The 144,179-nt window shown below is 39.7% G+C and overlaps 3 protein-coding genes across 5 annotated transcripts; 2 read left to right on the top strand and 1 right to left on the bottom strand.

The window, feature by feature from the left end:
• Positions 1–7,784: 7,784 nt before the first annotated feature.
• LOC133992946 (myosin heavy chain, fast skeletal muscle-like) lies at positions 7,785–20,536 on the bottom strand. Of its 2 annotated transcripts, XM_062431748.1 has the most exons (39): positions 20,315–20,536; positions 19,962–20,105; positions 19,715–19,871; positions 19,576–19,603; positions 19,384–19,495; positions 19,204–19,296; positions 19,060–19,123; positions 18,839–18,937; positions 18,644–18,747; positions 18,411–18,549; positions 18,182–18,300; positions 17,932–18,081; positions 17,682–17,852; positions 17,294–17,597; positions 16,787–16,857; positions 16,616–16,703; positions 16,412–16,529; positions 16,183–16,306; positions 15,950–16,086; positions 15,583–15,838; positions 15,179–15,421; positions 14,885–15,061; positions 14,619–14,764; positions 14,442–14,532; positions 13,934–14,323; positions 13,663–13,789; positions 13,461–13,579; positions 10,796–10,992; positions 10,514–10,697; positions 10,260–10,425; positions 9,960–10,084; positions 9,506–9,814; positions 9,222–9,425; positions 9,003–9,128; positions 8,746–8,916; positions 8,510–8,614; positions 8,323–8,418; positions 8,070–8,201; positions 7,785–7,913 (listed from the first exon to the last, which is right to left on the bottom strand). In XM_062431748.1, the coding sequence occupies exons 1-39, from the start codon at positions 20,519–20,521 to the stop codon at positions 7,896–7,898; spliced, it is 5,811 nt and encodes a 1,936-aa protein (XP_062287732.1). In that variant the 5' UTR covers positions 20,522–20,536; the 3' UTR covers positions 7,785–7,895. The 2 variants fall into 2 exon arrangements, with proteins under 2 accessions (XP_062287732.1, XP_062287731.1); XM_062431747.1 differs by having other exon boundaries at positions 19,204–19,495.
• A 15,286-nt stretch (positions 20,537–35,822) lies between these two features.
• On the top strand, positions 35,823–92,507 carry itprid2 (ITPR interacting domain containing 2). Of its 2 annotated transcripts, XM_062431402.1 has the most exons (23): positions 35,823–35,891; positions 46,752–46,844; positions 49,449–49,613; positions 50,262–50,304; positions 52,714–52,763; positions 53,011–53,064; positions 63,196–63,235; positions 63,357–63,458; positions 66,881–66,940; positions 67,042–67,189; positions 70,018–70,078; positions 77,161–77,268; positions 78,727–79,081; positions 79,801–79,981; positions 80,369–80,420; positions 82,343–82,422; positions 83,701–85,398; positions 86,066–86,125; positions 86,276–86,400; positions 86,529–86,634; positions 86,939–87,004; positions 87,259–87,603; positions 88,302–92,507. In XM_062431402.1, exons 2-23 carry the CDS (start codon positions 46,802–46,804, stop codon positions 88,407–88,409), a joined length of 4,050 nt encoding a protein of 1,349 aa, XP_062287386.1. In that variant the 5' UTR covers positions 35,823–35,891; positions 46,752–46,801; the 3' UTR covers positions 88,410–92,507. The 2 variants fall into 2 exon arrangements, with proteins under 2 accessions (XP_062287386.1, XP_062287387.1); XM_062431403.1 differs by lacking the exon at positions 66,881–66,940.
• Positions 92,508–94,246: 1,739 nt separating this feature from the next.
• Positions 94,247–111,864, top strand: cwc22 (CWC22 spliceosome associated protein homolog). The gene is made up of 20 exons (XM_062431401.1): positions 94,247–94,300; positions 95,815–95,871; positions 96,029–96,252; positions 97,046–97,335; positions 98,086–98,340; positions 98,510–98,638; positions 98,878–99,046; positions 100,359–100,412; positions 100,529–100,664; positions 101,173–101,379; positions 101,577–101,639; positions 101,730–101,822; positions 103,033–103,114; positions 103,485–103,545; positions 107,696–107,773; positions 108,207–108,359; positions 108,677–108,804; positions 109,128–109,229; positions 110,449–110,633; positions 110,826–111,864. Exons 2-20 carry the CDS (start codon positions 95,817–95,819, stop codon positions 111,362–111,364), a joined length of 3,003 nt encoding a protein of 1,000 aa, XP_062287385.1. The 5' UTR covers positions 94,247–94,300; positions 95,815–95,816; the 3' UTR covers positions 111,365–111,864.
• The last annotated feature ends 32,315 nt before the right edge of the window (positions 111,865–144,179 follow it).

Raw genomic sequence — 144,179 nt, 5'->3', positions numbered from 1 at the left:
GATGGATAATGAGCCAAAACATACTGTGAAGGCAACCCAGAGTTTGACAGTTTCTTTAAGCAAAGAAGTGGAATATTCTGCAATAGACCCACAAACAAATAGTACTTGAGGACAGTTGCAGTAAAGGCCTGCAAAAGCATCACAAATAAGGAAACCCAGTGTTTGGTGATGTTCATGGGTTCCAGACCTCAGGTATTCACTGCCTGCAAAGGATTCTCAACAAGGTTTTAAAAAAGAATTTTTTTTTTAATGATTATTAAGTTTGTCCAATTACTTTTGAGCCCAAGAAATAAGGACTGTGTATAAAAATGCTTGCATTTCCTAACATTTATAAACCATATTTTTGACCAACCTGTTGAATTAAAGCTGAAAGTCTGCATCTTGATTGTTTCATTTATATTCCATTGTGGTGGTGTACAGAGCCAAAATGACTGTGTCACGGTACAAATATTTATGGACCTAACTGTACAGTTCTTCAATTGGGATTTTTGCAGCTTTCAACTATCATGAAATCTTTAGCTAAGACATGAATCAAATTAATGGTTTTCATTAATCTGTTGCATTTTGTACTGGTTTTTTTTTTTCACTTTAGTTTTTATTCATTTTTCAAAGTTTGTATGAGCATCAACCGACACACGTACACGCCACATCAGACAATACAGAAACCAAACAAAGCCACACTAGAAAACAAAACAAAAAATTAAAAAAATAAAGTCCTGTTGGGAGTTGCATTCTTGTTGTTCATTCAGTTTCGTCCTCTGTATTTAATGTTCTTTCAAATAGTCTTTGTCGCTGTTCAAGGTCTTGAAAAATTTCCATTTCAGCCATTTGTCCTCCAGCTGTGTTTCTTGCAATCTTAAGCGATGTGTCAATTTTTCCATTACATAGATTTCCTCTATTATCTCCATCCATTGTTCCCGAGTTGGAGAATCCACTCTATCCCATTTCCTTGTGATAGCTTTTTTTACCAGCTATTAACAATATTTTAACCAGGTACCTATCCCCTGCATGAACATTTTCCTCTGTGAAATTACACAAATAGAGTACCTTACAGCACATAGGAATCTCATATCTCAACACCTCTTGCAGAGTTTTATGTACCATCTTCCAAAACAGTTGTACCTTATCGCATTTCCAAAATACATGTGCATGATCTGAACTTAATGCTCCACATTCTCTCCAGCATGATAGATTCACATTCAAATATTTACTCTTAACCTTGGGCATGATAAAGTATCTGATCAAATTTTTCGAAGAGAACTCCCTCCATATCCGCGAATTGGTGGATGTTTGATGTATTTTCCACATATTTAGCCAATCTTTGTCCGAAATGTTTATGTTGAACTCTGACTCCCACTTTTCTTTTATATAATTAGTTGTATTCTTGTTTACTGTCAATTTTTGGTATCGTGCTGATATTATTCTAATTTTGGTGTCCTTGTAAATACTAATTATTGTTTGTATCACACCATTCACATCCATGGAGGGATCCATCCTGATTTCTTTCCTGTAGTAATCTCTTAGTTGTAAGTACCTGTAAAATTTGTGTTCACCCAGATCATATTTGTCTCTCATCTCTCTTTGTTCTGAAAATTGTCCAGCTCCCCGTCGTTCTCTAGAGTGCACTACGCCGTAATTCCATTAATTTCCCAGTGTTTGAATCCCTTGTCATACCTGGCAGGTTTGAAATTACTGTCGGATGCAACCCACTTTAACAAATGAATGTCTTTATTTATCCCATCATTTTTAATAATTCTATACCATAATTCCAGAGTGAACAGTGTAATTGAGTCAGTTTTATTTTTAATTTTATTGTACGTTTCTTTATCTCCGATCACATTCTGAATTGGGTAGCCTCCACACTCTTTCTCCATTTCTTTCCACTTTGCTGTGTAGTCTGGTTTACACCAGCAGAGTAAATATCTCAGCTGGGCTGCAAAGTAGTATTCTTTCAGTCTTGGTAGACCCATTCCCCCTCTGTCTTTTGGCAGCTGGAGAGTTTCAAACCTAATTCTAGGTTTTTTACCTGCCCAAATAAACCTTGATATTGTTCTGTTCCAGGTCACAAACTGGGTTTGAGGGACCTCTACTGGTAGAGAATGGAATAAATAGAGGAGCCTAGGTAGCACATTCATTTTGATCATTTCAATTCTCAAGTTAAAATCTAGCGGCAGAGTGGCCCATCTTCCAATGTATTTTTGTATCTCTTGGCTTATTTTGTCGTAGTTTAATAGTTTAGATAATCCTTTCGTGATGGAGACCCCAGATATTTTATTTTCTTTAGGTTCCAATTAAGATGATATGAATCCTGAATCTCTTTTGATGGAGTGTAGTTAAGTGATAGTATCTGTGTTTTTGAAATGTTATTGTTATATCCTGAGAGGTGCCTGTACGTTTCTAAAAGTTTCATCAGTACAGGGAGTGATTTGTTCGGTTGTTCTAAGAAGGCTATGACGTCATCCGCAAAAAGTCCTATTTTATGTTCTGTTCCATTCACCATTACTCCCTCCAGGTGCCTACCAGTTCATGGAGAAGTCCAGGGCTGCTGCTTTTATAGAGGGTGGGAGTGCTTGGTCAGCTGCAGTCACTGACTTCGTTTGGTCATGGCCTCATCCTGTTGCTTATTTTGTAGCAGTGATGTATATGCAGCTTGTAAGCATATTTATTTGTAACTGTAAATTGGAAAATACATTATGAATTTGTACAAATTGATTACAAAAGTGAATGTGACATACACAATGTGGGTGTACAAATATAAATTAAATGTTATATAAAACTGATGATTGCTTAGTAAGAGAGTGGAATATTTACAGTAGAATGGACTACACTGCCTGTAAACTCCATTTAAATTTCATAAAGAGAAATACCTTCTTCAGTGCTAAAATAATTTTATTTTACTTTTAACATGCCTGCTTTCATCAGAAACGTTGACTGTGAACATGTGCTCTTAAAAGAAAGCAAATAGAAATGTTTAGAGTATTTGGGAAAAACATATTAGACACATCCTTCAGGAAAATATTAAGAGTGAAAGAGAGAGGTGCTCAGTAGGACACTGCATAGTTGAGATCTTTGATAGTTCAAGTCTAAATGACACTAATATAAGATAGTTGTCAACACATTCTGATTAAATACTTATTTTACACCTTTAATATAAACTAGCCTTGGGTGAAATTATTTGAAATGCTTCTTAATATTTGACAATAATAATGCTATATTTACCTTTACTTTCATTATGCTAATAAAAACCTCTGTGATTCTGAGTTTGTCAGTAATACCAAAATTATACTCTAAAAATACTTAAAATACCATAATTCATAGCTGATTTTTCCACTATTTAATCTTAAAAATCTTACAAATATAAACTTGTCAATTTGGTAATGAAAGCACTTACTTAAGATTACAAGACATTCATATTTTTAAAGGGCAATGTCAGCTACATGAATGGAGCTTGACTTTGTAAATATGCCAAAAATATTTGTTGTCTACAGTGACGGAACTTTGGCACATCTAGTAATCGTTTAATAAATCTGAAGATGAAGTACCATCCATAAAAGTTAATTCAGTTGTTATTTATCTTCTTAAATGGATATGAACACAGTTGCCAACTGTATTCATGTTTTGGCCAAAATAAGTTACACATGCAAAATGGACTTCATCCAGTTCCTTAATTTGATGCTAAAGAGGATATCAAAGAAATATGATACAAGTGTCCAAGAAAAATTGATAAAAATAGAAACACTTAGCCCATATAATGAAGTAAATTAAAAGATGTAATGTCTTTCTGGACTGGGTTTGACTCATTTCAAGCTGGTTCTTAGGACATATAGTGATTCATTTCAGCAATTGGTTAGAGAATTTAAAATGACTGACGTGAATATTATCCATCACTTTTCATAGCTTCTTTTCTGCTGATACTGATTGTAGAAGAAATAAGTGAGCATTACAGTGGCACATTGGTTATACCTTTTGTTCTAATGACAATTTGGATTCTCCTATGATGAAAGAAATCCACTTTGGTGTATTGGGGGTGTTAATTTCTTTTGCTGCTCATGTGAAATGGACATGTTTAAACATCTTGTAATCCTGTAATAGAGCTGAAGATGAAGTACCATCCATTGAAGTTCAATCACTCCTTACATATCTTCTTAAATGGTCATGAACACAGTTGCCAACTCATTCAGGTTCAGCTCAAAATAAGTTACACACGCAAAATGGACTTCATCCAGCTGCGTCATTTGATACTAAAGAAGATATCAAAGAAATATGATACAAATACTCTGGTAGGACTTGAACATGTTTGAGTTAATTTGGCTCACCAAAGAAAACTGATAAAAATAGAAACCCTTAGCCCCTATCATGAAGTGAGTTAACAGATGTAATGTGTTTGACTCATTTCAAGCTGGCTCTTAGGACATATAATGATTCATTTCAGCAAATGACACATAACATAACAAATGAATATTATCAATATACATAGCTTCTTTTCTGTCACTGATTGCGAAAGCTCAAATCATAAAACAGAAAGATTACAGATGTTCATCAACTACTCTTAGCCTTTGTCTTTTGTTAGATATCACCTCACACAGGCTGTTGTGAAAAGGTAACCGTAATATGATAATGGGATTTACTTGTAGGAATAAGTGAGCATTACAGTGGCCCATGGGTTATAACTTTTGTTCTGATGACATCTGGGACTCTCCTATGATGAAAGAAATCCACTTTGGTGTATTGGTGGTGTTCAATTCTTTTGCTGCTCATGTGACATGGTCATGTTTAACCTGTCACCATATTCCCTTTAGGAGGATATTCAAGCAGCACAAACGAAAAAGAAAAATAATGATCTCTGTAATGCACATCATGTGTTATGCAGTTTGCTTGTACTGCTTGAATGTGCTTGATGAAAAAACACTTTTTCTTTAAAAAATACACTGAGCAGAGAACACATTTTTTATGCTACAAATCATGGTTCCCCCGTTTTCTATTCTAATATTGTTCTGTTGTCTAACAGGATTCACTTAAAAGTCATTTTATTGACATTTCTTTTCTATCATCCTTATCTTTTCATATTATATATTGGATCGTGCACATGTGAAACAACTACAGCTGGATGACCCAGTCACAGGTCAGCTTCTCAGAGACCTTGAGACAAACCCACATGTTGACACAGACGAAAAAACCCCCCAGCAGTATGTTGTTTATGACAGTCTGCTCTACTACAAAGACCCGAAAACCAGATGTGGATTACATCCACTGAAAGAACTCAAACTCTATGCCCCCACATTGATCCAAGGCCCCTTGCTCAACTACTATCATGACCACCCCACTGCGGGTCATCTTGGTATTTCAAAGACACTGGCTAGGCCACAGTACAGGTTTTTTTGGCCCAAAGTGCCGGCAGATGTCAAGCGCTATGTCACTTCCTATTCAGTCTGCCAACTCACCTAGCCGTGCCAAAGGAAACCAACTGGGCTCATGGTTCCTATCTTGCCTCAAAAACCCTGGGAGTACGCAGGAGTGGATTTTGTTGGGCCCCTTCCCCGCACTGCATCTGGAAATGCCTACTTGCTGGTCTTTGTTAACTATTTCTCTAAGTGGATTGAGGTGTGTGCAGTCAGGGAGGCGACAGCGCATGTGGCGGCTGTAAAGTTTGTCAGTATAACCCCACCGGCCGACTAGCCCATTGGTCAGTCAATTATTCGGCAGACACGGTGCCCCAACCTACCTCATCTCTGACAGAGGTTCGCCTTTTGTGAGTGAGTTGTTTGAACATGTCATCTCCACCCTCAGATAAGTGCACAAGCTCACCACTGCTTACCACCCTCAAACAAACGCGACAGAACGAGTAAACCGGACACTCAAAACTGCCATCTGGCTTACGTTGGGGACAAGCACACTTCGTGGGATAAGTTTCTCTCCCAGATCTGCTTTGCGCTGCATACAGCCCCACATGACAGCACTGGACTCAGCCCGTCTATGATACTGTATGGTCGAGAGCTGGAAACCCCGCTCGACCTCAAAACACAACCTTACGTTGACGGCGTGGATGAACCCTGGTCTGCTGCACCCAGAAACTCTAAGAGCATCCCTGCAGGAAGCTCACGGCCATGCCAGAGCAACACTTGACCACAGTCACAACAGACAAAAACACTACTATGACTTGAGACGTCGTCAGACTACCTATGCTGTTGGTGACCTTGTAAGAGTAAAGTCCTACCCTAGATCTGACGCACAGTCCAAATTTAAATGGTAAATGGACTGTACTTATATTGCGCCTTTCTAGGCTTTTCGACCACTCAAAGCGCTTTACACTACAACTCATTCACCCCATTCACACACATTCATACACTGATGGCAGGGGCTACCACGCAGGGTGCCAACCTGCACATCAGGAGGAAGCTAACCATTTACACACATTCATACACCGTTGGCACAGCAACGGGAGCAATTTGGGGATAAGTGTCTTGCCCAAGGTCACATCGACATGTGGACAGGAGGAGCCGGGAATCGAACCAATCTTCCAATTGAAGGACGACCGCTCTACCTCCTGAGCCACAGCCGCCCTATTTACTGCCAAACTCGCACCCCTGTTCACAGGCCCACTCCGTGTCAGTCAGAAGCTGGGGGATGTCAACTACAGACTGACCGGACTGGACACTGGACACCTGAAAAGTCCCGTCTGAAACAGTGTCGCGCGGCGATGTTCCGAAAACTTTGTGTAATGAAATACACCGGTATGGCGGTACATTAAAAATTCATATCATAACGAAAATATACACCGGTATTCAGTGTGAACCGGTATACCGGTTTTTATTTGTTTTCATTATACACTCTGTTCGCTGGTATGTATATCAGTGGGCTGAACATCATGTCTTTCGCTGGGTATAACTTCTAACTTTTCAGAATGTTTATGTATAGCAATGTGTTAAATGCAGGTTGGTTACTTTTTCAGCTGTGTACAGCTGAGGACAGCATTATTATCACCAGGGGTGTGAGGAACAAGGTGAGGAACCCCCCACTGTGGGGTAGCACATTCCAGATGTGGTGTAGCAGCAATGACAGCCTTATTTGATTTTGATGCATTATTCATTTTTGTGCAGTGTCAGTTTAAACAAAATAAAGAAACAAAAAAAAGAAAAGAAAAACTTACTTTGGGTTCCTTAGGGAGAAAAATGTCCCCATTAAAACTACATTTTTTGATCCCCCTTCCAAAATATGAGTTGTACCCCTCAGATAACATAATTTAGCTGTGGTTATGGTTGTCAGAGTGTGGTGTGTATGTGTGTATTGAAAAATAAATGTGTGTGTGTTTGAGTGTGTACGTAAATGTGTGTATGATTTATATTGTCTTGCAGGTCAACCACATTTTTCACTGGTCTGCTGTGTTTCATAATACAGGACGAGCAGGACTGTGTAACACTGTATTCATTGTTTTCTCCCATAGAGAAAATACAGCAAACTACAATTTTGAACCCCTGGCTCGAAAATGAGAGCACAGAACACAGGAATGAATGAAGCATCATATTTTGGCAGGGAGGTCAAAAATGTAGTTTTAATGCTGTCTTAAAGGAACAGTTATGTCTATATAGTGTAGCATAGAACTATTATAAGTGATTGTTTGAAATAAAACATGAATAAATTAAATGGAATATCCTTGGAGAATTTGATGCCATATGCATAAACACAGCCCAAATGATCAAGAAAATACAAAATGAAAAGCCAAAAATGTCCTTAGGGAGGCACAAGGGTTAAAGAGAACCTAGAGAGTAAATAATACAGAGTAAATATTGTTACATTTTGAGGAAAAATGTTTATTGAATAAACACAGTGTAAGAAGACAATTAAACAGCTAGTTCATATTTTATGAACTTTGTCCAAAGGCTCCAAAAGGATGTCTCTTATTCAGCATGTTCAGTCTAGAAAGAAAACAAAAAAGAAGATTCAGTATCTATTCTTAAAATAAAAAGTAAATTAAAATGGAATGAAAATGTGTGGCTTTTAAAACATTTAAATACCCTATTAAACTAAGGTGCCCACATAATAATCTTTGTAAAATATTATCACATGGTTACCTTTCCATGATCACGGCCTTTGGCTCTCAGCTTGTTGACCTGGGATTCAGCGATGTCGGCACGCTCCTGAGCTTCCTCCATCTCATGCTGGACCTTCCTGTACCTGGACAAGTGAGTATTGGCCTGCTCCTCCTGCAAATGGTTTGGAGTTGAAGTATGTTGTATGTTTGTTTGCATTTTAGTATGTTTTCTTTCTGTAATTTTTGATTTGTGCGACATTCCTGTATAAAAAATTACAACAAATTTGACTCACAGCCTCCTCAGCCTGTCTCTTGTAAGCCTTCACTTTGAGCTGCAGCTTATCCACCAGATCCTGAAGTCTATGCACATTCTTCTTGTCCTCCTCAGTCTATACAAAAGAAGCAATGTTACTGCACTATATAGAGAGAAAATTTCAAAACCAAGAAATCATGATAGTTTTTAGTTAAATCCGAACTTACCTGGTAGGTCAGCTCCTTCACTCTCCTCTCATATTTGCGGACTCCCTTAACAGCATCAACTCCACGCCTCTGCTCAGCTTCAACCTCAGTTTCCAGTTCACGAACCTGTAATGTGATGATGCATAGTATATCAAACCTTGTAAAGGAATTTTGTAGTGAGAAAAGTGAATTAAATCCACATATTGAAAGTGTGAACGTGTGATTAACACCATGAAGCAGATGTATTAAGAGCGTACCCTTGACTCCAGTTTCTGGAGCTGCTTCTTGCCACCCTTCATGGCCAGGTTCTCAGCCTCATCCAGACGGTGCGTCAGGTCCTTGACTGTGACTTCCAGGTTCTTCTTCATCCTCTCCAGGTGAGAACTGGTGTCTTGCTCCTTCTTTAGCTCCTCAGCCATCATGGCAGCCTGAAATGATGGGCATCATGCATAAACAAGTGTTTTGTGAGGTGAAGTTGAATTTTATAAAAAATAAGACTCATATACAAACTCACATCAGTGATAGCCTTTTTGGCTTTGTCCTCAGCATTTCTTGATTCCTGAACAGCATCGTCCACTTCACCCTGAACCTGTACAAGGTCAGACTCCAGCTTCTTCTTGGTGTTCAACAGGCTGGTGTTCTGAAAATTAAAAAATTCCCTTTTAATGTTATGTTATGTATACTATATGCATTCTGTATAAAGGCATTTTCTTGTTAATTATTGAATATAAACCTGAGAGTGAAGCAGTCCAACACGCTCACTAGCATCAACCAACTCCGTCTCAGCCACTTTGCGTCCCCTCTCTGTCTGCTCAAGAGCGGCTCTGAGCTCCTCAATCTCAGCAATCATCAGGCCATTTCTGCGCTCCACCATGGCAACCTGCTCCTTCATGTCTTCCTGTCCTCTGACAGCATCATCAAGGTGCAGTTGGGCATCCTGATAACACGTGCAAGGATAAAGACTTAACTTTCTTTGCTCTGTAAGATTTGTTTATTCATTGATCAGACAAAGCTCACCTTGAGCTGTCCCTGGACATTCCTCAGTTGTTTCTGGGACTCAGCAGCCTGCCTATTAGCGTGACTAAGCTGAATCTCCATCTCATTCAGATCTCCCTCCATCTTCTTCTTGACTCTCAGGGCATCATTCCTGCTCCTGACCTCAGAATCGAGAGTGCTCTGCATTGAGTCAGTCACCCTCTGGCTGTTCCTCTTGATCTGCTCCATCTCCTCATCCTTTTCTGCCAGCTTTCTGTCTACTTCACCTTTGATCTGGTTAAGTTCAAGCTGAACACGGAGAATCTTGGCTTCCTCATGCTCCAGTGTACCCTTAAAGAAAAAGTTGAACATACACTTAAAGGTTATTTTCTCAAAAAAATCAAGACAAAATTCAAATGAATACATGTAATTTAATTAACTCTTTTGTATTCTATCACACAAGTGGTCTTTTTGTATTGTAAATTATATTTTTTACTTCTGCTTCTTCCAGTGCTGACTGAATTTCAGTTTTCTCAGTCTCCACGGTCTTCTTGGATTTCTCCAGCTCATGGATGCTCTTTCCAGTCTCACCAATCTGTTCAGTCAGGTCTGAGATCTCCTCTGTAGCATATTAAAAGCCAAAATCCAGTGCAATTAGGTATCTACATTATATGTAGAAACCACATTTTTCCACAGCAAACCTTCATGACCTACAGCTACAGAAGTCAAGGAAGAAGCTGTATAATCACTACAATGATGAATTAATATTACTTTAAATATTGTGGGATTGACTTACGCTGCAGGTTCTTGTTCTCTCTCTTCATGGTTTCCAGATGATCCAGAGCCTCTTCATAAGAGTTCTTCATCTTGAACAGTTCAGTGCTGAGAGAGCGAGCCTCCTTCTGGGCTCCTTCCAGCTCTGCCTGGCCCTCCTCATATTTCTGTTTCCATTCTGCAAGGACCTAGAATTATATAGATTAATAACAATGATTAATTACCAAGATCATTTTGTGTTTCATTCAAACCAGTGTGGTTTTGATTTCATGTTACCTTATCAAAGTTCCTCTGCTTCTTGTCAAGGTTGGCAGCCAGAGAATTAGCTCTCTCTACATCAATCATGAGGTCCTCAACCTCACCCTGTAACCTCTGCTTGGTCTTCTCCAGAGAGGCGCACTTTGAGTTCACAGCCTCAATGGACTCCTCAGCATCCTGCAGACGCTGGGCAAGCTTTTTCCTGTAGTGAAGAATTTGTTTACACTTAATTGCATATTGATGGTAAAATATGTGGAATGTTTTCTGGAAAAGCAAGCAATTGAATTTAAAATGACTTACTTGGACTCCTCCAGCTCCTCAGTGCGCTGGATAGCATCAGTCTCATATTTGGTTCTCCACTGAGCCACTTCACTGTTTGCCTTGGACATTCCTCGTTGCAGCTCAGCTTTAGCCTCTTGCTCCTCCTCAAACTGCTCTCTGAGCAGATCACAGTCATGGCGGGCTGATTGAACACCATGGGCCAGGGCATTCTTGGCCTTTTGAAAAATTGAAGACATATTTTACTGACCAGATGTATCACAGAAATATATATGTATTATTGAAGTATCATAGACATGGGTTCTTTAAGATAAAACAACTGTTTACAATACCAAGGATAAAAGTATTTTGGTGAATGCTCTTTATAATGTTTATGGTCATGATCATTTTAATTATGTCATTGTGTATTTCACTAAAAGAATGGACTTTCTGACAATATTTTTTTCTCTACCTACAACTATCATTCAACCCCTTTATCTATCCTATGTCTGTCTCTGCAATATCTTAACAGAGCATTTCCTCAGTAGGTTTTACTTGGCCAAAAAGAAATAAAGTTGGCAAAAAAGAGTGTATTAATATTATGAGGCAAATTTTAGGTAAACAAATAAATTAATTTACTCTCTATTGTGGTTGAATATAATTTCTATAATATGGGTCAATGACTTGACTCTCTTTTTTTGTGTCCCTGTAGTTAAGTCTATTTTAATGTGGTTAAAGTTCCTGCTTATAATCCATTTTGAGAGAATACTGTATATGAGAGGATTATGGCAAACATGTCCCAGTGGTGTAACCATCAAAACTTGAACCAAAAAACTTACACTTGCTTAAAAAATGCTCAAATAAAACAACAACTGCACATCAACTAGTTTGGCATAATCATATATTATCACCTTTACTTTCATTCTAAGTAAAGGTTAATGGAATACAATTATTTTAAATATTTAATATATTTGGGGAATCATGTCAAGTCAAGTGAACCACACGAAGTGTCTCAAAGTGTAACCACCATTTAAGAAGCCATTTTGTTAAAATTGTGAAAAAAGGCCATACAACAGGAAGTGGTTTTACAAAGAAGGACCCCGGAAGATCACAACTGCTTAACAAGGTTAGAAGCTCTTAATAATTACTCATAATCTGACTTTTTCTGGTCTTGGTCAGGTTTAGTCAGTTTACATGTCCCATGGTGTAACCCTAGAAAACATGAGAACAAGAATTCACTAAAATTAATATTTACTTTAAGAATTACATTTCAAATATCGAGACATGCGCTTACATAGGTGTCAAATTCGATTTTAAGAGGAAATGTCAAAATTGTATAACTGCTTACATCATTTGAGTCGATCGATCATAAAAAAAAACGACTTTTGAACTTGTACAGTCTTTAAAATACCTAAAAATCCAATAAATAATTTAAATGAGGAATATTACTCAAACATAACATCTGTGAAATATTATTTACATTTCTGCTATTTAATTACTAAAACATTCAAACTAAAGAAAGAAAATGGGTTTTCCCCATTACATTCCATCTACAAGAAAAAAGTGGCTCGTCAGAGCATGCATGAATGCTAATGCTGCTGCATGAAACAGCTGGGTGGGAAGAATGTCACCACCTGGCCTCTTTACAATATAATAACATCATCTCTAAGCCAGAACCTCCGAAATCATGACGAGAGGACTCTCTCTCTCTCTCTGTCTCTCTCTCTCTGCCCAAACACATTTTAAAGATACGTTAACCAACATTCTTATTGTCAGATTAAATATTTATCAACTGTATTCACAATAGAAGACAACTTATGAGTTGACTTATGAGTATTAAAATGAGTGTTGTTGAAAAATGTTTTGGTTTTGGGTTTTTTAGCACAGAATTAGAAAGAAATTAGTTCATTTATTAAATGAAATTACAATGATGGTTTCTTGAGTGAATTTAAAATATTATACCCTAATCATTTCTTGTTGTCAGATGTTCCTTTTTCTAAACTGAAATATCATGAAAAACCAAGTTCACTGAACCTTGTTGACTGTCATATTTGATTTTCAGTGTCCATTTCTTCAACAAACAATGGTGTTTGACTGTAGAAGGAGCATGGTCAGGCAGTGTATCAGATTTTTATTAAAAAATACTGGTTACATCCATTGATGCAACCCAGTGTCCAGTTGGTGAAAGCAGTATTTTTTCATAAAAATATTGACATAAAGCAATGCAATGTAAATGAAGGAATACTCCTTTTTTTCTCTTTTCATTTGATGTTTCAAAATGAAGAAATTATTTTTTTATAAATGCACTTAGGTGATTAAAATATTTAACATGTATCATTCTTTGCTCTCTTCTTTGTGGTTACACCATGGGACATTTTTCTTACTTTGGATTAAAATGTTGCAAATGTTGTCAAATGACAAAAAACTAAAACAAAACACAAGATCTACATACTGATAAACCTGATGCATGCTTTTAAAACTATTTTTAAAGACATTTTTGAATTTCTCATCTTGCCAACCCTTATTTGTGACTGACCCATATATAGAAATAATAAAATATCCTACAATTCTCTATCATTATTTTCTGTTCATGATTTTTCATTGTTTGCAATGATAATGACTGATGATTACTTAAAATTAAATGGAGTACCCAGTTCCACCAGTAGGCTATTACAATCGAATAATAGGAGATAAAAATGCTTTGTACCTTCACTTCCTCTTCAACGTGTCTCTTCAACTCCTCAATCTGCTGAGTGTAAGCCTGTTTGCCCCTGGTCAGCTGGGAAACAAGAGCATCTTTCTCCTCAAGCTGGCGAGAAAACTCACCTGAATGACAAAATGTTAATGAGTCATTTATCAAAATGATCATATGTGGTTTTTATTACTAGCTTTTACCACAGGTGACTCACCATTCTCTGTCTGCAGTCTTGCCCTCTGTGCATTAATGTCATTCAGCTGGCGCACATTCTCATCATTTTTGGCCTTAAGCTCACTCAGCTGGTCCTCAACAGTTCTGCACATTTTTTCCAAGTTACCCTATGAAAACAAAACATTTAGAAATATTAACATGAACAAAGCAAGTGTTTTGCATTTGTCTAAGTTGGAGACTACTTCATAATTATCCTATATAATCCATATTTATAACCATAATGACAGCCAATATTTCAGTTATAAACTTACTTTGGATTTAGCTACAGCCTCCATGTTGCTGGAGAGATCATCAATCTCCATCTTGTACTCGCTCTTCTCCTTCTCCAGCTTCTGCTTGACACGCTGGAGGTTATCAATCTGCTCTCCCAGCTCTGCAACACTGTCGGCCTGCTTCTTGCGGAGAGATGCTGCGGTAGCTTCATGCTGGAGGGTTGACTCTTCAAGGTCACGGCGCAGCTTCTGGAACTCAGCCTCACGCTTCTTGTTCATCTCAATCTGAGCGGCTGTTGCTCCACCAGCTTCCTCAAGCCTCTCACTGATCTCCTCAAGTTCCCTGGAGAGGTCAGCCCTCTGCTTCTCCACCTTTGCCCGAGCAGCCCGTTCAGCCTCAATTTCTTCTTCCAGCTCCTCAACACGTGCCTAGGTTGGATGATCCCAATATAAAGAAGGCTTGTTAACTGAACACACTGTGAGCAGTGGTTTTTCAGTCACAGAGTACAACATTCATATGAGTATAACATTCATGTCAAATACTAACCTGGAGCTCCTTGATCTTCTTCTGAAGCTGAGCACCAAGAGACTGTTCATCCTCAATCTTGCTGAGCAACTGGCTAGTCTCAAACTCCTTCCTGGAATAGGAAAAAAGGTATTGCTGTTGTATTGCATTATGGCAATTAATCAATGTAAGGATTAAACATAAAAACAGAAAACATACTTCTTGATTTTCTCGTCAGCTTGCTGTTTGTCATTCTCCAGATCCATTATGGATTCCTGGGCCAGTTTCAGATCTCCCTCAAGCTTCCTCTTGGCTCTCTCAAGGTCCATACGGAGCTTCTTCTCTTGCTCCAGTGATCCCTCAAGCTTTTGAGATAATATTATAATGTTCACATTAAATAATCTTTTGAATTTTTATCATGGAATGTCGATTCTCACACACAAATTAACAATACAGATATGTTATCAAAAACAATGTTTCCTCACATCGTCCACTTGTTGTTCCAGCTTAGTCTTGGCCTTGGTCAGAGTGTTGACTTTGTCTTCCTCTGCCTGGAGATCATCCAGTGTTTGTTGGTGAGCCTCTTGGAGGGCTTTCTTCTCCTTGGTCAACTTGGCAAGAGACTCATCTTGAGATGCCATCTCCTCTGTCAGGTTTTTCACCTGAAAATGTCGGGAAAGGTGCATTATATCCATCACTTCATACCCATATGTTTGAAAGCTAACATCAAATACATTGCCTTTAAAAATAAATAAATACAGGATTAAAATGATTCCAACCTTGTTTTCTGTGGCATGTTTCTCCTTCTCCACTTTAGCCAAGGTGAGCTCCAAGTCATCAATATCTTTCTTCAGCTCAGAGCATTCATCCTCCAGCTTCCTCTTCTTGCCAGTCAGCTCAGCGTTGATTTCCTCTTCATCTTCCAGTCTCTCAGTTGTCTCTTTGAGTTTGGCCTCAAGTTGGATCTTGCTCTTAATCAGGCCTTCACACCTTTCGTCAGCATCTGAGAGGTTCTCAACTTCCTACAGTATATTTTAACATACAGTAAATTAATGGACAATGTATTCTCTACATGTACATAAATAGTTTAAGGGTTAATAAAAATGTGAAAATGTTAACTACAATATTCAATTAATTGAGTGTAGATATGACAGAGTCACTCCTGCTTTCGTATCCTACTTACCGCAGCCACTTGCAATTGCAGGTCATTCTTTTCCTGCAGCAGGGAAACCATCTTCTCCTCCAGCTCCTTCTTCTTGGCTAGAGCAGTAGCCAGGTCTGTCTGCATCTTCCCATAGTTCTCCTTCATCGCAGACAGCTCCTTCTCAGTCTCAGCACTCTTCAGAAGAGGCTTGATCTTGAAGTACAGATTCATCCATGGCCAGTTTTTCACATTCATGAATGAGCGGATATTGTACTGAACGGAGAAGATAGCTTCCCTGGAAAATTAATACGAATAAAGTGTAACTTTTCTGTAATGTTATTTCATTACAAACAAAAAAACAGCTGTTATGAATAGAACAGTTCAGTGTACTGTATGATAATCCTACCTCCTCTCCATCATCTTTACAAACTCTTTCCTCATGACATATCCTCTGGCGAGAGCTTGAGTCATGCCCACCAGATGAGCCAGTTTTTCATCTCTCATCTCCTCCAACGCACCCAGCAGACCAGCTTTGAAGAACACCTGTGTGGTTGTTTGAAGGGACTCAGTAATCAGCATTCACTGATACAAAAGGATGTATGTACATACCATATCTTGACATTGTTCATAAAGATTAACCTTTGTGTGTCCAAACATGTATTGAGTGTGATCCACATCAATAGAGCCTAGCAGCTTCTCAGCAGCTTTCTTGTTGTCAATGAACTGTCCCTCAGGGATGACGCTGGCATTCAATACTTTGTATCTACAAGAAAATATTGTATTGTTACTTACAATGACCCCACATCTTGGCGGGCTGTTTTTAACTCAACTGAAATCAACTTGATTTGCTTATAATAGATTATATCACCTTTGCTTGAAGTCACCATAGAGGATTCTGCTGGGGAAGCCCTTTCTGCAGATTCTGATGCCTTCCAGCACACCGTTACACCTCAGCTGATGGATGACCAAGAAGTTTTCCATAAGACCTGAAAGTTCCAAAATCATATTCAAAATGTTTTTTTTCATCAATGTGTCACATTCAGTGTGCAAGATTAGGCCAGGTGCTTCTTACCAGGGGTCTTTGATTCATTAGGAATGAGGCAACGGACAAAATGAGGGTGAGTGCTCCTCAAGTTGGTCATCAGCTTGCCCAAGTTCTCCTGTGGATCAGCAACATAAGAAAAATGGTCAACAGTATTTCAAAATTATGTTTTTAATAATTAAAGTATGAAACAATACATACCCTGAAAAGAGCAGACACAGTCTGGAAGGAACCACCCTTCTTCTTTCCAGCCTTTTTGCCACCAGAAGGCTCTGTTTTCACAAACATTAAATTCAATTAATGGCACTGAATAAGTAACTTTTCTAGGATGTTTTTAAAGTTTTCTCTGTGTCAATTAATTGTGCGTGATAATACGTGCATGTGCGTGATTATACATGCATGTATATATTAATACAGAATAGTCAGCAGCTGTATTCAAGGCCTGAACCAAGTGTAACAGACACATGGTTTCTTACTCCTCACTACAAACATAGTGAATGTCGTATAACATCATAAAATGCGACTGATTAGGCTGCTAATAGCTCATTTAAATATCATCATTGATGATCACTTTCATGTACAGGCAGTAATAGAAAATTGTTTAATAGTTAAAATTGTGGTTAAAAAATGTAACGTGTTTTTGATAGAACATATCAGCTGTACTGTTACTCAGAGTTCCTGATCACTCTACTCAATCTTATTTCTCACCTTCTGCACCATGTTTTGCATACAGGAAGCACAGAAGTTTGTTGGAGGCCTTCTGGTAGAGCTGGATAACTGAGTCATTCAGGGGGTCCTTGTTCTTGTCCAACCAGCCTTGGATATTGTAGTCAACTGTACCAGCATAGTGAACCAGGGAGAAGTGAGCCTCAGGCACGCCCTTTTTAGGCTTTGGCTTCTCAAAGGCCTTGGTCTTGCCAAGATGCTGATCATGCAACTTGTTCTTGAAAGAAGTGTCAGAGGCCTTAGGGAACATGCACTCCTCTTCAAGGATGGAGAAGATGCCCATTGGCTGAGAAAAAAAAATCACATCAAAGGTTTAAAAGTGGAAGCAAATATGACAAAAAAAATTACTTTGACTTGATTGACTACTGACCTTCTCAATAAGCTCAATGCAGGCAGCCAAGTCCATACCAAAGTCTATGAACTCCCAGACAATGCCTTCTTTCTTGTACTCCTCTTGCTCCAGGACAAACATGTGGTGGTTGAAGAACTGTTGCAGTTTCTCATTGGTGAAGTTGATGCAGAGTTGCTCCAGGCTGTTGAACTGTAATTATGGTGACATAATGAGTCATAGAAAAACATTGTTGACATGATGCAACTCAAATATTCTTCAGATCACTCACATCAAAGATCTCAAATCCTGCGATATCCAACACTCCAATGAAGTACTGTCTTGGCTGCTTTGTGTCCAGCATCTCATTGATACGGATGACCATCCACAAGAACATTTTCTCATAGATAGACTTGCACAGAGCACTGACAGAATTGTTGACCTAGAAATAAAGATTTTAGAATGATCACAATCATATTTTCTTGTTAAAATGGAAATATTGCCATTTTATTTGTTCATTTATTGAACTTTCTTTATCTTACCTGTGGCACAGTCTGACCTTTGGTTACCATCTCATTTCCGACCTTGACTCTTGGGTAGCATAGCGCTTTCAACATATCCGCTGAGTTCAGGCCCAGGAGGTAGGCGATTTTATCAGCCACTGATGGAAAAACAAACTGTTAGCCATCTGTGAACTGGGATATGTTTACAAATATATGTTACATATTAATCAATGGTAGATTTTCTATACGATATCATTATCCGAGTTACCCTCATTGCCATCAGGTTCAGCCTGCTCCTCACGCTGCTTCTGCTTGAATTTCATGTTACCATGATGCATCACAGCACCAGTCAGCTTGTAGATGCCCTGCTTCTCCTCACCAGTGAAGCCCAAAATGTCAATAGCAGTCTACATTGTACACGAAGAAGAGTTATTGGTATTTGAAAAAACTTCCCGGTTGCATTAAGCATGCAAGATATACTTAACTATAATGTTTTCTTACATCTGTTGCAATGAACTCCTCCACATCATCAATGCTCTTCACAGTGATTTCACCCTGACTGACCATTGGGTAGTCATAGGGGTTGGTGGTGATCAGAAGAGCCTCTATAGGAGCACAGTTAAAAATATACATCATTGCTTGGTCTTGTCTCTGGCATTATTTAAGTTTCAGTGTCAAATTTACAAAGTAACATACCCAGGAGCTGAGGTTGGTGGCCAGTCATCAGCTGATAGAAGATGTGGTAGCTCCTTTCAGCAGACAACTGGAAGGTTACACGGGACTTCTCCAGCAGATCTAAGAAAAACAAATTTAACCAGAGACTGTGTGATCACTCCATTACAGTTTACAACTGTTACTTTATAAAAAATATATGACACTCCAGATTAATCTTGATTCACATAATGGTTGAAACTTACAAGTTTCAATATCAGCTGAAGCCAGCTTCCCAGAAGAGCCAAAGTGGATTCTGATGAATTTACCCTAGGGAGCCAGATCATTGATAACATCAGCTTTTGTAATTTAGCAACAATATGTCTTGAGATGTTCCCTGGATTACTTACAAAACGAGAGGAGTTGTCATTCCTCACAGTCTTGGCATTACCATAGGACTCCAGCAGAGGGTTGGCTGCAACAATTTGGTCTTCAAGGGAGCCCTGTAAGAGAGGATATGAGTTACATGGGCTAAACATTCGCATTAACTTTCCTCTGACAAACAATTTTATGTTAAACAACCAATTTACCTGCATCTTTCCAGGAGTTGGCTCAGCCTTCTTGGATCCAATAGCTGCAATTGTTGCAAAGTACTGGATGACACGTTTGGTGTTGACAGTTTTTCCTGCACCGGATTCTCCACTGGGGTATAAGAGACGCATGTCAAGATTCTGCTTTATTATCATTATATGATTTAGCATTACAATTTCTGTTATACTTACGTGATCAGGATAGACTGGTTTTCACGATCTGAAATACAAACATAGACATTTCACATGAATTTCTGTTTTGTAATTTCCTCAATAAGCTTATGAATAAACTCAATTCTACATGATTTAACACTGCTAACTTTAATTTTACCTGTGTGCATGAACTGATAGGCATTATCAGAGATGGAGAAGATGTGAGGTGGTGCCTCAATCCTCTTCTTGCCTCTGTATCCTCCGACAACTATAGCATCATACACAGGAAGCCACTTGTAGGGATTCACAACAACACAAAACAGCCCAGAATAGGTCTGTAATAGCACAAATAGAAAATTAACACAGTATTAACATTTAGATTCTTAGATATAAATACTCATTGCATTAGTTAAGTGGAAACTTACGTAGATCATCCAGGATGCAAAACGCTCTTTGAGGTTATACAACACAGTAGGCTCGTTGAGGTGGGTCATCATGACCATGTCCTCAATTTTATCATACTTTGGAGGGTTCCTGGGAAAGATTTCATCTTCTTTTACAGTAAGTTCCTGGAAAAAGAGAAACAGTAAAAGTGGTTTTCCTAAAATTTTCTTTTTCAAATTTAGAGTTCATCAGATGGATGTCCTTGTTAACAACGGTGTTAGTATTAACTCAAAGCCACTAATTATTTTTCACTCATAATTTTAAACAAATGTTAATATGAAAAAAATGACAAAACCCCAACATAGAAAAGTGTCTTCATTGGAAATACACCTACCTGTTTATCACCCTCAGTCTCAATTGTGACTTTGCCACCATCTCTCTTAACAAGTGTACCCTTGAGATACATTTCTGTCTTATGAACCACAAAAAAGGAAGATTTGGCATCAAAAGGAGCGGCTTGAGCCTCAATCCTTTCCCTCTCTGGCTTCCGGAGGTAGATGGCCGCCGGGCCATAGCACTCCATCTCCGCGTCTGTGCTCATGGTGGCACTTTAGTGGAGACTGAAAAGATCACAGAAATATCAGCATAATGTAGAAATGTAAATCTTGTATCCATCTGACGTTGGAGATTTGACATGTTTTACCTCAACTGGCTCCAAAAAAAGATGACTGGTACAGTATTTGGTGGAGTGTCAAGATGCTATAAAAAAGATGGTGAAACATGAGTACAATCATTTTCTTCAGTTTGTTTTTCTAATTTTAAATCTTACTTGCAGAATGTCAGTTTGAGAGCAGTCAAGTGCGAAGGTCGTAAAACTTATTCACTTAAATAATAAGTGCCAGCTGTACTCAGTTCAATCATCAATTTTCAAAACTGACTTCCACAGCCAGATAAATAGTGCTGCTCTTAATGGTCACTTAGTATACAGTATGTGTTGAGACAGGGTATGTACTGGATATAACTAATTGTGTGAGTATTTCAAAAATTATATCGAAATAATGTTGATATGCCATGAAATTCCATCTGAATGTCGCCTGAAACAAAAATAAATCAGACAAAGAAATATGGACAAAATACATTTGTAATTACATTAACTTTACTGACTGATCAAAAGGAGTTAAAACTGAGATCATAGTCAATACACTCACCTGTGTTGAAGGCCTACCAGTTCATGTAGAAGCCCAGGGCTGCTGCTTTTATAGAGGGTGGGAGTGCTTGGTCAGCTGCAGTCTCTGACTCAATTTGGTCATGGCCTTATCCTGTTGCTTTTTTTGTGGCAGTGAAGTTTATGCAGCTGGTAAACAATTTTATTTGTAACTATTATTTTAAAACTATATAATGCATTACAATTTGATCACAAATGTGAATGTGACATATACAATGTGGGTCTAAAAATATTGAATAAAAACAAAACTGACAAATGTTTAGTGAGAAAGTGGAATATTTACAGTAGAATGGACTACATTACTAATAAATTGTATGTACACTATATTGAAGGCAAATACCTTCCTCACTACTAAAACCATTTTAATTTAGTTTCAACATGCATGGTATATACATGCACTGATACTTCAGTAAGACAACCAACTAAATCAAGGTCTACCTCAGTAATCATAAATATAAAAGTATTTAGTGAAAGAAGGAGGAGCATATATATTTCTTCCCTAGATTAATCATCAGTGATTCATAAAGTTGCTATTATAAATGTAGGTCCACTACTGCCTGCAAGTACAGTCATGGGATGATGGCCAAATGTTATAATTCATCAAATAGTGCAGAATATGGTTTGTGTACAATTCCAACAAATATAGTGCTTGATTTAAAGGGCATGGAAGTTGAATCATGTAGTTGACATCAACAGTATTTTTCTGTTACATTATCAGACAACTTTGGGGGTTGATTTTGGAAACTCTATTATTTTAACCTTTGATATAAACGTTATACTAAGTATCAGGGGAAATTATTTCCAATGCTTCATAATGCTTGACAACATTAATGCAATATTTACCAAAACTTTAAATGTGCTCACAAAAACCTATGTGTTCCTGTGTGTGTCAGTGATACCAAAATAATACTCTCAAAACAATTCATCCGTAATCCATCGCTGTATTAATCTTAAAAGTCGTATGAATTTAAACTTGTTAATTTGGAAATGAAAGCAATTTATTAGTTAAGATCACTTCACATTAATATTTTTAAAGGGCAATGTCAGCTACATGAATGGACTTTGTTAATATGCCAAAATATTTGTTGTCTACAGTTACAGAACTTAATCCTGTAATAAAACTGAAGATGAAGTACCATCCATAAAAGTTCATTCACCTGTTATATATCTCCTTAAATGGACATTAACACAGTTGCCAACTGTATTCAGGTTTTGGCCAAAATAAGTTCCACATCCATAATGGACTTCATCCAGTTCCTTAATTTGATGCTAAAGAGAATATCAAAGAAATATGATACAAGTGTCCTAGAAAAATTGATAAAAATAGACACACTTAGCCCATATAATGAAGTGAATTAACAGATGTAATGTTATCCATCACTTTTCATAGCTTATTTTCTGCTGATACTGACTGTAGAAGAAATAAATGAGCATTACAGTAGCCAATTGGTTATACCATTTGTTCTAATGACATTTTGGATTCTCCTATGATGAAAGAAATCCACTTTGGTGTATCAGTGGTGTTCATTTCTTTTGCTGCTCATGTGAAATGGATATTTTTAACCTGTCACCATATTCCCTTTAGGAGGGTATTCAAGCAGTATAAAAGTGATTTGAGATCCAGACCATACCAAAAAGTCCTCGTGGCTAGCAGATGAAGGTTTGCCAAATGTCTGAATACAGATGACTCGTTCTGCTAAATCAAGCTTTGATTTCTTCCAGGAGACATAGGGCCTGATGTACTAAAGGTTTGCGTGTGTAAAAACGTGTGGAAACTTGACATCACCCGCAAAAAATGTGCAAGCTGATCTACTAACGCAGCGCACTGAGGTTTGCGTCTTTCAACTGTGCAAGATAATAAGCGCTGTCCATTTAGTACGTTTGCCATAATGAATATGTAATATGGGGCGTTTCAACCCCAGTGTGCAAAATACCGGGAGGAGAAAATGCAAATATGTTATTTAGCACGCGCATTGTGATTTACCAAACCTGATGGTATTTTTTCTGACGTTAACTGCGTCTATAAATAATACCTTTGAAGGGCAGATATTAACCGGCTGCGCACTGGGCACAGATGACTTTTGTCACTGTGGAGATGAGGAGAAGGAGGCACAATGACAGAATACGCACAGGACAGAGTTTTTCCATCTGTGTTAATCATTTTGGAGTGGAATATTTTTGGTTTTACTACCAGCAATCAGTCACAAATACTGGTAATATTTGTTTTTGTTATAACTCAATATATTTGTTAACCTCTTCCACTAGAACCTGATCACATTTAATTTTGCGCTTGCAGCTTTATGCTCGTCCAAACTCTGCATAAAGACACGCAAAACCCTCCTTTAAATACTGCTGTCTCCACCCTGTTGCACCTGTTTTCATTTACGCAGTTATTCTTAGTAGATCACCCACAAAACACACGCAAACGAAACACGCAATCTATTGCACTGTGCAGGTAATTTAGTACCCACTATTTGGGATCTTAGTAAATCAGGCCCTTAGTGCAAAGAGTTTCATGACTTGGCAATGCACACCTATTTGCCGCCTGTGACATCCCAATTAGAATATTTCATGGATGCAGGGAAGGCCTGAGCCTGAGTATAATATGATTTGATAATTATATTAATTTGAGGGGGGAAAAAACATTTTTGTTCTTTATTGAAATTTAAAAATGGTTTTGCATGGGGTCACGTGATGACGGCCTAGTAGACGGTCGGTTTTACCATATATTTAACATTCTCACTTGAACCAAGCTATTATTTTGTTATGCCAGTGCAGTAGTATGACTCTTGACCAGTTCTGGACAAAACAACACCAAACAATGCCGTCTTCTAAAGGAAAAATCACGACAGCCAACCACCGACAACACAGCTGCAGCACTAGCCCAACATGGCAACGAGCAGGAAGAAGAAGATGATGAGATACAACTTGAACCTGGACTCGCTAACGCTTGATTTGATGACCAGCAAACTAATGATGGCTACTAACGATGAACTTGATCCTCTGGCTAAAACAGTCCTCTCTCACACCACTGAGCTGAAGAGGGCTAACGACCGACTGGATGAGTACAAGCTAGGACGCTACAGCAGGAAACTGCTAACGAGCCCAAAGCCTTGGAGAGAAAAATCGAGTCTCTCTCAGATCACATAGACAAGCTTGAGAACAGAAGACGGCGGAAAAATATCCACATCTTCAACCTTCCTGAGAATATGGATGGAAGGAATGCTTTGAACTTTTTTGAACATTGGCTACCTGATTTTCTCAACATGGATGCTAAGGGAGGTCGAGTCATGCTAGAAAGGGCTCACCGCTCCCTAATGCCTAAGCACGGCTCTGACCAACGACTGTGCCCAGTCATTATTTGGTTTCACGCATTCCCGGACAAGCAAAAGGTGATGGCAGCAGTACGGTGAAAAGCGGGGAACCGGGTGTAGTAGAATTTTTGTTACTAGAAGTTTCTCTGAAGAAGCACAGACGACGGAGTGATGAATCTTTCTCTTTACTCAGTACATGCCAGCATGGAGAAGGACACAGTCTACCGAAGAAAAAAAACAGTTTCAGCTTTTATACTGTAACTCCTAGTGGAAATTCATAAGGTAATAAAAACACACAAACCAACCATTGAACACTGCTGACTTCCTAAGAAATTAGTCATAGTCAATTCTACTACCATGTGTCTTTCAAGTTAACAAAAGTCATTGTACAGATGCCCATAGGCATTTTACAGACGTTAAGGAACACACACGCACAATAAATCCCTCTTGACACAAAAAATGTGAGTGTCAAACAAATGTTTACATAATAACATTTATGTCATCACCATGTTAAAGGGAAATTGTAAAATTGAAATACAACTACGGAAAAAATACATTACTACGAAAAAACAATAACTAAAAGAAAATTATTCATATGTCCTCATCTAAATCAATTTCGCTTAATGGGTTTCCTGGAGCCCATTCTTGCATGGAATATGATTGTGGATTATTGTCACGGATGGCTCAACTGATATTTTAAGGTATAACTGTGTCTTTTTCCCTCCAACTACAATGCCCAACCAATTGTATAGAAAAGCTTGCGTACAGGTTCGTACAAAACCATAAAACAATTCCAAAATTTAAGCACAGATACATATGACGAATTTGTCAGTTAAACTTAAAATGTAACAAAATAAAAACATTCCAATTCATAATCAAAATCAAAACACTCAAATCATTATCACTGTTTTGAACAAGTTTTAAAGTCCGAATTTGAACCACATTGCAGAATCTTCAACCTATGTGCTTTGGGCACAGTGGAAGTCCACTACCATGGAGGGGTTACCAGAAGTTACGAAGCATGGTGGTATGGATTCCATCTCATGTAGTGAAAAACATTGTTTTATCAATAAACCTGGGAGCAGTTTGGAAGGGACATACCAACAGTCAGAGGTTCATCAACAGGGTCAGATGTCCTCTATATTAACTGAAGTAACAAAGTTCTTCTGACAAATACTATCAGGATTTGAAGCTTACATAAATTGTCACAACCTTTATGACAGTCAATTCCTCAATTAGCCTGTTCACAGACACATTACCAGGTGACAGGCATGATGTTTTTCATTCTTAATCCCTCTGGCATTGAGGCCAGTCTGGTCTTCAGACCAATGACCCACTTCATGACACCTCCAGCAGACATCACTGTCTGTGTTGTCAGGAAGGAAGCTCCAACCTCTGTCAGCTGCAGCCTAGTAGGCCAGCTGAATCTTCTGAAGCTTCTCAACTGTCTCTTCAGACCTCTTCATTTATTTGTCTCTTTCATCTTGTACCTTCCCAAGGATCTCCTTATGCTCTTGCTGCAGTTCGAGCTCCCAGCTGTGGAGGATATCTTTCTGCTGGGTATCTTTCACTTTATGAACACTGTTCAGTTGTTTTAGGGTGGTTGCAGATCATCTGACCTGTGTGACATTATCCTTCCTTTAAACACGTACTTTAGCTTTCTGAATATTATCTTCCAACCTTTTTCCCATCTTATCTCTCGAAGTTTGGAGTGAGGCATGATGAATTCTCCCAATTTGAGGAAACCCCATATTTTTTTAGCCACTTAGGCAAAAACTGTATGGCTTTGCTGCCATATTTTCCATACATAACTTGGCCTGAAGTTATGCCTATTACTAGGCCTGAACCTTATTTTGACGACTATTAATAGCACCCATGGCAAACCTCTCACAATCAACTATATTAATTTCCCAGCAATAATAATCCTGCAATATTACCAAACTGATGAAAAATAACAGGAACCCAAAATAAAATCAATGCTGCAAGCAGCGATGAACAGGCCCTCGCACCCCCATGCACGTCGGGCTGTGGCGCAGTCGTAGGCCGCGCAGGTAGACGTCTTCATACGCAGGCTTTTATTTGACGTTGCATGATCTGGTGAAATAACACTGCCTGTGTCCACTATGTGACGCTAGAGATCACCCACCAATTATATGTCATGTTGTAGTGTGTGATGTGGAGAACACATCCTGTAAATTTCATATAAATCGGATAATGTTTGTCATATGAGGCTGACTTCCTGTGTCCAGTAGGTGGCGCTGTGTATATGACACAGTATTGATGCATAGACGTGTTCAGGGCGGGACCCTCTACATGCGTGATTAATTTGGTGTAGATCGGATGACGTCTGTAGGAGTTATAAGGATTTCCTTCCTGTGTCCACTATTTGGCGCTAGAGATCACCCACCAATTATATGTCAGGTTGTAGTGTATGATGTGGAGAACACATCCTGTAAATTTCATATAAATCGGATAATGCTTGTCATATGAGGCTGACTTCCTGTGTTCAGTAGGTGGCGCTGTGTATAAGACACAGTATTGATGCATAGACGTGTTCAGGGCGGTACCCTCTACATGCGTGATCAATTTGGTGTAGATCGGACGATGTCTGTAGGAGTTATAAGGATTTCCTTCTTTTTGGCGAAGGATCGAATGGCGAAGGAAATTGTCGGCACTGCCAAGCCCAAACCGAATCCCTAATCAGAAAGTTTTTGATTACTTTTCATCTCCAATGTCTCAAGATGATTCTGTGCAAATTTGAAGTTGGTGTGATGAAATCCCTAGGACTAGTTTGCTCAAATATGATGCCAAAATCGGCAGCAAAATCGCCAATTTGATTCAAAATGGCCAACTTCCTGTCGGTGTTATGGTATGGGTCCAAAAGACTTTTTGGTGCGTCTTGACATGATGTACGTGTGTACCGAGTTTCGTTTGTCTATGTCAATCTGTGGCGAAGGGCTCAATTTGGTGACTTTTGGGGCACGTTTAGGCTGTCAAAAAGGCCGTCATTGTGACAGAAAAAAATAAAAACAAAAATAAAAAGAAGAATCCTTACAGATACAATAGGGCCTCGCACTGGTCAGTGCTCGGGCCCTAATTAAAGCTTAATTAATCAAGATTAGACATAATATTACTAGTGATAAGATTAAACCAGAAATCTTGAAAATGTTGTTTTCACTCAGAATGATTTTAAGAATTCCTAAATTCAAATAATTTGGACACTGTGATGAAACAGACAAAAAGTATCAAATTCACACATGAACCAACCATTGAACACTGCTGACTTCCTAAGAAATTAGTCATAGTCAATTCTACTACCATGTGTCTTTCCTGAGTTAACAAAAGTCATTTTACTGTACAGATGCCCATAGGCATTTTACAGGTGGCACACACACACGACACAATAAGATAAGATAAATAAGTACATGTACATAAGAAACAAAATTGTGTTCCCCTAAAACAAAACGTGCAGTGCAGAAAAGGCCATCTAAAAACATCATAAAAAACATCTAATAATAAAAAATAAATAGTAAGGTAAAAATAGTTCATTAGGGATGCTGACAGTCAATGTGTGTGCCTCCTAAAGCGCGTATGTGCCAGGGGAATATTATTAAGTCAGTGGTGGTGGTAGGGGACACAGTTTGGGGGAAGAAACTGTTCAGCATCCTGCTGGTCCTGCAGCGGATGCTCCTGAGCCGTTTTCCTGATGGCAAAAAGGAAAACAAGCTGTGGGATGGGTGGTGAGGATCCTTTATCATGGCTGTTGCCCTATGGATGCAGTGGTCCTTGTAAATGTCCAGCAGTGTAGGAAGAGGGGCAGCAGTGATCTTCCTGGCTGTCTTCACAATGCTGTGCAGCTGATGTTTCACATGCCCTTTGCAATTGCCGAACCAGGAGATGAGACTGTAGGAGAGGATGCTTTCAATTGTGCCCTTATAGAAGGTGGTCAGATATGCAGTGGGGAGACCAGCCTTCGTGAGTCTATGCAGAGGGTAGAGTCGCTGCTGGGCCTTTTTAATAATCGCTGTGGTGGTGATGGTGGAGGACAGGTCGTCTGCCAGATGAACCCCAAGGAATGTAGTGCTACTGACCCTCTCTACAGCTGCACCGTTGATGTACAAGGGACTGTATGTGTGCTCACCAGACCTGAAATCCACCACCATCTCCTTTGTTTTGCCCACATTGAGCAGGAGATTATGGGACTTGCACCATGATGTTAAGTGGTCCACCTCCATCCTGTATGCGGACTCCTCACTGCCCATAATAAGACCTATCACGGTTGTGTCATCTGCATATTTAATGATGTGGTTTGATGTGTGAGAAGTGGTGCTGTCAGATGTGAGCAGGCAGAACAACAAACAAGACACAAACAATCCCTCACAGGGGACATCGCCCTGGAGGGAAAGAAAATATCCTTCTACCATGACCTGTTGGCCGCAGTGCTTTGGAGACGGAAAGATTCAATGCAGCTAATCAATGCCTCAGGGAAATCGGTGCGGAATACTCAATGCTTTTTCCCGCAAAGCTACAGGTGTCACTGAACAGCACCAAGATAACTTTACTCTCCCTGACTAAAGCTCTGTCTTTTGCGCCCAGCAGGACTCACCAGGACAGATCCGTGGACCACAAAAGAGCCAAGTTTGGACATTGGGCCATGTTTACTGGTGACTCCATAGATAGATAGATAGATAGATAGATAGATAGATAGATAGATAGATAGATAGATAGATAGATAGATAGATAGATAGATAGATAGATAGATAGATTGATAGATTTTATTGTCCTTTCCATTATAATTATGTTCACGTTCCGTACAGCCACGAGAATTACATAAACAACTTCACAGGTTACAAGAACAAACATCAATACCACAGACGTATACCCGCCACCATACATATATCCATTTCCCACAGTTATTATCTCTTCATTCTTTTGTTTAGTTCTGTTATAGTATATGGAATGAAGCTTTTGCTGAATTTTATTTTCTTCCAAGCCAGCGACCTGTATCGTTGGCCAGATGGAAGGAGTGTGAAATATGTGATAAGGGGATGACACGGATCAAGTGCTATGGAGTGTGTTCTGCGTGCAGTGGCTGTGCTATTGAGGTCTGAGAGGTTGGGGGTGGGGAGCCCGATGATCTTGGCAGCCTTATGTGTGATCTGTATTAGTTTGTTTCTGTTGGGTGCTGACAGCATATTGAATAAGCAGGGTGAACAGTAGAGGAGTATGGGCTGAATGATGCTTTTATAAAGTACCAACAAGAGGTGGGGGGCAACTGAGAATGCTCTGAGTGTATGGATGGTGTAGAGTCTCTGTTGGCAGCGTTTATGGATGTCAGTGATGTGTTGTTCAAAGCTTAGTTTATTGTCCAGGGTGAGTTCAAGATATTTGTGGCTCTCCACCATCTCAACTGCTTCGCCGTTTATGCTGACAGGGTTGTGGGTGGAGTTAGGTGCTGACCTGCTGGAGGAGTTGAAAACCAGTTCTTTGTTTTGGAGATATTTAACTGTAGGTGATTGTCTGTGCACCACTGTGTGAGATGGGAGATGGAGTTGTGATAGTCCATTACCGAGTTATTGTCATTAAGTAGTGAAAGTACTGCAGTGTCATCTGAGTATTTCAAGTAGGTGGTGATGAGTGAGGGGCTGATGCAGTCATTGGTGTATAGGGTGATCAGGAAAGGGCTCAGGACACAACCTTGTGGGGGGGCTCCCGTATTGGTGAGGGCAGGTAGGGAGATGGTGCTGGCCACTCTGGTGGATTGTGGTTTGTCACTGAGGAAGCTGTGTACCCAGTGGATGAGGAGGGGTGGGACATTGAGGTGGAAGAGTTTCCTTATCATCTGGTGGCATTGGATGGTGTTAAAGGCTGAGCTGAAATACATAAGGGGGAGTCTGGTGAAATTACCTGGGGATTCAAGGTGCTGTAGGAGGGAGTGGAGAAGACATGCCACTGCAACTTCAGTCCCTCTCTTGGCCTTATATGCAAACTGGTTAGGGTCCAGGTATGGTTTGACAGATGGGAGTATGATGTTAAGGACCAGCTTCTCCAGGCATTTCATTTCATGAGTATTGATGTTAGAGCAATTGGACGGTAATGATTAAGTTCTGATGGGCGGGGTCTTTTGGGTGGGCACAGTGGCAGTCCTGTAGGAGTCTTGAAAGATGGAGTGCATGACGGGAGACAGCTCCGTTGCACACTCTTTAAGGACTCGTGCTTGGATGTGGTCCGGCCCTGGGGACTTCCCTGGTTTACACCGACTCAACTGCCGGCATACGTCGTCCACAGAGAAGGGGTCGGGTTGTGTTGGATCGGGGAGGGGTATAGTCTCCAGGCGTGCCCTACAACCTTCTGAATAATCCCTGGTGTCAAACCGGGTGTAGAAGATGTTCAGGTTTTCAGCAAACGAGATGGGATCAGTTATTGTAGGTAAAGTGGGTTTTGTGTTGTGGCTGGTGAGTGTTTTCCCTTTCTGAAAGGCTTGTTTTGTGTTCATTGTGCTGAATTCCTGTTCCAATTTTTCCTTGTACCCGAGTTTGGCTTTAAAAATGTCATTCTTGATTTGCTAGGTTATTGATTTGAGGGAGGTCCAGTCCTGCTGTTGGAAGGCGTTCTGTTTTTCCCTCAGGCTATGAAAGATGTGGGGGGTGATCCAGGGTTTGGAGTTTGGATATTTCTTGATGGCTTTGATTTGTATTGTTGAAGAGATGCAGAATTTTATGTAATCCGTGATGACCTCCACTCTCTCGTTCAGACTGCCACCAGAGAAAATGTCCCAGTCTGTGCAGGCCAGTGAGCCTTGGAGTTGTGCAGTGCTGTCCTCCGACCACTGGTGGATGCTGTGGATCTGGGGTTGGCTCTGTAGTGTGGAAGCATGAAGACAACATTGTGGTCGGAGAAGCCGAGCGGTGGCTGTGCCTGTGAAATATATGCGTCAAGGATGTTTCCATAACACAAGTTCAGTTGGCATCAAGGAATTTAAGGGTAAAACTAAAAGACCTAGATGACATCCTCAAGGGAAATTTCTACGGCACACTAGTGCTATTGTCTCATTATGATCCACTGCTGAATGAATAGTTACAAAAACATGTCATCTGTCCTCTGACATTCAAAATAAGTTTATCGAATCATGTGGCAGAGGAGTTTTGAAACATTTCTAAAAGGAAAGGAGGCTGTTTATTATGCTATGCTTCACCAGACATTTCCTTTACTGAGCAGGATTTTGTGCTCTTAAGATATGTAAATATAACACAGAAAAGGATGACTGGGAGATCACTGAACTGTTTCCTGAATTCAAGGACCTCCACAAAAAGAAAAAGGATGTGTGATAGCAGAGATGATTGAAAATGTGCTTCATGGCCTAGGGATAGACTTTAGAGATAGCAGAGGGCAGGGACACAGGGCAAACATGTCAGGGCAAGTCAAGGAAGTCCGTACAGAGGAAGAACAGTGACAATTACATTTTTGCATTGAAATTAAAATTTTGGCTGTGAAAACATGTCTTTCTTTTTACAGTGATAGATTTTTTTCCCCCACCGTCAGTAGTTTTTTCAGTGTCACAAATTCTCAGTTTAAACTTTCTGTTAGCTCATTTGGCATAGAGAGGAGGGCCCTCGCTGTGCCTACATTATCCAGTGTGCCTTGAGATATGACGAAGATTGGATATCAGAGATTTTGAGCCAGAATGTTGAAATTTTTTGACTCTAGGACTGATAGAAAGTCACTTTATTAAGACTGAATATTTTTAGTACCCTTCTAGAGAATGATGGTGTTAATTAAACTAAATGTACATAGGATAAGATATAAACTAAAGAATAAGATAAAACCAGGTTTGCCACCCCACGTGAAGGTGAAAGAGAATGAGTGAGAGGGAGTGCAGTATTTTAAATAAGGCTTGAGTGGACTAGGTGAACTTAATCAGGACAATTAGGGGTGACGGAATTTGAACAAAAATAGCCAATTAGTGAGTAGGAAAAAAGGAAGTTAGGTAAGTGAGGAAAGGGAAGTGGAATAAATAAAAGAGAAAACAGTGCGTCTACTACAGAGCCCAATTGCTTCTCTTCTCACAGAGATTCATGGGCAGACCAAATTCTTCTCTCTTTTCTGATCTCAACATCTTACTATTCACTGTGGTCTATGAGACAGTCATGTGGCTGTTCTTTTGCACCTTGGTAAAAAAAATAGGAATAATGTTTCTATTCTTGGATCATTTACACAGTTATCATTGAATGTCTCAGAGCTTGGTCAGCTGACATCCAAAAACAAATCCATATTTGAACATACCTCCTTTAAACTCTTTCAAGTTTAACATCTTTTGGGCATTCATTCTAGACATTTAAAAAAAGGAAAATTCTTGTTGCAACCATGACTTACCTCCCAGCCAAATGAGCATTCTCTGGATGCCACGGTGGCCGCAGGCCTTTAATCTGAGCCATGGCATTCAAGTCAGTAACAAACTTCTTTATCAGTCCCAGGTACTTCCTCTGGACTCTTCTCTTCTTCTATCCTCTGGAATAACTTCAAAGCTTCTTCATTTCTATTCAGACACACTTTCCACACCTAGACAACAGCAGGCACAGAGAGAGAAGGAGTATACAAATGTAATACACATCAACTCTGGTGAGTATTCCTGGCAGCAGAAAATAAACTGCAGTGTGTGTGATCAAGGTAATGGGCTTTTCATCATTCAACAACACTATGACTGCGCATGAGCCAATTATACTCTAATAAGTATGACTGTTTTTTTGAGATAAATAATAATGATCAACATCAAGAGAATGAGTCAAGCCTTGTGTCGTATTTCTGTATAGCCCGACAAATAACAACAACAAACAAACAAAGGAACAAACGTGAACATATATGACACTTACCCAGATTGATATATTCTGCTGCCATAGTAGTCAATAAGAAATATTGCTGCATTTCTTTTTGCATATCTGCAAAGGTCAACGCCTAATAACAGCCAATAAATAAGCCTGCTCACTCTACTTCATACACTCCATTTAAAATCCCATTTCATAACATGTACATAACTTTACATTTTTAACTGTAGATGCATTGAAATAAAAAAAAATTAAATGCCTTCCAAACATGTTTTAAGACATAAATTATGTGTTGATAATAATAACAACAACAACAATAAACATAATAATGTGGCTTTTCCATAAAAATCATATGACCTATTCACAAATTATTATAATGACATCTCCTCCTCCTTCCTCATTGAAAAATACAGAATTTATGAGAATGCAGATATCATCCATTTCAAAATTTAATCTGACATAATGTCACAAACCATGCTCGTAGACACCCGCATTGAAGTCAGATTTAAGGTGAGCACAGTTAAACATTCCCCCCTTCAGTATTGAATGTGAAAACAAACTGCACATACAGCATTCTGCACAGTAAAGCTCAAACATACAGCTGAAGTTACAACAAGCAAAACACATTTTTGGTTGGAAGGGGATTTAATTATGTAGGCAGCAGAAAACTATCTTAGAGAGATATTAGCCTACTTGTCTGTGACTATAAGGAAACTCTTAGTATTAACATGTTATTGTATATTTACTTAAGTGCTGAAAGAGAAACCAAAGACACCTGGTCACACTTTGTCAATAAAAGAGACGCCAACTCCTGGATAGTTATTTCTTTATTTGCAATCCTACTCGGTCACATGCACTCACCTCCACTTCAAAGCATGAGCATGTGATTGTTTAATGCACTTTCAGGGAGGGGCTATTTGTTCATATTTCATTCTCCAGTCTGTTAAACAAAGCTAAAAACAACATCTACATCTCTGCAAATTACTGTCAGCTTGGAGCCATTATTTTTTTGGTTTGTTTGTTTTTAGTTTTATATAAATGCACACAAATTTGGCAAATGTAGCCTTTAAATGGGTTATGGCTGTACTTATTACCAATAATACCCTAAAAAAACACAAAACTTGGAGGACTGTTGATTTTGTCTTCCTTCACTTACATTGTAAGTGCATTATGAAAGGATCTTGAATGAATTAATAAAACACTAGACGCAGAGAACACATCACTCCTGTCCTGGCTGAATTACACCGGCTCCCCATCCATTACAGAATTCATTTCAAAATTTTACTCATAACTTTCAAATTCATACATAGTCTGGCTCCACTTTACATCTCAGAACTCCTCACATCTTATCCTGCACCAATATCCTGTAGATCTGACAGTCAGATGTTACACATTCCAAGGTCCAGGCTTAAAACTAAGGAGACCATGCTGTGGAACAAACTCCCACTCAGGATCAGGTCAGCTGAGTCAGTACCTCATTTTAAAAAGCTTTAAAGACACAATTGTACTGACAGGAATTTATGTAATATTGTATAATTGCTGCTTTTTATTAATTAATTTTTTTGTTTAATGTTTCATCTATTTATACTTGATTATGATTGTGTTGTATGATGTTTGTGTATGTTATTCTGTTAATATTGTATTGTGTGAAGCACATTGTAACTTTGGTTTTGAAATGTGCTATAGTAATAATAATAATAAGTTTATTATTATTATTAATGTGCAATATGAAGAAGAGGAATTATTACAGCAACAGAAACACATGTCAATGTTCATTTCGGCTTGTGGCTGTTATTTTAAGACAGACCTGAGAAGTTGTGAACCTGCTTTTAACCCTGTAAAGCCTGAACCATCAAATGATTGCTTGAAAATTCTAATTCTTTGAAACTGGAGTTTATTGGACCACATTTTTCGCCTTATAAGTAATTAAAAAACAAATTAAATAAGACTTTGCATCTATGACTTTCGTTTTATGTCCTATTTATTACACTGGGAATGTTTTGCAATTTATTTTTCATAGCATGGTTTCAACACAGAAAAATATTGAATACAACATTTTTTAAGGTCCTGCATAAAGCTCATATCACCACCTTCAAACTTTTTTATGCATGATAATAATAAATAATGCATGAAATGCAATACAGTGGAAATTGAGAGATTTACAGATGAATGACCTTCTATACCTTCTGTATGTAATCTGATACACACATTTTCAACAGGAATTTACCATTAAATAAGCTACTAAATATTTAGTAATTCAACATTTCATTGGTTTATTTGTGTACAACATGTATCTGATTGTATACATCAGGTTTTTCAGGGAAAATAAAGATCACACTGATGATTTAAAGGTCTCTAAAATGTATCAAATATGATTCACATTACAGGATTAACTAGGACGTCAGGGTTTATTAAGATGCAGTCCAGCAGGGGGAGCTGCTGCTCTGCTCCAGCCTGCTGAGGACACGCCCCCTCCTCCTCCTTTCCCTCCACGCTGCTGCTGCTGCGGCTTTCAGGAAGCGGAAGCAGGAATGTTGGAGTGTTTTCAGAAAAGTTTAGACAAGTTTGACAGTTTGGGAGCAGAGACACGGACCGAGGAGAAACATGACGGTGAGTGACAGGACGGCTCACAGTGCCGCTGATCAGAACGCTGCTTCTTACACCGCTGAAGGTGACGATAACACTGCGGACACGTAACTTAGGCTGCTGTGCTGCACAGCAGGAACAGCTGAACAGGATAAACAAGTTAGTCCGATTGTAAACGTAAGAAAGCTTTAGTGACACATGATGGTTTGTTAACAGGGCTCGTTTTTATTGTCAGCGTTTTAGAGTTTTAAACAGCTGATGTTTAACGTTTATTTGACATATTCAGACAAGTATAGAAGAGATAACTCACAGCTGTATTATTTTCACTCATATCTGGCTGCTTTACTATGTGTGTGTGTGTGTGTGTGTGTGTGTGTGTGTGTGTGTGTGTGTGTGTGTGTGTTAGCGTGCGCGTTTGTGTGTACGTGTGTGCGTGTTTGTGTATTGACAAACAAGTTCTGGGGCGCTTTGGTAAATTTTCTTTGGAAACGTTGAGTGTCTGCAGCAGAAACAGTGATGCTGGATGTTAAACATCTTCTGTTCAGTCTGATTCAAAGTCCCAAACCCAAAGATGTACAGTCCTCTATCTTGAAATACTGAGAAACCAAAAAATAGTCATGTCCGAGTAGTGTGAGCCAGTGATTTTGTTCTCCATTTCTGCTTTAAAAATGACTTTAAATGATGAATCAATTGTCAAAAAAGTTGCCCATAACATTTCAATGAACTAAAAAGCTGTGTAGTCAAACAGAAAGTCATTAAGACCGCCTCATTGTGACTGCGTACATGTGTCTGTGAGCAGGTTAACACAAGTTCGACCTGACGAGGTAAGATGCTTAAATATTGAAGAAAAGTCAGTAAAAATGATCTAGGTCTGTCTTATCTCATGAGTCATCTTACCACCCTTCAGGTTTTGTTTGCATGTTTGCCGCTGAAATGATTAATCATTAAACCGATTAGTCAATTGGCAGAAAATTAACTGACACACATTTTGGTCATTCATTAAGTGTTTGAGTCATTTATCAAGCAAAAAGCCAAATATTCTCTGACTCCAGCTTCTGTAATGTGAGGATTTGCTTCTTTCCTCTGTTTTTTATGACCTAACATTCAAGCGATTAATGGAGAAAAAAAAAACAACAGCGAGATTCATCCATAATGAGAATTAGTTGCATCTGTGCTCCTGCTGCCTCTCAGTATGTATCTGTCAGTCTCCAGTGTGATGACTAGTGATGCAAATCAATTCACTGCCCTTGTGTCAATCCTGACTCGAACAGAACACATTGTTTTAACATTGTTGTGATGAGGTGAAAAAAACCACACAGGCTCATATGTATATTAAAAGAATTGCTGATCACTGTAATTCCAATAGGAGTGATGGAAAACTAAATCTACAGTCTGCATTGTGTGCATTCCAATGTTTTTCCAAAGCTTAGTTAGACAAGTGGTTATTTCCATAAGTTACATTCCTTGTAGTGTGAAATTCTCTGTTTGTGTTACCATTGCTCTGCTGTGGAAAATTCAGAAAATGCTACTGAAGCACAAAGAGAGAATTTTACCAAAAAAGACTGAAGATGCCTACTTGACATACCTACTTCATACAGCCGAAGACTCATATTAAAGGGGACATATCATGTTTTTTGTGGGTTTTTTTGTTGTTATTATTTGTTTTCTGTTACGATGTCGGATATCGATCTTAAACATGGTTGAAGTCCCAAAACATTAACATATGTAGAAATGCTGCCTACAAGTCTAAAGCCAGGGCCTCAACTTGCTCTGAACACTTTATTTTTCAACTGTTTTTATGGTGGCATGCCCATAAATGGCTGCCCGTTCTCTACCCTTGGTCCCTGAGGTGTTTTCACGTGTTGTTTGCATTGGCCACTTTCAGATTTCGGATTGGATTTCAGCTCGAAAGCGTACAGATGTATTTGAGAAGTTGACCTTGCGAATAAAGGAGGAGGAAAAAGTAGTAAAATCTACTTTAGTTTTCTTCATAGTTTGTTGACGTACCCTCTGATAGTCTTCCAAGAGCTTCCAATTAAGGAGACGGGAGTTAAAACAGCTTGTTTCAGACAGAGGCTGAACTGAGGGTCTTCGTAAAGGGCAGATATAAGATAAAAATGTTTTTTAGAACTGTCAATTATGAAAAGATATTCCACTTGAGCCACAGATTAAAAGTATAGACCTGGAAACATTCAGAATTTGTCCCCTTCAGATAGTCCTTAGGAGGTGTTTTTGAGTGAGGACTGTAGAGTTTGTCCCCCATCACTTATGGAGCTTTTCCATTATACAGTTCTAGCTCTACTCTGTTTTTTTTGCGTTTCCACTAGGGATAGTACCTGGTACCTGGTACTTTTTTAGTACCTGCTCTGGTGAGGTTCCAAGCGAGCCGAGCCGATACTAACAGACTCAACAGACTGCCGGCCACTGATTGGTCAGAAAACTTGTCGCTGGAAGAGTCATGAGCCGTCCCACACAAGAATCAAACCGGCATTTTAAAATACCGGCAACAGCGTTACAGCCATACGGCTCAATTTTCTTGCTTTGCGTGAGACAAAAAGCCACATACAGCAGCAAGTACACCACTGCCTCCATGTCCTCCATTGTTTGTGTGTTTGTGTTGCGTATTAAACAAAGTCACGGCAGTTTCACGCAGCCGTGCTATGACGACCCCGCCCACGTTGAGTAGGTACTATAGTAATGGAACATGTCGTTCCTGGTACCAAACCGAGTCGGGCCGAGTAGTGCTAGAACTGTATGGTGGAAAAGCACCATTACACTGGTATCTTTTTTGGGTCTCTTTGCGACTAGTATGGACAAGAGGGACATTTACAACAGCTTACATGGGCACATAACTATTGTTCTAAGACATGGAAATATGTGAGCCTAGCCCTCGAGGGAATAGTTCAGCATTTTTCTGTATTTGGTTTCCTGGTCAGAGTTAGATAAGATTGATACCACTGTCATATCTGTCTTTTAAAATATGAAGCTACAACCAGGAGCCGGGTTAGCTTAGCTTAGCACAAAGACCGCAAACAAGAGTCAACAGCCGGGCTCTGTCTGAAGGTGACTCACTGACTAATTCACATATGATGTCTGGTTTGTTTAGTTTGTACAAAAAGTGAGGTGACATGCAAATAGTGTTAACTGCAGGCTAGATGTTTGCAGTCATTGTAGGTTATGCATGACAATAAAGAGAGTAAACACATTTTCCACCAATTTAGAATGTTCCTTTTAAACCGACAAAAAAAAGAAGAAGGTTGTGTCAGGATCACCAAAAAAGGACACTAGAATAACACTAGATGACACTAGATGATGATGGTGACAGTGATGATATGATAGTCGTGTGTGTGTTATCAGTGTATCTGAGGCTGCCCAGTTATGGAGCTGTTTTGTGAGTGTCAGCTGACATGTCCTGTGACTTCCTGGGAACTTGTTTAAAAAAAAAAAAAAAATATTGTAACACGATGATAAAGTTAACAGTTGTCTTTTCCTAATCTTAATGATGCAGTTCAGTTTTATAGCTACTATTCTTTACCATTGCTAGTAAAAGTATTGTCAGCATATTCTACTTAAAGTATCAAAAGTAAAAGTTGTCTTAATGCAACAAATTGCTTCTTTAAATGTTTATTATTACATATTATATTATTTTCTTATTAACAATGCATACACTGCTAAACCACTGCTTTTGACTTTAATGAGTCATATGTTCATTTGTTTTAGGTCAAATTAGAATATTCAAATATCTTGAGTGGAGTAAAAGGCACGATCTTTCCTTCTGAAATGTGCTGGAGCAGACATATAAAGTAGCAATTCAATTGTGTGTAAACCTACTTAGTTAGTTCATATTTGTGTCAGTGCAGTGAAATAAAGAGTGAAAGACTGTGCCAAAGGAAAGCACCTCTCTGATGCTTTATGGCATCATTAGACTCTATTTGTAGTGGCTATGTATCACCAGTGGTCATAAATCCAAAGAAGTAATAAAAAGGAGTACGTGGACTGGAGCCTTTGCTTGGTGTGCTGTAACAATGTCAGGGCTATGATGTAAACAGGTTCTGTGCAAGCGCTGCTGATTGTCTGTGAGATGGAGGCTCGAGTGTGTGCTCAGCTGGAGTGTTTGCTGTGTTCAGACTGCAGGAAATAGACTGTAACAGTCTGATTTCATTCATACAGTCATGACCCCCGAGTCTGGTTTCTGTCAGAGTGAACAGGTTAACTTCTGCTGGGTGGTTAGATACAGACTGGATATTCATACAGTCAGTGGGTCAGCTCCTCTCAAAGACATTACATTTACAATGATATAAAACAGAGAGACAAGTAGAAAATCCTCACATCTGGAAACTGGAATTAGTGCTTCTGCTTGATAAACAACCTATAACAATTTGACATAGTGACATATTTCAATAGCTGTTAAATAGAAAAAGCAGAAATACTCACATTTAAGGAGCTGGTAACAGCAAACCTTTGGTATTTTTGGTTGAGAAGTAACTCAAAGTGAGCAGGCTAATCAATTATCAGAATACCTGTCAACTGAATTTCTGTTGATCTTATTCTATTGTCAATCAAATAAACATGTAGGCTTTATTGAAGTGCTGTTAAATGTGGTCATTGAGCTTTAAGTGTAAAAACCTTCTAACCTGCTAACCAAATGTAGCTCAGTTTAAATTGAAAATCACTAACTCTTTCCATACTGTGAATCAGTGGCAGTTTACCAGTATTCTCACTAATAAGAACATTGGAAAATTGGTACACCTGTACATACTGATCTGCTGTTTTCTACCAGTAATTAAACAGAACTTTTCACTGTGCTGATTTATTGTTTCAGTATCAAATTGCACTATCCACCTGCTGTCTCTGACAAAATCCTGGATGGAGGTTCATAAATGCTAGCTGCTAACCTTGGCTAATGATAATTCCTGTGCTGCTCATTCATATTGGTCATAATACTTAATTGGTGGAAGGCTTGTCATAGCTGCACATTGAACTATAATCAGATTTTAGGCTCTTCCATGTGAATGCTAACTGTTTCATATCTTTCATAACTGTTTCATCATGGTCTCCATTTAAATGTAATACCAATAGTTGCGTAATAGATGTCGCAATTTTGACTGTATCAAATGTTTTAAAACAGTAAACCATTTTTGATGCAGTTGTTGCATATTGATTCACTGCTTTAGAGAGCGTTGTTTCCCCCATCACTACAGTAAACCAGATGAAGTGATGATAAGATTTTAATGGAGTTAACGACAACTATGTTTGTTACCGTAAAGTCAATGAAACCTTCACTAATACCTGTTCAACATGCATGAACATGCAGAAAAGCAATATTCTCAGCAGCTTTACAGTCTCTCATTCACCGCTGGTATGTTTTACCAGCATGAAGTGACTCATGTTACAGCCTCAGAAACTAAATAACAATAACATAAGGCTACTGTTTCAAAATCAAAGAGTACATTTATCAGAGCACTCACATGAACGTGGCGCTAGCACAGTGCTAAATATTTTTTGAATTTATGAACTGTCTGGCCTTTTTTGGAACACGCAATCCTTGCTCACAACAAACACTGTTGTCCATGGTTTTGAAACAACAGCTAAGTGATGGTCAGATGTATCTTAGTCTATGGATACATAAAGCTTAAACAGAGAGGGCAAAAAATACAACTGAGATACTGTAATACACCCATTGTGGTGGCAGGTTTGTGTTTTACACAACTGCAGCATGTGAATTATATTGTTATGAAACAAGCTAAAATGAAAGCTGCTTGTATGTCGCCAAACTGTTTAACTGTCTTTGTAACATGTATGAAAATGTGGCAAATTCTTGTCAACTTAGCGACCAGCTGTTTTGTCTGTTCTGGGCTACTGTAGAAACATGGCGGTGCAAAATGGTGTGGAAGAGGACCTCTAAAGGATCATTCTAAGCTAACGAAAGCACAAAAATTCTTATTTTCAGGTTATTATACACTAATGAAAACATACTTATGAAAATTATATTGCATTTCTACCAATAGATCCTCTTATATCTTACATACTGTTCCTTTAAATTGATATTAAGAAGAAAAAAAAAGACCAATAATGGTGCTTTTCCACTAAACAGTTCTAGCACTACTCGGCTCGACTCAACTCGGTTTGGTACCAGGAACGACCTTTTCCATTACTATAGTACCTACTCAACGTGGGCGGGGTCATCATAGCACGGTTGCGCGAAACTGCCGTGACGTTTTATACGCGACATAAACAATGGAGGGCATGGAGGCAGTGGTGTACTTGCTGTTGTATGTGGCTTTCTGTCACACACAAAGCAAGAAAATTGAGCCGCATGGCTGTAACGCTGCTGCCGGTATTTAAAAATGCCGGGTTTGATTCTTGTGTGGGACGGCTCATGACTCTTCCAGTGACTCTTCTGACCAATCAGTGGCCGGCAGTCTGTTGACGTCACATTCAGTATCGGCTCGGTTCGCTTGGAACCTCACCAGAGCAGGTACTAAAAAAGTAGCAGGTACCAGGTACTATCTCTAGTGGAAACGCAAAAAAACCTGTGTCGAGTCGAGTAGTGCTAGAACTGTATAGTAGAAAAGCCCCATGAGAGTATTGATAAAGAAATGGACTGATAAGGAATATCTATTAACAGTATCCATAAAATCCCTCTGGGTTTCAGGGTTGTAAAGCCATCTGTTATGTAATTCTGTAAAGCTAGCGTTTTCTGTTAGCTAAAGCACTTACAATGCAACAGTCAACAATATCCATTGTCAATCAAAACGTTGTCAGACAACAGTTTATCATTCGTCATAAAAATAACAATAACACTAATACTAATAATGATAATGATAATAATAATAATTAGTGAGTACATTAAAACAATTGTGCACGACTTGTATCATGTTTTTTCCCCCTTCAATAATGCTTTTTTAAATTTTTGTAAAATAAAACTGGCCGACTTTTACCCAAACCCTAACCCATTCACATGTCATAATTATATTTTACAGTTAGTAATGTCAGGAATAGCACTGATGTAATAAATGTGAGATAAATTGGTTTGTTTTTCTTTAGAAAAGCAGACAAGTTTATGTTGACATTGACTTTTCTCTGACTGACTGGTTTAAAAAAATAAAACAAGCATCTGCAATATTTAATCTGATTCTATTAATGTAGAAATAATAAAAATGTGTGATTATACAGGGTAAAATGTCTTGTTTAATACTATCTAGACAAATACAGACAGTTTAAACAAAATAGTTACGCTCCAGATGGATCCATGGTCAGATATGTAGTTCCTTGTGTTAAGGCTATTGGACATCTATTCAGATATGTGTGAGGACAAATCTTACACAGATGGACACATGTTTGTACTGTTTATGAGGTACAGTATCTAACATTAAAGCCCCTTTCCACTCGTGGACTGCTGCAGGTTGTTGACATTCCAAACTGTTTATGGATGTTGGCTCATCATGGATTGGTTTACTTGACTGTTTTCTGGAGATTGAGCCTAATGATGGTGATGCAGTCATTCAGTTTGCCCAATAATATGGTCTCACGCAAGATATCGCAACAGTCTTTAAACACATTTGACCTCAGATACTCACATATGTGTTTCCGTAATAATCATACAGTACAAACATTAATTTGGTTGTTTAAAAAAGAACTCTGTAGTGCACCTTTTAATATTGAAATATACAGATTTTTGCAGCTTTAAAACAAGAAATATCAAATCAAGATTATAAATATATCCAGCAGCAATTATTTGATGACAACTTTTTGTATCTGACAGCTTTCCATACTTCACACATTCTGGTCTGTACTAAGTTCTGATACCCAGAACTTTTTTTGTGGATGTTTGGATGCTTTTTCTCCGCTATGAGTGCTTGTCAACATTGAATCCTTTAAAAACCGACTCAATCCAAACAGACAGAGCTCCTGTTCTCTGTACAGGATGAAAATACATATTTGGTAATGCCTCCTTTAAGCCTATAATAGCACAGTGTTTGACACTTGGACAGATTTCAAGGATGTGATTAGCGTGAAGAAACTAGTCACTAGTACTGATGTGTTCACTTAAATGTGTTAAGGACTCTTGCTGTACTGTGTGGTGTTGTTGTTTTTCCGGCATTCCAATTTGTTTTGCATTTGGAAAATAGATCTAAAAATAAATGTATCCCTCCCTCACCCCCTGTCTTTCCCTCTCTCTATCTCTCGGACAGGAAGTCGTTCTGTTCTTCACTCTAAACACTCGTTTCCTGTTTCGCACGTTCTCATTTAGATTTGGCTGTATGCCCCTCTTCTTTTCTCCCTCCTCCTCTCCATCATTCTTCCTCCATATGTATTATAATATGCAGTACATGCATCGGTCTTCAAAGACTCAGTCAACTGATAATGTAACTTCATCACTCAGTCAGTCTGGGACATAAACACTATGTTTACCACCGTGTTTTAGGTTTTCTCATCACCTCATTATCATTTTGGCTGGACTGCAAAAGTGGGGTCCTATAGACGCAGATGTCTGTCCCTTACTGACTGAGTGAGTGATGTAGTTACATTATCAGTGTGAGTGTTTGAAGGCTGACCAATGATGTAACTTCATCAGTTTCCTCAACAAAGTGTCACCACTTCTCCTATTCGTCATTTTAAATGAAAAACCTTCTAATGTTTCATACTCGGTCCAGCCATAGATTAGACTTTGACCTAGTCTTGTTGCTTTGTTGATCTCTTTATTGTTCCTGTGTTCTTACAAAGTTTTATTTCAGTCAATTGCTCTGTGACTCTATCTACTTGTTGGCTATTATTAGCCACTGTGTAACCAAATGACGCAAAGTATTTTTACATTAGCATACATAAACTGTGATCTCGTTCCTCTTGGTATGAACGATTGGCTGCTAGGGCTCAACCAGCATTTTGCCTGTGACTAAGAGAGTGAGTGACCAGTGTGTGTGCGTGCGTCTGTGTGTGACAACAGGAAGCATGAGAGTTTTACTCAAACTGAAATAAACAACTTGGACCCAAAGGATGCTACCAACATAGATTATTATTAACAATGAATGTGTTGATATTGTTCAGTTGTTTAGTCTCTTTGTCTTTTTTCTTTTTTAAGTTCTTTCTGCTTGATAGATCACTTAAATGACCCACTGAAAAAATTGCTTACAGACAATTCTCATTGTCTTTTGATCGACTAACTCATTACTCAGATAAGACTACTGGGTAAGAGTTTCTTTGATTATGAAGTTTTTGGATGCTACATTTGCTAATTGTGTCTAAGTCAAAGTACAGCTGAGGTTGATGGAATTGCATTAATTTATGCAGTAGTTAATTATATACCAAACTAGTGGACAATTCATCTTCTTACAATTCATCCTGATGGAACCATACATGTTTGAACTAGATTTTATGTAGATTTCACTCATAACCATAAATGAGAATGATACTCAAATACAAGTCTTAGACATCCACTTACCAAGTTTCTGCCCCATCAAAGGTCAAGTAAGGATGCATTAAATGTTAGGACAAAAACTCTGTACATGAACAGCATTTCTGTGTTAATGGGAGATGTGACACCTTTATTGTGTAACAAAGTCCTTAAACTTGGGCAGCAAAGGTGTGATGACCAGGCAGAGACACTGGTCAAGTGTTCATTAGTGAGTTCTTCACTGTATTCATTGTTGAAAAGGTTTGATTTTACAGTTATTGTGCTTGACAATGACTTCAACTGATTCAGTTATGTTGTTCTGACTGTCCTGTTTTCGAAATAGTTGTATTTAAAACAGATCTGTTTGGCATAATAGTGGCATTTTTCATTACCGCCCTAAATAACTGCCACTGTTTCATTACAAACCAATCACAAAGGTCTTGACCTTCCCTTTGGTGTATTTCTCAGTCCACTCATCCTTAAACTCACTAGCAACCTGTCTTTTTAAAAATCAGATAGTTATGAACAATCAACTAGAGTTCCTATATCTGACAACCACCTTGACAACTGCGGCACCTAGCGGGTGGCTGAATAATGACAGGTGACGGTATGTGATAATGATCTACCATTAAAAAGTGTCTTCAAGTTATACTACTAGTCCAGTTGATTCAATTTCCCAGAGATAACTATGACCTGGACGAATGAGAACATTCACAGACATGTTAAGTTGTGGTTCAATTTTGTTCCCGATTCCAGATGAAATTGTTAATTTGTCCGTATGCTGCACTGGAGTTTGCCTGTTGGGTATGTATGCGCTAGAGCAGTGGTCTTCACGATTATTTTCATGGGAGCCACACTGGCAGGACACAGTCAACAGGAGAGCCACTTCTATCGCAAAAACATCAAAATTCACTTTAACCAATGAGTAAAGCCACCTACTCATTTGTCACCCCACGACGTGTAATATCTAATGCAGCCGATACAATCTGAATTCAAAACGGCCTTAATACTTGGATGACTGGAAGCAGGCATGCATTTACTTTCTTCGTGTTATATTTGTTTATAGTTTGTTGTTGGAATCCTTGTGAATTATGGTCATTGGCTTCATAATCGCTTGAGCAATGAGTAACACCGCACTAGAGGATATGTCAGGGGGTCACTATATTCAGTAGGTTCATCCTCTGGGAACCATGAATGTCTGTATGTACTGTAAATTTCATGGCAGTTCTTTTTGACAGCTATTCGTGTGTGTGTGTGTGTGTGTGTGTGTGTGTGTGTGTGTGTGTGTGTGTGTGTGTGTGTGTGTGTGTGTGTGTGTGTGTGTGTGTGTGTGTGTGTGTGTGTGTGTGTGTGTGTGTGTGTGTGTGTGTGTGTGTGTGTGTGTGTGTGTGTGTGTGTAATCTCAGCTACTCTCAGTGTGGGTAATTTGGTCATCAATAATAAAGGCCCATCTCTCTTTCTCTCTCTCCTACCTGTTGCTGATGTTGCAGTAGAGTTGTCAGTCTCTGACTGACCCAAACCACACACACAGCAGGCAGATATGGAGAGTGGAGCTCTGGGAATGGACACAAGCACTGCTACAGGTGGGTCTTCTTACTAGCACACACACACACACACACACACACACACACACACACACACACATACACACACACACACACACACACACACACACACACACACACACACACACACACACACACACCTACCTGATGAAACTCTGACAGTGTGAGTGGTTTCCTGTATCAGTTAATAATAACAGTACAAGGAAGTATGAATCTGCCCAATGCATTTGATGGCAGTCTAGCAGCATTTGGTGTTTTTTTCACAGAACAAAGTTGCCTCAAAAATAACTAACTTCTTATCTTGGTTAAAATGTAACTAATAGCCATTTTAGAACAAACATTTCTAGGAACTGTGAAACCAGAGGAACTAAATCATTGTGCATCTTATATTTCCACTGCATCAGAACAACCGTGTAGATTAGGCAAATTAGGGTGGCAACGCAATAACAAAACAACATCAGCTATTTTCACAAATGAAGAAACAGTGTTGACATGCGGTATTTTGTATCTATGATATAGTACGCATCACAAGGTTGGTTTGATGGGATGTACTGTGGAAAACAAACAATGGACTGCTGCGCCAACCACTCAACCAAAGGATAAACCTCGTAGCCAATGGCCAGCGTGTCTCATCATGTGATCGTTACTCTCTAACTTTAGTCCCTTGTTCCTCCAACTGAAACAAAGGTTAAGTCTCTGAGTTCCTCTAAAAGTTGTTGATCCCCTGGAAATTGCAGTGCAAACAACCTACAAGTAATCAATGCTAAACTACCCGAGTTACTGTAATTCAATATGGGATGAACTAAAATTGATGCTCTTAGCTGTTACTGTGAAGCAAATGCAGGAAGTGGTTTGTTTTAAATGGAAACAAATAAATTGAAAGTTGTGATTCTTTCATGTTTCATGGCACGACTTTATCCACACATGACACATTGTACTGGGAAGGGTTATATCTTGTTTGCTGGTAAATGATGACGTTAGTCAGCTCAGAACAGACGACATTGTAGATCAACTGCAGGCTGAACAAAGAATGAGTTTCCTTTATTCAACAATGTTGTTGACATTTAAAAAAGAAATTTCAAAAGAGGCCTATTCCACAAGGAATACATAACAAGCATATATATTGTGTCATATATGACACAAAAGAGCATAAAATAATCTACTTAAGATGCATATATATGTAGGCTATTTGAGTTTTAAAGAAATGATTTAGTAAATTATAAACAAAACTGCTGAAAGGAAAGAAAAACTTTAAAATGGACAATTTCAAGCTCTGTTTAATGACCCCATGGCCTTTCCTCTAAAGGCAGCCTTAAAGGATAGGTTCACCATTTTCATGTGTTTCTTAAAACAACAGTCTGGTGTCTATATGAACAGTGAAATAGGTTTTCCTTGCTGTAATCATTCCTATTTAAAGATCCCCTTCAAATGTGCTTCTAATGCAAATGATTTAGGACAAAATCCCCCTAAAAGCCATTTTGTGCAGAAGTTGATGTAAAGCTTATATGAGGTTTCAGCTGCCCATATAAACAGTCATTTCCCCTGTTTATACTGACTATTAAAAATGTATGAGGCTTCAGCAGTCTTGAGTTAGTCATATCAAGTGGATATCTCATGTCACATATGTCACATTTACAGTGTTTTTAGCATCAAATTCCCTGTTGGTGTTTCCTCGGACAGTGTTTCCCTGTTGAGCTATGTGGAAGTTTAGTGTAGAGTCTTTCAATCAAGACTAATACATTTGGCCTCTGAGGGGCAAACGGGGAGAACTTGTTTGGACACATGTTCTGGGCAACCATATACCAATGTCCAATACCCTGTGTATGTTTGAGTGCGTTGACCCATTTATTTACATTCAATTATTTGCTCACTATAGCACAGGTAGAACTTTGAGTCCATATGTCATCACAGGTAAGTTTTTCATTCATCACAAAGAAAAGAGACGTCACAGTGCCACACTGACACAGTCAAAAACTGTTTGCCCTCTCCTTCACACATCCCGTGCTCATCACCTGGGACTTACCTGAATGCACTTCTGGTGCTATGCACCACCCACTGTTCAAACACAAAAATGGCATATACACAGATATGGTCATCAGTATAACAAAGAAACAAAAAATGATATTATGGCTGCAACATATAGTAGCAAAAAGAGGGACTTTGGCACTAAAAAGACTGTAACGTTGAAACATAGAAGACTTGATTTGACTCACTTGGACGGCTGAAGCTTCATATTAGCTTCAGATCAACTTTTAGATTTTTGCACAGAAGGACTGTGGATTTTGTCCTTCATCACTTACATTGTAAGTGCATTGTGAAGAGATCTTCTAATGGTCAGTATGAACAGGAGGATTGATTACAGCAAGATAAACAGGTTTTAATGTTAATTTGGGCTCCTGACTGTTGTTTTAAGACACACTTTTTAAAAATTGTAAAGCCGTTAGGTGGTGTGGATATGTAAAGCGAGGAGTGTTGCATGTGATTACTCAGCTTGATTCACCTGCTGTGTGTGTTTGTAGTGAATCGGTAGTAGTTTCTGTTTGTCCGGTTGAATACCTGCCAAACCTGATCGATGACTTATTGCAGTCAGGTTGATAGATTATTTGCTTGATTGACCCTTAGATCCCAGAGCGCAGTCAAACTGCAGCATAGCCTGTCTACGGCGTCGGGCCTGGGCCCAGAGCAAAGACTGGCAAGAAACAGAACCAGAGCACTGTGGCCCTCAGGAGCCCCAACAAAGCCAGATGGACTCTGAAGGGAACACTCAGAGACCCTCAGAAGAACCAGGTGAGAACTTACTGCCCCCCAAGCAGTGTTGTTAATGTGGAGTTTCTTTTTACATGAGTCCTGTAATGGCTCAGAAAATCCCAGATTTTGCTACAATATCCAAATTTCACTTTCCTGCCAGCCACTGTCCACTTTAGCTGAGTGCCATTGTCAGGCTGAAGTTGGCATGATGGTATATCTGTATATGTTGGCTGATAAGTATCAAGAAACTGCAGAGCAGCGTTCTAGTAATATTACATATGCGATAATTTGGGAACTATATCTCTACTACACAGTTTGTGGACTAGTCAGCACTGACACTGTAAAATGTTGATATCTCAAACCACAGTGCCTGTATTGGCTTTTAATACTGCTTAAGGTGTGTTAGGCTGCTAAATGTCCACTAGATGCTGATCTAACGGACTAATACCACTAAATAATTGACAGAATTATCAATTATCATCAGTTGCAGCCACAGTGGTGTAAACAGGTCATTCAGTCATAAGCTTTGGTGGAATTGCAGCTTGCTGGCACCATAACAATAATCAGCTGAGATGTTTAGAGTTATATCCTGAAGTGTGCTACCACTGTAATGCTTTTATAGCATGCTGTCACACACACAGCGTCTGTTGGCTGTTGCTTTAACATGCTCCTCTGTCCCTCTGTCAGGGCGGGTTCCTAACAAGATCACCAGCTGGCTGAGTGAATGCAGGTACAGTATCCATTTACCACCTGATTAAAGTACGCGCAATGTATCCTACCGCCTTATTGGCATGTGTTAAAGTAGACTTTTCAAAATAAGATGACTAAATGTTGACTCTGACAGGATCAAGTTCACTGTCTTAGAAATCAATTGAAACCAATGTCCAATGAACCAATGAAGGAAGAAAATCTATCACAAAACTGTAAACAGAATTAATTAATGCACGGTGTGGCCCTTTTAAATCCTGACTGACTGGTTCAGTAGAAAGCTGGCTAAATGGTTTTCTTATTTAATTGTTTATTGATATCTTTGCCTGGTGTCTTAAGGTGTGTGTGTGTGTTTAGGAGTTGTATTATCAGCTGCTGACGTAGAACTGATACAGTGAACGCCTAGATGTAAAACACACAACACACTTACATAAAAAAGGAGTAGACCAACGCCCAGAGATAGGGCCCATAGAGCTGGAGAAAGAAGGAAAGAAAGACTCAGGAAGAAGCTGACAGAAGAAGGAAAGTGATGTTAAAAAAAGAAAGTAGAGTAAACAGAGGAGGGGTTTTTTTTCTGCTGAGTCAACACTGTTATCACACACACACAAACAAGCACGCACGCACGCAAACACACACACACACACACAGTATGAGCTGCTGTCACTCAAAAGCTCTCCTGTGCTGACGTGTCCTCCATAATATCACTGCGGGAACATGACCAGAAGAAACGGGTTACTGTAGCAACAGCTGCAGGCCAGAGCCCCGGGGCCAACATGGCTGCTGGGGGAGCACTGCGTCTGCGCACCCTTATACAAGCGTCTGAGCGTGTGATTGTTGAAGGCTGGCATGAAGTTTGTCCCATTGATAAGCTGCAGGTTGTGTAACAGTTCAGGGTTTCCAGTGTCTGGCTGCAGACGGCAGCTCAGACCCAATAGCTTATTGCCGCTGTCAACAAGCCTATAGTTAGCCTGGGACGGCTAGTCTGGTCAGTAGAACACCTGGGATAGGTACTAAAAACAGGATTTAGCCTGAGATATTGAGCCTTGCCTGGTCAGTAGTAGCCTGCCCTTACCAGGAGTTAGCCTGGGGTAGTTTGCCTTTACTTGACAGGCAGTTAGACCAGAACTTTTACCATTTATCTGATGGGCAGTTAGCCTTAAATTTTACATTTAGTCATTTGGTAGACACTTTTACCCAAAGTGACTTACAATTGAGGTACGACTGCCATCCAGGTTAAGGCTGTCTGTTAACCTATCTAATAACTTTAACCTGACAGACTAAAGGTAAAAGTAAAGGTACTGTAAGCTACTGTCTTGCCTCCCTTGTAAGTTGCTTTGGAAAATAAGTGTCTCTCAAATGACTAAATTCAAGGCTATCTGCCCATGTTAGCCTAGGATAGTTAACTTTAGTCAGACTAAAAGGAGCCTGGTATACTTAGTCATATTTCATTTAGCAGATAACTTGTGATACTTTGCCAAAGTGAGACAGGCAGTTAGCCTAGGATAGTTAGCCTTAGCCTGTTAGATTGTGATAGCGTTGATTGGTCAGTAGTTAGCCTGGAAGTGTTGCACAACCAGGAAGATAGGTAAACCTGACCATTTATTGGCTTTGGATAGTTGGTGTCATATACATTGGGTTATCTTGTTCTCTTTAATTCAACCAGCAATTACTTTGGGATAGTTTGTGATAGATTGTGATAGCGTTGCCTGGTCAATAGTTAGCCTGGAAGCATTGAACAACCAGGAATTAGCCTGCGACAGGTAAACCTGACCATATATTGACTTTAGATAGTTAGTGTCACATACAATAGGTTATCGTGCTCGTTTTAATTCAACCAGCAATTACTCTGGTATAGTTTGTGATAGATTGTGATAGCGTTGCCTGGTCAGTAGTTAACCTGGGAGCACACCCAGGAATTAGCCTGCGACAGGTAAACCTGACCATATATTGGCTTTGAATAATTAGTGTCATATACAGTATACAGTGGGTTAGCTTGTTCACTTTAATTCAACCAGCAATTAGTATGGGACAGTTTGCTTTATATGGACTGAAACTTAAGGTGGGATAATTACCCTATTTGACCAGTAGTTAGGCTGGAATTGAAGCTGTAGCCTGGTTTGTTGTTAGCTAGCTTAGTCAGCACTGTGCCTTACCTTATCTCGCAGCTAGTTGTATTATCTCAGGCTAAAGGTGTTTAAGGCTAGCATGATGTAATACTACCACTGACCTCCCCTACTGTATGTGGTTGGTCATATGATGAAAGCGGCACAGCCAGTGTGTTTTGCCCTGTTCTATTGGGGTTAACAGGAGCTGATGTGACCACACTGATAGAGCGGTCTGTGTGTTCTAGAGTGTGACTTGTTTTCAATGGTCAGTTTATGGTGTGGGTGTTTTATATAACTCTCTCTCTATTTCTCTTTCTCTCATCCAGGACTCCCCTCGGAGCCTCGCTAGATGATCACAGTGCTTCTCCCAGCAGAGGTAATTCACATTTTCTGCTTACTGTGTGTGTGTGTGTGTGTGTGTGTGTGTGTGTGTGTGTGTCATATTGTGAAGATCCTAACCTGTTCCACTGATAAACTAGTCATCATAACTTGTTTTTAAAGTCAGTATTTTGGGTTATATATCAGAATTGGCTGAGAACTTTTTCTTTCCCCATGTTACTATTAATATGTTACTGCAAGGATTTCACAACTTTATTACTGTGTGTGTGTTTGTGTGAGAACAGGAGTGCTGAAAAACGGCTGCAGCTTTGAAGATGACCTTTCCCTGGGAGCTGAAGGTCAGTACAAGAGAAAAAACTCACAATGCAAACAAGATTAGAGATTTCTGCTCATTGTTAAAATTTTCCCACCCGCGTTCTGCTTATTCTTAATTTTTTTTACTGACGTCGGCAACTTATGGAACACTTTGACATTTTGAATCCTCTTGTTCTCCATCTATACAGCGTAAGCAGGGCTGCCGCTTAAATTTCCTCAGGCAGTCATTTCAATCATTGCACTTTCTTTTTTTAGCTGTGTCATTGTACATGAAGCAAGGCTGTGCATTTTGCAAGTCCTTTCTGTAAATTACCTAACTGCAAACCTAATTGTCATGGTAATGAGGAAGTGTGGCTGAAAAGGAGGCCAGATCAGTGCAACGCATGCTGTGTCTTCACCTCCACGTCTGCTTGCCCCCTCGGTGCTTTCAGCTCCGGGGCTGAATGCTTTCAAAGTCGGCTAAACCACTTGTGAATCAGACTCTGGGATTGCTTCCTCTCCTGCAGTCTACAAACATGCACCCACACAGTGAGCCAGCGTAAAAAAAACCAACTCCTGAACCACTGTGGGTCTGAAAACCGCTTTTCGGATCTTAAAAGTCCATATTTCCAGGGCTCCTAACTTAGACCAGCTGTAGAAGAACTTGACATCTTGGTCCTTCTTGTCAATATTGAGTTACAATCAAATCAGCACTGACATTAGCTATGTTGGCTGAGGTTCTTCCCATTCTTTCTCTTCTTTTCTCTCCTTTCTCCAGTGACTCTGGATGTGTGTCAAACAGGACTCTGATTTTGAATTTCTGCTAGCTACAGATCCAAAATAATTTGGCCGTTTGGGGACACTTAAATGGTCCAGTTTGAACAGAAAACCCGCTATGCTAGTTTTACTGGTTGGAATAACGCTGAACCACAACGCACGCTGCTTCTTTAGTATTGTACACTTCTTAACAGTGATTGGCAAAGAATGAAGGGGTGCAACACCAGTGCCACATACTGATCTGGAGCGTGGACTGAGACTTAGTGACTAATGTTCATTAACAAAATAAATAATAAATCCGGTTCTGTTTCTTTGGGGGTGCCACGGTCATTCACAGTCACCTTTGCTGGATAACCTGGAAGCCTCCCCCAGCCCCGCCTATGGTCAGCAGTCATTCAGGAGTTGAGCTGGGTATTAGTCCTCGATACCTTTACAGGATCAACCAAAATAAATCGATACCAAATAGTATTGAAACATCTCCCATCAAACAATACCTGCAATCAATCCTTTTTGCACCCAGAGCTAGAAAATATGACTATTTATATGGACTTGCTCACAGCCAATCAATACAGATGCTCTTCGATTTAATGGAACATGTGATTGGCCCACTGTCACAGTAGCTGCAACCCGTCTGTGGTGGTGAAGTCGTGGTGAATTTGAGTCGGCGTGCCTAGCATCTCAGCAGCCAAGATGCCACCTAAACGCTCTAAAGTGTGGCTACATTACACGCCTGTTACACCGTATAAAATGTGTTATTGGTATCGAGTGAAGTACTCAATTGGTATCAGTATCACTTCAGGGGTACTTTTATTGGTACTGGTATCGTGATTCTTTAAACGATACCCAGCCCTATTCAGGAGAAATGCTTCGCAGTGCATTAGGATTTTATTACTGACTTATAATTGACTGACTGACAAATCAGTGTGCAAATCAGACATTGTGACATCACAGATCTTACAGGTAAAATTGTAATCCTCAAAATTCCAGTTTAGGTGTATTGATGAGAAAGCATCTGTTATCACTTTGAATATTTTCAAAAAGCCAAGAATATGTATAGGTGACAACAGCAAGTAGCAACTACAAATCGTATCAGAATTTCAGTCAACCAACTAATGTCACATATCATTATCATTCGTGATCATATCAGTTACATTTTTGATGTGTTACTTTGTTTGCTACCAGCTCCATGGTGGACGAATCAGTTCCAAAAAGGGGAGCAATTTCAGTACTGTGGAAGTGGCAATATTAAAAAAAAGTGCAAGAAGCAGTAGGAGCACCTGGTTGAGTACGAAAGCAGAGCCAAAAATCCTGCAAGGATAATTTCGTCACATTATCATAAAAAATCGTTATCGCAGAAATACCTTGAAATAATGTGATATTAATTTAGGGCCATATTGCCCACTCCTAGACCTTGTCACTCCCCGCAAGAAAACCAAGCTCAGGAGTTGCAGCAAATGGGGGATGACGATAAAGATCTCACCCTGGGGAAAAAGGTAGACAGAGAGCCTACAGGTGGATGCTGGGGATGGAGGCAGGGCTTTTAGAAATGCTGTATGAGTGACAGCTGTTGCAGGAAGTGTCAGCATAGCATAGCATGCATTGAATATATGTAACAATGAGAAAAATATGCCATGTGGATGTAAGAGGTAGACTCGAGTTGCCTGCCTGAACTGGCTTGCAGGCTTGGCTTCATAAACTACTGAAGTTTCATGACGAGCGACCCACTCCACCCAATTGCGGCTTCACAGCTAGAAAAGCGTTCTTTAAAAAAAAAAAATTGGGACGTTGAAAAAACAACAAAACCTTTAAAATAATAAGTGTGCATCTAGATAACGGGTGTATATCAAGGCGTGATGTCTGGCAAACACAACAGTGTCAGCAGAATCAACAGTTTGGTCATTCCTCTCTCCTGTTTCTTCACGAGGGAAAAGTCAACAGTCACAGAGGTGTGGAAACACACTGCATGCATGATTGACTGTCTTCTGTGTGTGTGTTTGGGTGTAGGTATTCTGTGTGTGTGTCTGTATTCATCATTCCTTTGGTCCATTATGAATACCGAAGTAATGGCTCTGATAGCGAGAGGGGGTACGCGTTATTGAGTGAACAATAGCCTGTAATGACTTTATGTTGAAGCACTGAACACTGACATGTTGGAATGTTGTGTGTGTGTGTGTGTGTGTGTGTGTGTGTGTGTGTGTGTGTGTGTGTGTGTGTGTGTGTGTGTGTGTGTGTGTGTGTGTGTGTGTGTGTGTGTGTGTGTGTGTGTGTGTGTGTGTGTGTGTGTGTGTGTGTGTGTGTGGTCAGCTGGTGTAGTCAGACTGAATAGATGCTAATGAGTAGATCTGACAGGTCATGGGGGTTTGTAGATTTTGATCAGGAACTGGCAGTCTCCGACACATTTTAGTTACAACACAGTAACAGTTTATTTAATTTCATATAAACAATTAATTTATCTTCCAGTAGTAGCATGTCCAGATTTTATTTCCTGGCTGGATGAAAAACAAGTTCTTCCCTAAAAAAAAAAAAACTGAAGTGGAAGAAGACACCTGCTACAGTGAGGAGCTGGTTCACAGTTAGACGTTAACATTTCCATGGACGTGACTTTATGATGGAAATATAATAATTTGGGTGTAGTTTTTGATGAAAAAAACCGAAGCAGCCTCTTTAGTTGAGTGGCTCTGGTCTACCCCCTGTATCAGCCTTAATCTCACCTCGTCCTGACAGTAAGCGCCCTGCTGAGTATGACAAAAGTAGCTTATGCCCTGGTGTAGTATGCTTTAGAGATGTCATGTATGAACAGATCCTAATAGTCTGTGATGATGTCAGACATTGGCAGGACAGGATGGGGGGGGATTAAAGTGTTAATGTCAAAATAAGGCGGAAGTGAATCAATGAATTAAAGGATTCAGAGCGAAGTGGATGGGAGCGAATTAGTGTAAGGAGGCGAGTCATCGTCTGGTTTGACTCCTTTAATCCAGCTGTCCGTCAGAGAAGAAAGCACTGTGGATTCAAAGACAGAAGATGAAGAAATTCAGCTGAAATGAAGTGGGGAGAAGAGTGAGAGATACACTCAAGACAGACAGTGGGAGGGCGACAGGTCTCAACAGGTTTCTGTGAACTGAGAAAGAAAACTGCAGTCACACTTTCCCCCGTGATGAATTTCAGTTCTCGGACAGAATGAGAGTTAACTTGTGTCATAACAGTAGATTAACTACTCAAACTTCTTAGTGGTCCCCACTAGTTTTGTATCTTTGTCCTAAAATTCTCTTCTTTTATTGCGAGGTTTGCTTGCATGAGCGTTCCTAGTCAAATTCGACAAACTCTCTTAACTGCCCAAACTTGTTGTAAATTGCTCATTTCAGCCTGATGAGTGTCACCTAGTCCTGGGTAGTTTGTGTGATGTGATCATTATTATCAGAATCCGCACCCCTAAACCGCCCATATAAAGCTCCACCCGTTTGTGGGCGAGTTTCGTTTACAAAAACAAGATCTCAAAGAGTAAAATACACTGTGAAGCTTCAAGTCCTGTAGACGTGAAGTTAGATGTTAAAACATGTCTGTCTCAAGCAAAGCGGCTCATTATGGGGCTGAGATATTAGAGTAGAATATTATAGCCTACAATAGGTGAGGTTAGACTGTCAGCTATGACTCAAGATATTGGTCAGAGACACTCGGGCAGCTTGTGAGACAAGTTACATAGCAACTACTGACACATAGAAGCTGCTGGGCCAGAAGACTTCCGAGGAGAAATAAACCAAAAACTAAATGTTATTGTTTCCGAGTTGAAAGAAATAACAGAAAGAGTGGAAGAGACGGAGCAGAGGGTGGCCGACATGGAGGAGTGTAATGCAGACATTAATGAGGTGCTCGCCTAGAGGCTTGAACTTCAGAAATCCATCCAAGCCCATCTAACGGACCTGGAGGCACACTCACACAGGAATGACATCCGCATCCACAGTATTCCAGAGGGGGCCGATGGCAATAATATGAAAGCATTCCTGGAAGAGTTTTTTTTAAAAAGGGGCTGACCCTCCCTGACACCCCTTTTGGCATTCAACGCTGCCACCGGTCACTCGGATCCAGACCGCCACAAGACTCTAACCGGAGGTCAGTGGTTGAGGAGCTTAAGGAGAAAGAAATTCGCTTCCAGGCGCTCTACCCGGCAAAACTTAAAGTGTTCCTCGATACTGGTCCAACTGTCAACAACTGCACACAGGAGGTGATGGACGATCTGTGGAAAAGAGGATTAATGCTGGATGAAGGTGAGGCGGCGGCCCCTGCACGAAACACATCTTCAGCAACACCGAGGCAACCCAACTGGGAAACTGCGGGCGCAAAATCACAGCTCGCCTCAAGCACATCCAAGAGAACCTCAAGGGGTTTCGACACAATAAGGATGCTCCATGAGAACTTTCTGTATAATGATTGACTGCTTAATCTACTGAATTCGGTAAGATCATTTTTAACACCAGATCGGACCGTACTGTACAATTAGGAAAGTTTTCCTATGTCTATCATGCTTCATTTAAACTGACCTTATATCTGGGAACTGATGCCTAGTTTTCTATGTGCACAGCTCTGATGTTTAACACCAGGAGGGGCTCGTTCTTTGTCAATGGACTCCCCTCTCATCCTAAAAGTTGAGTTCACACTTCAAAGATAGAAGTCATTAATGTTCAATAAATATGCTGGGTTCACAAGTTATATAGTTTTATTTTGTCACACAGATGGACGTTTGAGTGCCTGGTCAAACTTCTCATTCGAACACTGATAGAAATGCTTCATCAGGATTATAAAGTAATCACTCTTAATTTTAATGGGCTAAATAACCCCAAAAAACTATAGCTAAAATGAAAAGAGAAACAAGACATAATCTTCTGGCATAGATGCCAGAGCACAGAGCACGAAAAACTACGTAAAATGGGGTTTAAAAACTCATATTACTCCTCATTTGAGAAGGGGAATGCGAGGGTAGTGGCAATACTAATTTCAAATAGAATTAACTTCCAAATTACAGATAAAGAAGGATGTTACTTGCTGGTCGAGGGGTCTATTGATAATAGAGAAATCATATTATTGAATGTATATAGACCACCAGGAAATGATAAACAGCTGATGTGTGGCAGGCTCTCCACCTCATCGACCATGCGAGAAATAATAATATGGAATCTGTAGTTAGAAGTCTTGACGCCGATAAGGCTTTTGATTCAGTCTGTTGGGATTATCTATATTTGGATCTTAAACATTTTGGATTTAATGATCAGGTAATTAAGGTTTTGAACTTCCTCTATTGCTCGTCCACAGCCAGAATTAAAATGAACGAGTCCTTATCTAAGACAGTGTCTCTGAAAAGGGGTTGTCTTCAGGAATGTCCCCTTAGTCCCACACTTTTTCATTTTTTTATTGAGCCGTTGGTACAGACAATAAGAGAGGACGAAAATATATCAGGCATACTGATTGGAAGAACAGAACATAACATTTGTTTGTACGCAAATTATATTCTTATGACCATTACTAACCCCAAAATAAGCCTTCCCAAATTACTATTACTTAATAAAGAATTTGGCTCATACTGTGGTTACAAATAGAATTTACACAAAAGCCAAACTTTGATCTTTAATCAGGGACCGCACAAGAACATTTATAGGACATGTCAATTTAAGAATACAGGTAACACAATTAAATATCTTGGAGTACAAATACCAAAAGATTTAACTACTATTTATGACCACAATTATACAAACATTTCAACATATATCAAAACATACCGAAGTCGCTGGTCGTTATATACAATGAATATGTATAACCTAATAGAAGTAATTAAAATGAATATACTACCCAGGCTCTTATCCCTCTTTCAATACCTGCCAGTTGACGTACCTCCCAACCAATTTAACGAATGGAATAGGATGATATCGTCATATATTTGGGGAAAACAGAAACCAAGGATTAGATTTCAGACTTTACAGTTGCCTAAAGATAAAGGTGGAATGGCCTTGCCCTGTTTGGAAGATGACTACAAGTCTGTTGGCGTGATCCGGAGTGTGACGCAAAGTGGAAGATTTGGAACAGAATTGAATAAATGTACCTCTCCAGACTTTACTGGAAGACAAAACTCCAAAAAAATATTTAAGTAAAGTGAGTAACTGGATTGCAACCCCTCTTAACATCTGGCACAAAAGCTTAGAGACTCAAAATTTGATAGAAATGTCAGAATATTAAGCTGGATAGCATACGATACTTATTTCCCACCAGCCGAACTGGACAGCAGATTCAAACACTGGTTAGCTTTGGGTATCACCTCATACTGCAAAATTTCCTTTGACACTGGATTAGACTCCTTTTAACGACTTTCAGAAACCTATGTTCTGGAGAAAAGAGATTTCTTCAGATATCTCCAACTGAGACATCATTATGGAAAAAAACATTAAAACCTATGGGGAGGAGGGAATGAGCCTGATCAGGATATTTACTAATGCATGTAAAAATGACTAAAAGAAAACTGATTTCCAGGATTTATTCCGCTCTACAACTGGACAGGGGTCTTTCTACAATGTACATAAAAGCAAGATGGGAGAAAGAAGCTAACATACAGTTAACTGAAGACGATTGGCTTAATATTTGCAGGACACAGTCCTGTAAAAAGTTTTTACTTCATAACTCCAAAGCTTACAGACCAACAATCCAGAATATAGAAAGTGTTGGAGAAGGTGTGGTAATATGTCTGTTGACCACTTCCACATATTCTGGGAGTGTCCAAATATCACTTCATACTGGGTAGATGTAATAACAGCAATCAGATCAACTATCAACTTATAGCTTGATCTTAGTTTCAGTGTTATATATCTAGACAGATACCTATTACAAATATTACTAGCAAGTGGCAAAAAAGCAATAACCAGGAAATGGCTGAGCAGTGAGTGTCCAACAATCTTGGACTGGATAGAAATAGTAAAATAAATTCACAATATGGAAAGATTAACATTTTCCCTAAGACATGATACAGAGAAGAATGTTACTTGGATTCGAGTTGACTGTTTGCTCTGGATGGACTTCTCACTGGGACTTTTAAAATATGTAAATAGGACAGCTATTGACATGATGGAGGTGTGTGTGTGTGTGTGTGTGTGTGTGTGTGTGTGTGTGTGTGTGTGTGTGTGTGTGTGTGTGTGTGTGTGTGTGTGTGTGTGTGTGTGTGTGTGTGTGTGTGTGTGTGTGTGTGTGTGTGTGTGTGTGTGTGTGTGTGTGTGTGTGTGTGTGTGTGTTTTAACTACCCTATTTAAATGCTGTTTGTAATGTGTTTTTTGAATACCCTGATGAGGGCCACAAGCTGAAATGTGTTGGTTTAACAGTTAAGTTGTTCTGTATACTACAGGTCTTGCTGGAGCTTTGACCCTTTCATGATTATGTATACTATGTTTCACTTTTACTGTTTCAAAAGAGGAGGCTTTTAGGATGAGGATTAGTTTATGTGTTATGCAAATATGAGGCTATTTCAGGTAACAGGTTGCTGAAGTGTAAACTCTGATAGCATCAGCTGCCACAGAGTAGGAAAGTACTGCACTGTGGATGTGTTAGTCATGAACAAAGCTTTTTTATTAAAAAAATGTAATCTCTAAGCCCACAAACTAATGCAGTTAGTTTATGATTTCATACAGTACACATCACTTTGTGTTTTTAGTTTGGGAAAGATTTTTAAAAAAAAGACACCATCAGCAAAACTCTTAAAATGCTGAGTATGGTTCTTACCACAAGCTTTACAGGACTGCCAGGCCAGAGTTCTGTTGCTAAGCTATGATTAGACAGTCGCTCTAAAGAGGAGGCGTTTAGCAAATGGTCAGTTAAAGATCATTACCCTGTATCTCAGATCCAAGTCACTTTAATTAGGTCTGGGAAGGGTAGGTTCTCCACTGGTTCGTTAAAGAGCAGGTTCAAAGCTAGCTGCTCTGTGAGGCCATACAGCGGTGCAGTGCATTAGCTAAATGCTAAAGTAAGCGTGCTAACATGCTCACAATAGCAGTACTACTGTAAGGTGCTGATACTTTGCTTTTATTGTGTTCTGCTTATATCAGTCAGTTTTTTATATTTATTGTAACTGACATCTCTTACAAACAGTGTTTTTAATTTGTTTCTTGATTTAGGCTGCCAACTTAGCCTACCAGAATTAGCCCAACTAGCCTTTGAGCTAATTGTGGTATTTTTACAGTAATGTTTATTAATGTGCACAGTTCCTGACAAACTCATTAAATAAAATAAAGCGTCTGAGGCTGACAGGGATTACTTCAGTTTTTGCAGGTATTTGGTCATAAAAACACCAAAGTATTGGACAAATTCAAATTTGATGAAGAGTCATTAGGATTCATCCTGAAAGAACCAAGAATTAAAGTTTATTTTGAGTGTAAAATTGCAACAGCCTCATTACACTTTATAAAACGTATGATTACAGGACAAAAGGATAATAACAGCAGCTCTGTCTAAGAGAAATCATGCTTTTCACTTATTTACAGAAATCTGTATTCAATTTTCTGCCAGTCCATCTTCTAGATGTAAAGATATGTCATAGGATAAGATGAGACTTTGAGGGCGCGCAGGTGGTCGAGTGGTTAGAGCGCATGCCACGTACGCAGCGGACCTCGGTTCAAATCCCGGCCGGAGGACCTTTACTGCATGTATCACCCCCTCTCCCCCTATAATTTCCTGTCTGTCAACTATCAAATAAAGGCGTCTGTGCCTGAAAAAAACCTTTAAAAAAAAAAGATGAGACTTTGGTCTGCTGGTGATGCTATGGGAAAAGTCAGGGGATGACTTAAATCATTAGTCTTCATCCTCTAAGCACCATGAATGTCTGCAACCACATTTCATGGCAATCCACCCAGTAGTTGAGATATTTCAGTCTGGACCAAAGTGGTGGACTGACTGACCAATCATCCCTAGAATGGCGAAATATACAAACATTTTTCTTTTTCCAGCTTCTCATGTGATGTTTTTGTTTTTCTCCGTTTTATATAATTGGACTGTTGAATTAGCCTGGTTCCAGACTTCTGAATCGTTGCCCACATCTGATTTTTTATTTTTTTCAGAAATTTAAATAGGTCACAACCACAGCTTCTTTGTCAACTAAAATGTCATTGACTTGATGGATGATGATTTGCCATAATAAGTTCCCTCTCATACAAAAAATGGCTAACATGAACAGTGTTAGCCATTTCATTAGTCAATAGCCAGTCAGACACTGACTAATGAAAAGAACATGCAGTCCAATTGTCACCTTGAGCTCTGAGGGAACTTGTGATGTGCATGTTTGCCTATTTTCTGACATTGAATAGACTAAACAATTTATCCAAAAAAAACAAAAACTGATGTATGAGTAATCTTTATTTACCTGTCTGTGTCCACAGCCAACCATCTTCAGCCCACTAACAAGAAAACTGAATCCTGGTAAATAATTTTCTTCTCCTCTCTTTGTTCAGCAAATGAAGTTCAATTGTGCATTTATTTCCAGCTTGTTGGTAACTTGTTTTCTCCTCTCTCTATCATGTGTTTGTGTGTATGTGTGTAGTAGTAATTTTGGTCTTGCAGCCGATCATAAAAGGAGTCAATATAAAGAAAGAGGAAGAAGTATGAACTCCACAGGATCTGGGAAGAGCAGCACTGTTTCCAGGTAAGTTCACACCATCAGCCGTCAGTCACACTCATTGATGTTTGTGCAAGAAGTAAAGCAGTGATGTCAGGTAGAGAAGAGTGGTGACACAGCGGGCTGTTACTAATTTCAAACCAAATGAAATGACAGAACAGAGATCTTTATGTTTGTACCTGATCAGAGGTGTAAATGTAACCGTAGATGATCTTTTGGCTCTAAGACCAAACACAGGTTTACTGAGGAATATGATGTGGAGATCCCAAGATAAAAAAAATGATTGTATAAAAGATGATTAACGGTATGAGAATTTAAAAAAATAGAATTAATTTTAGTTTTTTAAATAGTTTTTTTTTTCTTGTGAAATACTGGACAAATTCACTTCTTCAGCTTCTTAAAAAACAGTCTGGGCAGGAAAGTCATTCTTTGCTCAAATTACTAATATCTCAAAAGTTTGTGTTTCCATTCAGTAGCTAACTGAAGCCACTTACTGCTATAACGTAAACCAGGCTCTGCCCAAACTCCACCCCAATTCCACCCCTAGTTCTGCCCAGTGACATCTGACTGGTTTGAATATAAATAATAACAGCTCACAGTGTGGCCACTCTATCCAAAATTGTGGGTGTACACTTTTCAAGATCTCCATCATTGAAACAGGTGTGGTCAATATAATAAATACTTTACTCTCTAAGCGCATCAGTCGATTTGTGCTTGTCTGGAGAGTTAACCGTTGAACTGACTGTGTTTTGGGAGGATGATTTTACTGGTGGTGGGTGGGCTGGGTAAGGTGATGATGTCCAAGCAGGGAAGTGTGTCTGATGGAGCAAGGGGTTTGGGTAGTGCTCCAGCAGTTGGAGGCGAGTGTATGGATTAGGGATGGGCATTTGAATACATTTCCTTGATCGATCATCAGGAAAATTAACGATCAATTATCGATTTAATCTTCTTCTTTTTTTTAATCTTAAAAATGCCAGGAATATACAAAATACAGTGTTGTGTTACAGTGTTATTCCAATAATTATTAGTCCAACAACAATCCTCTTAGACGAGACAGTTAATGTTTGACTGTTTAACAAAAAAGATACGCTTGATGGCGCTTGTAAAAGCAGCTGAGCCCGAAGCTCCGAGGCAGACCTCTTAACATAGCAATCGCTAACGTGCTCTTAAATACAATTGAGCCTCTTTTAGAAACACTTCCAAAAAACAATCAAATCTAATAACTTAATCAAAAAACAGAATATTACTCAGGACTGACAGTTTTTTTCGAAATATAATATTAAACGACTCCCAGCTGAGAGAGAAAGAGGGAGAGTGAGTGAGAGAGATAGTGTTACTTCACAATTATGCTTATTTAACTAGAGCCACATAAAACAACAAGAGTAACTCACCTAAAGGCTGCAGCGGTGGTGACTGTCCACTCTTAACAAAGTAAAGTAACTCCAGCCTACTGATTCTCGTTGAGGAAGATTAGCATGTTAGAATGCTCAGGGATCAGTAAGCGCAGCCTGGAGACAGTTAGTCCAGCAGCTGAAAACAGCCGATCTGAGGGGACTGAAGTACTTGGGATGCAGAGGCATTGTCGTGCTAGCCTTGGGAACCTGGCCAAGGTGCAGGGTTTACAATGAACTCTGGCTTATTTTAGTTTGAAATGGTCCCACGCTAAACTTCGCCTTGACCTCTTCATGTTTACGTTTGATATGTATGGCAGCTTATGGGTAGCTGAGCCGTTTTCTCTGTCAAATATCGCCCCCGTTGGTAAGATGTCTCATTGCTGCCACATAGTGAAATTCATTTGATTGCTTCAAGACTCACACTACACAACCTCTATTTGATACCAGGGTTTGATCAATAAAATGTTCACAAGATCATCAAAATTCTTAACGATCAATTTTCGATCAATCAATTAATCATGCCCATCCCTAGTATGGATGTATTATAAGAGCTGGATACCGGGGCAAAAAGTGGCGTCAATTCAGTATTGTCAGAATTGTTCGGGTGGTGCATATCCCAAAAAAAGTTTCTAAACCCGGGTTCCTTCTCGGCCCACAAGATGAGGAAGGTTTTACAACTTTAAAACCTCCATGGATCAAACATTCATAACAGAAAGAATCATAATCAAACTTGTCTGCTGTTCGAGGTGTCCTGTCAACAGTTTTACAGATGTCTCTTTTACAATGTTGGTCAAAGGGGAAGATTTTTTGTGCTGCAACACTGTGACTGACCACTGGGTAAAATCGGCTGCAAGGCTAAGCAGTGGCGCCCTATCCAGCTCTTGTCATACATTCATTGTCGAGTGGTGTTTTGTGTGTAATGATTGCTGCATCAAGGGTAATGGCTGATGCATCATGGGTAATCCATCCCCTACTACTTTGCTGAGATGAGGATTGATAGACTCAGTGTGACAACTTTTTGCCGCAGATTAAAGGATTTTTTTTTAGCTTGATGGTTGCGTCAGGTGAAAACCAGGCAAATGGTGGTTAAAGGCCACCAGAGCAGAGACGTATAGAAACACCACAGAGTTCCAACCAGAGTTTCACAGAGCCAATAAAGCTCCATTATACAATGCTGAATTCCTCCACAGCTACAGTAGGAGCTTATTACACCAGTGTGTGATGCAGAACCTTCAATGGATTCCCCGTTTTTTTGGCAGCGCTGAATGCAAACCTGGGTGTACTTTATCAAACAGTCCCTCCAGAAATCTGTGAAACTTGTGATCACACATTCAACCAGTCCAAAGGGTGCAATCTGTGCCTTGGCCACAAAAAGATGGCCAAGGCAGAATATTTTCCAATTTTACCACTCACCACAGTTATCTGCATAAAATAACTGGAACTTACATTCTCAGGCATTACTTTGCCCTCAAGCTGTGTGTCACTGTGGCCAAGTTTCTTCAATTCACTATCTAATACCTAAAAGCAGTAGTTTGGTTTATGTAGCTTGTTGTCAGCATCACATCACATGGCAGGAAACACTAAGGTTACATCATAGCCTCCATTTAGGAGACAAACAAGTTAGAAGAGTTGCCTGGCTAGCTGCCTGCAGAGTAACTGACTATAAACAGGACATACCTGAGATTGTAAGAGATCTCTAAACCGTTTTTCTTCTCAAAGGTACCCTTTATATACCATGAAATATATAACGAGAAATTATAATCAAAACGAGACAAAAAGGGTAGCCGTTTTTATAAAAGTCACTGGAAATTGGACTGCAATTTTGTCATTTTTGGGCCACAATATTCACAGGACAACTTAGCGAGGTGGAGGTGGTGCTGCTCTAGGTGAAGCTGTTAAGGAGCTGGTTTGGGCCGAGCATTGTCGAAATCTGCATGGAGGCTGTGGCGCCGCACTTACTTACTACACCACTAACCAAATAAAGACCTCACTAACTAACCCACTAACAGCAAGCTGTGAGTAAGACATACTAACTGGCTGTCTGTGTCTTCATAGTGTTTCAGAGGTGTTGGAGCAGTCTGAGGAGCACCCAGAGGAGATCCTCCACACCCTGCGGTTAGACTGACTAACCAACCAGCAGACTAACTCACCAGCTAACTCACCCACTGACTGGCTGACTCACTAACTGACTGACTGTCTGTGTGTTTTACCCACAGTGTGTCAGAGCTGCTGGACCTGTACGAGGAGGACCCAGAGGAGATCCTCTTTAATCTTGGTTTCGGCCGAGAAGAACCGGACCTGTCTGCAAAGGTTCCCTCGAGATTCTTCAACAACTCCTCCACAGCGAGAGGCATTGACATCAAGGTACAGACAACAGCATTCACGATAATAGTGGAACTCCAAATGAAATGCGGCGTGTTTTTAAAAGACTTTCAATTTATACAGGCTGTGACTCCAGGTCTGTTTACTTAATGGCATCATACACAAAGACAGAGCAGTTGCGTCATTCTTCTCACATGACTTTTGGCACAATTTTTGCAGATGCCAAAACAATTTGCATTCAAGAGACTCTAACGAGTGCCTGTTCAACCATATGTATCCAGTAGGTGGCAATGTGTATATTGATTTTTTTTTCCCAGCCCAGTTTAAATTAAACCACACCTACTTCTGCATGACCCTCAACGTAACCAACCGTCCCAAAATGCATTGGGTCCGTTCAGACTGCGCTGTAGCGTAGATCAGAGTGAAGACGAGCTCAACCAAAAACAGTCGCAATTTTCACAGTGGGACTGTTAATAAGTCACTTTATTAAGATTTTATACTTTTTCAGGCGAGAAAGTAACTGTAGATTCCGGATATGTGGTCAGTTTATCAAAATAACGCTTGTATGTAAGTCTGCTGCAACGCTTTCGGACATGTGAAAAGCCAAGGTTATCTGAGGGAGAACACGATGAAATCAACTGACCTCTGCAGCTTTTTGATGATTTACCCCTAGCTCAAATGTGTAGCATTTATTATCAAGTTTTCTTTGGTCTCACAAATGAAATCTAACTGTCACATACCTTTTGTCTGAATGTAAAGTGAAGCCTTATGTTTTAACTGGACAGAACAACAGCGCTACCTCTCTATATGTACAGATAATGACCAGCTTTACATAAATATAAATGTATTCTTTTATTAAGCATCTCCCGCTGTCAGGGGTCATTTTAGGGGCTCGATATATAGCGACAATAATCACCACATTTTAATAATTATGAATGTAGTAACATTAGGACCGCCAACATTATAGACACCCTCTGGAAATTAGAAGCACCACACACGGTCTACCAGACTATCATATGTAAGTCACCCTAAGAGGCGGAAAAATTATGATTTATTAATTTTATGTTGATGCGTAAACTTGATCTCCCATAAAGGATATTATTATTATTATTATTATTATTAGCAGTAGTAGTATTACACGTGCCATATGCGGTATTTTTCTCTTTTATCCTGCAATGTGCCTATTGAAATGGGCTATATGTAGCCTGGGATAAGTTACACGTTTTATATTAGAGTGGGCTTGTTGTATTTTAGCGTTGTGAGGCAAATTGGTCTGTTTTGAATGGGAGATGTGCTGCAGCTGTAAATAAACTGACGCGGAAATGCAGGGGGTAGGTTGACCTCAGGTCTCTGTACTGAAAGCCTGAGGTAGGAGCAGCAAGGAATCTAGCGCACCTAATTTTGTATGATGACCTAATGATGCAAATATTAAAATCAGTCACACCATATAAACCACAATTCATACTGTGAATCTGTACTTTCACAGACGCATTGTCATATATTTTCTGGATTGTGAGTAAAATAATTAAGAATAATATAAAATCAGTCTTCACACCACCAAGGTCAACTGGTTTAGGCTTGACTCTTAGTTGACACTGCTGAACGATAATACTGATTTATAAGTGTGTGATCTAGGATTTGTGCAGTTTACTTTTATTTTATTAGCAATATTTAATACTTCGTAATAATTAAATAGCTTGTTTCTATTCTTCGTACTTCATTTTTGATTATTCATGATTTTATATAATTTAGGTAGTTATGGTTTTTATTTCCATCTATCTATCTATATTTAAGGAGGGCACTGAAAGGAATTTCACTGGGGCGCCTTACAAGCTAGAACCACCACTGATCCGATTAGTTGATTCATCGTTTCAATAGTTTAGTTTTGTTTTTTTTTGTTTTTTTTTAAAAAGGGACAGTGTACATTCATGAACATTTCAAATTAAAATGTAAATGCACCGGAATTAGCTAAAATAGCTAGTTTTCATCTTTTGTCCCTTGGCAGGTCAGGACAGAAAGACATAAAAAATAATAAATAAAAAAAAAAGTAAAAAAAAGAAAAAATCGATGACTAGTCGACTATCAAAATAGCAGCCCTAAAGTCATGGTACCACCTTTTTAAAAAATATGTCCCCCCCTGTAACACCTGTGTTATCATTGTAAGAGTTCTCCTGTAATTCTTACATGGAGTCAAACTGGCTGGTGTAACTATGCTACAGTAGTGTTACCTTAACTCGTCCAAATGAACTAAACGTTGAACTGAGCCACACTAACTTTAGAATAGTTTTCCCCAACAACAGCAACATGTGAATGTGGTGCGATACATAATGAAGTTTGTCTCTATTTAATTACTATAGGATGTCAGCAGTGTGCTTTTGAATGCATTTTAACCAGTGTATTAACCAGTGTATTTAACACCTGTGCATATTGTGTTTTGTGTGAATCAGCTCTTCAGAAAGGTAGCCAGTATATGACATTTACTATGTGGACAAGCATATCTTTCTATATCTTGTGTGTGCTACAAGCTTAATTCAATGCAGGTCAAATGATGTGACACTTTGCATTGCTATCAGTGTGTGTTTTACTAAAAAGATGGAGTTTTACAGTCAGACAGAGTATTGATTAAAGAAGAAAGAGGGGCTGTATTTGCAGGGTTTGTGTCATTGTTGTAAGTTACCCACAGCAGCTTTTATTGAAACTACAGAACAAAACTGAACATGATATACCACTTCCCTCTATTTTCATCTCAGAGTGCACCAGAATTTGTTGCATACAAGTTAAATCTGTAAAGCTATACTAACAGTGTGGTAGGTGCCCCCAAACACTAATACTGTAAAATAATAACATCTATTCCTGTGGTTCACCTGCAGGTCTACCTCGGAGCGCAGATGCAGCGGATGGAGCTGGAGAACCCTAACTATGCTCTGACCAGTATGTGCCTCTATACTGTCTACAGTGTCTCTGTATGTGTGTTTATAGCTGCTCTCTCCTCTACATCCTCAATGTGCTCCACTCAAACACATCAGTGCTGCAGGTGGTGGCTTGTTAGTCCATGTTAGTGGTGAGAAGCTCAGAAGTTCACGTCCTCAAACTGTAACAGAGGAAGCGAAGCTCAGAGACTGTGTGTGTGTGTGTGTGTCCTGTTCCCTGTTCCCAGTATTATTGTGGTGTTTTGTGGGGTGCCTCAGCTCTTTTAGCAGTTCTGCCAACTGCCTGGACAACACGGCCAGCATGGACAAAGATCTGTTTGTCCTAGACGCATGCACGCGCACACACACACACACACACACACACACACACACACACACACACACACACACACACACACACACACACACACACACACACACACAAACACACACACACAGACACACATACACACACACATGGCTGATTCTCTTCTTCTTGACAGTTTAACTGTCTTGGTGCTGTAAAAAAAAAAGGCTCAACCAAAGATCCTCTGTGTGCAAGAAGATGAATCACTCTATAGCTGAAAACACTTCTGGTCTGCAAAGGTTTGACTTTACACCTCAACACCAGTTCCACTAGTTTGTTTGAGGTAAATGAGACAGATAAAGTGATTCAGATGTGTTTTCAGCCTCTTGGTCACCGGACGCATTAAGCCTGGATGTAGAATCCTAAAGCAAACAACACGATGCAGAGAACGGGGCTGGCTGCTCACAAAATCCATATGCGACCATCTGCTTTCCTCAAGATGAAAGGCCCTAATTTTCTTGTTCTCTTGCAGATAACAACTAAATGAGTCACAAACTATTTGCTAGCACGCAAACTGAAGCTCAATGAACTGAGTCAGGAGGAGAAAAGGCCAACATTTAGTGGAAGCACAGTGTGACGGGCAGAAATCCAACTCATGATGACAAGAAAACTAGTGAACGAGAGCACATTAAAAGGGCCGCTGTGAAAACGTGGAAGAGCTAATGAGAAAGTTGTTCACTGTCAGAATGCTCTAACGTCCAATTTTTTGAGAGCAATACAAAGTTAATTTTGAAGTAATGTTCTGAAGTTGCTACAGCACATAACGGTACAGTACTAGCGCTGTGTGTTGTTTTTGGAAAAAGGAGGAAAAATGGCTTGTATGAATGTTCTGAGGCTATACAGTGTGAAGTTCTCCAGTCAGTCCATATGACTCCATGCTTACAGTTATTGGCTCATTTGTAGAACTCCATAATTGAATGTAAAGCTGTCTTGAGTCGGACAATTACATGAACATTTGCATCTTGTCACTTTCTTATGTATCAAGGAAAATCGCTGCATTCAATTATGGTTTAGATTTTATATTTATGATAAACTCATTAAACCTTTATCAAGTTATCGTACAATAACATAATTATCAGCATCATCATGTCTATATATGGACTTATCATATGATACATGGACATGACCTTGATCATTTTTTTTAACTCAGTATTGCCATACTTCACATTAGCAGCTAAGAGGCTATTCATGTCACATTGGCTAAACAAGTAGTGTCCTCCGTTCCTCACTGTGTACGTCCTGAGTGGAGACTGTAGAAGAATTAAAGGTAAATAACTCTGTCCCCAACTATAATGACAGTCTGTGTTTTTATATGTGTAGCACCCACTCTCCAATCATTATTATGCTATTATATTATCATTATATCAGTGGTATAAAATGATCTTCAAATGACAATAATATCGTTTATTGCGATTATTTCTGAGACGATATATCATCCAACAAAAGAAGTTATTGCGACAGGTCTACTGCTCTCACACAGTCCTGTGGTCAGTCTGCTTTGCTCTTACATGAACCACACCAGGATTGTTTCATTTTGTTCAAAAACGTTTGCCAAAAGATAAATCTTTGACAGTAGATTAGCAGGCCAGTTTAAGATGATTATTTTTGGAAATTCTGTTGCAAGTTAATCCTCCATGCATTTCCTGTTTACATTACAGATTGCTTTTCTGATTGGACACTAAATCTAACAGTGTCAGTATATCAAAATAACTAGTTTGCATGACATGTCGTCAAGTTTGTTTTAGTTGTTCTGAAGTTTAAAAAAAAAGAGAGTCGTTGAAAGAGACAAGAATAAGGATGACTGTACACACATTTGGACTGTCTGCCTTCAAAGGCGTCAGTGTTGCGCTCATACACATGAAAAGTGATGCAACTGTGTGAAAAAATGAAAAAAGGAGAGATTGAGAGAGAAGTTCAAACACTGCCAAATTTCTCAACTCTGCACACCTGCCCCTGAAGTGGGCGTTGTCAGTTTTGGCAAGAGTGCAGTGGAACCTGATGTGGTAAATGGCTGGTTTAAATCTAATGGAAGTTAAGATTCTTATATTTGATTTTGTAGGATCACCTCATACATGATTAAGGGTATATATATTTTGTAGTTTTGTTGTCTGTTTAATTGTTAAAGTTTGGCAGAGTGAAACATGGTAAGACATTATCTGTTGGAGTTCTGTTGTTCTACTTTTGAAGTGGTCATTAAAGTGGACCAAGTTGCACAGAAGCAGCCTAACACTCACGAGTAACAAACTTTATAAAAAGCTGCAGTGACTCAGATCAGGTCTGAATCTGTATTTTTAGTGTGAACTGCTCCTTAAACAGCCTCTGGTCCGCCTGTGGTTCCTGGAAGCTTTTTCTTCTTTTCCAGAACATTCTCATACTCCTCCATCGGTTCCCCCAGATCCCGAACACGTGTGTGTGTGTTGTTGTTTGTTATGTAAGCTCTGTTCTCACCAACAGAAAGAATCTCTTGGGATGAAGAGAGAGAGAGAAATGGAGAGAAAGAGAAAGAGGGAGGGAGGGAGGGAGAGAGAGAGAGAGAGAAAAAAAAGGAGTACGTGTCGTTTTCTCTTATTCCTCACTTCCTGTTTTAGGACCCTCCGAATGAAGCATTAGTGCAGAGTCAGCAGTCAGCAGGAAACACGCTCACACAGTGTAACTTATCATCGCACATGTCTGCTGTAATAAGAGGTTCATGTTCTGTAGTCATGTGCAGATGTGTAACTGAACTGTATGACTGACCACTTTATTTGCTTCTTTCACTTTTAGCTTTTTTTTAAAAGCTGTATTAATTACTAATTGAGAAGAATAACTGAAGAACACAGCTGAAACATTATCAGTTTATAAAGTTGATATGGGAAACAGTTTCCTTCCTCCACATCCAGCAGACACAGAGAAACATTATCATCCCACTACACTCATGTCTGTATCCACCTAATGAATCTAATTGGGTATCTGGCTTTTTAGACGCTAGTGTTCACCAGTTAGTCTCTAACTAACAGACAGCTGCTACTGCTGCTGCTGGAAATGCTTTGGATGAGAGCACTGAGACTGAAATACACAGTAAATGTGCTGTAAAACCAAAACTGCAATGCTGTGAATGACTCCTTTCACTTTACACAGAGTCAGTGGATCCATTATTAAAATAGAAGCCTGACTGATTTTCCTGGTTGTATTAAAAAAAGTGGAAAAAGTCTGATAATGATAAATTGTGCTATGTTTCTGTCAGACAAAAACACACTTTTTTGATTAACTTTGGTATTTGTTTTGGTTGATTAGGAATTGATGTCGGTCACGCTGTGATAATGTGAAATCCTCCTGCCAGTTAGTTGGCCATGTTTTATTTATTAGTGCAGCTTTTATAGTTCATTCATTTATAGGTTGCCTGACGTGTCTTCATCTTCTTACTTTAATTTCAGCATCTTTTACCTGTATTAGAATCACTCGAGTTTATTTTCATCTAAAGGCTTCTGCTAGATCGTTTTTAATCACCATGAAACGGAAGTTCAATAGTCTTAAACTTCTCTAATGTGACGTATTCCAAGTGAAACAAAATATGTTGGTCAGATAGTGATGAGAGATTAGACAGTAAAAAAAAAAAATGGATGTAGCCACCGTGATGTCAGCCACTGGTTTGTGGACCACTGTTTTAAAGCCTCTAGTTTGCATTTTGACCAACAACATCTTGGATTTTTGGAGCCAGAAGTGACCATATTTGGAGCTAATTGTAACACTAGTTGGTAGCACGGTTAGCATGGTTAATTTACAGTCTATGGTTAAATGCTATTAATGCTAATTTGCACTAGTAAAAAACTGGAAAAAAATCATTTTTTATAAAAGGTCCTTACTGGAATGGAGCTGACTCCTTACAAGGTTTTTGGACAACCAAAAGCTTAACAAAATGTTTTTAGGTGACTAAAATGTTACAATTAACTTTAATGAACTGAATGCATCCTGTGAAATAGTGACCGCTACAGCTATACCAGTACTGCCGTGACTCTGAGATTACGCCATGGTTACATTCCTTTACCAACATTATCCGCATAGTAGCGACTTTTAGCCATACCCTAAAGCACCATGCTTAATTTTCTATTGTACTCTAAATGGGACAATAATTAACTAAATTAATTTTCATGCTATATATTGAAGAAGACTTGAATCTTGTGATTGAGACCATAAACTCATTAGGAAATCGTTTACTGTTCATTGTCTTAAAGACTTCTATACAATCAGACTTCTCTTTGGAGCCAGTGCGTTTCCCCCATTAACTCCTCATTAAACAACATGGTCAAACCCACAACCCAGATAGTCAGATAACATTGTAAAAAGGTGCAGTGGCCAGGTGGCAGTAAACATGCTAGCAGATTAGCCCGCTAGCAGGAATGCTAGCTCAGCTCCCCCCATCAATCTTGTCATCCTTTTCGTGCATGTTTACGTGGTCAGTCAAGAGTCTCATAGTGAAATGTGGACTTTTAGAGAACTGTTGAACCTCTATGCTAGCTAACATCTTTGCTAATCACTTTACTAATCGCTTTGCTAGCTGCTGCAAGTATTAACTGCAGTTTTATATGATGAGTAGGGTTAGGTAATTGCCAATATATAGTAACATTTAAAGAAAAAAAGAAGGCATATAAAAAGAAATAACTGAAAAATCGACACATTTGTGTTAGACAGGATTAGAGCTTTGAAAATGTTTGGGCAAAAAACCTTAGCTATCTTTCAATATCAGTTCTGATCAATTTTGAATAAGTAAATGGTCTTTGCTGCGAGTAATCCCCCTCTCACTCCATGTCTCCTGTCTGTCTGTGTGTCTTTCATAAATGTCAAAAAAATGACCTTGTTAAAAAAAGTGCTGTAATATTCAGGTTTTTTTTTTTAAATTCACATCTGAGTTCGTCAGGCTTTACGGTACCTAGTTGACTGTAGTGTTAAAGCAGTGCAACAGGAGCTACAGGAGTTTTCTTTCACCCAGACAGGAAGTTGCAGTGTTTCAGCTGAAATGAAAATCACCAAAATTGGAGTTGGGAGACCAACTGCCACCAATGAAGTTCTTCAACTTCATCAAATCTTTTTTGTTGTTGTTGAGGAATTCAAGGTCAAGACGGAGGTGAGAGAATAAGATAGAGCAGGCCTGTGTGTATTTCAGGTGATGACATCAGAGGAATGGACAGAAGACAGATGTCAGTGTTTCATAACATACTGACAAGTATTTAGACAGCGAGGGATGGAGGGGTGGAGGAATGAGTACGGAAGGAAGGACAGTATGCAAGTCATCATCCTGTTAGAGACGAGACTGACAGCTCGATTTACACAACCACAGAAGAAGGAAGGAGGGAGGAGTGACTCTGACGTCTGTGTTCAGTCCCAACATGAAGCTTTGTGCTTTTTTTAGTCTTTTACTGCAAATTCCAAGCTTCATCAGTTTCCAATCATAACTTTTTATTTCCAAGAATGAATGGTTATTTCACCACTGTAGTGCAGTAATCTGTCCAAAATCACTCCCTTATGCCTACTACTTCTTTTACTCCTGTATAATAAACACTCAGTAGTTTATTCTGTAGTGACTTTTAGATAGAGTTTTAAGATACATCTTTTTGGAGTGAGTGTGTTAAAAAAGCAAGCACCAGGAAACATCCAACCAGCTACAACCTAACTACATCCATATGAATAGCCAAAAATGGCGAGATTTTTGGTTAGTCGAGTCATAGAACTAACAACTCTTCAATCAACATATTCCTTTTATCTTAAGTGATCTTAGCAGCAGCTACAACAGCTTCTACTAATGATAACTAAATCAAAATACACCCAACAGGATATGGACTAACATAAACACAATATTAGGCTGAATAAATGGGATTTCAATCTGGTTATCAGATAAGTGTTTTTGTGCTGTAATCAGATTGTTTGGTTTGTAGACATGGATCGTAGTAGCAGTCACATTGTAATAGGGTGTTCAGGCAGAAAGCAGCAAAGTTTGACCTCTGAACTGTTTCTGTTTATTCGCTGTTACATTAGCGTTAAGGTCGCTATCAACCAATTCCCCCAACCATGTCTGTTGAAGTGTGTCTGTGTGAATTTAACTCAAAACTCACTACAAACACTCAGTTCTTTCTGTTATTATTCTCCAGTCTCTCTCATCTTTCATCTTGTCTGTGTAGGTTGATGAAGCAGATCCATGAAACTACTGAAATCCGTTTGCACTGCTCCATGCGAATTTGCATCTTTCCGATGACTTCATATGTATTGCACCACCACTAAAATTCACGAGACTTCAGTCCTAAATGCCTGACATCATCATGGCTGGCCGTCAACTTCATTACCAAGTGTGTCAGGGCCTTTAGCGTCCGAAGAGAAGAGAGAAACCAGTTTCATCTCAGTACATCCAATACAGAAATATGTCCAGTAGGCTACTGTATGTAGTTAGCTTAGCTTATCTTAGCTTAGCAATGAGACTTTAAGAAGGGGGTTAAACTGCTAGCCTAGCTCCATCAAAACAGGATTAACCCCTTCCAACAGGCTGTTGTCCATGTTTTTTCTTCTAGAATATGGGTCCTGCCTAGAAAATGCTTTTGCTGTTGTGTCTCCTAAACTTAAGAGTTCTTAACAGACAATCAGACAATCCAAATCATTAGTGTTAATATATTTTCTGGGTACATATTGTCTTGTCTGTTTTAATTATTCCACTGTTTGGTCTCTTTGAAGCACAGCATAATTGTGGTTTTGTCTCTGTGTGTTTCTCCCAGGTCGTTTCCGTCAGATCGAGGTCCTAACTACAGTAGCTAATGAGTTCTTCCAGCTCTACAGTCAGGTTTCTGGTCAGCCTGTCCAGCGCATCCTTTCCAGGGACCAAGGTAACCATGGCAACCACAGCAAGTCCACAGATGGGCAAAGTTTGATAGATAACAGCTTTTTCTTTAGTTACGTGTCTCTATCAAACAATGTTAAATTTTTACAAAGAGACACTGAAACTGATTTTTGACTGTTATATAGCAAAATAAAACAGCAGTGGAGGACATATGATACATCTGGACTACATCTGGTAAGATGTGGAGATTCATTCACTGAACAGGTCCAGTCACTGGCAAAGTCCATAGACGATGCACTCAGCAACTGGAGCCTGAAGACCATGTGTTCACTGCAAAGGGCGGAACAGGCTTAGTTATCAAAAAAATAATCAAATTTTAAAAAAGCAAGTGTGATAGACAAAACTCTTTATTTTAAGCATAGGATAATTTTTGAATTAATTCATTTTTATTCATGTTTAGATTTCAGTCCTGAGATGAAAGGTCCATTTGAATTTTGGTCACTTCACTTTTAGGACTTAGGACACTTTTAATAATAATAACTTTATTTATATAGCACCTTTTAAAAAACAAAGTTCACAAAGTGTTTTGACAGACAAGGCAAAAGCAGTAAAATACAAAGCAAGACACACAACACAGAGAGAGGTAACAAGACTGGCATTGACAAGATGAGAGTATAGGGCAATGAATACAGTTGGAGATAATGAGAGTATAAAAATATATAAAATACATAAGACAAAGTAAAAATAAGATTAAACTTATTATTTATTTACTTGTATTTATTGTTGCAAGTAAGGTAGGGGTTTTAAAACAATGAAAACTCTGATTTACACTTGTCTTAATCAATGAAAATACATTGAACATTTTAGTTTGTTGGGACATGCATCGACTAGGTCTCTGCTGGATGGAAGTTTCTGTCATAAATTATATTTTAACCAGTTTTAAGCCAAAAACGATAGTAAGCGCTTTTCAAAAACTTTTTAAGTAGTCGTAGAATGACTGTTTGTATACCCAGACTTATCGTCATACTAGCCCGTGGAGCAAGGCATTTTAGCAGAATCCTCAGCCATTGGAATAGTCTCCCAATAAGCTTGAGGTCCTTGGATACTGTGGACTCTTTTAAAAAAGCAGCTAAAAACATATCTGTTCAAGGTAGGAGCTGGTATTTTGTTTGCCTCATATGTCTATTCTCATTCTATATTTTATCTGGTATTTGATTTTATCCGATAGTATCTGATTTTATTTATTTGACTGTGAAGCATTTTGTCACTGTGTGTGAAAGGTGCCATAAACTTGCTTTAATATTTTAATCAGGATCAGATTTGAGCATTTAAGTCAAACTTAAGCACATTTTTTCCAGTGTAAAATCTGATTTTATCTGAATGAAAAAAAGTTTGTAATTTTTATCAATTAAAATATATGGAAATTGCAGTTCGTTAAAGAAATAAGCACTACATTTCATGACATGTTTTTTATTCTAATTGGCCCATTTCATTTCTCCATTAGGAGGAGACAAGGGTGAAGGAGTCAATGATGAGCAACCTCCTGTTCTGAAGAGGAGCAGCTCCGCGCTGAATGCTGTAAAACTCCTCAAGAAAACCCTCAGCAGACACAACCTGCTCACTGGCACCTCTGAATCGCCTGAAGCACACACACCACACCAGGACACTCAGCTGAACGGACACTCCCACTCTAACCACACACTCATCAATGGTCACGCACACCACAGTCCAGAACAGGACGGTGGCAGTACCGACCCCGACCACCAGAAACACAGTCGCAAGAAAGACAGCCGTTCTTTGGCAACGGTTAACGAGGAAACCAACGGGGACGGAGAAACAGAACAGCTGACAGACGACAGGTACTGATGGACAGACAGTTCACTTTAGCTGTCTGCAATGGTGGAAAAAAGTACCAATATAACAATCTAAAAATACTTTGTTAGGAGTTAAAGTCCTACATTTAAATCCCTACTTAAGTAAAAGTGTCAAAAGTAAAAGTACCCATTATGCAGTCAAATGTTCCTTATGTCATATATTATTGTATATGACTTTATTAGGTTGTTAATACTAATTCATCAGTTTGTATTTTACTGTTGTAGCTGCTCAAGGTGGAGCTATTTTTTAAGTCCAGTGGTTCCACATGTGGGGTCAGGGCCCTCCAAAGGCTCACAGGATGCACCTGAGGGGGAAATGTTGTTTTTTAGTAAAATGCTGGATCATCCTGGACCCTTATAAAAAATATTTTAAAAACCCTTATAAAGGAAATTACTATTTCAGGGAACTAACCAATCATAGCTGTTTGAAACATTTGACAAGGGGTTACATGTCAAACAGTTTGGATAATATATTTTGTCTTATGTGTAATATTTTATATCAAATCTTAATTTTCAGTGTCTATTAACTAGCTAGCTGTGAAATAAATATAGTGGATCAGAATTATAAAATAGCATAAAAAAGAAACACTCAAATAAAGTACAAGTACCTGAAATCTAAGTACAATACCTGAGTGCATGTTACTTTCCACTAATGTCATTGTGTGTATTGTTTGTTGCTGACTATCCACCTCAACTCCCAACAGTCCTGAACAGAGCAGCACTGGACCTGCAGCCAATGGGGCACAACAAACAGAGAAAGGAACCCAGGTGATCAAAGATGAGAAGATCCTGACCTCAACTCCAGAGAAAGCTCCTTCCACTCTGGTTCCGCCCACACTGGCCCAGCTGCGAACAGAGAACGCAGACTCTTTCGACATGGAGGAGGTACTTGTGTAGCTACGCCAGCACTTTTCTATTCTGGGGTTCTCCAACCTCGTCCCACACAGAGAAAGTGTAATGTCATTCATGCTATTTTCTCCTCTTCTCACACTGATGACTTGTTAGGTTCTTCTTGGTTGCATTTTTATTTGGAAACCTGTAGACCACTGTAGTACCCTGGAGGATCTATAATGTTATCCTTGGTTCATAAATCCATCTCACAATCCCACATTAAGAAGATCATTTGTGTATCAGTATATATCAGCGCTGTGGTTTGATAGACTGACCTGTTTGTCGAAGGTCTCCGGCGAAAATAGTGTGAAGATACTGAACCTTAGCAGTTTGTTTGTTTCTTTCTTACTTTTAAAATTCAGTCTGTATTTTGTCTTTCAGATTCAGAGTAATGACGATGAGGCTCCACTATCCAGAACCTCCAGAAACAGCGGTGAGTCCACATTAACCTCTGATTTCAACTTTTTCAGCCTTTAACTCTAAACTTAATTTGACTTTTGACCTTAATTCAGAAGCTTCTGTACTATATCTGAGAAATAATCAGAACGATCATGTTAATGGAAGTTTGTCAATTTGTCCATTATATACCAGGCCTAGCAGCAGGTTAGCTTAGCATAAAGTCTGGTTCTGTCTGCAAAAAATGGCCATCTACCAGAACCTCTAAAGCTTACTAATTAACATGTTATATCTTGTTGGTTAAAAAAACCATATGCGGGAGTTATGTGCACAGTGACACCCTGGAGTCTTCTCGTCCATTTGAGGCTGCTAGGCAACCGGCAGAGACTCATAGCTCTTTTCCATACACATGCTGGCTTGGCTTGACTTGGTTTACAACAGGGCTACATGTTTAAAAGTGTGTCTTTAACTGATGACGCTCTTGTCTTGAGTCAATGACGTTTAAAAGCAGAGCCCTCTTTGCACTTTTTACTCAAGCCTCCAGGAAGTGTGCGGGGCTATGACAAGTGGTCACTGTGTCTTTTCGGTACAATAACATTTGGAAAGTAATTTTTTATTTCCATTCAAGTTAGCAGGGAGCTTAACTGGAAGGTAGCCAGCTTGTCCCTGAATGATGACAAAGCCCATCTGATGTCACTGCTACCCACACTGGAGGCAGGTTGGGCAAACTTTGACCCGACTTTTGAGATGGTCCAATCCTGGGCATGACTCTATGTGACTCTGTGCAAGTCAGTGCATGTATACTGGCAATGGAAATGCAAATCAACATGGGATGGTTTGACCCAGCGTGGCCAAAAGTGCCAGTGTAAAAAGGCTACTGATAGACACCAAAAAGTCTAACTGTTTCTTTAAATGCAGAATCTCAAACCAGTTTACATGTGCTCGTCTTCTGTATCTTAATTCTCAATTCCAGAAATGTATTAAGCTGTATTATTACATCAAATATAAATAGTGTATCAAAACCTAGATCTCAGTAGAACATATTAGTGTTTTAAAATGAAATGCGCTCTCAATTAACTGTTAATCATAAAAGAAAAAAAAGAAATGCGCTCTTGTGACTAACTGAAAGGAAAGAATGAGAAGACTCATGAAACAGTGGCTTTCTATCTGTCTGTGTAACGAAGTCAGTGGTGAAAGTAATATTTAAATAAGTAAACATTTTAAAAACCATTATGTAAAATATACTCTTTCGCAAATAATCACTTAATCAACTTTATTTAAAGTAATAATTATAGAGTATTAGCCACACAAAGTACTTGGTGTTGGGAAGACAGACAGACATCACTAGAGCCATGCTGCCAGCATGGATAGAAACAATTATTTTAATCACCAAAAAGACTGAAACAGCACATAAAGCTCAGTCATTGTTTGGGGAAGCTTTACTACTTTACTGTCTGTAGTCAGGCTTGGTTCTGAAAGCCAGGTTCATAGGCTTATTTCAGTTCCACAAAACAGACAGTTATAGCTTCATAATACCGGCTGTTACAACAGGGTTAGACTTGCCTGCTTCAAATACACAGCTCCTTCAATAAGCCTTTATTCTAACTCTCAGAATGTGTTTTAGTTTATAGTAATACAAATAATATCATTGAGTCATTTGTTGCATGAGAAAAACTCAACTGTGTATATTTTGTCATGGGATCAATCCATAAATGATCTATTCAGTTTTGTAAGATTAAGTATACATTTTTTCCTGTCTTATCCAGTGTATGAGAGAGATTCCAATCTGTTTCTGTACAATAAGAACATGTATCCTGTGTCTCAGTCCACTCTGATTTCAGCTAGAACACACTGACCTATCTTTACAAGCCAATATAAATGAGTCTACTCTGCCACCTGTTGGTCAGATGTAGTTCTGCAGAAATAATCCTAATGTTTCATTGTCTCTGTCTTTTTCAGACCTGTTGAGGACAGTCAGTCAACAGTCAGACAGCAGCGGGTTTGCTGAGGAGCCCTCCGCTGACTCCAGCTACCTTAAGGTCTGTTTTTGTGGGGGGTTTTTAGAGGTCTGTCCTACCTGTATCTCAGTTAAGGTAACCGCCTTCAAGTTATGTGTGCTGACTCACATAATTCCAGTCAGAGCCTGATGACGCCAGACACAAACATCCCTGCAGATTAATCACTCGTGAACTGAAAGAATGTTTTCATGGTGTGTAATGGAACTTCAGTCTCTGCAGAAATTCATCTTTTTTTTACGAAATTGCTCACTGCAGGCATGTCCAAATTATTCCATAAAGGGCCGTGTGCCTGCAGGTTTTTGTTCCAGCCAATCAAGAGTGCACAATTTGACCAATCAACTGTCTGAAGACTGAGATCAGTTGATTAAATGAGTCAAGCATGGTGTGCTACTGCTTGGTCTGAATGAAAACCTGCAGCCACATGAACCTTTATGGAATAGTTTGGACACCTCTGGCTTACTGGCGTTAACTTTCTGCACAGTTTAAACTTACTTCATAGCTAAGTGATGGTTCTTTTATTGATAAAATGGAAATTAACAGTGGTGGACAGTAACTAAGTATATTAATTTAAGTCCTGAACTGAAGTACTATTATAAGGAAATATTGTACTTTTGACTCCAAAACACTTATTTGACTAATTATTCATTACTTTTTCAGAGTCAGTTTTAGACGAAAACATGTAATAAGCTTATTAAATACAATGCATTGTTAGTTCAGTGGATCCCAATATGTTTGCTTGTGTCTGGTTGGAGCTCTTTTAAACTTCTCATATAGTTTTGTTTAACAAGTATTTCACAGACAAGCAACAATTAGAGAAATTTCAATATATATATATATATATGTGTATATGTGTATATGTGTGTGTGTGTGTGTATATTTATATATATAAATTTGTGTAGTACAACTTGTTTCTTATTTGCTACCACCTCACTAGCTCCCAGTTTTATTTTGTGATTCTTTGAAGGGTATGTTTGCAGGTAGGTTTGGAAGCACTGAACGATTCTACATAACTATATAAAGTAATTAAAATTAGCTCTGCCTTAACCAGCTACAACAGTAAAATGCTGCTTACACATCAATGCATTAGTACTGACAATATGATAATATCATATATAATATAATATAATATAATATTACACAGTCACAGAAAACATTTCCCAGCAAAACAAGTACTTTTACCTTTGACACATTTTTGACAAATTTTGCTGATATTTCTGCACTTTTTCTTAAGTAGGAGTTTAATGGCATTTTTACACTGATGTATTTGTACTTAATGTACATACTTCTTCCCCCTTGCAGGTGCAGGAAAGTAGTGACAGCTGTGACAGCGAGACCACTGTGACATCGCACCCTTCGCAAGATGTGGCCACGCCCCTCGCAGTAGACCAACCAGCGTTTGAGCTGCCAGACATCAGACAAGAGGAGGCAGAGCCTAGTGGTACCGCTGAGGCTGATGGGAGGAGTAGTTCCAGGGGTGAAAACGGGCAAGATGAGAGCCCAGAGCAGGTTCCACAGTACGCAGCCCACCACCTCCCCAGGAACAAGAACCATGATGAGGATGAGTCTGGGGACCAGACTGACCCTGAACCGGAATCAGAACAAGAGCCTACCCAGAGTCTGTCTGCTCCAGAACAAGAACCAGAACACACTCAGAACCAGGCCGAGTCTGCTGCAGACACAGAAGCACTCTCTGAAGGAGCAGGTGTTGAAGACAATGCTCAAGGGGAACATGCACACTTGGACAGTTCATACTGTCCCCTGACTCCATGCTCTCCGGTCCTGAGGGCTCTGAACCGAGCCAAAAGGAACCAGCTGAGCAAGGACTGGCAGCTGCTTAACCCTGGGCCCAGTGACACATCCCAAATCCTGGGTAGAGGACGAGGAAGACGTGGTGTCCCCCTGCAGAGATCCTCTTCCCTGCCCACCTCGTTTCTGGCGCCCACCAAGGTAGTGTCCTCTGTCAGGATCCAGTTTGGGCGAGGTCAGTCATCTTGCACCCAGCCCAAGTACTCCTTCAGATACACCCAAGAGACCACAGGAGACATGGAAGAGGAGGCGAAGGAGGAGGAAGAAGGGCAAACCAATTGTCACTCTAATCCGATCATAAACAATGCCTCCTCCTCTGGCTCTGACAACAAACCACCAAGGCTCCCCACAGAAGCACATACCCCACCTAAACCCATCCCACGCTACCTGTTGCGGTCATCTCAATCACTGCAGAGCCCCAGTCCTCCTCCTGATTTGTCACCAGGGGGCCAAGACCTTTCCTGGAGCACCCAAAGTGTTCCTGAACTGTCCTCCAACCAGCAGCAGCATGACCAGTTCCAACAGAACATGAGTCCCAACCTGAACCAGCAAAGTTGGAATTCAGGACAGATGATGTTCCCTCAACCTAACCTGAACCCTACAGCTCAGTACTTAAACCCAAGCCCCACTCCTAGTCCCAGCCTTAACCAAAACCCATACCCCTTCACTCTGAACCCTTCCTTGCAGTACCTCTCCCCTCTGCATCCATACGCTAGTCTTCCTAACCTTCATAACCCCAACCCCTCCCTGAACCACCACTCTAGTCTTACTAGTCTCCATCAACCAACAACTTCTCCAATCCCCCAGCACGGGAGTTTCACCAACTTGCATCAGCCCTCATCCGCATATCCTCATCACCTCAGTCCTGGCAACCCGCATCCAGGAAGTCCGATAATGCCCCACCAGAGCTTCAACTTCCCATATGGTCCTCAGTTACCCTACCATGCCATTCCTCACGGTTCGCAGTTTGCCACACCCTACCTTGGTTACAATGGATATAACATGAACCCATACCTGGCTCACGCTCCCCCTGCCCCAGGCTTCTTCTCGGGCCAAGCCTCGCCCTTCAGCCCAGGTCACAGCCTACACCCAGGGCTCACTCCTCCTGCTGCTCCTGGCCCATCCAGTACTGAGATGCAACTGAGGAGAGTTCTGCATGATATCAGAGGAACAGTTCAGAGTCTGAGCCAGGTCAGTCTTCTTCAGTCCTCTGATCTCTGTAGGTCTTGTTGTTGCTCTAGCTGTGGTCTGTTGTGTCTCTTTAAATGAAAACTGCAGTGTGAACAACTTAGATTTTTGTATTCATTGCTCTTGCCATCAGTTGTACCATTTACGACAACAAAGTACTTACAAAGTAATTGCTTAGATATGGTAACTAGGCAACATAGATTTAAAAAATAGGTTCAACAAACACAGCCGTCAGGTTATGAACAAGCTGACGGGTTTGTAAAATTAGTTACCACTGTATTTGGACCATGTATTATAAGAGCTGGATAGGGCGCCGATTTTTCCAAGTTGTCACTCGCGGTTTTGCAGCAAAAAAATCCCCATTTTGGAAAATACACTTATTATGGGCCAGTACTTTCCTGTAGTCTCAGCTGGTCCGGATTAATAAATAGTTTGGCCCGAAATCCCACATAAATCAGTGATTTTTTAAATTTTTATTTTTGTTTTTTTCACGGATTAAAAAAATGAGATGTAACATTTTGGTGGTGAACTTTAGATTTGCAGGTAGGTGGATTTTGTTTGTTTCCAGTCTTTGTACTAACCTGACTGCCCAAGTTTGTTGGCCTGGTTTAGTCCAGGTCTTCTCAGGCTTATCCATTCCTGTTCTGACATCATTATCCTCTCCGTCTAGAACCGGGCTGACACTCCAGACATGTTCAGTGAGCGCAGAACACCTCTGCCCAGCCACCAGGTACCGTCATCCCCAATCACTTCTGTGTTCTCCAATTGCTGTTGGTCTTCTTCAGTGTTGCACTTTGTAACCCTAACCCTAACCCTCTGCTTTTATCACTTTCTCTAAAGTATCTTTCTTTTTGTCGTTTCTCCCTCACTCTTTTCTCAGCCTTTGACAGAGTTTCAACAGATGAGGAGGAGTCTGAACTTATTCCGCGGTCAGATGATGGATCTAGAGCTGTCAATCATCCGACAGCAGTCTTTAGTCTACAAACACCTGAGTCCTGCTGACAGGTGACACACATACACACACACACACACACAAATACGTGCCCCACAGTAATCTGGACTATGATAATATGTGATACTAGGATACTAAGCGAACCTGATATATGTGTGTGTGTGTGTGTGTTTGTATGCAGGCTGGAGATGGAGCAGCTTCAATCTCTGAGGTCAGCAGTCAGAGAGGAACTGCAGGAGCTGGAACAACAGCTGGAAGACAGACTGATGGAACAAACACAGCATAGGGTATATAAACAAATAACACACACAGCCGTATTTCAACGATCTAAGCGCATGGTCTGAAGCACATGTTGCAAGTACAATTAGGGTGTGTCCAAATCCACTTTTACTTGTTTAACGTCAGAAAACTGGTCGCGGCACCAGGCACATGGTTCAAAGGGTTTACACAACATACATATGCATGCATTTGTCATTTATGCAGTAGATTTTTAAGTCTCATAAGTCTTTTGAGACATTTTATGTGATTTGGAGCTCAACAGATGAATATGATGTGATGATGTAATGGTGTTAATCCTGCTCTCTTCCTCAGGGTCTCCATAGAGACAGCAGTATTGACAGTCTGTCCACCGCCTCTGCACTTAGAGCCATGGAGCCGGTCAGTATACAAACACAAACACACACACACACACACACACACACACACACACACACACACACACACACACACACACACACACAGAGTACCAGTACCAAAAGTTTGGACACACCTTCCCGTTCACTTCAATGGGAAATTGTGTCTATACTTTTGACACACACACACACACACACACACACACACTTGTTATATAAGGCTAATAATTAATAATGCTAGAGTATGTCTTAGTGTACGATCTTTTCCCTCCTGTCCAGGTGTCAGACCTTCTCAGAGAGCAGCTCTTCCTCCAATCAGAGCTCAACTATGACGGCCGTGCCCCCTCTACCAACCCCTCCTCCAGATCCTCCAGATCCTCCAGTCCAGTCAGAGGAGGAGGAGAAAGCTGCGAGCAGAGACAAAGCGTATTCCGGGCATCAATCAACATAACCCCGGCACCACCTCCTCGACCCAACACACACTCAGGGGAAGAGGAGGAGGAGGAGGAGGAGGAAAGAGGGAGGGACAGTGGTGGTGGAGGAGGAGGAAGAGGAGGAGTACCAGAGGAGGAGGGTGCAGCAGGAGGAATCAGAGTGGAGAACCTGCAGCAGCTCATCAGAGAGGTAACAGTTTGTCAGCAGTTTAACCTCACAGGAATAACCATATCATCATTGATGTGACATAAAAGCGTTTGCACTGTTATGTATTAAAGGAATAAAACATGAAACACCACTTTTGCTAAAGTAAAAATAATGTTGGAAAGGAGGCAATGATGCACATGATCTATGAGCCCCTGTAATCCGTCTCTCACATAAACAGGCAGAATACCAAGTTATAACCTACCAGTTTTATATGTTTAGATGTGTGTGTGGTGATTTTAGAGCAGCCGGTGTAACAGCAACATATCCATGTTACATAACATGTTTAGGCTCATAAGATTACATTAGCACTTTGAGAAACATTGCAAAATTATATACATGAAATATAATAGGTGTTATTTAGAAATGTCCTGTTAACAGTTACATTATAACAAGAGCAGGAACATTCACGCCACTACACAAGAAACAATATAGGTGATCAAAGAAATGTAAGAGCTGTTGAATGGGAGGTTGTGTGTAATCTTAGCAAAGAGGAACAGGAAGTAAAGCAACAATATACTTTTAAGCTTTTGTCTAATTTCAGAGAAATTAGTCCAGTGTCTAAGAGAATTTCTACCACCAGAGGTCTGCAGACCAGGAAAAACTGACAAGACATTGTATTCCAAAAAGCATAAACTGCAGGATTCCAGAGTGAAGACAAACATCTTTCTGTTGTTTTCCAGATTCGAGAGAGCGTGGCTCAGGAGGTCCGACGGGAGATCTACAGCGAGCTGATGGCTGCAGTGTCACCACGGCGATCACCTGTTCCTGCTAGACAGCACCCCCTGTAGTCATGGCAACACCTTCAGCCTTAGTAACCACAGCCTGAGCAGCACTACTGTCTGTCTGCAACACTGTATAGCACAGTAACACTGTCTGTGTGGAACACTATGTGTCTGTAACACTGTATGTCTGTAACACTGAACACCTGCATGTTCTTAACCCCGCCCACCCACCAGTGGCCCCCACCCAGCTGTTGTCATGTCTGGTTGGTTCTGCCTAGGCAATGTGACACATACTGGGACCTTCAGTCTTCACCCGTGACCCGTCAGCGATGTGATGTCTTTCCCTCACATCCATTTCTTCTTTCTAACCTGTTGTGATCTAAAGCTGGGCCTTAAACTACTACCACTGCCAGTAATACCACTAGTATGGCCAACAGTACTGTTACCAGTACCACTGCTACACATTGATCAGGGTTAAATGTAGTAAATCGTGACTGTTCAGTACTACACCATTGTTAAAGGGTTGGTTCACCCACATTACAAAAACCTCTTCTCTTGTTGCTGGTTTTTACTTGTCCTGGTTTTGAGATATCCAACTCCTAATTTTCTCCCTCCACCTCAGTATGATGGTGAACAATGGAATTTAATTTGTAGTGTTCACAGTATTGAAAATATTGCACAAAAAAATCAGCAACTACTAGATGTAAGTGAGGGAATATGTCTTTTAGAAATGTGGCTGAACTGACCCTATAACATGTTATCAGAACAATAGATAAGGGACCAGTTTCCCTTATAAAATACTATAAATACAGTAGCTATCGCTTTATCTATGCACTCCCCTTTTTAGTTAGGGGTTACATTCCTTAATCCTGAATAAGAATAGAGTCTGCAGGGGGTCAAACTGAGCTATTTCATCCCTCAAAGTTACACAATCCATGCACATTTCACCTTTCTGTAAAAATGTTTAAAGAGGGTTTTAAGGTATACAGTTCAGGGATTATGGTCCTGTAGCTGTCTACATTCCTTCATCATTATCATTGCCATCACCATCATCATGTGCTACTCATCCTCTCACCTCCACCACAGTAAAATCTGTCACTTACTGTGATTTCGCTCATGTGACGTTGCCTCTGCTGGTCAGTTGATCTGCCAAAGAAAGTCATGACTCATGAAGTTAAAAGCTACAGTCAACCAGAGGTTCTTGCACACAGGTGTTATCAGTTATTTTAAGTGATGAGCTAAAATAATAAAAGTCCATTATTATGAGCGTTGTCACAGCTGCAGAGAGACCCCACATGAACTGTATTGTATTGAGTCCTATAGACAGGATTATTCAAATACTGACCTCAAAAGTCCATGTATGTTCTAACAGAATTCTTTTCACATTTTATTTATTCTTTCAAGCGTTTTATTCTATACATTATGGGCTAAATGTTGTTTCAAAGCCTGAGGTGCAGAATACTCAATCCCATTTAGTCTAATTTATTTTGCTGTCATCAAATTTTAGGATAATCGGCCTAGCAATACAATGGAAACTTCCCTGCGTATTATTTATCTTCCCAAATTCTCAGAAACATTACTGAAAACATCTCTTTGTCTTTAACGGTAGTTACAGCCTTGACTTTAAGACAAAAGAATAATGAGCCAACACCACTAACTTACTGTACAGCTGTTCGTTTTGCTTAAAACAATGCTGCTATATGTGAGCACGTTCAGCACACCATGTTTGAATCAGTGCACATTAGCAGACTCTTTCATAGGACATTTTGACTTGTAAAGCAGAGGTTTACATAACAATATTAACAATGCCTCCATTCCATGAATTGTCCCACTAAGTTCACAATGCCAGAGTCTGGAACTGGCTCACTTAAAGGCAGTGCAGCCCTCTAGTGGGCTACCTTGCAAACTCACCTGTAGGAGGCTAGCTAGGTGGGAAAATGTTAGCACTAGCCAACCATAGTAGCCCATCAAGCTAGCTGGCTTGCTAGCATGGTTACTACACAGACGAGATGATACAGTTAGAGTTTAAGAGCTGTTTTTTTGCATTTGTATCATTGACTGACCATGCTGCGTCTGTTTTGTGGAGCAGTTGATACTTCAGGAAGGCAGGGTTACATTAAAGTGGATGGCGCCACCTAGCTAATAAGCTAACTTCCTCCTTTTTTAACTCTGTCCTTCAAAGTCGGACACTGTCAAGACACTTTACAACAGCACAAATTCACATGTCACAGTTTGAGTTGAAGCAAAACAAATTTGTCTGGGTAGTTGACAGAAAATGTATCGTCAACAATGTTAATAATTGATTAACTGTTAAAGTCATGGAAAAACTCAAAATATTTGCTGGTTCAAGCCTCTTATAGGTGAGACTTTTCTCCCTTGCCATTTTGTGACATTAGGCTATGAGTTAAATATCTTTGTTGTTTTCGACTTTAGTTGGACTAACACAAAATAAGACGTGGTCACCGTGGACACCTTGGAAATTATAACAGTTTCCACTATTTTATGGCATTAATAGAAAAAATAAGAAATGACAGGTTAATCGATAAAAGAATTATTAGTTGCGGTCCTAAATGCTGATCAGATTGTCCCATTAGGACAGAGCTTGAGCAAGACTTTTAAGATGCTGCTTGGTCAGTGCGGCCAGCTGTTGTTGGTCAGCAAATGGCTTCAACTATAACTGCTGCTAAAAACCACAATGTCTCTTTTTCTATATATGTAGTTGTAAACTTTGTAAACCTGTTCAATAAACCGGATACATCATGTGTATCAGACAGCTTTGGAGTTGATGGAAGGTGGAGCTAGGCCTGCAGGTACCCCCATGCTTCCAGGCTTTCTGTTTAGCAGCGTCCTGAACAAGATGTCAGAAAATTAACTGTACCTTTAACTACAGTCACAGTTAGTGCTTTGAGTGTGTGTTGGTTCGTACTGAGCAGGTGATCAGGTCAGCGTGTGATGTCACAAAGTAACGTAGATTTCAGGTTTCGGTAAGTTGTCATGATGATAGTGATGATGATGATGATGATGTTGTAATGACTGGTCAAAGGGAGAAGCTTAGTGACCAGACCATTTGGGAGAGAGGGCATTGCAGCCCAAATCTTGGCTGTGTTAGCATGTTAGCTCCACACTGTCTGTTGACAAATCTGTGTGCAATAATATGAACATCTATACTGATTACTGAGATTATCAATAAATCCCTTCTAACATTTCACCTGTGAACAGTCATATACCTGCATGTCTAATACAGTTGTATCTGAAACTTCCTAGTTTTATTGAGAGATACTGAAAGAAAATCAGATTTTTCCGTTTCCTCTGTCCACCGAACTGATTGATCATGCAATGATTAATTACTCGTTAATCACAAATGACCAATTACTGAACATCTGTTTTCTAAAGTGTTAAAGCCTTTTTGTAGTTTCTGGACATACCTTCAGTTATCAAAGCCAGAAAATCAAAAAGCTTGGAGGAGCTGAGGTGAAAACAAGCATTCAGCACCTGCCATTTCTGTGGCTGTGATAAGCTCAGAGACCTGTCAATCAAGGCCAACACACCCCCTAAATACCTCTTCGATCTTCTTAATGGAACAGATACTTGGATAATAGATTATGTGTAATATCCACACAGACTCCCATTAGAATTGAAATGATCTACATAAGCTGAACTTTGGGAAACAAATGTTGACTTTTTGTTTGTAGATGTTCATTCTTGAATTTTTGGGAATAATATATGATAAAGAGAATCTAAACTCAAAGGTCTACTTACTAATAATTGTGAGCTTACAGGAATATCTCAGTCTTTATTCAACAAATGAGCTTGCATATGGGAATGTTTTAATATATGTGAATGCTCCAAATCATTAATAAGCGGACCATTAATCTCAGTTTCTCTTCACCATTTTATCAAATGTGTTTTTTTGTTTGTTTTTTTAGTGTTCATTAATCACAAACTCTGCTCTGCTGGACCAACACTCACTGTGAGCTCTGAGGCTTTTTTACATTTTTACACACTTCTAATTACACTTCACTGTCTGACTGTTGGTGTCTTTTAATTTCTATTGATGTTTATTAATGATGATGTACGTATTTTGTATTGATGTCTTGTCTGTGGGATGCAGGGATGGATCACTCTGTAGAGATAAGAATAATAAAGATGTATTTATTTTTAGTACAGCTGAGTGCTGTCTTACTTCTGTGTGTGTGTGTGTGTGTGTGTGTGTGTGTGTGTGTGTGTGTGTGTGTGTGTGTGTGTGTGTGTGTGTGTGTGTGTGTGCGTGCGTGCGTGCGTGCGTGCGTGCGTGCGTGCGTGCGTGCGTGCGTGCGTGCGTGCGTGCGTGCGTGCGTGCGTGTGAGAGCTTTGCTGTAGTTTCCAGTCTTAAACTTGAACACAAGGAAAGCAATCTGTCCTCATACCATAATAGGGTTAGGGTTAAAATATGATATATTATTATGGAATAAACTACAACTTTCAACTGGATCTTCAACTTTTTCCAACACTACCATTTTCGACTGACACTTAAATGTCACTCAGTTTTCAGTTTTTTGTTAACATTGTCAAAAAAGTTATAATTCTATCACTGAATGAATGTACCGTGACCAAAACAAAGGTGGCGTGGGAGCAGGAATTGGGCATAACATTCACAGAGGAAGGGTGGGAAAGGGCCATTAAAAGGACCCACACAAGCTCGCTCTGTGCCCGACTTGGACTGATACACTTCAAAGTCCTGCATAGGGTCCATTTATCTGAAGCTCGATTATCTGAAATATTTCCAGGATTGGAAGATAGGTGTGACAGATGTCATCAATCTCCATGCAATTTAAGTCACATGTTCTATTCTTGCTCAAAGTTACACAATTTTTGGCAGGAATATTTTGAGACTTTGTCTAAAGTACTTAGTATTGAAATTAAAAAATGCCCTTTCATTGCGATTTTTGGAGGCCCTCAGAACCATGGTCTGTTCACCTCTAAACAGTTAGACTCCTTAGCTTTTACATCTTTATTAGCACGCCGTCGTCTTCTCCTCCTGTGGAAATCAGATCGCGCCCCTTCAATCTCTCAATGGCTTCAGGATGTCATGTTTTTCCTAAAACTGGAAAAGATCAGGGATGAACTTAAAGGTAACTCTGATCAATTCTATTGGAAATGGCAGCCCTTTATAACATATGTCAACTCACGTCTGACTGATCACTTATCCTTTTGTTCTTTTGTTTTGTATTTATTTGTTTATCTGTTTATTTATTTATTTATTTATTTATTTATTTATTTATTTATTTATTTATTTATTTATTTATTTATTTATTTCTCTCTGGTTAACTTTTTGCTTGTAGCTTTATTTGCTTCCTAATAGAGAGTGTTTTCTGTCAGAGACAAGGAATCAGGAGATACATGCAGTTTATAGTTGGACGGGGGTGGGGGGGTTAGAAGAGGAAATGTGGGGAGGTACTGCATTATATGTGTGTTCTTAATACCTGCAATATCCTCAATAAAGAAATTAATTTTTAAAAAAAAGTTATAATTCTATTTTATGTATGTTAATGTAGTGGACAAAATATTAGGAACACCATTAAATATAATGCACCCTAATACTCAACCATCACCCACTATGACTGCAACAATAAACATAAAGTAGAATTATCTCCTTCCTGATAATGTCAACTAAAACTGAAAATGTATAAACTTCATAAATGCAGTGGCCATTGATTGTAATGGTAATATAGTAATAAAGTAAAATAATATAGTTTAAGTTTATAGATAATATTTATAGGTAATATAGTTTTCCTGTTCTTAACAACATCTGTGGAGGCGGTGATGATGACCACCAGGGGGCGACACCTCCGTCCAACTCTGGAGATGAGACCCGGACATGACCCCTGCCTCGCAGGAAGTATTGAAGAATATTGTAGGAAGTTTCCGCCATAACGACACTGATTTACCGGAGGGACGAAAGATTGGAAAACACAACGGTAAGATAATATTAACACTAAAAAGAGACAGCAAAGCAAAAGAAGGCAGCATTTCTCTACAGATACGGTTAGTTTAACCGACGGGCTAGCTGATAACTAGCTGGAGGTGAGCTAGCATTAGCAGACGAGCTAACTGTAACTCACCAAAAACACATGGCTGTAAAAGTGAGACGTTCATTGGAAATGGTTTTGTGGTTACGGGTAGAGTCGTTGTTTTAATAACTTTCTCAAAGTAACCATACATGACTACTTCAGACCTATGAGTTTATATTATAGTTGACATTAGCGTTAAATCCGGTGTGAAATACAGTCACTTCACACAGTGTTGGCGGGTCCTGTAGATTAATAATAATAATAATAATAATAATAATAATTCATTATATTTAAAGGCGCCTTTCAAAGCACTCAAGGACACCTTACACACACAACACAACAACAGTACTTCAAACAATATAAATCAGCTAACATTGATGTGGAAGTTAGTGCAATTTTGCAAAAAATAAATAAATATGAATATGACTACATAGTGCATTAGTACAATAAATAAACTAGAATGTGATTGCATAGTTAGTGTGAGACAGAGTTTGCCACTTGGTATAAGTGCGTTTTCAGGCAGAGCTCCAAAGGCGGGGGGCAGATCGGCTGAAAGCTCTTGGCCCCATGGTAGTTAAATTGGCAGAGAAGGATCGGAGAGAAGGATCGGAGAGTGCGGGAAGGTGTGTAGATGTAAGTAAGTTCAGAGTGATATGATGGTGCCAGGTTGTGAAGGATATTGAAAGTGAGGAGTAGAATTTCTTAAAGTCAATGCAGGATTTGATAGGGAGCCAATGAAGTTGCTGCAGGGCAGGAGTGATGTGTTCAATAGAGGGAGTTCTGGTGATGATACGAGCGGCTGTGTTCTGGACCAGTTGGAGTTTATGAAGAGATTTACATGTTTAACTCTTGTTAAGGCGTCACCTAAACGCCAAGCATTTGTAAAAGGTTAGTTCACCAAAAAAACAAAAACAGGACGTATCTATGTAATTCATCTCTCTGTGGAAATTGTGAGATAGAAAAAGAGTGTGTGGTAGACACTCACATCCCAGTAAAACTCTGTAAACCAGGTGCTGGAATAAATAAGCAGTGTATAAAAGAGCTGAGCCAGTGCCTGAAACATCACTCACTAATGGATGTCCCATTAAAAAGGCAGCTACTTGATGTAATCATTCCTCCTGTTTATACTGACCATTAGACGATCCCTTCACAATGCACTTACAATGGAAGTGATGGAGGACAAAATCCACAGTCCTTCTGTGTAAAAATCTAAAAGTTTAGACACAAACACATAACTTCATGATGGATTCTGGCGTGATTTTTGTGATGTCATGATCTTGTGAATCCAGCTGCCTCACAATGTAAACATTTCATGGCATTTGATGACAATAACAAAATATGTGATCTTTTTCTTTTCTGTCTTATGGGTCAATTTGACATTGATGTTTTCTAATAATAAAGCTGTGTGTGTTTTCTCTCAGATATGGACTCTCCAAACAGGAGTCGCAGTCCCAGTCCTGCTCAAAAAGAACACAGTGGTGAGTTTAGTTATATAGTTGTTGTAACAGTAGCAGTACAAGTAGCTCACCTGATCTGCTAACCCCATTCTCTCTTTCACTCTCACTCACTCACTCACTCACTCACTCACTCACTCACTCACTCACTCACTCACTCTCTATCTATGTGTGTGTTCAGGACAGTCAGAGGAGGAGTCCAATCCAGCAGCAGAGAGACCCCAAAAGACAGACTCAGTGGAGAGAAGCCCCGGAGAGAGGCCGTCCCCTCAGGCCAGTCCTGCAGACCGTCCCGCTTCCAGGAGCCCGGCCTCCAGCAGCTCAGACAGCAGCAGCAGCAGTGATGATGATGATGAACATCATGGGGCAATGAGGAAGATAAGGAGCAGCGTGGCTCAGATCAAAGTAAGCAAGCTGGATAAAAACCATAGCTTGTTAATTCTGCATGTTCTATCCATTTCTGCCCTAACCTGATTCCTCATCATCATTAACGGTTAGGAGTTTTTACTGGTGAGGGTGTTGAGGTTGATGTTATGACGAATACTGTCCAACCTTCTGGGAAACAGGCTTCTTTGCGGAAACAGGCTTCTTTGCGTTCTTGCTGAGACTCAGACGAGAAGATTGAATCCACTCTCATATCGTCTGTGTTTTACATTTAAAGCTCAAGGAAGGAGACTGGCCGCTTATCTTAGCATAAAGACTGGAAACAGAGGAACAGCTGGCCTGGCTCTGCTGTCCTAAAGTAACATCATCCACCTATCATCATCTCTACGTTCAATCTGCAGGCAAAAGAGGCACAAGTCAGATTTTTGTTGTTTTTGTCATAAGTATGTGTTTTCTTCTATATGACAGCATACTACATGTGAGACCTGTTTATAATGTTCTTTTACACGTGTGGGTCAGTTGAGGACCAAAAGCAGCTCACACTGGAGACTGATAATGACAAAAAACTGAAGTCTGACCCAAAAAAACATCAGATCTGAGCACACAGTCTTGCAGTGTGAACATTTACACTAAATCCAGCGATGCAGGACAAATGCCAGTCCTTTAATTTATTTGAATGGAGGAGTCAATTTAGGCTGCAGGAGTGGAGACCACATCAGGTTCAGCAAATGTTTCCCCCTAATGTTCTCTGAGGAGTTCATGTTCAAGTCAAGCCCATTCAGTCATGTTACACTATGTTTCTTTGTTGTTACAGAGATCCAGGTCCAGAGAGCGAGGCAGATCCAGGTCCAGAGGGCAAGACAGATCCAGCTCCAGGGAGCCAGACAGATCCAGGTCCAGGGAGCGAGACAGATCCAGATCCAGGGGACGCGACAGATCCAAATCCAGAGAGAGAGACCGTTCCAGATCCAGATCCAAAGAGCGAGACAGATCTAGGTCTAGAGGGAGAGACAGATCCGGATCCAGGTCTAGAGGGAGAGACAGATCCAGATCCAGAGAGAGAGACTGGGACCGGCAGCATTACGACAGAGGACGCTATGCTCGGTAAGACACAGCTCATGATTGACTTGTAAGATTGAAATAAGGTGCTAAATATGTTTAAAAGTCAGATGTTTATTTCTACTTTAAATATATACCAACACAACAAATGTACACAATTCTCCACAAATGATTCTCAAGGCACTGTTAAAAAACACATGAAAAATGAAAGGAAAATAAAAATTAACATAAGATAAGATTATTTCACGTGCCACACATCTCCAATCTTCTACTATCATTTCATAGAACGTTGTGATTACATGATTTAGTTCACAAATTCATCCAGTCAATGAAAGCCTAAATGTTTGGATTATTCCCAGACTAAACACTTGAAACGTGTTTTCAAACTGTTACTTCCTCTTTAATTATGTAAAAATAAACTTAAACTCCAACCAATAAACCATCATGCTTCTAAGTGGCACCACCAGTGTCAGAAGGTTCAGGTTCAGAAAAGTCTGGTTTGAGTTCTACAAACTGAACCAGGATTCATTTTATTAAAAAGTTCAATTAGAGCTAATCTGATCAGGTTAAATTAAGTCTGGTTTGAGTACATCCTACAAATTGAATCAGTCCAGGATTAATCTTCTCACAAAGTTAAATTAGAGCTAATCTGATCAGGTTAAATTAAGTCTGGTTTAAGAACAGCTCGTTCATGACTCATCAAATCAGGCTGAAAACTATGTTATCACTTCACAAAGTTATAAACATTTCAAAATAATAAAACCAGTTATTGAAATGTTTTTTTGTCTCAACCAGGGACCGCTACAATGATCGTTATGACGACAGGGACAGACGTTTTGAGCGGCGGACCAATCGGGACGCAGAGTTCGATCACAGGAGGCGGGGGCGCTCGCCCTCCCCTCCGACCGACAAAGAGCCGGCGGCCGCAGACGAGCCGGTGGCGAAGAAGAAGAAAGAGGAGATCGACCCCATCCTGACGAGGACGGGCGGAGCTTACATCCCTCCTGCCCGGCTGCGCATGATGCAGCAACAAATCAGTGACAAGAGCAGGTGAGTGTGTTCTCAATGATGACTTTTATAGGATTATAAATGCCATCCTGTTGTTTTTCGTCCATTAACACAAATCCAGTAGACTTCACTATCCTGCTGAGCAGTTCTGTTCTAGCCTGTGTTAATCTTACTAATTCCCCCCCCCCCCCCCCCCCCCCCCCCCGTGCAGCCTGGCCTATCAGAGGATGAGCTGGGAGGCTCTGAAGAAGTCCATCAACGGTCTGATCAATAAAGTCAACGTCTCTAACATCGTCATGATCATTCAGGAGCTGCTGCAGGAGAACATTGTTAGGGGGAGGTGAGCTATAACACACACCAACACTGTGACATTCAATAGTTTAAAGTTCAGTTTGATTTCATTCTGATGTGTAGAGAAATTCATTACAACATGAATACAAAGAGCTACTATGTGTTGTCTTGGTTTAAATCCCTCCTCTCGATTAGTGTGATTGCTTCAAGAGAAACAACCAAGAGCGACTTTTTTGTCTTGTAATCTGCTCATCTCTCTGACATCCCGTCTGTTTATCTGTGTGTCAGGGGTCTGCTGTCTCGCTCCGTGCTGCAGGCTCAGGCAGCGTCTCCCATCTTCACTCACGTGTACGCCGCCGTCGTCGCCATCATCAACTCCAAGTTCCCTCAGATCGGAGAGCTCATCCTCAAACGCTTGATCCTGGCCTTCAGGAGAAGCTACCGTCGCAATCTCAAGGTACCCGTCCGTCTGACCGCCTGTCTGTGTTTCCTGACGTGTCTGACAGCGAGAGGAAGAAAACACACACAATACAGTAGATGAGATTGTAGAAAACAACATTGATAATGGATGAATTTCTAGCCCTAAAACTAAGTGTCCTGACAGGAGAGCCTCCTTCAAATGAAACACAGTAAAGCAAGCAGTTGGCTGCCACTTTTAGTGATTTTGATAACAAGAGCAAATGAAATACTTGTAGCAAATAGACACAAATAACAAATGAATGCTTAAAATGTAAATAAACAGTTTAATTAAAGACTCTCCAACCAGTACATGCATTCATTAAAAAAAATGCAGTTAAAGCAGAAACCTCTATAAATGATGTAGTGATTCTTCCAGCGTCCACATCTGAGTGATACTATATGAGAAGCTTCTCCTTCACTACACTGAAGGGTAAATCTGCAGCATCTGGTGTGAGAGGTTCCTGAAAATGACACCAGGCTGCTACAAAATAACTCCACACACACACATCAGTCTGCTCAGTTAGAACTCACTATTCTACCTGCACAGTTGTAAAGAGAACAGAAATGTCCTACCCAAGAACAAATATTGTTACTTGAGTGAAAGTTGATTGTGCTGTAAAAAAGAAAAAAAAGACTCAAGTAAAAGTAAGAAGTAGCTCACCAAGAAAGTACATAAAGTAAAAGTGACTTAGTTACCTTACATGTGCATCCCATGCAATGACCTGAAAAAAGGAAGAGAGGTGTGGTAAATGTTAAGCTATTTCTCTGCCTCTTTTACTGATAAGGATGTATGAAATAAATGACATTTATTTGCAGTATCAGAGGTGTGAAAGCCATCTTACCTTTATATGTCTCTGCAAGTTCAATGCAGAATTGTTATACGCGGCGACATCCATGAGCTGATGTTTTTGCAGTGCTTGCAGCTTTAGTTAGTAATGACATTTTAATGTGATCGGCCTGTTTTTGATGCGATGCATTTGATTGGTTTTTTCAAGCTTGCAATATCCATTCATCATTTTAAAGCATAAATAAATAAATTACTCAGTAACGGACAAATGTAACAAACTACTTTATTTAAACCAGTTTTTAAGTAAAAGTAAAATTACTGTCTTTGAGAAATACTAAAAAAACAAACAAATAAAGTAGCTACTCAATTACAGTAATGAGAGTAATTGTAATTCATTGCTTCCACCTCTGTTTGCCTGTTTCTTGAAATGTTGTTGTTATTATTATGTATTAGTAGTAATTAGGAGTAGGAGTAGCATTAGTGTTATTGATGTATTAAAAGCAGTGTGTCTTTTGTTTTGCAGCTACAGTGCCTGACAGCCTCAAAGTTTGTGGCTCACCTCATCAACCAGAACGTGGTAAGTCCTGCTGTCTCACTTAATCACTGATGGAGGGTTTTAACTGTTGATGCTCAGCTCTAATGAACCCCCCCCTCTATCTCTCTGTGTTTTGCTCTGTTGTCTTCCACTTTCAGGCTCATGAGGTTTTGTGTCTGGAGATGCTCACCCTGCTGCTGGAGCGTCCGACCGACGACAGCGTGGAGGTTTCCATCCAATTCTTGAAGGAGTGCGGACTCAAACTGACCGAGGTCTCCCCCCGAGGAATCAACGGTACCCTTTGCCCATAGTTTGAAATGAGCCTCAGTTAGAGTTGAAACAATCTGAATCAATAATTAAGCAATAATCCCAAAGAGTCTTTGGTTTCAGCAGCTCAGATGTGAGGATTTGTTTGTTGTGTCATTGTAAATTGAATTGTATTGGACATTTCTCACTGATGTTTCATAGACTTAACATTTAATCAATAAAGATATTAATCAGTGTGAGTGTGCCAGAGAGGTTACAGCTCAGAATTCAGCAGCACATTAAAGGAGAAGAAATGCAATAATCCAGTTCAGAGCCACTTTCACAAACATGTTTCATTACAAATACAATACAGCCTGAGGAACTTTGTGCCTCTGAAGTCATACAGATTATGCATGACTTCCAACAAGTCAAACTGTCAGCAAAATATTTCTAACCTGTAAACGTTATTGGATTTTTTTTAAGGAAAGTAAAAAAAAAACACAAAAAAAACACAAAAAGTCTCAGATATATAACCGCTACAATTTCTCTCTTTCAGCCATATTTGAGCGTCTCAGGAACGTCCTCCACGAGTCGGCCATCGACAAGAGGGTCCAGTACATGATTGAGGTGATGTTCGCCATCAGGAAGGACGGTTTTAAAGATCATCCGGTGATCCCAGAGGGCCTGGACCTGGTGGAGGAGGACGACCAGTTCACCCACATGCTGCCGCTGGATGACGAGTACAACACAGAGGACATCCTCAGTAAGACACAGAGAGGAAAACCAGACACTACGAGACTCTAAAGACCTTTACACAGGGGGGGTCTTTCGAGTCTGGTAGTGTTATGTGAACTAATTGCATGTAAAGGCCTTAAAAGTCTCTCTGCAGTCCTTATTAGAAACTGAACTGTGTGTTTGTGTGTTTTTGTGTGTGTGTGTGTGTGTTTGTGTGTCACTCAGATGTGTTTAAGTTGGACCCGGACTTCCTGGAGAACGAGGAGAAATACAAAACCATCAAAAGAGGTGAGAACGGGCTCAAACATCACACTCCAACCGACCAATCAGCCGTCACCTCCTTCACAGTTTAACCAATCCGCTTTAACCCCTTATCAGATATCCTGGACGAGGGCAGCAGCGATTCAGGGGAGGAGGGAGACGGCAGCGACGATGATGAAGATGAGGAAGAAGCGAATGAAGAGGAGGAAGGTGAGACCTTTTCTGCTGTTTTAGTCCTCAGCCTTTGAAAACAGTTTAAGGTTGGGTGCAGTTTGGAAGGCATTAGTAGCTGATTTTCCCTCTCTCCAGTTTTTATGCTAAGCTAAGTTAATCATTCATAATTACCATAATCAATCAAACTTTATTGATATAGAACCTTTCATACAGGTTAATGTAGTTCAGATTTAGGATTTCTTATAAAAAATAAAATAAATAAGAGAAAATAGAAAATAAGAGAGAATAAGAGAAAAAGTTTATTAAAGTAAGAGTAAAACTAGGTTTAATAAAGAGATTAAAAAGACAGAAGTAACAGATTAATAAAATCCAAAAAAGAACATCAAACATAGAATGATAATCATAAAATAGAGTAGAATGGATTTTTAAAACATCAAAACAAATAAAGTAAAAATAGAATAAAAAGACTATTAATGGTTCTTAATCAAAAGCCAGACTGAACAGGAAGGTTTTGAGTTTATTTAAAAAAAATTCTCAGATCCTCAGTCAGACTGTTCCAGCAGCTCATAGCATCATGGCTAAAGACTGGCTCTATATAGATTTTAGTTTTGCACGTTGGAACAACTAACAGACTCCTGCCAGAAGACCTGAGTAGTTGCACTGGTTCATATATAACATACATGCTACATATGCCGGTGCAAGACCATGAAGTGCTTTAAAAACACATAAAGGACTTTTAAAATCAATACAGAAACAAACAGGTAGCCAATAATAACAGGGGAGTGGTGTCCATTTTCTCTGCAGGATAGTGAATTAATGTATTGTTGTACTGTGGACAATCCAGAATGACTGACTTCCACAGGAAGAAATGAACAGTGTTTGTATATTGATTCATTGATATGGTTAATATGCTATAAACACATACAGCAGGATGTTTGTATGATTTAAACAGCTGCCTGCTCAGATTAGACTTCATTAAACATGACGAAACCGACTCATAGTCTAAAGAATGCAGGAGGTTTCTGTTATACTGTGTGGGAGTCAGTGTGGATTGATAGATTTAATAAAATGGAAGCTTATCTGGTCACAGCCGCTCCACCTGTCCTGTGCACGAGCCAACAGCCCCCACAAGGCTGCTGATTGACTGAAACAGTGTTGTGTGTCTCGCTTCAAGCTGCAGTGTTTTACATGCCTCTCTCTCTCTCTCTCTCTCTCTCTTTCTCTCTCTCCCCCCTTCCTCCCTCAGGTGAGAAGGTCACCATCTTCGATAAAACAGAAGTCAACCTGGTTGCTTTCAGAAGAACCATTTACCTCGCTATACAGTCCAGGTACATACACACTCACACACACATGTGCTGCATAACACACACTCTAATACACACTCCCAGTGACTCAGTCGTCTCTTGTGGTGTTGGCAGTTATTTACAGCTCCAGCTATATTTGACGGACTTGGACTAATATTTAAAGGTGTGTGTGTGTGTGTGTGTGTGTGTTTGTAGCCTAGTTACCATGGTTTATTTGAGGAACAGTTCACAGGTTTGGAGACTAGGATGAAACACTGGAACAGATTGTGTTTGTGTGTGTGTGCGTGTCCATGTGTGCGTGCGCATGTGTGCGTGCATTTAATTTTCTGAAACTAGAACACACAAACTGACAGATCTGATACTTTTAGATTGATTGATTGATTGATTTTTGCAGTTTGGACTTTGAGGAGTGTGCTCACAAACTGATCAAGATGGACTTCCCTGACACCCAGACAGTGAGTACACACACACCACACACTTAATACAAAAGTATAAATGTGAAGTCAGTCTTTTTCTGTCAAGTATGGATGAATAAAACAGTTACCAAGGAATACTGAAATGAAAACAGCGTTCAATTAAATCAACAATTACTCCAAGAATTGATTTATTGATAAAGAGAATTAATCTGCAATAATTAGACTGTAGTCAGACTGTAAATTGATTATCTTTGTCATCCATCATTCAAACACACTGATGACCAGCAGGAGGCGCCAATAAATATGTTGGGGAAGGAGAAGTGTGTCGCTGTAAACACGCTGCGTGTGTGTCTGTTGCTTGTTATAAGCTTCTGTAACTGCTGGTCCTGAGGCCATGTTGTGTAACAGTAATGGTCGCTTTAAGACTTTGACAGTTGCAGGTCAGCTCTGTGTGTGTGCGTGTGTGAGAGAGATATAAAGTGCTGTGAGAAACATCATGTGTCAGAGGACAATCGGCTCTGTCTGTCTGTCTGTCTGTCTGTCTGTGTGTGTGTCTGTGTGTGTGTCTGTGTGGCATTTTGCTCCTGGGCATCTCTACAGAGAGGTGGACTAAAACAGCGTCTCCTTTCTATTCAGCTGTTGTTTGTCATCAGAAATAAAGAGAACTGCTGCCTGAGTTGGCTTGAAACACTTTAAATGAATTATTGTTCATGTTTCCAGCTCGTACTAAAACATGAACCCTGTAAAGTGTTCTTAACGTTAGCTTACACTCTGATAGCATCCAAGACCAGCTCCAACACGCGTGCTAGTTGTGAACAAGGCTTTTTTTTTTTTAAACCTGTAACCCCACTAACTAAATAAACTTCAGTTGTGACAAAGCTAAAAAAAAAATTCTGTTTACTTATCTTGAACTGTGTTCAAAACACAAAATCATTCACCATTTTTTTGAAGGTGAAACAAAGTCAAATCTATTTACTACTGTGTGTCAACTAGCAGCACTGCTATCATGACATAAACTTACATTTCAATGCTAAACATGTTACAGTCTCACTCACCTCAGAGTAGGGCTGAAACGATTACTCATATTATTCGAATAATTCGATTACAAAAAATGATCGAGGCATTTTTTCATGAATCGAAGCTTCGTTTAATTCATTTCACTCGTTTATTTGACCTGCTCTGCTGTTTTACACGGATGGTTATTACTGACGCACATCGCGTCACACGCTATGTCGCGGAGCAGTTCACTAGAGAGTGAAAACTACAAAGTGTGTGCAGCGTCTAGTCGTGGGCGACACACACACACACACTCAAACCGATCGGTTTTCTATCGTTTATTTGCCCGTCATGTCTTCTTTTTATAACGTCACCGTGTGGATCATTAAGCTTGTTGTTCTAGTTAGTGAACTATCAGTTTCTACCTGCTGAGAAGATCTCAGTCAGCCAGCCAGTTAGTAGTAGGAGATGAGGAGAGGAGCAGGGAGGTTGATCTCAGGTCTCTACACTGAAAGCCTGAGGTAGGAGGAGCGGGGCAATCTAGTGCATTTAATTGTATGGTAGCCTAATGATGCAAAAATGAAAATCAGTCACACTAAAAGTAAGTAAGTTCATGTATTTGTTTTAGAGGGCATTGAAGTTAAATGCAATAAATGGGTTTAGTTTTGATTTAAACAATTGAATATTCAGACCAAATACACTTTGTCTAAGTTATCAATCTTAAATATGTCTTGTTTCAAAGTCATTTGACTTTACTGCATTATTATTTTCATTTATTTGTTTCAGAAGGTACTGAAATTAAATGTAATAAGTGGGTTTAGTTTTAGAATAAAACCCAGTTGATTGTTCATTTTCAGAGACATGTCTTTTTTGTCCTTTTTCTCATCTTTACTTTCGCTATTTAATAAGGCAAAATAATTTATTCGATTACTCGATTAATCGATGAAATAATCGATTACACAAATAATCGATAGCTGCAGCTTTACCTCAGAGTTCCACTTGAAGGCAGCAGAAACATTCATGTCTCATGTTTTGTTCACATTTCATTCAGTTCAAGTGCAGACCAGTGGTTGTGTTAGACTTTCTCATTGTCTGTCATTTTACCGGACAACTGTCATAACCTATTATTACCCGTCATTTTAGGTATTTTTATTGATGATAAGACAAATTTAATAGCTTTTTTTTTTTTCATTCATTCATTCGTTTATCAACGCCATCACAATTATTGGACTTTTTAAACAAAAATGCCATTACATTGTGCTATAGTATGTAGCGATGGCTGAAGCCACATGAACAACGTGGTCATGTATGCGAGTCCCAAGACAAGACTAGACAATAGCTTTAATATATGCACTCAACAGCTACTGGAGGACGGGTGTGAATAACTAAAGGTTACAATTGACCACCCTCAGTGTAATCTGTCAAAATGATGGACACCCTTCATATTTTTCCATTATTCTTAAAAAACAATTCAGTCAATGATGAAAAGTATTTGTTTAACTGTGGGGAAAAAGTATGAACTCCTGTCCTCAGCTTCTCACTGAGTTAAACTGTGTGAACTTTGACCTGAACACAGTAAAGCAGTTCATGGACATGATGAATGACTGTAGTGGTGAAATGAAACTCAATGTTACTCATCAAGAAATAATGCCAAACATTCACTGATTCCAGCTTCCCCAATGTGAGGATTTGCTACTTTTCTCTGTTTTATTTCACTGTAAATGTATGTCATGTCATTTGTTTATTGCATTAATTAACTAACAGAGAACCATTGATTCATGTAGGAGTTTAAGGAGTCATGATAAAAAAATCTAATTTTCCAAATCTACACTTTTAAGGGCTTTTTAAAAAAAAAAAAGAAAGACTTCGCTGATGAGAATCTTAAATGTAGCTGCATCTGAAGCCACACAGAACATGAGAGGAAACACCTGCTGCACACTGCAACAACAGTCCTCACAAGTCTATTGACATGAACTGAGAGAGAAAGAGAGAGAGAGAGAGAGAGAGAGAGATAGAGAGAGAAAGAGAGAGAGAGAGAGAGAGAGAGAGAGAGAGATAGAGAGAGAAAGAGAGAATGACCTTGTCAGCCAGAGTTCATCAGCATCAGGACTGAATCACTCAACACAACAGCTGGAACACACACACACACTGAATATGGTTGTCCTCTGAAACACTTTTCTCACAGGCTCTGTCTTTAACACACACACGCACACACGCACACACGCAGCCTCTGAAGAAAAAGAAAGCTGGTGGCTTCTCCACTGAGCAGGTTCCATTTTCTTGAAAACAATCAATCTTAGAAATGAAATGTGAAAGTTTTAAATGTGTTTCCCCACATATTTAATACACTTTAAAGTCATGTGAAATATTTAATAATCTTTAAACCGTGTTTTATATTACAATATAAGAAATTAGAAAGCATAAAAACAACCCTGATAGAAATGTTTTGACTTGTAGTTGCCACCTTTTCTGATGGAGAAGTCAGTGTGAGAAAGTAAACTGAGCTTCAGCGTCACTCCTAGATGAAACCTAAAGTGTCAAGAGTGTGTACATCATCTATTGCGGATGAGAAAACAAGACACACAACATAAATGTGTGTGTATAGAGGCTGAAAACAGAACAGCAGGATTGTCCAAGTTAAACCAGAAGAGTTAGAGGATCAGTCACACAAATCAGCTGTTCACTTATGTATATCAAACATCACTTAAAGTGTCAGTGGTCAGGTTAAGAGCACAGACTTTCACACAGTCATTTGTAGTCGACTATAACCTCTGCAATGTTTTTGTGTCTGTGTGTTATATGAGACGCTGACATCACCAGTGTGTGAGTGTATGTCTTCACAGCTGCTCTGCACATCACACACCTGATCAAAACTAATGGTGTGGAGCGAGCAATGCCTCACCACTACACCCCATTTATCATGAAGCTTTTAGAGAGCGTCCAATCAGATCACAGCTGGCTGAGAAGCTTTAACATGAGAAGAGAGTCTTAAGAGACGGGAAGTACACAGTGTAGTAGTTTAAGGACTTGTGTAACAGTGCCACTGAGAGATGAATACACATCAGACTCCATCATGTGGACTCTGCCGTCCAATCGGCTGCAGACTTCATTATTACAGCTGCATAACCAATATGATGTTTAACATGTGTGTTCATATGTGTCTGTTAATAACATGTTATGTTTGTGTGAACAGAAAGAGCTGTGCAACATGATCCTGGACTGCTGCGCTCAACAGAGAACCTACGAGAAGTTCTTCGGTCTGCTGGCCGGGGTGAGACACACACACACACACACACACACACACACACACATTTGTATATGTGTATGAAGACTGTAGTGACTTAAGGTGGCTTGCTCTAAATGGTCAGATGTTCCAAATGACATATTGCATGTTTAACAACATATTTCCTCTCTCTCAGATTTCTGCTTGTAGCTCAGTACAGTGGAGGTGAATGTAATTTAGTTTGTGCTAATCATAACATGTACTCATGACTCACAACCTTAAGAGAGTGTTGTTAGTCCGGTTTAACATGCAGGAATTTCTGATGATCAAGCTTGAAAAATAAAACACTCTTTTTAACTTGATAGTTGCTTATTTAGTCATAAATAATTAAAGGATAGTTTCAAATGTTTTAAAGGCTATCTTAAAACAATACATGTTTATATGTGCTTTAATATATATTTGTGTGTGTGCACGTGCACAGAGGTTCTGTCTGCTGAAGAAAGAGTACATGGAGAGTTTTGAGGGGATCTTTGCAGAGCAGTACGACACCATTCACAGACTGGAGACCAACAAGTTGAGGAACGTGGCCCGACTGTTTGCTCACCTCCTCTACACAGACTCTGTCCCCTGGAGTGTAAGGACACACACACACACACACACACACACACACACACACACACACACACACACACACACACACACACACACACACACACACACACACACACACACACACACACACACACACACAGACCAACACAGCCTTTACATCTATTCCATCTTACTAAACCAAGATTAATCACACATCATTCTTATTTAATTATTCTAACCGATTTAGCTCAAAATCATGTCACTTCCTCTCTCTCTCTCTCTCTCTCACTCTCTCTCTCACTCTCTCTCTCACTCACTCACTCACTCACTCACTCACTCTTCTGAATGTCTCTCGTCCAGGTGTTGGAGTGTATCAGGATAAGTGAGGAAACAACGACATCGTCCAGCAGGATCTTTGTGAAGATCCTCTTCCAGGAGCTCTGCGCCTACATGGGCCTCCCCAGACTCAACCAGAGGCTCAAAGACCCGTACGAACACACACACACACTGGACAGCCACACAGAATATTCAGATTGTGTAGTATTGAAAGCTGAATCCCTGCTCCCTCTGCTCGCTTCTCCTTCAATGGAATTCCTCTTTCAGGCTTTCTTTCATCAGTTTTTTAAAAATATGAACGCTTTGCTAACATTCAGTAATTACACATGAGTCAGATGAGTTTCAGCTTTTCAGAAGCATGATAAAAGAAACTCTGAGAACAGAGGAAGAAGGGGCCAAGCAAAACACTAGTAAAAACTTGAATGCTGTAGGTACACACTGTGGTAAATAAACTGTGTGTGTGTGTGTTTTTCAGGACTCTGCAGGTGTTCTTTGAAGGTCTCTTTCCTCGTGATAACCCCAGAAACACTCGCTTCGCCATCAACTTCTTCACATCTATTGGACTGGGAGGACTGACGTAAGGACTGCACACACACACACACACACAAACACACAAACACACACAGACATCATGCACAACATGGCCAAAGGTATATGGACAGCAGAACATTCCAACCATTTGAATTGGTTGAATATGTTCTTCATAAACTATTAATCAGCAACTTTTTTGATAATAGATTCAAAGTACATTTGATGTTTCTAGTTAATCCATTTTCTTTCTTACATTAAGGTTTGATGATATAAACTAAATCTACACTGATCATATTCATGAGACTAATCATAAAACTGTAGGATTTTTTGCTATTTCTGTTGTAAAATGAAAGACCTGCACCATCTGTGAGGTGTTCATCATTATACAAGCCCAATTCCAAAAAAGTTGGGACACTGTAAAATGTAAATAAAAACAGAATGCAAAGATTTGCAAATCTCATAAACCCTTATTTTATTCACAATATAACATAGAAAACATGTTGAAAGTGAGACATTTTACTGTTTCATGAAAAATATTATCTTATTTTGAATTTGGTGGCAGAAACATGTTTCAAAAAAGTTGGGACTGGAGCAACAAAAGGCTGGAAGAGAACTAACAAGAAACAGCTGGAGGAACATAATTACCAATTATGCAAATAATTAGGTTCATTGGCAACTGGTCAGTTACATGACGGTTATTAAAACAGCATCTCAGAGAGGTAGAGTCTCACCAATCTGTGAAAAAACTACGTCAAATTAGGGGACAATTTCAGAGAAAACATTCCTCATTGTAAAATTGCAAAGAAAAAGTTTCCCATACTTTATTTATGCAGCACTTTTCCAAACAGTGTTACAAAGTGCTCTCCATAAAATAAAATAAAATGTATAGTTCTGGAAAACAAGCAGCATCGTATCCTAAAACATTAAAGCCAACAATAGTCAACACCATGAAATCTACATACAATATAATATTAAAAGCACACACACACCCACAAAGATGAGGAATACAAACAGTAAAACTATAAAGAGGTCTTTGAATAAAAGTAAATCTTAAGAAGTAATTTAAAAGATGAAACTTTTTCTGCTCGTCTGAAGCGAGTTCCATAACTGAGGGGCCGGGACTGAAAAGGGCCCCGGTCCCCCTTAATAAGAAGACATTGTACCCTTAAACTGCACTGATCTGCTGCTTTACCAGCCTGTTCTTACACACACTTCTCTCTTTCTCTTTCTCTTTCTCTCTCTCTCTCTCTCTCTCTCTCTTTCAGGGACGAGTTGAGAGAACATTTGAAGAATGCTCCAAAGATGATCATGACTCAGAACCAGGAAGTGGAATCCTCTGACTCCTCCTCGTCCTCTTCATCCTCCTCCTCCTCGTCTGACTCCTCCTCTTCAGACTCCTCCAGTGAATCAGATTCCGACTCCTCTGACTCTTCCTCCAGCAGCAGTTCAGGTACGTCCACCTTCATTTACTGCACTTATATCTTCACTGTGTATGTGGGCGACCTCACTGTCCCAAGGCACTCTGGGTAATGAAGTCCAATTTCTGAGGCATCAGGGCTTGAAGGGCTCTCCTCTTTGAGAATGAGTGAACAGAAGAGTGAGTGATAGATTCATAGATGAGTGTGTTTTTTTTATCTTCCAGACTCAGACAACAAACACAAGAAGAAGAAGAAGAGAAAAGAACAAAGCGAGAAGAAAAAGAAAGAGAAGAGCAAGAAGAAGAAGGACAAATCCTCTGACAAGAAGCGAGCCGGCCGCAAGAACGACGAGGATGACAGCGACAGCGAGAAGAAGCTGAGGAAAGGCCGCACACGCGAAGAGGAGGAAGAGGAGGAGGAGCGGGAGCACGTACGAGAGGGAGCACGCCGGAGCAGACGAGACGAAAGAGCCGAAGAGGAGGAAGAGGAGGAGGATAGACGAAAAATGGACGTTCGAAGCAGAGAGAGAGATGGAGGGAGAGATGGAGGGAGAGAGAGGGAGAGAGACAGAGGAAGGGACAGAGAGAGAGAGCAGGAGAGAGAGAGAGGCAGAGAGAATGAGGATAAGAGAGAAAGGGAGAGGGAGAGAGACAGGGACGGAGAGAAACAGAGGGATAGAGAGAGGGATGGAGAGAGAGATAGAGAGAGGAATAAAGAGAACAGAGACAGGAACAGAGAGAGAGATGAGAGGAGGAGGAGATAAACAGTGTTCATCCCTCTGCTCAGAAGCAGCAGTGATGGACTGATTACTGTCAGACAGGTAAATCCTTCCTCTCCTCCTTCTGTCATCACTCTTTTCTTCACCTCATCCTGGTGTCTTGGATTTGGGACCTGACTCCTGTCTTACTCTCATTCTTACTCTGTCATTCTGTCTGTATTTTGTATTATTGATTTTTTTTGTTTGTTAATGAAATGATGAAGAAAAAAAACATTAAAGTATCTTTAGATGTTTTCTAATCTGTTTCTGTTTCAACTATTTTCAGCTCGAGACCAATCAAACTCATCACTGTTTTTAAAGTGAGCTATGTGTTCTACACATGCAGCTGTGCTCATGTATATTATGACGTAATGTTATCTCAGTAGCACAACGTTTTTATAGCACCTAAAAAGTCAGGTGTTGGAGACCTCGATTCAAATTCCATATCCTTAGTCACTGAACCAACATTGTTTTTTATATACCATGAGAATCCTATATCCATAACCATAACCCAATATTTTTTTATAGACCGAATGCTCATATAGTTTATAAGAGTCATTTATAAAAGTAATATATGGTACTGATCAGGGTTGGGAAGGTTACTTTGGTAATGTAATATGTTACAGATTACTAGTTACTCTATTTAAAATGTAATAAGTAATGTAACTATTTCAATGACCATCAAAGTAATGTAACTTATTAAATTTGATTACTTTTCTAATTTTCTAACCAATGTTTTCAGCTGTTAGGGTAAGTGTGCCCATTAAGCACCAAAATCTAAATTCAGCTGTTTTTCATGGATACTGACATGATTTATAAGAGAGATCATTTCTTATAAAGAAGATTTATCTCTCATTTGAAAATGTATTCATTAGTTCATGTAGATTTTGGAATATAAAATAAAGATATTTGATGAAAAAAGTCTGGCATGAGCTTAATTGGTATTGTGACACCATTTAAGCATCATGATTTATTCACAAAATATAGATTTTAAAGAATTAAAAACAGCAATATATGTATTCAGTAACATGTTCAATATTTAAAAAAAGAAAAAGAGGGAAAAAAACCCTCCCGAGCAAAATGTCAGATGTAACCTCCTTTGTGATCATTTTCATCAACACATTTTTTCTCAGTAACTGGAATGAATTACTGTTACATTTATTTTGTATATAAATGATGTAATGCTGTTACATAGTTACTCCCCAACGCTGGTACTGATAATGTCCAGACGACCTCAGTGTTAGAAGACAAAATGTTGATGTGTGTCATTTAAGAAGATGATGACAATATATTCTCTCAATTCTTCTACAAATACAGCCACTCAGCAACACCCAAAATAACCATAGCAACAACACACTAGCAAACCTATGCAACCACCCTGATCACTATAGTAACCATCAAGCAACTGTCATATGAAGCCATGGCAACCATAAGGAACACCCCAGCAACCGCCAACTAAAGCCCTCTCAACTTCCTGCAAAGCAACAACCTAAGTGCTACCTAAAAGCAAATTTACCACCCAGCAACGACCACTTAGCAACCACTTTATTAACCACCCTGAAACATCTGTGCAGTCACACGTGAACATCTCAACAAGCAGCTCAGCTTTACATAGCTTTGAAGTGAAATTTCAGCTCATATGACGATATGTTTGTTCCACTAATAGAACAATAGTGTCTGCCACCTCTCTGCCCTAGTAAAAAACCATAAACCTGTCCTAGTGTCTGCTGGTCCTCTACCATAAAAAAAGCATTAACCAAAATGATAAATAAAAGAAATATTATATAAAAGAAAATGATAAAATAATAACACAAACAGCATTATAATACACTAAACAAAATAGTAGAGACTGTTGAATGTTCTTCAGCTACTAAACCTAAGTGTTTGTTCTTTAAAAATCCTTCTTTCTACTTTCTTGAGCAGTCTTTTTCAAAATCCCTCGTTTGCAGCTTGACACACACACACACACACACACACACACACACACCACAGACAATAAATTAACCTAAAAATCAGCCAATAAAACTAGGAACTACTACTGCTACTAGAACAATATTGCACAACTGTGTTTTCCATTTAAAAGTCTAATGGAAGGGACAATGACTTAACCTAAACCTAGTGGTTTTTGCTTCCTTTAAAGCATTATAAATATAGACATGGCCATATACATTCATGCTGCTTCAAAGATTGTTTTGGTAACAAATCAGTATCTCTGTATGGAGCCAAAGAGTTTCGATCATCTTCTTCATTTTGTGAGCTGACGGCTGTGGTGAACTAAGAACAGACTGAGGATAAGTTTGGAGAGTTGAGTCAAAATCCTCATGTAACTTTCAGCAAGCGGGCGAATAAGCAGATTTCCTGAGATGTCAAACAGTATCCTTTTTCTAATCTACAGAGTGGAAGCAACTGTTTCAAATGCTTAAAAACAGTTTTAAAAAACTGATGACATCATAGTACCATGTGACTAACCATCTGAGTTGTCAACACAAATACAGTAAACATACAGAAACCTGTTCTCTTTGTGCACAGCTCAGCTCAGCAAGCATCAGGAACAGAACATGCAGATGAGTCCAAAGAGTCACACAAATCATCCTTAACAAGCAAGACAGTGACAGTCCACAGGTGAGGACAGCAGGACCTCCAGGTACTACAGGAATGTACCAGACACTTACTGTATGTGTGCTCTTACTCATACTGGCTCATCACTTTAGAGTATTATCAACTGAAAGTGAAAGGTCAGAGTGGAGAATGAGTTAGAAGTTTTATCTTTGTTGACAGTAAACAGTCTACTCTGAAGGTGAGCACAGCTCAGAATCTGTTGATGGCTGCACTTCATCAACTGTCGGAACGACATGTTAACAGTTTGTGAAATCAGCTGGTTTCACCATGTAGTCCTGTGATCAGTATCAGAAGCTTTAACAAGTGTGGTTTAAGTGTATTTCCCAAATTGTAAACCTAGTTTAAAGATAAAGCTCACAACGTTTTCGCCAAAATGCAATCTGCTAAATACCATCTGCGTGTGTTCTGTTTGTGTATGTGTGTGTGTGTGTGTGTGTGTGTGTGTGTGTGCTGTCTTCCAGCTCCCAGTAACACACACACACACACACACACACACACACACACACACACACACACACACACACACACACACACACACACACACAAACAAACACAAACTCTGCTGTATCCTTGTACAACCTTGATGTTGATGTTCAAGGTGAGGAGGGGAAGATGGCTGTGCCTATGCATATATAGTGTGTGTGTGTGTGAGTGTGTAAGTGGGTCGTTGCAGTTCTGGATCGTGATAGGCTGGGTGTCCTGAGGAGTAGAGGAACCAGATTGGTTTGCTGTGGCAGCAAATGGAAGAATAGATCCACTGGGAGCTGCAGAGAACTCTGGGAAAGCACAGCTAGGCCCTCTGCAAGGAGAGAGAGAGGTGAGAAATAAATGAAAGATGGACAGGACACAGGAGGGTCATGAGATAAAAATGAGTGTCCTCATCACACTTGTGTAAGGTGCATACTGGACCAGGATTGGCTCCAAACTAGTTGTGATGTCACAAATCCTGCTCGTAGGGCCCTTAAAATCCGATTTTCAGTGAGCTCAGAGAAATGTTCCACTTTCAGCAGATGATTGTAAAACCAGCCTTCTAGTTTCAAACACTGAACATACATCATTCTGCACCTGTAACCTTACTCACGCAGCAGGACATTTTTGGGGACTATCTTCAGCAGCGGATTAGGCAACATTTGGTGCTTTAGTGCTTCTGTGTGTGGGATTATGGGACAGATATATTACAGTGTGTGTGTTCATGATAATGAGGGAACATGTCACCCAGTGCAACAGTGTGGCCTGTGTTTTGGACAGCAGTGGAGCTCTGTGGCACAGAATAATAAAATCAGGCTCTAGATACACACAATACTGGTTAAAGTTGACATATTCTGTTTATTTCTAATCTGGGGCTCTGCTGAAATAACTTTGCATTATTTACAGTTATCTTATACTGGCCCTTTATGCAGCCCCTCAGTTCAGCCTCTATCTGAAACTGGCCGTTTTAGCTCCTGTCTCTTTAAGGCCAACCTACCAATGAACTCTGTTCTGATTGGCCAGCTGGCCCTCAGGAGATTTCTGCTAGTTGTGAGGACTGTATTAACAAACCATCAATCTACTAAAGGAAGGCTGTCTGTGTGGCAGTATGTATGTCTGTCCTTTGCATATCTCTTGAACTATTCATCCGATGGTTGCTGAGGAACAAACCAGTTAGTCTCATATGTTCTGATTCCATGGTGACCGAGGAGCGCTACTACAGACAAAGCACAAATCTTTGGAGCAATTATACCCACTCAAATCTGAACTTAAAGCACAGAAAATAGGAAGGATCTAAGAGCCCAAAATGATCAATCTACTTTATTTATATCATCTGTGTGTATTAGAATGTTGTCGGTGTATACTTGTTCACACCTCACATCCACTATATTGATGTTTCTATGTATTGCAGTAGCAGTCGGAAGCCAAGCAATCACAACGTTCACAACAGGCACATTTTGAGGAGAGAGAAACAAACCATCGTAGCACGATTTCACTATTTTTTTGTAGTTCTTTATTCATTATGTCAACTTCTCAAATCCATCCATAAATGTTCAAGACAGAATCTGATCTGAAATAGAGCTGACAAATGTCACAAACAGTGTTAAGAGCAAGCAGAAACCTCTGTGGCCGAAAAAATAGGAAACACTTAAGTGCCAAAGACTGCAGTTCTGCAAATGGCCACTTGAGGCTGGCTCCAAATGCGAGTCAATGCCCATAGACCCCATGTTAAAATGTCCAACTTTACAGCAGAAACATGTTTACAGCCTGGTACAAAAAATAGTTTTGGCCTCTATAGCTAATTTTCCCGTTCATGACAAGTGAATTTTTAGGCTACTTTTATGTAACTCAGCTGTTTAAATTTTTATCAAGGCTTAAAGTTATGCATAATTAACAGTGTGGCCACTTTGAGTGACAGGTGGGCACTATCATATGCAAATTGCTACCACATTGGTAAGGTAACATAACCATGGCGTAATCACAGATTCACAGAGTATAAGCGTAACTGTAGCCGTCATTATTGTCAGTTCATGAAAGTTAATTGTAACATTTTGGTCACCTAAAAAAAGTCTTGTTCAGTGTTTGTTTGAACTAAAAGATCCTCTAAGGAGTCGTGTATTTCATTTTTCTTGTAAGTGCATTTTTGTTTGAATAGTTTTAAGCCTGTTTTTTTGCTAGACATAATTAGCATTAGCATTATCACAGATAACCAAAGACTCCAAATGCTAGTACCTCGTGTTAGGGTCATCTCCATCGTCTCGTCCCAATCTGGCTCCAAAAGTCCAATATGGTGACGTTCAAAATACAAAGTCGAGGCTTCAAACAGGAGTCACGATGGTTACATCCTTTTTTCTTTTCTTTTTTTACAGTCTGTGGTTCAGAGCAGACTTAAACTTTCACTTATGGCTTGCAGGGAGCATTTCTACAAACATTAACGTCAAGTTTTGAAACTTTCCATGAAATTTGTTGACCATATGAAAAAAAAACAGACATGGCCTTTAAGGATAATATTTGTAGTTTTAAAAGCTCAGCTCCAGGAGTATCTCATCATGCTTTGGGTTGGTTGGGAAGTCCACAACATTTCAGTTTCATAGAGAGAGAGTGAGCCAGGAGGGAGTATTTCTCTCAGAGCAATAGTGTGGAATGTCTCAGCTCCCTGACATCATGTTACCCGTCTGTCTGTGAGTCAGTCTGAGTTAACTGTCCTAATCACAAACATTATGGACCAGGCAAAAGAATATCACATTGCAATTCCTTGCTGTGCAGTATGGCTCTTATACCATGACCACATACCACACAGAAACAACATGGTCTGTCTGACTATTAGCATCAGTTTAAGCCTGATGGCTAGCAGGTTAAACTAAGAATTATTATCAGGTGATGTGACCAATGCTTTGGTGCTGTCACTATGTTTACCTGCTGTTTATTATTATTTTTTTCTCTTTGACACCTGCCAGCCAGTTGGAGCCAGATTTTCAGTGGCTGTTGTGTCATGCCTGTATTAAACTTCACATCATTTGTTGAGATGAACAAGACGCTTAGATGGTGTGGAAAGTATTTTACCAACCGGCCCTGTGAATGGTCACCAAACCTCTAAAACAAAACAAACTACAGTCCTCAAGTCTCATTTGGGGCCAGAAGAATGATCCTTTAACCTGACACCTCCTGATGTCATGAACAGGTGAGTTGACTGTAAATACAGAGAGAGAGAGAGAGAGAGAGAGAGAGAGAGAGAGAGAGAGAGAGAGAGAGAGAGAGAGAGAGAGAGAGAGAGAGAGAGAGAGAGAGAGAGAGAGAGAGAGAGAGAGAGAGAGAGAGAGAGAGAGAGAATACTGAACACTGAACACTTATTCTTGCCAACAACAAAACCTGGATCCAAATCAACCAAACCGCTACTCTGTATTTCTTCCCCTATTAAATCCATCCAATTGTGATTTTTTTTTTTTTTTGGATGCAATTTTACCGCCCCTCTCTGTCTTTCTGTGTGTGTGTGTGTGTGTGTGTGTGTGTGTGTGTGTGTGTGTGTGTGTGTGTGTGTGTGTGTGTGTGTGTGTGTGTGTGTGTGTGTGTGTGTGTGTGTGTGTGTGTGTGTGTTTTTTGGCGCATGCGCATTCCTCTGCGCTGTGCTCTCGGTGGGGCGCAGAGCGCGCGGCTCCCCGCTCCTCAGACAGAGTGCAGATACCTGATGAGAGGATCAATGACTGATCAGTCAAACCCTGCATGGACTGACAGACAGGAGTTATCATTGTAGATTACAGAGTAATGATCGGCAGCTGAGTGTGTATGTGTGTGTATGTGTGTGTGTATGTATGTGTGTCTGTAAGCGGAGTTCAGAGCGCTTCAAACCAACAGGACTCTACTTTCTCCATCTATCCAATCACCTCCTCCTCCTCCGGGTAAGTCACCTTCCTCCTCCTCTTCTTTTCTTTTCTCACTCTGTTCATTCTTCTCTGTTGCTTCTTTCTTTTCTTTTCTGTTTTTTTTTTTTTTAATGTTAGTTGGATGTTATGAAACAGAGCGAACAGCAGCAGCAGGGGCTTTAAACCGAGAATGTACCGGAGACTGACTCACTGACTGTCCCATGATTTTTCAATTGTGTCTTTCTGTCAATGAAAAGAAAAAAAGTTGGACTTTTTAAATGATTGTTTTCCTAGTTGTCTGATCATTAGGAGAGCTGTCTGTATGTCTCTTTATTGGAAGCTGTAGTTTTTATATTTACAGTGATGTGTGTTGGACAGCTCCCAGTAGAGGACTAAGCACTCACATCATAACCTACTAGAATATCTGCCGCAGTTTAAAAATATACTCCTTTACGAGTGAATACATATTGCAGATAATGCTCATGTTGCATTCACGTGTAAGTAGTGTTTCACTGATTGAGATGGTTGATGCAGGACCTGACGACTGTATTTACAGTTTTATAGAAAGATTTATATGTCTATGTCATATTGTATAAGATGATTACATATTTTGCATAAAAAACATCTTATTGTGAAAAGTCACCCGGAGTAAACCGCAATAACAAGCACAATGTTTACCTCTGAAATGTCGTGTAGTGAACAACTAGCCCGCCTCAAATTTATACTCTAGTAAAATATTTATTTATATTTCATTCCAGCTGACAGAACAGAACGATAGTGTACTGAAACTGCACATATTGTAATGTTTACTCCACCAGTCTACATCTGATTGTTTAGAGGTTTAAAGATTGTATTTAGAATAATAATAAACACTACCTAACATTATATTAAGTAGACTATGTTAAAAATAGCTCCATTTGGACCAGTTGTGACATGAAAATAATGCTTACATAGTAATGCATCAGTGATAATAATTTAGCATTAAAGCATAATATAACAGAGGCAGGCATCACACATCTGCATAATGAATACTTTGACTTTTATGCTTTAATTTTAACAGTTATATTTCTGCATTTATTCATTAAATGTGTACATTTTTTCTCCTGGACCTTCATGTGTAATAGACTAGTTGTTGGCTGCTAGTCCAACACATAACTCACAGTACCTTGTTATTTTTACACTTACATTTTTGTACACAGCATGTTAGTTATTAGTGATCTTTTACAGGTGTTGATAGGTTTTGTGACCTTTGGATTTACCATGTGTTGCTTCTTATTTAGTGTACAGTATTAATCTTCTCTGCAACAAAACATTTTTTCCCAAAAACTCAAACTACTCCTTTAAACGAACTTGCAGCAAATATAACTGATCATCTAACGTGGGTTACTCCATATATTTAAAACATTTAGTGCCTTTTTCTCCTGGAAGAGTGAGGTGATTGGGTGACTTTGACTCATGACCTCAGTATTTCTAAAATCCTGCATTGAGCCCTGCAACACCACAGTTACACTCAGCTCCACTCAACTCTACAATGTTTCTTACATGTTAATGAATGAATAATAGTGATCCAGTGATAATAATGATATATAATAACAGTCTGCTTCACTCTGTCAGTATTTTCTCTCCCTCTCAGTTTTTTTTTTAAATTAATGCCTAGTTCATTCTTTTCTGTACTTACTAACTACATGTAGAGCTGCTACTGTTGGTGGATTAATCAATGAGATGATTGACATGAAATTAACCGACAGCCATTTTTGTAATCTATTGATTGGTCATTTTTTAAAGGAAAGAGTTAAATATGACATGAACCTAGGGTCTCAAATGTGAGATTTGACATCATTGTAAATTGAATATCTTGGGTTTTGGACTGTTGGAAGGACATAACAAGACATTTGATGACATTGCATTGTTCTCTAGAAAAACTGTGATGAGCATTTCTCTCTATTTTCTAATAATTTATAGACTAAATGATTAATCCGTTTAAAGAAAACTGAATCTGATGATTAATCAGTGATGATAATAGTAATTGTTAGTCATAACTCTAGATACATGTGTTTGTCGCTCTCAGGAGGCTACTTTCTGATGTGGAGAGTTATTCTTAATTTATTGACCTCAAAACATAAGAAGCTGTAATCAAATATAAAAAGTATAACTGATATAACTGATTATTTTAAAAGGAGAGAGCAGACAGACTGACAGACGGTGTAATCTTTTGTGTGTATTGAACATGATTCGTTATTGTCAGATAATCCCTTACAAAGCTTAAACACACACGCACACACGCACGCACGCAAGCACACACAGTATACACAGTATAACCCATCCTCTCTCTCTTTCTCTCTCTCTCTCTCTCTCTCTCTCTCTCTCTCTCTCTCTCTCTCTCTCTCTCTCTCTCTCTCTCTCTCTCTCTCTCTCTCTCTCTCTCTCTCTCTCTCTCTCTCTCTCCCTTTCTGTCACGGAGATGTTAATTTTCACATAGGTGACACTATGTCATACTTTTTTCTCTCTCTCTCTGTGTGTGTGTGTTTGTGCCTGTGCTTGTGTGTGTGTGTGTTGATAAGCCTGATTATGACACCTGATCAGCTGGCCTGTAGCGCCCCCTGCAGCTCCGACAGAAACAGACCTGAAAACCTTCTAAAAACCCTCCTAAAATAACCTGTCCTTCACTATCTTCTCCTCTCCTTTCTCTTACTCACTTACTTCCCCACCTTCTTTTCCTCCCCACTTCCACTTCTCCTACCCTTCCTTGTGACCTGGAAACTGATTTTAGTGCTGCCATCTCTCCAGTCGTCCCATATGAAATGACTAAGACCTCCTTCCTTCCTAGCAGAAGAGGTTTTCACTCCTTGTTTCCCTTCTTGTTGAGGTGCTGCCTGCCACTCTTTGTTTGTATGTTTGGACCTTCAGTATGTGTGTCTCAGGCCTCTTTGAGTCTAATTAACACTAATCAACTTAATAAAAGTGAAAGCCTTCTGTTTAAAGCAGAGGAGGGGATCTGACAGTCTGAGGAGGAGGGGAAACAAATCCACACCGAGCTCAGACTTCAACATCCAATCAGAGGAAAGAACTAGGAACAGAGCAGAGGGTCAGAGTAGTTTAAGTATTGTTAGAAGTGCTGAGTGTAGAATTTAGTGTCATCAGGAGGAAGGAACTTGGCAGAAATGGAATACAATATTCATAAGTATGTCTTAATTATCATATAATCATCCAAAAATAATCTTCCATAGAGCCCGCCATGTTGCACAACCATGTTTCTACAGTAGTCCAGAAGGGACAAACACTGGCTCTAGAGAGGGTCCTCACGGCCACCAAAGGTTCTCCTCCATGCTTGGGGGGGGCGGGTATTCAGTTGGTTGCAATCTGCGACCTGACTGATAGATGCTACAGAATGCTACATACTGAACCTTTACGTTGCACCACTCATTAAATTGTACTGTTGTAACACTATTACTACTATTTATTAATCAGTACTAACCCAGCATGCGGTGGTGTTTCAGTGAGGGCCAGCACCAAAATCCAACTCGCCTCCCCCCCTCAAAGCCCAGACCAGCACTAGAAACTCTACTTGACATAGGGCGTTCTGTGAATAACACATCAAAATTTGATTGGCTGATGATACAGTCACTCAACGTTACGCACCCAATAGCAGCGTCCAGCTCGATAAGAGGCTAGCAATGCAACTACTGCTGGCCCCAGCAGAGGAAAGGAGCTGAGATGCGTTTATAGGACATAGGAGATTTGAGCTCCACAAAATATAACCATTCGTTTTCTGGATAAAGTTGCATACTGAACAAGTAATTGACTCAGATACATTTCAGAATGACCTTTTAATTATGGAAAAAACTGTAAAAAAAAACAAAAAACATTTTTGACAGGGCTAGCAGTGCTAGCCTTGCTGCCCCTGACTGCACACCACTGGTTATAACCAACTGTTAGACAATATTAGCTGGTTGTTAGTCACTAAAAGACTGTTAGACCGTACTAACCTGCTGTTAGATCGTACTAACCTGCTGTTAGACTGTACTAATCTGCTGTTAGACCGTACTAACCTGCTCTTAGACTGTACTAACCTGCTGTTAGACCGTACTAACCTTATGTTAGATCGTACTAACCTGCTGTTAGACCGTACTAACCTGCTGTTAGACCGTACTAACCTTATGTTAGATCGTACTAACCTGCTGTTAGACCGTACTAACCTGCTGTTAGACCGTACTAACCTTATGTTAGATCGTACTAACCTGCTGTTAGACCGTACTAACCTGCTGTTAGACCGTACTAACCTTATGTTAGACTGTACTAACCTGCTGTTAGACCGTACTAACCTTATGTTAGACCGTACTAACCTGCTGTTAGACTGTACTAACCTGCTGTTAGACTGTACTAACCTGCTGTTAGACTGTACTAACCTGCTGTTAGACCGTACTAACCTGTTGTTAGATCGTACTAACCTGCTGTTAGACCGTACTAACCTGTTGTTAGATCGTACTAACCTGCTGTTAGACTGTACTAACCTGCTGTTAGACTGTACTAACCTGCTGTTAGACCGTACTAACCTGATATTAGACCGTACTAACCTGATGTTAGACCGTACTAACTTGCTGTTAGACTGTACTAACCTGCTGTTAGACCGTACTAACCTGATGTTAGACCATACTAACCTGCTGTTAGACCATACTAACCTACTGTTAAACTGTACAAACTAAATGTAAGTCTGTACTAATTGACTTTCAGTCTGTACAAACTAGTTAAACCTGCTTTTAGATTTATACACTAACTTGTTGTCCTTATTATGTCGCCGTACAAAAGGCTTTTAATCTGTACTTACCTGTCATTAGATAGCTGGTTGTTAGTCAGTATAAATTGACTGTTAGACTGAACTAACCTGCCAGTAGACTGATTAAAGGGTCATTAGGTCACACTAATGAGTTGTTACACTGCACTTAAAATCTCTGTGTAGTTTTAAGTCCATGGCACTCTAGCAGGCTGTTAAATTGCATTATCTACTTGTACAGTAAAGGTAGACTCATGGTACTGTAAAACACTCTCTCTTATTCTCCTACACACAAATCAATTTTACCTATTTATAGAACATGACAACATTACTAAATACTGCATATGTGTGTGTGTGTGTGAGTGCCAGGACTCCAGCAGTGGGCAGATTGAGAAGCAGCATGTTGTTACGTCAGGACAGATTAGTTTGGAAACCTGCAGAGATCACACACACACACACACACACACACACACACACACACATACACACACACATACACACACACACACACACACACACACACACACACACACACACACACACACACACACACACACACACACGCATGGATGCAAGCACAAACTGTTGTTTCTTAACTAAATCTGTCCTATCCCTTTGTGCCCTTTGTGTGTGAACTGACAGCAGGCAGGTATAATGAGCTCACTCTAACAACTTTATTGCTGCTCGGTCAAAAAGCACAAGATCAATACATTAATATTAGATTATCATTGACTTGCTAGTGCATACATCGTATGACTTATTGTTTTATATAAATATGTGGCACCAACAGTGGCACCTCTTTGGTCCAAACTGAAATATCTCAACTACAACTATTGAATGTATTGCCATGAAATTTAGTTCAAATGTTCTTGCCCAGAGGTTAATCCTAAAGAACACCATGAGGTTGACTATTGTGTTTTTTTGAAAGATGCCACAACAACTATTTTTAGTTGATTTTGTACAGACATTCATGTCCCCTGAGGATGAATTGAAACACATTTTGCGATCCTTTGACTTTTTATCTCGCACCATCATAAGGTCAAAAACCTTGCAGGTCAAAACTATTGATAATACCGTCAGCCTCAGCTGTTTTGTGTATTTAGTGCCGGTTAGAAAATGTGAGCATGCTGACAAAGTAAAATAAGATGGTGAAAATGTTAAACGTCATAGGTTCACGTTAGCTACAAGTTCAACAGAACTTAAACTGCTTTTTTGTCTGCTACAGCATACATATCTCTTTCGTAAATCACTTGTTCTCCTTTGAAAAAAACAAAAACAAAACAAAAGAGTGAATATTGTTTTCATGAAGGCTTTCCTTAATTTTGCATTAATTCAATAGAATACCAGTAGTTATCCATCTACGTCTATGGAGTCTGTATTTCAATACAGCGAAATCTTGAGTAAAGCAATAATGTGGCGTTCTATCATGACAAAGCAGATGGTCACACTGAGCCTGACCGCATCCTGCTACACAACACAAAAACTACAGACTGTGAACAACAACCCAATCAGCTTTTCTGCTAAAGTCTCCTTCTTATCTTACATGTCTTGTCCCGTGCATTAGCTTGTTGAACATATATGATGTATGACCTGGCAGACTTCCAACTACTGACCACAGCCAGATCTACCATATGGGCAATCTGGCCAAGTGCCCAGGGGCCATTGAGCAGAAAGGGGCCCTCAAAGATGAGAGAAAAAATAGTGTCAGAAACCTAGTATGTCCAAAACAAAATATGTAGTTACAAGGTTTCGGCCCAACAGCAGCGTTATCCAATCGGAATAAAATAATGGTCGATACCAAGAAAGTTTAGTCAGCATGCCAGCTCAAAGCACTGCTGTGCCTAAGTACAGTGCTAGTATGGCTGTAGATGTATTTCTGTGTAGGGAAACAGCAGTCATTTTTTTTAATTTTGTCACATAACAAAACTTTTTCTGAACTCATACCTGCTGTGTTTTTTCTTGCTCAGCAGTTTTGTTGCTGATGAAAGTCAACACATATTATTGGATAACTTTAGACAAAAAAATGGTTTAATCATTTTTGTCATGCAGTTATACTGAGAATACTGCAGTATGTATAGTACTGTCTATGAGTGTGCGTGTGTGTGTGTGTGTGTGTGTGTGTGTGTGTGTGTGTGTGTGTGTGTGTGTGTGTGTGTGTGTGTGTGTGTGTGTGTGTGTGTGTGTGTGTGTGTGTGTGTGTGTGTGTGTGTGTGTGTGTGTGTGTGTGTGTGTGTGTGTGTGTGCACTCAGCTAGCTGGGTGCTGCTTCAATACAAAATGATAGCAGCTAGCCACCTCATTACTCCCATTCTGTCTGCTGTGATTTATGGAGCTACCTGTGTGTGTGTGTGTGTGTGTGTGTGTGTGTGTGTGTGTGTGTGTGTGTGTGTGTGTGTGTGTGTGTGTGTGTGTGTGTGTGTGTGTGTGTGTGTGTGTGTGTGTGTGTGTGTGTCCTGTTCCCCCATGTTCTCTCAGGAGGTTTTAATTAATTTACCATCATGTGACACAGAGGAAGTGATGACAGTAATGAAATGTGATTGGTTATTATCAAAAACACAATTAGTGGCCTGACAGTGAGCTGAGAGAACAGTTAGGAAAGTGTGTGTAAAGAGGACAACGTGTATAGAGGAAAAGTTGATGCTCCGTGTGTGTGTGTGTGTGTGTGTGTGTGAAAGAAAAAGTGTGTGTAAATAGGACGGCAGTGATGAAGTGTTTCCTCGCGACTTGTGTCTCCGCGGTATAAAACGCACACACACTGAGAGGTTGTCAAGGTCATGCTGACACACATACACACACATACACACTGTGTCATCAGTTGGAGGCTGCAGGAAGTAGTCGGGAGTTCAGCCTGAAACACTAATCAGGCTAAATCTGAAAAGGCTTTTTGCATATGAGAACATGCATCCACACTTTTGCACTGAAACCACATAACAGAACATGAATCTCATCTTCATCCCCCTCTTTCGGCCGGCAAACGACAAAACTGCTCATTAGAGCTGACGTGTTCAGCAGTGGGAGAGACAGATTTGTTACTCTACTGAGTCTCAGCCTCTGTCCCCTCCTCCTCATCATCACCTGTACTGTGTTTTTTTAATATAGCAGCTAATTTAGATATTCTCATCTATACATATTTTTATTTCTGTCATAGCACAATTATAAATGAGTAGTAAATAGTTTTTGATCAGGTCATAAATGTCTCCTGTTTATGAGGTGTAAACAGAAATGAAGACATTGATCAAATCACAATTTTATGGTCAGGGAATCAATATAAATGCATTATAACCCCTTCTGTTGTCCTCGGGTCAAATTTGACCGTTTTTAAAAATTATTTTGTATCATAAATATAGATTTATATTGTCTAATTGCCTGAAAATCACATGAATGGTTCCATATTACTTTCTTTGAAAGTGTAATCATCACTGCTTTTATTGAGTTGGATGATTATTTGTACTCTATGCTTCATTATAAAGAGTCAAACCAAACCAGGAGGACAACAGGTGTGATAATGTGCTGTCATTCAAATCTGAAATGGTTTCAAAATTGTATCCTGACTAAACTTTGACCAGTTTGTGATAATCCGTCAACATATTTTCCTCTGACCTTTAATTTAGTTAAAATAATTCAGAATTTCTGCTTTATTAAAGCAAAAATGAGGTATGATTTAAGTTAAATGAGTCCATCATTTCCAAAAATATGTGTAGTAAACCTGTGGTAATGAGTTGGAATGAAATTGTTTAAAAAGGCCTAACACAGAATTTGGTGATAATTTATACTTAAACTTTATTAACAGTCAAAACTCTTCAAATTGACCCAGTAGGACAAAAGTTGCATGGTCGACAGGAAGACAACAGGAAGTTGTGATGAGTTATTCACATTTAAAATGAGTGGTCACAGAGAGGGTTAGAGCTGACAGATAGTCAGACCAAAACTACCAATATGTTAGTCACACTGAAATTTTACTACCCTGTTTATGGTTCCGACTGATGATGTCATGTCAGTCATTTCCTAAAACAGCTGGGCTCTGTAGTTTTTTTTTTAGCAAAAAATCACTCAAACAGGAGGAAATGATGCATTTGTTAGGGACTAAGTTAATGAAGAAACAATGTGGCTCATTAATGTGTTTTTGACAGTTTTTGGACAACAATGGAGCTCCACAGCACAGAGGAATAAGAGATGTTGGTTTTGGTCTTAATGACACGTGAATATAATCCACTTTATCATTTAATTTTCAAGCCACATAGCTCCCAAACAGGGGTACATTGATGTTTTCCATGTCCATGTGGCAGGTTTCATTCATTATCAGTTTATAATCCACCTTCAAGTTAGGAAGGCTGGAAATAAAGTTGACGGTAACTATGTCAGTAAGCACTTTAAAAAGACTACATATCTGCTTAGAGCAACAAAGTGTTCAACAAACCATTTATGAAATGTTTATATGCTGCTTATAAATTTTAAATAGGGTGAGTTCAAATAAAGTGTTACAATTCAGTTTATGAAAAAACTGGCTTAGTGTGGACGAAGAGCCATGAGTCAAAAGAAGATGTGTCTGGTTTAGTGAAGACATTACTCTGTCATTCAGTCAGAAACAGAGACAGACAGACAGCCTCTGTGTGTCAGCAGGAAACTTGCAGTAAAGTTGATCCTGTCAAACACAAAGTCACACTATCCTTAATGGGAAGGTGAAGGTTGGTCTTTATATAGAAACTGAGACACAAGTTCACTCTCTGCATCCTCCTCCTCTTCCTCTCCTGTGCTCTCCTCTCCTGTGCTCTCCTCTCCTCTTCCATTTGTGATCCAAAATACTTTTCAAGAGTAGAAACGAATGAATCTGATCCAACTTCAACCGCCTAACTACCAAGGTGTGTGTTTCTGTGTGTGTGTGTCTCATGTTTCTTCTTCCATTAGTTGAGTGGAGCAGCTTTTGAATGTTTGATGACTCAGTGTGTTTGGAAGGAAGTGATGTCATAGCCTTCTTCTCGTCTTTCGGCCCGGGTTAATGTTTTCCCGGCTGTTGCTTCAAGTCCTCATTATCTGCTGTGAGTACTGCAGATACTCGCCATATTGTACTCCCGCAGTATGTTTACTGTACTGAGGTTCTGCTTGTTTAGTAGTCATTTTTAGAAATTAAGAAAACAGACAGAGAAAACATTCACAGCTTTTCTTTCATGACAGCCAGTTTACCTGCTTATAACACAGAAAATATTTTAAAAAATCAACATTAAGAGTATACAGCCATGTTAGCTAGGCCTGTCATGATAACTACTTTTGTTGGACGACATATTGTCTCAGAAATAATCGCGATAAACGATATTATTGTCATTTGAAGATCATTTTATACCACTGATGTAATGATAATAGAATAGTATAATAATGTAAGGGGGGGTGGGGGATGGGATTGGGGAGTGGGTGCTACACTTGTGTAAAAACACAGACTGCCATTATGGTTGGGGACAGAGTTATTTACCTTTAATTCTTCTACAGTCTCCACTCAGGACGTACACAGTGAAGAATGGAGGACACTACTTGTTTAGCCAATGTGACATGAATAGTCTCTTAGCTGCTAATGTGAAGTGTGGCAATACCGAGGTCAAGAAAATGATCAAGGTCATGTCCATGTATCATATGATAAGTCCATATATAGACATGATGATGTTGATGTTGTACGATAAATCGATAACGTAATTCGATAACGTAATTCGATAATGTAATCCAATCCCACCCCCCTTATGCTATTATATTATCATTATATCAGTGGTATAAAATGATCTTCAAATGACAATAATATCGTTTATCGTGATTATATATCGTCCAACAAAAGTAGTTATGGTGACAGGTCTAGTCACAGGATCACAAAACACAAAATGTTATGCCAATCCATCAAACAGCTGTTGAGGTATTTCAATCTGGACCACAGTGGTGGACCAACACAATGACATTGTCATTCCTAGAACCACATTGCTACACAGGCTGAATAATAGTGGACATTATGACTTTTCAGAGGTTTAATTAACAACATTAACAAAAGGAATGGAGCATTCCTTTAATTGTCCCAATAAGCTTTTGTCAGTGAGTGAGCATGCACACTACCAAAGCTGAAAGTGGCTCACCTAAATGCTTGACTAATGCTGTTATTTACACCTTTGCTTTCCTGTCAAAATGTCAGCTGTAAAAATGGTGTATTGACTGAGAAGACACAAAGCCAAGTGTAATCTTGTGGTTGAGTGCTGGCACTTTCTGCTGTGTTCATCCATCGCAACAGGAACTTTTGGTTTTGGGTATGTTGGCACTTTGAAACAGATCAGTGTAGTTAACCTGGTTTAGTCTGGTGGCAGTCCTGCAGCCAGGTATGACCAATCTAGGCTCAATTTACACCTGGTTCTGCAGTCTTCAGTCAGTACATGGGAGTTTATCCTGCTACACTAACAGATACAAATACTTTAAAAGGCTTCATCTGTTTAAGTCTCTGTTTAATTCAAACATGTTGACATACTGAGAGTTCTGCTTGAAGCTTTCTGAAAGAAATTCTAAGCTTCCTAAAATGTGCAGTGGGTCAACAGTTTGTGCTACAGGGAGGACATGTTTGGTGTTGTGGTGGGATGAAGAGATTATACTACTGCTACTCTTCCTAATATTGTCAATAATGCATGGAGTAAAACTGCTTTAAATTATATCACCACTTCAACACTAGACGGAAGTATCGTATGTGGTCATGCCGTGTCATGCTTCAATTATATTCTCCACATTATCTGTGTTTAATTTCTTTTCTTATGAAACTAGTACTGTGCAGTCACCATATGTTCATTCATTCAATGATAGACAGCAGGAGCTGCAGTGGGCAAAAGGTTTCCAGTGGAAATGGCTTTGACAGATGTGACTGAAAAAGAGTCATTTTTCCAACTAGCTTCATGTTGTTTTCACGCTCAACAATCAACAAAAGTATCAAGAACCTGTTAGAGGAACATAAGCAGTCCAGATTGACCAATCACAGATCTTTCAGTCCCCAAAAGGTATCTATAGCAGCCAGAGCCCTGGTGTGCAGTTGCATTTTTGAGGAGGAGCATGTCAGTTGAGCTGTAACCCCTTAATCCACAATCATAAATCAGCCCTCTGTGTGGAACTCTGGCCATGTGAACCAGATCCATTTGCAGATTGAAGAATTTAGATTTTAGATTATTGTGTTACATATGCTGCTTACAAAGGTCACAAATGAACTTCTGTGCTAAAATGCTTTAAAGTGTTTATCTTCTACAGATTGATGGTCACCTCAGTGACACACACACATAGTCACAGGGAGGTCAGAAGGGGTCAGTGTCTCTGAGGGACATTTCAGCAAGGAGGGGTAAGAGTCAGACGACTGTCAGTAGATGTTCAGTAGAGTGCGAGTGGTAATCTCTATTATTAGACCACAGATTATACTAACTGAGCTACAACACGCACACACACACGCACAAACACACAAAAAAACTCACACACACAGTTCTCTGTGGATTATAATCCCAATCCCACAATCCCCTTCTGGCTCAACCAATCATGTCCCACCAAATCCTGCACAGCCTGCTGGACAACCTACATGCAGTGCTCTGTATGTATGTGTGTGTGCATGCGTGTGTGTGTGTGTGTGTGTGTGTGTGTGTGTGTGTGTGTGTGTGTGTGTGTGTGTGTGTGTGTGTGTGTGTGTGTGTGTGTGTTAATCCCTGACAGTCCATAATAGAGGAACATCTGGTTTAATCTCTGTGATTCTGAAGTTTCCTGTTCAGACAGTAAGTCATGTTTATGCACAAGTGAAACATGAGCCGTTACATGGCCTGTGTAGACAGCTGTGTTAGTTAGAGTAGAACCGTATCTGTCTTGTCAGGTGTGTTTGTGAGATGGACAACCGAAATACCCAGCTGAAGTGCTTTCTGTGTATGCACGACCTCAGAAAAAAGTGCATGTCCTTATTAATGCTGAATATTTAGTTCATCAGTCAAAGGACTTCTCTTGACATTGAAACACCAAAGCAACAAAAAAATGGTTACATATCCTCCTTCTTCTTTGAGTTCAGTGATGTGATTCATTAGTGATGGGGGCCCCTCGGGTCTGCACCTTTGTTACTAAGAGTTAGCGCTGAGTTTCACCTGGAACAGTTAAGTGTCATGTCCCGATGGAGCACAGCAGCTATTTAAAGACAGAACAAGAGTCACATTGTCCTGAAGTGAAGGTTGGACAGACAGAACAACCTTGTGTGTGTGTGTGTGTGTGTGTGTAATCCCTGCTGCAGTATGTAAAACATACAACATGATATCTCTTGTACATATGAAAGGATTAAAAATCACCCAAACACACTCTACATCACTTTCTGAGTGTGATCCAAATGAAATCGCTGATTCAAAATGCTTCTATTCACCCTGAGAGCAACAGAGTGGAATCAGTCATCACTGACCTCATTAGTAATAATCAATTGCATTGAACCATATTAACCGAGTTGATTAATGTAACCATCATTTCATGTAACCTCATTTCTAATTAAGAAGATATGATAGAGCTCATTGTGATGCTTCTTCTTGGTCCACCACTCCCCACAACTTTTTAAAACTGATCCACTGTCAAAAAATACACTGCGTTTCCTGTGAGTACTTCACAGTAAAAGCTGTTTTAACCATCTAAAGCAGCAGAAGTAGGTGCAGTAGCAGTAGTTTAATGTAGCTCTCACAGCTGTAGGATAGTGAACAGTAATCAATGAGGCTGATATGTCAGTGAAATAAAATTCCAAACAGTAGGTGTTCTGTGAACCAGCAGGCATGTTAAGGCAACGTGAATACAGTTCGGCAATGATGGACTCCACCATTATGAATGAATACAGCTGTATACGGAGGTAGTTACAGTGTAAATACATTGAATAGCGATTGCAGAAAAGATCCAACACCGGGTTTGATTACAACTTTAAACCTATTGAAACAAACAGTGTGTCATCCCATCACACTCTGAACCTGGCAGAGGGCACGATGAACCAGCGCACTGTTAAAGGTTTTTCTTGGTGTTGGACAGTGAATTTTTAGACACAGCCTGGGCAGAAAAGTGAGGATGATGAAATAGACTGCAAATCACCTTTCATCTATCTGTGAAACAAGTTTTTGTTACCTCATTGGGAAATTTACTGGTATAAACACCAACCTTGTCAGGACCAGTTGTTATCAAAGCCTAGTCCTAATGAGGCAAAATATTAGGGTAGGGCATGAATTGGTTAGGGTTAAGGTTAGGTTTGGGTTATTGTTAGGCTTTATTTATACATAGTAAATTAAGTAAATAAACACATTTAAAACTTAATATTTCATTAACTGGGGTCCTTTAGGGTTCCATAATGTTAATCAATTTAATATTGTTTACTATTTGCAGGTTGGTGGCTCGTCTGGAAGTAAGGAAGCAGCAAAAGGACATACAGTCAACAACAAGGTAAAGTATAGCACAAGTATGACACATCTCGTGGTGGTGGTAGTGGTGGGGGGGAGTAATAAGGTTCGAGTTAGGCTTGCTGTGAGGGTCTGAGTAGGGGTCCTGGCAGGGTCAGATATCAGAGTCCAGTAATTAGTGTCCATGGAAAAAAGAAGGGTAGGGCTTGTCATTGGGCATGTCTGGGGTGGTGGTACCCAGTCTCTCTATCCATATTGTCTCTATCCTTTTCCATTGCCCACTGGTCCATTGATCATTGGCCTCCAAGCCTGAGATAATGTGGTTGGTAATTGGATGTTGTTGACAGTGTGTGACTATAACACTGTACTGTCTACCTACCTAATGTTATACAAATATTGCTTTGGTTAGGTGAGAATGGGGTGCTTCTCCTATATAGTGTTTCTGGCAAGTGATGCATGTAATGCAGCACCCATTAATGGTGTTTAGGGAGAATGAATCTGTAGGGTGAGCGGCGCTGATGTATGGGTAAATAATGAATGTATATGTTGTGGTTGTACATGTTGTATGAAGGCAGATCTTTACAGTATGGCTTTGAGGTTCTTGTTCTTTCTGAGTGCTGACATTACTCTGTGATTCTGGAGGGATGGCTGTTCTGCCTGTATGTTCCAGTTCTGTTTAATAGTTTGGTGAAATGCTGTGATCCTGTAGGAAAAGGTAGAAACAAATGGAAGTAATTCCTGTTAGCTAGTTGTGGAAGCAAATTGGGAAAGGGGTTGGTGTGATTGGAGGTATCAGAAGGTTCCCCAGGTAATAAGGCAGAACCTCCAGCTGGAGCAGGGGTAGGAGCATGATACAAACTCTGGCTCAGGTGGGAAATGAGAAAGAGGATGTGTGGAATATGGGTTTTGATTAGGCGGGGAGTTCCGGTCCTCTGAAATGATGCCAACGCAGAAGTAACTTAAAACTGCATTCTATCAAAAGGCCACCAGGGGGCGACCATTTTGGTGTCAAAAGGACTTCCGTCTCAATACAGTCAATGGGGAATTCACCAACTTCTCACTTGATTTCTAACCTCAGTAAACGTTTTCAAAATGTGTTTATGGTCTTACTTGCTAGTTTAACACCTTCTTCAATGCAGTATGATGTTCATTTGGGAAATTTTGGCCTCCCTGATTTTATATTTGACGATAAAGCAGGGTATGCATTAGGGCGTGGCTACGTCGTGTTTGACAGGTTGATTGGTTCACAGGTTCAGGAGGGCGCCTTATGCCCCTCCTGATGCCCATATAAGTAGAACCGTGTTTTTATTTTTCCCGGCATGCACCTGAAATTTTCAAAATGGCGCTGCTCAGATCCGATACTATTGGCTTCCGAGCAGCAGTCCACAAACCAATGGGTGACGTAACGGATATTACGTCCATTTCTTCTATACAGTCTATGGTTCTGATGGGTGACCCCTTCTGGCATGTAAGGAAAGAGTGGTTGGACCAGTGTTATTGGAGCGATTGGGAAAGAGGGAGGCCGAGGTATTGTTAATGATGGTCCTGAGGAATCTTTTGGAGTAACTTCTCTGTCTGAGGGTTTTAAAGAGAACTGAAACTGCTACTTGAAAGTCAGATTCTATAGAATTTTATGATCTGGGATTATATTATGCCCTTAAATATGTGTTTGGGGTGATAGCTGGTTTTATGGAGTAGTGCATGTGTACTCATGGGTATAAAATGGGCTTTGGTGAGCATAAACTTGTATGTGGCATTGAGTCGTGTGAAAAAAACAGTAGTGTCCAAGAAGTTGTTTTGATGTGGGCCAATAGTGTATTTTACTTTGATGGATGGGTGGTAACTATTGAGGGTATTGGTGAAATCTGGGAAGGGTGTGATGTCATGAGGCCATGCTCAAATGATATCATCCAGGTCGCATGGATAAAATGTGGGTTGTAATTTGCATTTGGCCAAGGCTTCTTGCTCCCACTTGCTCATATACCTCTGACTCATGGCCACGCCGTTGGGTGTTGAAGAGGAAGTCATTATTATTCAAGCAAATGTTGAGTAAGGATTAGGGTTAGGGTTACAAGTTCCTTGTCAGGTGTAGTCATGTTTGGGTATGTGTTTGTGGTGTTCTCTGCGGCTTTGACTCCCATATGTGCTAATGTGGTGTATAGGCTATCAATGTCTATGGTCAAAAATGGCTGTGGGCGGGAACAACCATGGGTCTAATAGTGGCCAGAAAGTGGTGTCCTTGAGATAGCTGGGATGTCTGATGGAGAGGTGGCCAAGGTAGTGGTCTATGTATAGTAAGATGTTGTAGGATGCACTATTGCATTCTGACACTGTTGACGACTGAGAAGAACCTCAGAGGGGATGGTCCAGGTATAGGGGTCTTTGTGGATTTTAGGTAATAGATAGAACTGAGGGACATGGATTATTCGATCCAAATAAAAAAATCTGTTTGGCTGTGATGAATTGGTTGTGATACAGAAATTGAACAACGGTCAGTAATTTCAGTTGGCTCTGAGTCCAGCAGATATTGTTGTCTGTCAATTCTATAACCTTTATCGGCTGGTTTGATTATTATATTGGATTGCCTCTGGAGCATCTGCCGGGGGTTTATGTATACACAGGGCCTGTCTGTCAAACTTAATTAGTGTTTGTATCTTCATGTCCAGTTGGGGCAATTTAATTTCCCAGTTGGATGGATATGTAAAAGGTGTGTGATCAAATTGGTGAGACATGAGAGTGAAAGTAGTCGGAGTGGGTATGGGAGAAGGCAGAATAGGTGTGTGTGTGTGTGTGTGTGTGTGTGTGTGTGTGTGTGTGTGTGTGTGTGTGTGTGTGTGTGTGTGTGTGTGTGTGTGTGTGTGTGTGTGTGTGTGTGTGTGTGTGTGTGTGTGTGTGTGTCAGGTTGCCTGAGTCAGTTTGCATGTATTCATAAATTTAGCTGTTTGCACCAAAAATTGAAGATCTCTTTGACTTTGGCTAGTGACCAATGTATGTTGTCCTTTTTCCGTGGTGCATTGGTTGTATGGGATCTGTGCCAGGAACGGAAGGTGTGTCGTGATGATGTTGTTATGTCATTTTAGGTTGGTCTGTTGTTGTGATATGAGACATGATGAATAGTTTATTATGGGGAAGTAGATGTCAAGATTAGGGAAGGTTGATCTGACCTGTTTATACAGTGCTCTGAGTTGTTTAATCAGTGTTTGTTTTGGGTCCTGATCACTGTTGTTGAGTCCAGTGGAGAGTATGACTACCTTAGTGGTGGGGCGTGCGGACATTTTTTCACCGATATTGAGAAGATGGAAAATATATGCTCCAGGAAAAACTATCCATGTGTATGTATGGGTAGGTGTGTGTTGGGATTTGGATTATATTGGAGTCCCCCAGGACCAGGACTGGCCTTCTGCCCTTGATGTACCAGTCCTGTATTTTCCAGCGTGGATGAGCAAGGCGATATGCTGGTTCGAATATGGCAGTATCTGAGTATGGAGGTTGTAGCTGGTCTGACACTGCTTGGTGGCAGTCTATAGTGACAGGGGCACTGGAAGCCAGTTAGCCCTGGCTAGGCAGTAGCACTGCAAAGAAGTTGTTAGGGGAGGGTCCAGATTGAGCTCTTGGTATGGTTTGGAGTCCTGGTCACCATGGACACTTCCCTCTTTGGTTGTTGTTTTTGATGTTTTTCTCACTGCCCAAGTCATTGGGCCCTGGGGTCAACCTGGCCTGCGCTGTCATGTGTAGGGTTAAGCTGAGAGTTATCAATGGTATCTGAGGTGAATGGTACCTGGAATTAGCCTTGGTCCATATCCCTTCCTAGCCCATCCATTGGCTATTTGGAGGGCAAGGGGGATCTTGGGGGTGGTGCTGAGGGATGTGATAGTAGATGAGTATTGTGCCTGTAGTATGTCTATAATTCTCTGCAACCACTGTGTAGTGTTGCTGGCAGCCTTTGCATAGGTTTGTTCTGTGGGTGCGGCTGATTTAATTAAGTCAGTGAGGTGGTTTACCTGTCTCATCTTACCAGGTAGGAAAGTGTGTAAAGATATGGCTATGTCAGTGTGTTTTAGGTTTACTGACTGCAGGAGTTTAAAGTGATGTTTGCTGATCTGCCTGGTTTCTGGATCTGGTGGGTGGATGATTGTTACTTTTAAACACTTTCATATGTGTGTTTTCCATTTTGGCTAAGATTACTTTTTACTCGCGTCTCTTCTTTGAGTCACAGCTGTGAGCTACCAGTGAGGATGTGAGAGAGAGATGCAAGGATGTTGTATTTACCAAATAGGACATCCTCACTCACTGTAGCATCATTTTTAGGAGATGATGTACAACATCTCAACTGACATGTGTAGAAAAGAATTAAAGAACGGTTTTAAAGCAGAACATCTTCCACCTGATTCTGCTGCTTCAACACTGGGTATAAATCTATTAGAGTGTCAGGGTGTCATAGAATGTGACTGCTGGAAGCAATGCTAATAGATTTATTTAGTTTTAAAATGAGTTTGTTTCTGCTTAATTACAAATATATTTATTTAAAACCCTATAATTTAGGAATATAGGACTAAAATAATAGTTTAATAAGTGTGCTTTTTCACACATAAAATGGAAAAGAACAGAAGAAGAAAAGGAAATTAGCTCATGAAAAAAATGAAGAAAAAGTTGTTTACAGAGTGTTGTTAAGATATATTCAAGATTAAACACACATGTAATATTTTTTATTTTATGAATAAACATAAACAAGGTTCAAGTCTTTCATGAATGTTCAAGAGTTACTTTAAAAGGAGTGTTTGCAACCGGTAAAAAAAAAACCTCCCCACAGGATACACGTGTGGTTTCTCCTCTGAGGGATCATAACATCCTCCATCAAGTTTCCATCACTGGCTGGAGGAAGGGAGGAAGCATAATTAGCTCAATGGAAAACACCCTATGTGTCCTCCAAGGTGTGTTCAGGTTTCTGCCTCCTGCAGCTCTTAAGATTCAATGCAGCCTGACCGTGAATTAATCTGATCTCATCAGACTGGTGGTTGTTAGTGCCACTGTGATGCTTAAATTTTAATTGATTTTAAGGATTTGAAACAGCAGCTCGGCAAGAAAATTGTGTTTGTTTTCATAACCAGAACGATTCATTTCAGTGACAATGTTTTGTTGCAGTGCATTGAACTCTCCTCCTGTCCACCATAGACAAAAACTATCCCCAACACATCAATATTATTTGATCAAGATTGGTTCCACATTATAATGTTTCACAGACATCAGACAAACAGTATATCACAATATCAATAAACTGCAGAATATAAAGGTTTCTATCTAATTGCTAGTATCTTCAGCAGTTTTCTCTGTGATATGTATAATTATAGGTTAGAATCACCATTTTAAAAAGATTAAGCAGGTTTTGGTTTGGAAGGAAAATGTGAGGTATGCGAAGAGTGCAAGAAAATGAACCATCTGTCTAAGTATTTTGCCCTGAATTCAGCCCATTAGGTGTTTCATCCTCCCAACAAGCTCAATTAAACCAGGGCTATGTTAATGGTTTCAGGTCAGAGCTGCTCCTGTTTAAGTTTTGAGCTTAGAAACAATTTGCTGAGACTTGAATTGAGCCTGCAGGAGGTCCATACACAGCCTGTGAGAAGAAGCAATGCCTGAGAAAGCCATCTTGAAGAGAAAAAAACCACAGTGGATAAGAAAACTCAAGGTTTCATTTTATTTGACCTGGATTTTTCTTGTCAGTTCTGTAAAGAGTTACTTTATGAAAAAAAAATGAAATTATTGGTCTAATTTTGAATGGTTTTTTTCTGAAATATATCAATGTGTGACAAAGCTTAAGGGGATGGTTTGACTTTCCTTAAGTTTCCATTTCATCGTAGAATCTTAGATTCCTGCGGGATGAATATACAAACATCAAACTGTATCTAGTAGTTAGTTTCAGCATCGTTGCTGCTGCTGGCCATTGCTCTGTATTGTGTGTGAATGTGTGTGTGTGTGTGTGTGTGTGTGTGTATTTGACCACTTATATTAACAGCTACTGGCCTCAGGGTGAGAGACAGCCACTCTAAGACCTCGCTCTCTGTCTTTTCACATCTCCATTAGTTTCTTTGTCCCATCGTCCCCTTAGGTGTGTGTGTGTGTGTGTGTGTGTGTGTGTGTGTGTGTGTGTGTGTGTGTGTGTGTGTGTGTGTGTGTGTGTGTGTGTGTGTGTGTGTGTTATGCACAGTCTCTCTCAGGGAACAAGGACATACATTACTACACCCCCACACACACAACCCCCCACCCCAGCTACCAGGATTCAGAGCTTTTGACCAATCAACTGCTTGTGTGTCCACACGCTGACATACAAACAGCAAGATTAGAGAAGATAAGATGGCTTGTGGTGAAAACCTTGTATCTCCAGGTTTAGTGGTTTCCCATGTTGTCACATAAGTTGAAGGGTGACACGCGTCTATTTGCTGAAATAATCTTCAGACCAGAACAATGGCTCATACAAGCCTTTCATACCCCACTGAACAATAAAACGCACTGCAGTTGCCTGTTAGTGCCTGAAAAGCTGACATACATAGCAGTCAAATATTATCCATTAATAGATCATGTTGAGTGGCGCTAGCTATGTTTTGAATTTTTTATAAAAGCATGTTTTTTTCTTATCGTAACATAGGTCTTCCCGAAGAAAAAAACTGTTACCAAAAGTGAGAAATCAATATTACATATTTTTATCTTTTTAACACTCTTCCTGTCAGTGGATCTGTGTGACATTGGGTGACAGACAACCTCAAACTGTATAGTTCATCAGTGTAATTGTGAGACTACTATATGTACATGCACTGTGAACTACAGCAAATGTTAACTTGCTAGCATTGTTTTTTTTTTCTTTGCAAGAATACACCTCTTTAACTTTGAACAAAAGTGAATTGGCTAACATCATTAGCCATGTTAGATAGCTTCGTTAACTTGTTAAGTTCGTCTTACGTTTGGAGTAACGACTTGTTTCAAATTTGCTATTGACTAAATCTGGTTGCACCATAAAACTAAAAAAGGAAGTGTCTTAACAAAGTAAACAGGAAGTCACTGTAGCACCATGAGCTGGAGCTGGAGCATCATTTCCAAAAATTATTTTAGGGGCCAAAAGACATTAAACTTAACAGTTAGGTATGACTTTGTTGTATTTATGTACTGTATGCATACATGGACAATATGTGTTTTAGTTAGGCTACGAGATAATATCAGTTTGGGATATCGGATTATGCTAACCAAGTTGAGGTCATTTAGTGGTTTTGTGGTTTTTGAGAAATGTAAAAGAAATCTTCCAAGTTTACAGAGGATCAGATGTGTCAACTGTATCCTATTACCTCATTTACTTAAATCATATATCTGCAACTTAGCCAGTTGTTTCCTTAGCCATAGTCACACCTGGTAGTTTCTAGTTGTAAACATTTAGTTGCTACACAAAAACTAGTTTGCATAAATTTCCACGTAGAAAAAAGAATACATTATAACAAGTTTAAACATACAAACAGCTAGAAACCAACTCTGCAGATGTTGACATTTGTTCAGAAAACCTAAAGCTGAGCACTTCTGTGTTGGAGTTCTCCATGGAGAATGAAATGGGCTCCTCTATGCTACAATTACCCAGTTAGGTAGCTATTTAGGTTAATGTCCTAAGGACTAGTTGTCTAGGTCGGGCTCTGCTTCAGGCCCAAAGATCAGATAAAAGAAACACATGCTTACACAGGCAGAGCAGTTTCCTTTGTACAGCATTTCTGGAACTTAACACTGTGTATGGCATTAACTGACACAAAATATGTTAATATGCAAACATATTAGCCTCAGTGTTGTTGAGACACAGACTCTATCTATAACCCTGAGTGGCACATAGAACTGATGTAGTACAACTACACAATCTGAGATCTGAACTGGCTGCCTCAGTGATGCAGAAAGTGATGATGGATTATAGTTCACAATTAGGGATGTCCGATAATATCGGCCCTCCAATATCGGCCCTCCGATATTATCGGCCGATATTCACTTAAAAATGTAATATCGGAAAGTATCGGTATCGGGTTTTTATAACCGATTTTGTTCTGTAGGCTTCAGCATTTCCGAGCCTGCATGAACGCAGCATGGGACGTTTACCGGCGCGCGCTTGATGACGTATAACAACAACAACACGCTAGACTCGTGGGTCTCTAACCGTGGCTAACAAGTTCATAGCGTCCACCACCATGTACACGAACACACAAACCAGAAACGAGGTTTACCTCCTCGTTGTCATTTTCTCTGTTATGTTTACGCCGAGGCGCCTCTGTGACTTCACCGTCAGAGTCCGGTGGGTCCTATCTGGGTCCTACTTTGCTGAAGACACAACACCTGAGAAGACCGAGTGAGAGGACGATCCTGTAAAGGTCCCGCCTCCAGAAACGGGGCTTATGTTTGTGGTTTGGAGCTATTCCCAAGTGTGTCCTACGGGTAATACATTTGTAATTTGCAATTACTGCAAAGCAGCATAATAATATGGCAGTGCCATATTGGCACTTTTTTCCATAACTTAAGTTGAAGTTGTTCTCTTATTTTGCACAGACAGTGTTTACATTTTGAAAGCCATGTTGCATTTATGTATGCATCCAGTGGGGCGTCACAATAGAATTAGGCATAATGTGTTAATTCAACAAAAGGAGATATGTTATGTTGTTACCTAACAGTTTTGGTGTAAAAAGCCTGCATATATCAGTATCGGGTGATATCGGTATCGGAAATTAAGAGTTGGGGAATATCGGATATCGGCAGAAAAGTCAATATCGAGCATCCCTATTCACAATATATTGACATTAAAGACACGGAGATGAGGATTAAACCCAGTGAAGTATTCCTTTACACTCTATTGAGTCTCTCTCCAGCCTTTAAAGGTGGAATCATTCACTTCTTCAGGTAACTCTGGAAGCGCTGACCTGCTTTTATCACACTGAAGGAAATATTTCTGCTTTTCCTCTTCAATCAGGAATCACATTGTTGCTTTACTGCTGTGTGTGCGTGTGGGTGTGTGTGGGATTATAACCCACAGCTGGCCTCTCTGATTACTGACTGCTTGGTCAGCCTGGATTAGACTCTCTCTCTCTCTCTCTCTCTCACACACACACACACACACACACAACCACAAAAGGTAAATACACATTTTATTTCATTCTGATGCTGAATGCTCAGTTCACTGACTTGCTCTTTCTTTGTCTGCATCTTATCTATGAATGTGTGTGTGTAAGTGAGTGAGTGCGTGTGTGTGTATGTATTTACCTGGATGTGTGTATCTGTGTAATTCTCAGCTAAATAGAACAGATATATTTAATCCTTCCCTTGCTAAAGCTGATGTCAGCATCAACTGGCTCTCTCTCTGTGTGTGTGTGTGTGTGTGTGTGTGTGTGTGTGTGTGTGTGTGTGTGTGTGTGTGTGTGTGTGTGTGTGTGTGTGTGTGTGTGTGTGTGTGTGTGTGTGTGTGTGTGTGTGTGTGTGTGTGTGTGTGTGTTGTATTCACATTTTGTAGCTAATTCATCACAGTGGCAGATTAACCAGCTGTCTGCAGAACATAAAGTCGACTACTAACAACCAGCTGGATGAGAGAGAGACAGGAAATGTGAAAGCAATGAACACTCCTAGATAATGGAGCCATATATAGCTTTATTTTAATGATCATCAGATGTAAATGTTTTACTTTCTATGAGTGACAAAATCCCATTTTCCCGTTTTGTATTAGGAATGACTAGGCACTACGACATGACCTCATACTATAAGCTATGAGTTATTGTAATTACCAGTTTTTCTTAAAAGTTCATATATCTTACTGAGTGCTTAATAACATGGAAATGTCTGAAAACCAAAGAAATGGTCCACCACTTTAGTCCAGTCTGAAATATCTCAAAAACAGGGACAAAAGTGAAACAGGAACTTGTGGGTTCTGTCCCAGTAGAACTTCCAAAATCATAATAATTGTATTAATGGGTCAATGACATTTTTTTTGTGTCCATGTGGTTTAGTCAAATTTAAAGGGGTTAAAATGTGAAAATAAACGTATGAATAATTTGCACACATTCTTTTTTTGTGGAACCAGCATAACATTTCTGCTTTTAATCCATTTTGAGAGAATATATTAGAGGATTATGGTAAAAATGTCTAAGTAGTGTAACCATAAAAACTTTGTACCAAATAATTCAACTTGCTTCAAAATGGTTTTTTAACATATTTTTGAATTGCTCATCTTACCAACCCTTATTTGTCACTGACCCTGATGTAAATTTTTTTTAAATCCAGCCTAGGAACATAACCTTTCTCAACAGTTTGTTGTGTGGGTCACCACATATGTTTAGATAAGGATATTATTATTTTTTAAATCTAATAATGTTGTTAATTCAGTATTTCGGCCAGTCAGCTACTTCACACGTATGAGTCACCGTCCTCTAATGCATGATTGTATTGCTAGTCTATAAGTCACTTTGGATAAAAGGGTCTGCCAAAAGACAAAATCTAAATGTTTCTATTTATAACAGCCTTTAAAGGTAGAGTCAGCAACTCTAATCCAATACACTTAATGTCAAATTTGAAGAATATCTCCTCACGGTCCGATAGCTGTCCCTTTTGTGTGTCGCTGAAAAAAATCCAGTGTTCATACACAGCTCTGTTCTGTGAATAAGCATGTAAATACTGTGGTTCAGAATGAGCCACACAACACTACCCCGGCCAATCAACAGCAGGGGGCGTTCATGCTTGAGCACAGGACAGGGGGCAGTCATCAGAGCAGCTGTCTGTGTGAGGACGTGACAGTCTCCCGTCTCCAGCACCCGTTTAATGGAGTTTTTACACAGACCAGATACGCTTCCATTTTATTATATGTATAAATGTATCATACACACTGACCCTGGAGTTTTTTGACACTCTGAGTCTGTTTCTGTGGTGTTTAGTGAAGCATAATCTAAGCAGACAGCTGTTTAATGTTGTATATGTGTTTTCAACCTATTAACCATAGCATTCATTCATTTACGTTACACTCGGGGGAGCTGACATAAGGCGAGTGGCTGGGTACACCCTGGACATATCGCCAGTTAATCACAGGGCTTACATATGGAGACAGACAACCATTCACACTCACATTCACAACTACGGACAATTTAGAGTAAGCAGTTAACCTAACCTGTATGTTTTTGGGTAGAACCCATGCATCCACACAGAAAGGCCCAGAACCCTCTTGCTGTGAGGTGTCAATCCTAACCACTTCTCCACTGTGCCGCTTTACTGTATCAAGATTCAACATGCAAACTATTTTGGTTCAGTAAACAGCTGCTTCTGTGGACAGAGATATTGAACCCAAGTCAAGTGAGAAGTGGGGAGGCTGCAGAGAGATGTGTGAAAGGGGCTCTAGTGTCGTCGGTAGCCACGGTGAAATATTACTTGTGGCAGTTTTGCTAAAAAACGTTCTGCTTCCCTCTCTTTCCACCTTCTCATGGAGTAGTGTTGATGCCATTTTAGTGTATGGATTTTTATGTTGACATTAATTAATTAGGGAAAAGGAAAAAAACAAAACACTTTTTTTAACTATAAGTTTGAGAGATATTTTATGATGCCTCTGGTTGCCTGGAGCTTATGATAATTGCCTTTGCCTAATGGTAAGTCCGTCTCCGTGCAGAGGTCACAGCAATGAAGCTAACTGAATATAAAAAAAAATTGAGTGTTTGTCCTGTTGGAGGTCATGTG

The sequence above is a fragment of the Scomber scombrus genome, chromosome 13 (assembly GCF_963691925.1).
Source record: "Scomber scombrus chromosome 13, fScoSco1.1, whole genome shotgun sequence".
Lineage (NCBI taxonomy): Eukaryota > Metazoa > Chordata > Actinopteri > Scombriformes > Scombridae > Scomber > Scomber scombrus.
This window is presented reverse-complemented; position numbering and strand designations above follow the sequence as displayed.

What these genes read in the sequence shown, in the direction of transcription:
- LOC133992946 (XM_062431747.1), bottom strand. Translation starts at nt 20,521, where the DNA reads ATGAGCACAGACGCGGAGATGGAGTGCTATGGCCCGGCGGCCATCTAC. An exon ending in CTGTGTCTGCTCTTTTCAGG is followed by an intron (nt 16,704 to 16,786) that starts GTATGTATTGTT and finishes GCTGATCCACAG; the next exon opens with GAGAACTTGGGCAAGCTGAT. An exon ending in ATGTCCAGGGACAGCTCAAG is followed by an intron (nt 9,426 to 9,505) that starts GTGAGCTTTGTC and finishes ACGTGTTATCAG; the next exon opens with GATGCCCAACTGCACCTTGA.
- cwc22 (XM_062431401.1), top strand. Translation starts at nt 95,817, where the DNA reads ATGGACTCTCCAAACAGGAGTCGCAGTCCCAGTCCTGCTCAAAAAGAA. An exon ending in ACCTCATCAACCAGAACGTG is followed by an intron (nt 100,413 to 100,528) that starts GTAAGTCCTGCT and finishes TTCCACTTTCAG; the next exon opens with GCTCATGAGGTTTTGTGTCT. An exon ending in ATTGGACTGGGAGGACTGAC is followed by an intron (nt 109,230 to 110,448) that starts GTAAGGACTGCA and finishes TCTCTCTTTCAG; the next exon opens with GGACGAGTTGAGAGAACATT.
- itprid2 (XM_062431402.1), top strand. Translation starts at nt 46,802, where the DNA reads ATGGAGAGTGGAGCTCTGGGAATGGACACAAGCACTGCTACAG. An exon ending in CGAGAGGCATTGACATCAAG is followed by an intron (nt 67,190 to 70,017) that starts GTACAGACAACA and finishes GTTCACCTGCAG; the next exon opens with GTCTACCTCGGAGCGCAGAT. An exon ending in ACTCTTTCGACATGGAGGAG is followed by an intron (nt 79,982 to 80,368) that starts GTACTTGTGTAG and finishes TTTGTCTTTCAG; the next exon opens with ATTCAGAGTAATGACGATGA.